The 144,179-nt window shown below is 36.2% G+C and overlaps 3 protein-coding genes across 3 annotated transcripts; 1 reads left to right on the top strand and 2 right to left on the bottom strand.

Moving 5' to 3' along the window:
- Positions 1–32,919: 32,919 nt before the first annotated feature.
- LOC128985043 (protein NYNRIN-like) lies at positions 32,920–35,077 on the bottom strand. The gene is made up of 3 exons (XM_054404418.1): positions 35,074–35,077; positions 34,527–34,793; positions 32,920–33,635 (listed from the first exon to the last, which is right to left on the bottom strand). The coding sequence occupies exons 1-3, from the start codon at positions 35,075–35,077 to the stop codon at positions 32,920–32,922; spliced, it is 987 nt and encodes a 328-aa protein (XP_054260393.1).
- Positions 35,078–47,579: 12,502 nt separating this feature from the next.
- On the top strand, positions 47,580–50,055 carry LOC128987644 (uncharacterized). The gene has a single exon (XM_054408600.1). It carries the CDS (start codon positions 47,720–47,722, stop codon positions 48,908–48,910), a length of 1,191 nt encoding a protein of 396 aa, XP_054264575.1. The 5' UTR covers positions 47,580–47,719; the 3' UTR covers positions 48,911–50,055.
- Positions 50,056–66,160: 16,105 nt separating this feature from the next.
- Positions 66,161–139,723, bottom strand: LOC128985042 (uncharacterized). The gene is made up of 40 exons (XM_054404417.1): positions 139,318–139,723; positions 108,786–108,937; positions 108,172–108,341; positions 107,991–108,069; positions 107,493–107,933; positions 106,969–107,129; positions 106,650–106,742; positions 106,384–106,476; positions 106,249–106,341; positions 105,983–106,075; positions 105,713–105,805; positions 105,578–105,670; positions 105,443–105,535; positions 105,308–105,400; positions 104,903–104,995; positions 104,768–104,860; positions 104,633–104,725; positions 104,498–104,590; positions 104,363–104,455; positions 104,228–104,320; positions 104,093–104,185; positions 103,958–104,050; positions 103,823–103,915; positions 103,688–103,780; positions 103,553–103,645; positions 103,148–103,240; positions 103,013–103,105; positions 102,878–102,970; positions 102,743–102,835; positions 102,473–102,565; positions 102,338–102,430; positions 102,203–102,295; positions 102,068–102,160; positions 101,933–102,025; positions 101,798–101,890; positions 101,663–101,755; positions 101,528–101,620; positions 101,416–101,485; positions 101,217–101,350; positions 66,161–70,456 (listed from the first exon to the last, which is right to left on the bottom strand). Exons 1-40 carry the CDS (start codon positions 139,721–139,723, stop codon positions 67,216–67,218), a joined length of 7,737 nt encoding a protein of 2,578 aa, XP_054260392.1. The 3' UTR covers positions 66,161–67,215.
- Between the last annotated feature and the right edge of the window lie 4,456 nt (positions 139,724–144,179).

Below are 144,179 nucleotides of genomic sequence, written 5' to 3'. Positions count from 1 at the left end.
ATAAATACAATTGTCATAGGTTCGATTCTGGTCGTACCTTGTCCGTCTCTTCACGTAAGGTTACGTCAACCTATCATATATTAGATAACATAGCACTTAACAACATAAGCAACAGCACACACATTACAAGAGTATTTCTGAACTTCCCAACGTAATTCTGGAAAACACGATGTTGAAGGCTGCTGCGACAATTGAAGTTCTCGGTCACACAATTGACACTAACATGGTTTGTGTTGAAAAGTTCAAAACAAGTCACATCAATCGTTCAAAAGGCCATGACTTTGCTCAAAGTGTTTAATAGATTTAGAAAGATACTCACATAAGATGTAAAACTACAAATAGTGAAGTCTTAGGTAATGCCTGTCATTAATTATGCTTTGCCTGCCTTTGGTTTCAGCCTGTCAATTAAACATACCAAATTACTCAATCGTTTGCAAATCAACTCCTTAAGATTTGTGTATGATGTGAGAAAATGTGACCACATGTCTTCCTTTAAAAATCAAAAGGGATGTTGCCTGTGAAGACAAAATGTTTGTTAGAGACTATGGCAATTGTTCACAGGGTTTCCAACACTAGCAGACCCACTTATGATACAAATACAGTATAACTTAAATACAGTTGAAAGATAATTTCAAAACCAGGAGAGATATCAGAGAGAGGAGTACAAGACAGGATGTCCTTCTGAACTTTCCTCGTGTCTAGTTAGAACATTGAAAAAAGGCATTTCTCCTTTTGCCCTCAGTAATACAATAAACTGCCAGAAAAAGTGAAAAAAGGTTCGTTATAAAGCTTTTTGACTGTATTCCAAAAAATGTAATTTTCCTACAGTCACCTGACTAAGTGGGCTTCCTTGCACTGATTATTATACAAAAAGCTGCTAGTTTACTTACTTTTGCCACACGTTTTTTTCCGCACTCTTTCTTTTGCCGCACGCCAGTATTCCAAACAAACACAAAACAGCGTGACTTTATTATGCACGTAATCCGTGTACGCTTTGAAATAGGTTGGCAACACGTAAAGATACTAGGACTACGATCAGCTTTCCCATTGTTTCCCATTTCATTCAAAGCTTGGATTTAACCTCACCTAAAACGTGTTGTTTACTGTTTGAATGAATAATTACTTCTATGCTTTATGGTAACTGCAGGAAAATATAATATATACTAGTTACACAAATAGCTATTGTAAATATAAGTTAAGGTATAGTTAGATAATAAGTTAATTAAGTTTTAAAATTGTATTATTTATTTGTTTTGAATTGAGTAGTTTTGAAAAACAGTATTGTTACTGAAAACCGCTTAAAATAAAAGACATTAACTGAAGATAAAAAATATTGCGGATTTCTCACTAGCAGCCTATGTGTACGTCAATTATGCAAAAAGGTCAATACTTATTACTTATAATCTGTTTTATTGGCTTGGTAATAAATATTTTAATAAATATTATAAATATTATTGATATAAATATCCAAAGTTATATTGATGAAAATAATGTTCAGGGAATCATAAAATGTAATTGTCTAGTTCTCATAAATTACATTATGTCATTGTTATAACTATCTTGAATCTTGTGAAAGCGTAGTTTTTACAGTGTATACCTAAATCACAAAATTACTCCTAGAATCGTTTACTGTAGTCCCATTTTAATTTCCAGAAATATATTATTACTTTTTTATTTCATCAAAACATATTATACAACGACGCTTGTATCAAAAGTGTTTGGTGCGAGACAGAACTATTTTCAACACGGTAGAGCCTAGACAATGAACTTAGACCTGTAATAATGTCTTTCTGAACTCGGTTGAACCTTTAGATTGAACACAAAGAAAACAATTGGGACATGGCAACCGTGCTATATCAAAGGTGGAAAATATTTTTTCCATCTTTTGTTTATGTGAGACTGAATAGTATCATTGTGAAATGTTACCTTATCAGCTGGTAATTTAACCAACAACTTAACCAGCCTTTATTTTGTAAAATTTCTGTTGACAAAACATAATTAAAAATAAAACCGTTATCATGTTAAGAATTATAGCTGAGCAGTTTCAATGGAAGATTAACCACTTAATAATCGATAATACACTATTTTAATATAACGAGTAAACCCCATTTCACATTTAATATAAAGTGTGCAGTAAATGGGTAAACTCTATTATAGAAACCATAGTACATATAGACCATGTTAAATAATCAAAGACTATCATTGGTTAGTCATTGATATTATTTGACTCAGCCATCATTCATCATTCCAAGTGTATGATGGATGAAACGTCATAGTGACTGATCTCTCCAGACAATCATATGTCATTCGTCATTCAGGCAAACACATTATACAGTATTCTGACGCTAAAATAACGTTTTCTCGGAATTGTATGTATCCAAATAGGTTTTTTTTTATAATAAACGTATTAAAATAAGGGTCATTTCATTTGGTATTCTTGAACTACATAGTCTATTGATTCAAATGTTTTTTTTTTATTTTTAGTAACCCAGTACCAAAGCATAAGGACACAGTTATTGGAATTTTATTTTGAGTAAGGTTTAAACATGTATAAGATTGAAAATGCAAATACATAAAAAGTAGGTATTGTATTTTTAATATTTACAGTTCATATATCCTGTGGTTGATTTATTAGGTACTGCAGCTCAATTAAAAACGTAGATTTAAACATTTCTTGACATAAAACAGATCATTTATTTAATATATACTCCTAAAACAATACACATACTTTCAGCTTGTGAAAACAAGTCTTCGCAATGATTCCCAAAAATTGGAACACTAAAGTATTTTTAACAACGATGCATATCAGCTGACCGGCAATGAATTAAAGGAAGATGGTCTCTCAACATATGACCTTGTTTTGTTCCTAAACAGTGGACCTCATTATTTGTAATTTGAGTTGCAGAAGATTCTATAGTAATTTAGTATAACGAAAAAAGGTTAAAGTCCTGGTACCCAACAAAATCAAATGGAGTAGAGTAAACATTCACATGTTTATATTCCAACTCACGTACAAACTAGGCTTTGAGGGCTGCCGACCCATAGATTATTGTGACTGACGAATGACTTATAAATAAAATGTATTTAAAAGATGTAAATAATATTATTTAGTGAAAAGTTGAAAGTACTATGAGATATGACCAAAAAAATCATGTACTCTAGTTTAAGCTATGATGTTTAGTTTTGTTAAGAATATAACTTAATTTATATTACATTATTTGGAAAATATACTGGTCTAAATGAATAATTTTAAGAATTAACTCATTCTCTGTGACAGTGAAGAATACCTTGAAATATGCACGAAAAACGTTGATAAAAAAATTTTTACTTTAAATTTATGAAAAGTTAAATAGTTTAACTTATTTGCCTCTTTAGTTAATATTAAGAAACAGGATACCATTCAACAGCAGACCTAGACTAGAAGTTGTACTATCGAAAATTAGTATTATGGAGAGTGTACCTAGCGTAAACTAAATTTTAAAAGTCCTTTAAGCTTTTCTAGTATAACTAAATATAGCATCTATTATGATAACTTCCATTTTTTAGACTACATCGAATGAGCATAAAAAAATTTTAACCAGTGCTCCATTGCTTTCCAATCTGGAACAGTGTTATGTTGACAAAGGATAGAATGTGGCCCAAAAAATCTCTGGGTGTTTGCGCAAGAATAACTATTTAAAAAAGTGTCCACATCAAAATCTCAGCGTTAATAGCCTCAGGCATTATGTTTACTAAAATGGTATAGTTGAATTGATGTTATAAGCACAGCTGTTCATTCATTTTTGCTTTTCTTATAGTGTGACAACGAAAGAAAATCGGGGTGCCATCACTGCCTCACCCAGTCTCTCCACCATGCTTAGCCTGCCCATCCGAGTCTTTTACTTTTGGAAAATGTCAAGAAAAATAATTGTTCCCTTTAAATATGTATACATCCCTCGTACTCACCTTCTTACTTCAATTTCTTTACAAAATTGTTGGTTTACCCTGGGTTGAAAGAACCACGAGAAATATGAATTGCTCATCAGAGTGAAGGCATTAGAAGCTTGACGTTAAATATTTACAGTTATTCATCAGCATACATAATTACCATATAGAATATTATTTAAATGTGTGAATTAATTCTCATATGGTATGGTATAAATCGATTTTGGTTTCCACTGACAACCTGCAGCTTATTGGATAGTTTTCTAGAGACCAAATACACCAGTTGATATTTTCATTACTAACTACAATTTTGGTATGCCGAGATACACAAATTCGAACATCATAAAAAATTTAGTATCAACTTGTAAACCTTATATTTTAAACGATTAAGCTGTAAAATATTTACCAAAAATGAGTTTAAATTTTTACGGCATAAACTTATGGTTACATAGTTTGCGATTACGACAAAACTTGATTATACGCAAGTGTTTGAGATGTATAGTTCAAAATTACACATTTCCTGATAACTCAGATCCTTTACTGTAAGAAGAAATGCATTTTAAAGCGAAACAATGAGCAAACAACGGGATCAATAATATTGAAAGAAAATAACTTGTAACATTAACATTTTAATTACAGTTTGAATCTAGCTGTTAGTTAAACCAGCACTGAAAACACTTTTGAACTAATATGTTAGCATCGGCTGCTATACTTTCAAGAAATTAATACCTAGCCTAATTACTAAAAGACTGCAACCTCTAAACTAAAAGAATAGCTTCAACATTACCTTCCATTCAAAATGATCTTTCTTTCAACACAAACATCAAAAATCCTTCAAGTGGTTGTATCAGACATTCAGAATTGTGAAAGGAAAACCCCTTTCACGTTTATTTACACAGATAAGATAACAAAATTAGTAGTTCACTTTTGCTTTATCAATTATTTACAAAATGTAATTTTTTTTTATTTTGCTGCATGTCTTCGGGAAAACAAAGGAGATATTGTTTTGATGCGCAACATAAAATATGAGTGAGCCGAATTTCCCTTGACGATTCTCGTTGCTTTCTATCAATCGAACAAAACAATCGGTGTATTAAGACTTTGTACAGGTGTTGTACAGGCTAATACAGATTAATACAGGTTTCCAAAACTTATCTATCATGTGGTTTTCACAATTGATCGTCAGTTCAATGTGACGCAGATAAAGAACTAGAACTGGGATATGCCTCTTTAGTAATCCAGAAATAATTCAATTATAATGCATTTTGTGAAAACAATTGACTTTTCTCCAAGCTAAACTAAGGTGATGTTTTATATCACTTGATAATGTTGGTAACACTTACGGTGTTATTATTTCTTCAAAGGTTTGATCGATTATAATTCTGATGTATGTACCAAGACACTTGATACATAAGTGAGTAAAGAAACTTTAAATTCATAATTTTGTTTTATGAATGACATTTTCAGGTGAGCCACATTTTTCATCAGTTTTAATCTAAAGGTTCAATATCATATTGATTCACTCACAATAAGGTGTTCTTATTTTGTTAAGAGCTGGTTATGGAAATATAAACCAGATATTACATGTATTTTCTCCTTTCTCCATTTGAAGGACTGAACTTATGTTTTTTTTCCTGAATACCTGTATTATTCAAACATGAAGGTGTTCGGTATTAGATAGTTTGGTTGTTTGGAGTTCAATCACGCATTAACTACTGGACGAATTGTCTGAAATTTGGCATGATGATAGCTCACATTCCCGATTAACATATAGGCATATTCTTATCCCAAAAATCCTTTCGGGCTCCGCCCCAGTGGCTCTGTAGTTCCCCATGTTAACCTTATGAGTATTCTTATTTAAAGAGAAACAAAGAATTTTGTCAGCTTTTAAAGCTGTCAACTAATAAAGTTGGTTCTATGATATGAAAAGCATTAAAAAGTCGTAAGATTTACCATCAGGGTGCAGCGCAGCACTATTATTCTTTTGCATTTATGAAAACAGCTTACTGTATTTGAACTAAGCAGCAACAAAAAACTGTGATACGCAATGAGAACTGTCAAAGTAGGATTGTTTACAGTTATTTTTATGTTTTTAATATCCTAAAAATTAGTGATATTTTGCGAATTTTTTATAATTTATTTTTCTCTATTGTTTAGGTGAATATCTAGAACAATATAGCTATGGTAGATGTGTAATACTATAGTATACTGTAAATTTAAAGAAGCAAATTGTATCAAACTCTGTTCTTTCCTATTGCAAACGCAAAGCTTGAGTAAAACTGCAATGAGCATTATAATTATATGCTAACCCCGTACGAAGAACGGGTACTCTGCTAGTGAAAAATAAAAAACAATTAAATTATACAGCTGAACAAAATGTAAACAATTATATTTTCCATGAGGATAACATGGGAACTTTGCAAACCAATGGGGCAGAGCCCAACAGACTTTTACAAATATGTAAGGTCAGTTTACAAATCCACGTGACACCCTCTTTCCAATGAGACCTCAATGGATAAAATCGGTTAAGAAATGGTAGAGGAGTTCAACCGACAAACTTTGTGTTCGCGTATTAATTATACTGTATAGAAGATGGTACGTGGTCTTGTAATGTCAAATTACCCTTGTTTTGCTGTACTTCATATTTCAAACGGTGACACTTGAAATTTAGTTAATCTAAATGCAAATTTTAATTGTGTTCTAAATCAACGTTTGGTATTAATGTTGCTTTTCGAACAGAACTGACGGATGTCATTGTATCTAACTCAATTAATAGACTGAATTAATAGAGGGTGTGGAAAATTCTGTTTCACTTTAACTTGTTTTAAACAAATATAATTTTTAGAACACCACTAGCTTAAATACAGCTTTTAAAGAAAACCTTAACTTAACATTGTTCTGCAGATGCTATGTATTATTATACACGTCATTGTCACAATAAACAACTCAACAAATGTAAGAGTTATGCTAAATATTATAACAGTGTTTGTATAACAGTTATTGGTTTACTTAAGACATAGGCATTGTGTTTGAATAAAATACCGTATTATTCTCAATTTTTAAAATAGGAAATTTGACATGTTGAAAAACTGACACCATGCATAAATGTTTCTCAAAACCTTATATTTATTATATACCAGCAGAGTAATCGTCCTTCCTACGGGGTTGGCTTAGGTAAAAATGATTTTTGCTAGTTATGGGAGAGGACACGGTTTAAGAAAGCTTGGTAATTTAATGCTATTTTATCATAAATCCTACTTGTGAAGTTGAAAAAGCTGACAAAATTACTAAAATCCTTTAAAATACGAGTAAGATTCAAACTTAAAGGTTAATATGGGAAACTTCATGGCCACTGGGATGGAGCCAGAATGGATTTTTGAGATAAGAATTTAAGTCTATGTGTTAATCGGGAATGTGAACTATTATCATACCAAATTTCAACCCTGTCAGTTAAGTTTTTTTTTGTGTTTACTTGTCACAAACATCCATCCATCCAGGCATCCAAACTTTCTCATATTAGTAGGATAATAACTACTAAAAAATAAACAGCTCTCAAATACAATGACTCAACATATAAACTTGAGCATTTCGCCAAAGCAACAAACTCACAAACTAAGTTATCGCGTTGTTACAGTTGAATGTTCTCTTTGTATCTGTGATTGCAAATGTGTTGCTTCTAAAAGTGTTTTGTTCAAATCTACGGAAGCTTTAAATATGTCCAATTAATCTTATCAAGTTATTGTTGGAGTATTGAATTCTCGGCAAACTAATAGTTTATTTGTATTGCAATAATGATGCAATTAATTACTCTTTTATGAATTTCCCTACGGAGAAAGATGAGATTATTCACACATTGATGAGAATATTGTATTTACACTTGCCCTACCTGTTGAGAACACAGTAAAATGCACGTTAATTCAGTTTTAATTTGTCAGAAAATACAATGAAAGAATATTACAATACATGACTGACTTTTAGAAAATACTTGGCAGATTTACAGGAAAGGAAATTACATAGGAAATTTTGACAATTACTTTGGTTTTCTACATAAGTTAATAACTCTCATATTGAGTTTTCTATTTTGAATATTACAACAAATAAAACTATAGACTTACAGCCCACCAGGGTTTCCGGAATTGAACGGTATTGAATGAATAAATTGTTTCGTGCAATTGACAGGTGTTTGGCTGTATTGAGAGTATATGGGCGAAAAACCACGAGAGAAGCAGAAATTCTGGACATTGGTCAAACCATAAAGATAAGATAAATTCAAAACATAAAGCTTTTTCCTTTGATCGCTTATGATACTTGAGCCTCAGGTTAATAATTGTTATAGTACAGGTAAAACTCTCCCAAGAAAACAAAAAAAAATAGTCCGGTCATTATACTTGCAGGAAACGTAGTACTTACCATTAGGTTTTGAAATCTGAAGAGTCAATATTGATTTTGGGGGTGGAAGTACCATTTTATAGGGGTTAAAGTTTATGGGGGTAGTAATTTGGAAAACATTTTTATTTATAGGATCCAAACAAGTGGGGTGTCATTTTCTATGTTTCTTAGGATGCAGAATCTAAAACAAGCATAACAAAATCAATACAACCGACAGTTTATGAGAAAAAATTTATTCATGAAAAAATAAATATGACAAATTAATTAAGGTAAAATAATTCAGTTAATATCAATTATTATTTCACTCACTGATCAGGTATACAAATGTTAGGGCACTTCTAGACGGGGTAGGGAGTTGAAATTTGTCACACTTATTGGTCTTGGGCCCAAAGCCCCGGGGCGATTCCAAAAGGTCGCATTTTCAAATTTCAACCCCCTCTAAATTTCAAATTCCCCCCCCCCCCCCCCAATGTTATTCTTATGGAGATTAACATTTAAAGTTACCGACTTTGGTATGTCCATCTAGAAACGTGCTAGAGACCTGAAATTTAACAGCATTGTAAAATGTGATTTTAAATCAAAATAAAACATTCAAAAAATCACATTATTAAATTTCAACCCCCAAAAATTCAAAATGGTGGACACCTAAAAACCACAAAACATTTTTTTCAAACGGTTAACGCTTGAAAACGGCAAGAGCTAGAAAAGTTTTGAAAGAATTTTCATGGGCAGGAATAAAATTTTCTACAAAATATTTTTGAGTGATTTTCAAAAATCCCACTCCTTCAACTTCCAAAAAAAGACCGACTTTTAAAATTTGGTAAATTTCTTTAAAAATTTTAACGGGTTTCATTATATTTTCATACATAAGTAATTGTATGGCAAACAAGTGCGAGTGAGCTTAAATAGGGTGAAGCCTGCATATGTGTTATAGTCCAGGAGCAAACTGCACATATCCAGCTTCCGTGGGATTTTTTGTGAAGGGAATGTGTGACTATGTGGAATCTCTTTATTATATGTCACATAATGGTGTAGTACCGGGAGTTTACCCTCAAATTGCGGGGTTTGGTTTTTATGACGTCGTAAATCCAAGATGGCCGCCATGTGTGACATCTATTCATTAAATTAATAATAACTCTTTTCAGAGTAAAATAATCTAATTTTAATTTACACCATTGAATTCAGCTCAAAAAATCAAACAATTTGGTGTTTTGAATCATTGCTCTATGACCATTGGTTACCGAGATATTGAAGGCGGAAAACACAGAACATTGTCCCCATGTTATCCTTATAGGGAAAAAATAAAATTGTATATCTAGCTTATTACTCAGCATATCTTAATAATAATTGGTATGTGGCTTCATTTAGTAGAGATCTACTTGATTATGGCCTAAAATCCCCCATTTTTACATTTCCGTGGCAGCAAACCTGCATACTAACTTCCAATGTTATTCTTATGGACAATTTTTTGCAAGCTTTTCATGAACATACTTTGAGAAATGATGATGTGTGGCTCCATTTTAATTATTTATTGAAGCATTTGTAATTAGTTGAGTATACAGGTCTGCTGCTACGAGTAAACAAATTACAGGTATTAGAAAATAAAATAAATTAGACTATAGCTGTGAGGCATATGTAATTTTGTAGGATTTTCAATTAAGCAATTTTATGATTGTTGGCGATTGATAGGTGATGACATGTAGAACCGTGTACTACCGAGTATTTTGTCTGAAAGTGTGGCCAAGCTGGTGTTTTTGGCCACCATCTTGGATCCGCCATATTGGATGTTAATAACTTTTTTATACAATGCTAGTGTTGTGACACATCATTATGAACTAAATTTTCACGCTGATTTCAATGCTGAAATATGTTTTTAAATATATTTTTTTTCGTTTGGAAGATATATTCAAATAAAAACTCTCCCCCATACATTTCTTACGGACGTTTCGTACTTTGAACATTTTTAAGATTATTTTTCTTATATCTCCAGTTCCTATTAACGCTTGCAGTTCGTTCTAGTCTAAAGATATTCAGTGATGAGCTTTCATTTGAGCTATTGATCTTTAAATTCGGTTGAGTTAGAGCGTTAGAGTCGAGCTACGAACCCTAACACAATATTAAACTTAACTTATTACAAATCTGTTTATTTTATTTATTTATTTGTTAACGGTTGCACCATTTTTACATGAATAATACAATAATCTTACATACGGAAGAAGCAGAAAAAAATCACAGGCCAGTACAAAAGTAGTGAAAAAAAAACTGGAAAACAAGACTTCAATACAAGACATAAAAAGATAAATAACAACAATAAATAACAAACTATAATTAACAAACTATGAATAACAAACTATAAGTAACAACTATAAATAACAAACTATCTGAACAAGTTGACAAAACGAGATATTCGAAAAACAAAACCAGTATAGGAACAATAACAATGATGCAATGCAGTAGCCGAGTGAAACTTCAGTAAAGAGGCAGAACAAACGAAAAACAGATAAAGCATTCAGAAAAACAACAATATGATAAACTCTGTACAAGAACAAGATATAACAATGCAATAACAACAGGATAGACTATATTAACAAAAATAAATAACAATGCAATAAATAGAAAGTTTGGAAATATGCAAAGATTGATGCAGGAGTTCAGCAAAAAAAAAAAGTTCTGTTGTTATTAAAATATGTATATCTCGGGTTATTAGTACGTCACTAAGTTCTTCCTGGTCTCAAATTACTTGGTTAATGTTTGATTTTACATTTTATTAATCACTAAATGAAATCTGACTAAGTTATTTTAAAATGAGTCATGAACCATCATTCAACATTAATTTTTTTTATGTCCAAAACTTTCTTTGGTTAAAGACATACAGGGCTAGTCATCAGTGTTACAATTTTTAGACGTGGAACCTTTTAGTCTTATATGCCTCATCACACATCATTTACTTTGTACTTACACCAAACAAATGTTGTAACCCTGATGACCAGCCCTGTATGTCTTTAATTGCTTTAACCAAAGAAAAATTTCTAAATAAAAATAATTATTAATGTTAAATAAAGGCCCATGACTCATTTTCAATTAGTCAGATTTCATTTAGTGATTAATAACATTTTAAACCAGACATTTACTGAGTAATTTAAGACTAGAATGAACCTTTGCCGTATTAACAAACTGAGATATAAATCTTTTAATAAAACTGATTTGGAAAAAGTTAAATTTAATATTGTGTTGTGGTTCATAGCTCAACTCTAACTCGTCCGATTTTAATGATCGATAGCTTAAATAAAAGCCCTTACATCACTGAATACTTTAAGACTATAACGAATTGCAAGCGATAATAAGAACTGGATATATGAGAAAAATAATCAAAGTACGAAACGTCCGTAAAAGATGTATGGGGGGGGGGAGTTTTCATTTCAATATATCTTCGAAACGAAAGACGATATTTACAAACGGTTTTTGGAATTGAAATTAGCGTAAACATTTATAGTTTATAATGATGAGTTACAACACCAGCATTACATTTAAAAAATTATATTAATATCAAATATGGTGGATCCAAGACGGCGGGCCAAAAACACCAGCTTGGCCACACTTTCAGACAAAACACCCGGTAGTACACGATTCTATATGGCACTACCTATCTATCACCACCAATCATACAATCACACGAAATTACATATGACCCAGAACTATAGTCTATTTTATTTTATACCAATAATTTGTGATATTTTTTATAGGTACAATACCCCCGTAGCAGCTGACCTGTATACTCAACGAATTGCAAATGATTCAATAAATAATTAAAATGGAGCCACACATCATCATTTCTCAAAGTATGTTCATGAACAAGCATGCAAAAAATTGTCCATAAGAATAACATTGGAAGTTAGTATGCAGGTTTGCTGCCACGGAAATGTAAAAATGGGGGATTTTAGGCCATAATCAAGTAGATCTCTACTAAATGAAGCCACATACCAATTATTATTAAGATATGCTGAGTAAGAAGCTAGATATACAATTTTATTTTTTCCCCATAAGGATAACATGGGGACAATGTTCTGTGTTTTCCGCCTTCAATATCTCGGTAACCAATGGTCATAGAGCAATGATTCAAAACACCAAATTGTTTGATTTTTTGAGCTGAATTCAATGGTGTAAATTAAAATTAGATTATTTTACTCTGAAAAGAGTTATTATTAATTTAATGAATAGATGTCACACATGGCGGCCATCTTGGATTTACGACGTCATAAAAACCAAACCCCGCAATTTGAGGGTAAACTCCCGGTACTACACCATTATGTGACATATAATAAAGAGATTCCACATAGTCACACATTCCCTTCACAAAAAATCCCACGGAAGCTGGATATGTGCAGTTTGCTCCTGGACTATAACACATATGCAGGCTTCACCCTATTTAAGCTCACTCGCACTTGTTTGCCATTCTGTGATATAACTAAGGATTTTTCATCTCGAGAAATTACAGGATATGGTCCGTTGTAAGGAGGCTGTAGAGCACGTTTCACAGAGTCGTCTCTTAGGAATACATCGGTGCATTTTTTAAGATCCTGAAATATAAAAGTTTTGGGTTTGACGTGGCGTGAAGCTTGGACAGGTTTGATTGAAGACATGTGTTGACGGAGTCGTACAACATAATCAGTAGGATCTTCATGCCTGGGTCCGTCAACAGGGAGATCAAACAATTCTCCTGGAAGTCTCAACTGTTGTCCGAAAACAATTTCTGCTGTTGATGCTTGAATATCCTCGCGGTACGCACTTCTTATACCGAGGAGGACAATCGGAAGAGCTTCCAGCCAGGATGAATTGTGATGACACATCAATGAAGCTTTGAGATGACGATGGAATCTCTCCACCAATCCATTTGCACAGGGATGGTAACTGCAAGTCCTGATTCTTTCAGAGCCGAAAGTTCTTCCAAGGGACTTGAAGAGGGATGATTCGAATTGACAGCCTTGATCAGTAGTTATCCTTGAAGGAGCACCATAACGAGAAAACCAGCACGAGACTAGACCTTCAGCGACTTCTTCTGCAGTAATCCCCTTTAAAGGACGAACCTCAGGCCACCTAGTGTAACGGTCTATGACTGTAAGACAGTATTTGTATGGTCCTGCTGGTGGTAAAGGCCCAATTATGTCAATATGGATGTGCTCAAAACGTGATGATGGCAAAGAAAATGTTCCTAGAGGAGTATGAACGTGTCTTGTTACCTTGCAACGTTGGCATCGCTCACAAGTACGGGCCCAGTTACGACAATCTTTTTGAATACTTGGCCAGACAAATCGATCTGCTACAAGTTTTGCAGTAGCTTTAATGGTTGGTGGCTGAGGTCATGTAGCAAATGAAATACCCTCTTCCGTAGTTCAACTGGAATATAAGGTCTTTGGATCCCTGTGGAAGTGTCACAAAATATGAATGAGTTTGTTCCAGGGATTTGGATCTTCTGTATTTTGAGAGATGAATTGTTGTTGTTTATGAGTTCGTCATCTGAGCTTTGTGCTTTGGCAATTGACTCAGGATCCAATGAACATGAAATAGCCTCTACACGTGATAAAGCATCGGCAACAATGTTTTCTGAACCTCCGATGTGTTTTATGTCTGTAGAAAACTCGGAAATGAATGGAAATGGAATGGGATGGCTGACGAAGTTGAACGGGTGAAAGTTTCTCACGACGTTGATGAAAAGCAAAGATGAGTGGCTTATGATCCGTAAAAATGGTAAATGCCGTGGTTTCCAAAAAATGACGAAAATGCTGTACTGCTTCATACACAGCAAGAAGTTCACGGTAGTACGCCGGCCAAGAGCTTTGCTTTGGTTAAAGTTTCTTAGAGAAGAATCCAAGTGGCTGCCAGGAGTTTTCAACAAATTGTTGAAGGCAAGCTCCTACACTAACGTCAGAGGCGTCTGTAAACAGTCCAAGAGGGGCGTCATGTTTCGGATGAAATAGGAGTGTCACTGACGACAAACTAGACTTACAAGCTTGAAACGCTTCCTCAGTCTCTGGGGTCCAAGGCACAGGAAGTGACCCCTTGCTATTTGCACCACCAAGCAGAGAGTGTAAAGGTGCTTGGAGTTCTGCGGCTTTAGGCAAGAATCTACGATAGAAATTGATCATACCTAGGAACCGTCGAAGACCACGCATTGTCTTAGGTAGTTGGTACTCCTGAAGAGCAGATATTCGGTCTTGTGGAGGGTAGACACCTGATGCTGAAACTCTGTACCCTAAAAACGTCACTTCAGGCACTGCAAAAACACACTTGGACGAGTTTACAATAACGCCATAGGAATGGAGTCTTTTGAACAAAGTCCTAAGATGTTGCTCATGTTCTTCGGCTGATCGGGAAAACACTAAAATATCATCAATGTAGCTGAACGTAAAATCTAGGCTTTGGATCACTTCATCTACGACACGCTGGAATGTTTGGCCAGCATTACGTAACCCAAAAGTCATGAATGGAAACTAACGCCACATCCCCCCCCCCCACGCCAATGTAATAGATGCATCAGTTTAAATCACGTTTACCCATTTCTAGATTAACTGGAGATCTGAAATTAGGCACGACTGTAGGTCTTGTGCACATTTCGAAAAGTGACATTTTACAATAATAACCCCACCCCCCCCCCCCAAATATCAACTTTTCCGATGTTATTCCCACAGGTGCATCGGTCTAAATCACATTACCCACTTTAAGATTAGCTTAGCTGGATATGTGAAATTTAGTAAGATTGCTAGTCTTGGCCCCATTAGTGGCGGCGATAGCGGGCCCACAGGGCCCGCGGTGCAGGGGGACCCGCGAGCAAAGGGGCCCGTGAGCCTTGACCGGGATTTTCGGTAAATTTTACAGGCACACAGGCCCGCGATAGTGTGACAGGCTCAACCACACGGGTACCCTATCATAACAATATTTATATGAGAACTAAAATACTGTACGTTTTTTTATGATGAAAATTTGTTCAAACCTAATTATAGTTCAACCTTAACCAACTTAACCATCTACCAACTTAAGTAAAAGAATCGTCATCAGTCATGCTGGTTTCATTAACTGTCCTCGTGGATTGTGTGAAGGCGCAATCAAAATTGGTTGCATAATAATAATTGCATAAATAATTCCATTCTTTCATTGATGCTAAAGAAGGATTTTCATGTCATGTCATGTCTTACTATTAGGAGGCTGCCCTTTAGATTTGTTTACTTCGCACTTTAGATGTGTTTACATCGAGTCAGGTAAAAAATGTTACTCACCTAAGGGCCTCAGGCCAAATCAGATCGGTTCAAAATTGGGTTGCTTTGGAAACGGTTGATTTTTATAAAAGGCCTATAATGTCGATTTTCGACCCGAGCAGAGCCTGGACTACAAGCTTGAGAGATCAAGCATAAAGTCAGAAAATCGCTCAAGCCGATTTTCTCAGTATTCAATACAATAATGCACAATTAAAAGTAAAAGCTTTTATATTTGTGAGGATCACGCTCACGAAATTGAAAGATTAGGCCTACGCTTTTGCCACGATCGTGGATATCGAAGAGAACATTTCCCCGCGGGTGACGATGATGATGTCTCCGCGGCCGCAGATGTTCAATATTTTGCCACGATTGCGGAAGACTATAATGACGTTTCTTTTTTAGCGAGAGATATATCTAGGATTTAGCCGCGATTACGGAAAAATGATTTACCCGTCACCACAGACGGTTCGCGGGGAGATATTAGGCCGTGATATTAGATTGGGCCGTGAACGCGGGAGACGATGATATCTAATGATGTCATAGGTTTGGTTGCATTTGCAATCACCGTAAACTATGATAATGTTTCTTCCATGACTTATGACTATGGGAAGTATTTACGATTTTGCCGCGATCATGGAAGACGTTAATGACGCCTCAAGAGTTGCCTTGTCAAGTTTATTGCAAAATTGCAAGTTTAGGCGGTAATACATGGGAAAATGTTTTTAAAGATCATTGGGAAGGGGGGTTCCCGGCGAACAAACTTGCGGGGGGGCCGTGGGTTCTTATCGCCACCACTGGGCCCCAAACAACGTAGACCATTTCCTAAAGTAACATTTTCCAAAAATAACCCAAAAATAATCGGGTGGGGGGCCACCCGATTTAACAATTTCTCCCCCACCATGTTATTCTTCTGGGAAATATTATTGAAAGTTTCTGACTTTGGAATTGGGCATCAGAACCATTTAACAACAGGCTAGAAAAATTGCCTTGAACAATAGTAAAAAAATAGTCCCGAACAATCCAGCAATATCAAAAACGTTACATTTTAAAATTTAAACACCCTAAAAATATTAATTTTTGAGAAAACATTTTTTCCCTTAAACGGCGATATCTAAAAGTGGTAAGAGTTAGCAAAGATTTTAGTGAATTTTCACAGTCATAAAATAAATGTTAAACAAAACCCTCTTGGCGTCTCCAAAAATTACCCTCTTCACCCCACAAAACACTACATAGTTCTTACTTTTTTTTCAAATTGGTTTTATTTGGGACATGTAATAAATTACTTTTATTTTTTCGGGCATATAAGTTATACCGTATGTATTTATAATACTCTAACTGTGAAGGAATACTCACAAAAGCGATATTTTACAAATTTCACCCCCTCAAAATATTTGAAATGGTGGATTTACAAAATATTTAATGGGCACTACTTGTGCAATGGTCTACTGTCAATAATTCACAAACTTGCTGGGTACTTGACATCTTATACTGATACCCTAAATATTTAAGAAATTTGCTTTATCAAATATTGACCCCTCCTCAACAAATAATTGAACCCACCCCCCAATATTTAATTAACATTATCCTTAAATGTCAACTCCCCCTCACAGATATAATATATAGAAATCCACCATTATTGCTTGTGTTAACTGCTTCAAATCTGACAGAAACTTGAGAAATGCTGTGAGTGTTATCTAAACCACTTCTAGATGTGCTACGGACTAGACATTTCCCAGGCTTCTTGGTGACAGTCTATCACCCCTTCCTAAATTTTTAGTTGACTAACAGCTAGGGGGCCTGGAGGTGGAGCCCCCAGCAAGCCAAAAGCGAGTAGTTAATATCAACTGAATTGTTTTACCTTAATTTATTAGCGAATTTCCCATATAGGGAATAAGCTATTACCGTAGTACTCATGGTAAGACCTGGACGTGGGACCGATTTTTTTTTCGTTTTGAGGTCCCTAGAGGCCAAAAACACCATCCGTTCAAATTCATATATATATATATATATTTATATGAAAAATGGAAAAATAGGGCTACTATATATAAATAAAGATTAAACATTAATAAACTTAGTACCCAAGTAAAATTATTTATTAAAATATTTACTGACTATAGTTTCGGCTCTAAGGCCATTTTCAAAGTAAACAAAAATCAAAATAAAATATGTAAATAAATAAATAACATATGATATTATAAAACTTTTCTAACTTGTAACATAATTTTGTCTTCATTGATTAATTTATATACTATATGATGTGTTGTACTTATTTTCATTAATATTTTCTCAATTTTGCTATTGTTTCATATATTGGATTATTCAATTTTGGAATCATTGTATTTAAAATATTTGATTTGTTATTTTTGTAGTTCATATAAATATTAATTTCTTCTTTTACATTCAATTTTTCTCTGTCTTTTTCAATTTCTAATATTGTTAAGTTTTCTTCGATCTTAGTAAACTTATGTTTGGATTTTAGTAAATGATCTGCAAAATTTGATTTCATTGATGTTTTGTTCTTCGATTTATATGCCTGTATATGTTCGTTGAATCTAACTTTAAAATTTCGATAGGTTTGTCCAATGTAGTAGTTGTCACAGTCAGAACATTTAATTTTGTATATACCAGATGCATTGTATATGTTTGCTGTATTGTTTGTTATAGGATTGTTGGTTTTACCGTGTATGATTTTAAAAATGTTATTTTTTGTTCTGTAGCTAAATTTTACTGGGGTATGTTTGAATGTTTTACTGATTGCTTTGTTAAAATTGTTGTTGTATGGGACGCACATGATTTTTTTTTCCTCTTTGTGTTTCGAATTGTTTTCTAAGTTTGATTTTAATTCATTTCTTTTCTTAATTTTCTTCTTGATCATATTATCAATCATTTTGCTTCTATATCCATTTTTTTCAGCTAGATATTTTATAGTGTCGACTTCTTTCTTGTAATTTTCTTGATTTAAAGGAACGTTGACTAATCTGTGTATTAATGAATGAAAAGTTGCAATTTTGTGTGTCCATGGATGATTCGAATTTTTTGGAATTATTATGTCTGTAGTTGTGGGTTTTCTGAAAATGTTAAAACAATGTTTGTTGTTTTGGATGGAAATTGTTAGATCTAGGAAATTGATTTCTTTTTGTTGGGTTTCTTTGGTGAATTTAATTTTCTTATTAATATTGTTGAGATACGTTAATAATTGTTCAGATTCATTGTCATTTCCTTTAAATAAGCATAAAATGTCATCTACATATCTATACCAATAAACAATGTTGTTTATGAATGGATTTGTGTCATTAATAATTTTGGATTTTTCCATTTCTGTCATAAAGATTTCTGATAAAAGTCCTGAAAGGGGAGATCCCATTGGTAGACCATCTTCTTGAAGATAGAAAGACGAACCATAACTAAAGTAATTTTGCTTAACAGTTACCTCTGTAAGTTTGATAATATCATTTATTTCATTTATTTTCAATTTGTTGTGGTTTATTAGGTTTCTTTTCAATATAGATAATGTTTCTTTGGTTGGAATATTCGTATACATATTGTTTACATCGAAAGATAAGAGTAAAACATCGCTAGGAATATCTATATCATTAATTTTGTTGATAAGATCTTGGGTGTTTTTCAAAGAAGAATCAGATTCTAAATTTACATTATTTTTGTTTTTGTTGTTTAAGTATTTTGATAGTTTGTATGAAGGTGAATTTATGAAGTTTACTACAGGTCGAATTGGTATGTCTTTATTGTGGGTTTTGGGCTGTCCTCTTAAATTTGGTGCTTTTGAATTTGTTGCTTTTAATAGGATTTTATCTTTCTTATTGATACTTTTGCATTTCGTTATAGTATCATTTATTGCTTTTGAAAATTCATCTGTTGGGTCTTTCGTTAAAATTTTGTATTCATTGTTTTCTATGAAAGTTTTAACTTTGTTGTTGTATTCATTTTTAGATATTATAACAACTGAATTGCTTTTATCAGCTTTAGTTATGATTGAATTATTTTATGTCAATTAGTGTTATGTTTTCTCTTGTTTCTGATTTTATTGTTTTGTTCATAGTGTTGTTACCTAATTTATCAAATTCGTGAATGAAATTAAATCTCATTGGATCTTGAACATCATCGTTTTGTTTTTTAATTGCTATTTCCATATCTATTAGATCTCTTTCAATTGTTTTAATTTTGTAATCTAAATTTAGATTTGTTTTTAAAGACTTACCTAACAGTTCATTTTCTTCATTGGTAAATTCAATGTTTGTTAAATTTTGTACTGGTTGACTGAATTGTTTCTCTATGCCATTGTTCTTTAAAATTTTATGCTTTTGTGTTTCAATTAGGTTTTCAATTTTCTTTTTGTGCGTTTCCCTCTTTTTTGTTATTATTGGCGCAATCCATTCTTGTATATATTCAAACATTTCTTCAATCGTATCTTCATGAAATATGGTTTTTGCTTCTTCATGTAGTGTATTTAATTTTGTTTTAATTAAGTGTAGTTTTTGGTATAAACTTTTGATTTCTTCTTTGATCCAAATTTGTTTTGCTGTTCTCAATGTTCTTTGAGCTGCTAGAGTTTTTGAATTTGTTTTTAACTGTACATAATTTGGAATTAAATTGTTTGAGATGCAGGTTTTGTTAAATTTGATGTCTTCATTAATCTTCTCTGTTTTGAGGGTCAAATACTTGATTTGATGTATAATATTCTTGTCGTTAGACATATATAAATATGAAAAATGGAAAAATAGGGCTACTATATATAAATAAAGATTAAACATTAATAAACTTAGTACCCAAGTAAAATTATTTATTAAAATATTTACTGACTATAGTTTCGGCTCTAAGTCCATTTTCAAAGTAAACAAAAATCAAAATAAAATATGTAAATAAATAAATAACATATGATATTATAAAACTTTTCTAACTTGTAACATAATTTTGTCTTCATTGATTAATTTATATACTATATGATGTGTTGTACTTATTTTCATTAATATTTTCTCAATTTTGCTATTGTTTCATATATTGGATTATTCAATTTTGGAATCATTGTATTTAAAATATTTGATTTGTTATTTTTGTAGTTCATATAAATATTAATTTCTTCTTTTACATTCAATTTTTCTCTGTCTTTTTCAATTTCTAATATTGTTAAGTTTTCTTCGATCTTAGTAAACTTATGTTTGGATTTTAGTAAATGATCTGCAAAATTTGATTTCATTGATGTTTTGTTCTTCGATTTATATGCCTGTATATGTTCGTTGAATCTAACTTTAAAATTTCGATAGGTTTGTCCAATGTAGTAGTTGTCACAGTCAGAACATTTAATTTTGTATATACCAGATGCATTGTATATGTTTGCTGTATTGTTTGTTATAGGATTGTTGGTTTTACTGTGTATGATTTTAAAAATGTTATTTTTTGTTCTGTAGCTCAATTTTACTGGGGTATGTTTGAATGTTTTCCTGATTGCTTTGTTAAAATTGTTGTTGTATGGGACGCACATGAATTTTTTTCCTCTTTGTGTTTCGAATTGTTTTCTAAGTTTGATTTTAATTCATTTCTTTTCTTAATTTTCTTCTTGATCATATTATCAATCATTTTGCTTCTAAATCCATTTTTTCAGCTAGATATTTTATAGTGTCGACTTCTTTCTTGTAATTTTCTTGATTTAAAGGAACGTTGACTAATCTGTGTATTAATGAATGAAAAGTTGCATTCCTTTGTACAAGGTTGTACAAGTGTGTACAAGGATGTACAAGTTTGTACAAGGGAGTATATGTTTGTAAAAGGTTGTACAAGTGTGTACAAGGTTGTACAAATGTGTACAAGGCTGTACAATTGTGTACAAGGTTGTACAAGTGTGTACAAGGTTGTACAAGTGTGTACAAGGTTGTACAATTGTGTACAAGGGTGTTTTACTTGTACACACTTGTACAGCCTTGTACACAATTGTACACCCTTGTACAACCTTGTACAAACTTGTACACACTTGTACACCCTTGTACACACTTGTACAGCCTTGTACACAATTGTACAACCTTGTACACACTTGTACAACCTTGTACACAATTGTACAACCTTGTACACACTTGTACAACCTTGTACACACTTGTACAACCTTGTACACACTTGTACAACCTTGTACACAATTGTACAGCCTTGTACACATTTGTACAACCTTGTACACACTTGTACAACCTTGTACAACCTTGTACAAACTTGTACTCCCTTGTACAAACTTGTACATCCTTGTACACACTTGTACAACCTTGTACACTTTTGTACACCCTTGTACACACTTGTACAACCTTGTACAAACTTGTACACACTTGTACATTCTTACAATTGTGTACAAGGTTGTACAAGGGTGTACAAGGTTGTACAAGTGTGTACAAGGGTGTACAAGGGTGTACAAAAGTGTACAAGGGTGCACAAGTTTGTACAAGGGTGTACAGGTTTGTACAAGGTTGTACACGTGTGTACAATGGTGTACAAATGTGTACAAGGATGTAAAAGTTTGTACAAGTGTGTACAAGTTTGTACAAGGTTGTACAAGTGTGTACAAGTGTATACAAGCTTGTACAAGTGTGTACAAGGGTGTACAAGTGTGTACAAGGTTGTACAAGTTTTTACAAGGTTGTACAAGTGTGTACAAGGTTGTACAAGGTTGTACAAGTTTTTACAAGGTTGTACAAGTGTGTACAAGGTTGTACAAGTGTGTACAAGGTTGTACAAGTGTGTACAAGGTTGTACAAGTGTGTACAATGTTGTACAAGTGTGTACAAGGTTGTACAAGTGTGTACAAGGGTGTACAATCGTGTACAAGGATGTACAAATTTGTACAAGTGTGTACAAGTTTGTACAAGGTTGTACAAGTGTGTACAAGGATGTACAAGTTTGTACAAGGGAGTACAAGTTTGTACAAGGTTGTACAAGTGTGTACAAGGTTGTACAAATGTGTACAAGGCTGTACAATTGTGTACAAGGTTGTACAAGTCTGTACAAGGTTGTACAAGTGTGTACAAGGTTGTACAATTGTGTACAATGTTGTACAAGTGTGTACAAGGTTGTACAATTGTGTACAAGCTTGTACAAGTGTGTACAAGGGTGTACAAGTGTGTACAAGGGTGTACAAGTGTGTACAAGGGTGTACAATCGTGTACAAGGATGTACAAGTTTGTACAAGGGAGTACAAGTGTGTACAAGGTTGTACAATTATTGTGTACAAGGTTGTACAAATGTGTACAAGGTTGTACAATTGTGTACAAGGTTGTACAAGTGTGTAAAAGGTTGTACAAGTGTGTACAAGGGTGTATATTCTCCATGAGGATAACATGGGAACTTTGCAAGCCAATGGGGCAGAGCCCAACAGACTTTTACAAATATGTAAGGTCAGTTTACAAATCCACGTGACACCCTCTTTCCAATGAGACCTCAATGGATATAATCGGTTTTAAGAAATGGTAGAGGAGTTCAGCCGACAAACTTTGTGTTCGCGTATTAATTATACTGTATAGAAGATGGTACGTGGTCTTGTAATGTCAAATTACCCTTGTTTTGCTGTACTTCATATTTCAAACGGTGACACTTGAAATTTAGTTCATCTAAATGCAAATTTTAATTGTGTTCTAAATCAACGTTTGGTATTAATGTTGCTTTTCGAACAGAACTGACGGATGTCATTGTATCTAACTCAATTAATAGACTGAATTAATAGAGGGTGTGGAAAATTCTGTTTCACTTTAACTTGTTTTAAACAAATATAATTTTTAGAACACCACTAGCTTAAATACAGCTTTTAAAGAAAACCTTAACTTAACATTGTTCTGCAGATGCTATGTATTATTATACACGTCATTGTCACAATAAACAACTCAACAAATGTAAGAGTTATGCTAAATATTATAACAGTGTTTGTATAACAGTTATTGGTTTACTTAAGACATAGGCATTGTGTTTGAATAAAATACCGTATTATTCTCAATTTTTAAAATAGGAAATATGACATGTTGAAAAACTGACACCATGCACAAATGTTTCTCAAAACCTTATATTTATTATATACCAGCAGAGTAATCGTCCTTCCTACGGGGTTGGCTTAGGTAAAAATGATTTTTGCTAGTTATGGGAGAGGACACGGTTTAAGAAAGCTTGGTAATTTAATGCTATTTTATCATAAATCCTACTTGTGAAGTTGAAAAAGCTGACAAAATTACTAAAATCCTTTAAAATACGAGTAAGATTCAAACTTAAAGGTTAATATGGGAAACTTCATGGCCACTGGGATGGAGCCAGAATGGATTTTTGAGATAAGAATTTAAGTCTATGTGTTAATCGGGAATGTGAACTATTATCATACCAAATTTCAACCCTGTCAGTTAAGTTTTTTTTGTGTTTACTTGTCACAAACATCCATCCATCCAGGCATCCAAACTTTCTCATATTAGTAGGATAATAACTACTAAAAAATAAACAGCTCTCAAATACAATGACTCAACATATAAACTTGAGCATTTCGCCAAAGCAACAAACTCACAAACTAAGTTATCGCGTTGTTACAGTTGAATGTTCTCTTTGTATCTGTGATTGCAAATGTGTTGCTTCTAAAAGTGTTTTGTTCAAATCTACGGAAGCTTTAAATATGTCCAATTAATCTTATCAAGTTATTGTTGGAGTATTGAATTCTCGGCAAACTAATAGTTTATTTGTATTGCAATAATGATGCAATTAATTACTCTTTTATGAATTTCCCTACGGAGAAAGATGAGATTATTCACACATTGATGAGAATATTGTATTTACACTTGCCCTACCTGTTGAGAACACAGTAAAATGCACGTTAATTCAGTTTTAATTTGTCAGAAAATACAATGAAAGAATATTACAATACATGACTGACTTTTAGAAAATACTTGGCAGATTTACAGGAAAGGAAATTACATAGGAAATTTTGACAATTACTTTGGTTTTCTACATAAGTTAATAACTCTCATATTGAGTTTTCTATTTTGAATATTACAACAAATAAAACTATAGACTTACAGCACACCAGGGTTTCCGGTATTGAATGGAATGAATAAATTGTTTCGTGCAATTGACAGGTGTTTGGCTGTATTGAGAGTATATGGGCGAAAAACCACGAGAGAAGCAGAAATTCTGGACATGGGTCAAACCATAAAGATAAGATAAATTCAAAACATAAAGCTTTTTCCTTTGATCGCTTATGATACTTGAGCCTCAGGTTAATAATTGTTATAGTACAGGTAAAACTCTCCCAAGAAAACAAAAAAAAAAATAGTCCGGTCATTATACTTGCAGGAAACGTAGTACTTACCATTAGGTTTTGAAATCTGAAGAGTCAATATTGATTTTGGGGGTGGAAGTACCATTTTATAGGGGTTAAAGTTTATGGGGGTAGTAATTTGGAAAACATTTTTATTTATAGGATCCAAACAAGTGGGGTGTCATTTTCTATGTTTCTTAGGATGCAGAATCTAAAACAAGCATAACAAAATCAATACAACCGACAGTTTATGAGAAAAAATTTATTCATGAAAAAATAAATATGACAAATTAATTAAGGTAAAATAATTCAGTTAATATCAATTATTATTTCACTCACTGATCAGGTATACAAATGTTAGGGCACTTCTAGACGGGGTAGGGAGTTGAAATTTGTCACACTTATTGGTCTTGGGCCCAAAGCCCCGGGGCGATTCCAAAAGGTCGCATTTTCAAATTTCAACCCCCTCTAAATTTCAAATTCCCCCCCCCCCAATGTTATTCTTATGGAGATTAACATTTAAAGTTACCGACTTTGGTATGTCCATCTAGAAACGTACTAGAGACCTGAAATTTAACAGCATTGTAAGATGTGATTTTAAATCAAAATAAAACATTCAAAAATCACATTATTAAATTTCAACCCCCAAAAATTCAAAATGGTGGACACCTAAAAACCACAAAACACTTTTTTCAAACGGTTAACGCTTGAAAACGGCAAGAGCTAGAAAAGTTTTGAAAGAATTTTCATGGGCAGGAATAAAATTTTCTACAAAATATTTTTGAGTGATTTTCAAAGATCCCACTCCTTCAACTTCCAAAAAAAGACCGACTGTTAAAATTTGGTAAATTTCTTTAAAAATTTTAACGGGTTTCATTATATTTTCATATATAAGTAATTTTTTTTTTTGTAAATATTATTAATGCTTTGTATTCTCCTATAATTTTAATGAATAACACCCTATAGTGATGTTTAATCTGTATGAATTAAATTCACCACTATATGAACGAATATTTCATAATGATTTATTTACAAACGAATCAAGAAGTATACTAAATCATGACGTAGTCAAAACTAACTATTTTTCAACAAAACTAGCAACAGCTGTTCATAATATTAAACAAAGTATAGACCAAAGGCACAGCTAACGCCACATCAGCCCCCCGCAGAGACTGGAGGTCCAGGAAGCTTGACAGCTAACGCCACATCAGCCCCCCGCAGAGACTGGAGGTCCAGGAAGCTTGACAGCTAACGCCACATCAGCCCCCCGCAGAGACTGGAGGTCCAGGAAGCTTGACAGCTAACGCCACATCAGCCCCCCGCAGAGACTGGAGGTCCAGGAAGCTTGAGCTTTACATTTCGACCAGACCGAGTTGTATAGTTTCTGAACAATGATGCCGGGTTTGGAGGCTTGAGGGATGTGTTTGAAGGTTGTATATTTTGATTCTCTTTGATGGTTGGATGATTACACTTTTCGGTTAATAGTTGGGGGGCAAACTGTATTCCGTGGGATTTTTTGTGAAGGGAATGTGTGACTATGTGGAATCTCTTTATTATATGTCACATAATGGTGTAGTACCGGGTGTTTACCCTCAAATTGCGGGGTTTGGTTTTTATGACGTCGTAAATCCAAGATGGCCGCCATGTGTGACATCTATTCATTAAATTAATAATAACTCTTTTCAGAGTAAAATAATCGAATTTTAATTTACACCATTGAATTTAGCTCAAAAAATCAAACAATTTGGTGTTTTGAATCATTGCTCTATGACCATTGGTTACCGAGATATTGAAGGCGGAAAACACAGAACATTGTCCCCATGTTATCCTTATGGGGAAAAAATAAAATTGTATATCTAGCTTATTACTCAGCATATCTTAATAATAATTGGTATGTGGCTTCATTTAGTAGAGATCTACTTGATTATGGCCTAAAATCCCCCATTTTTACATTTCCGTGGCAGCAAACCTGCATACTAACTGCCAATGTTATTCTTATGCACAATTTTTTGAAAGCTTTTCATGAACATACTTTGAGAAATGATGATGTGTGGCTCCATTTTAATTATTTATTGAAGCATTTGTAATTCGTTGAGTATACAGGTCTACTGCTACGAGTAAACAAATTACAGGTATTAGAAAATAAAATAAATTAGACTATAGCTGTGAGGCATATGTAATTTTGTAGGATTTTCAATTAAGCAATTGTATGATTGTTGGCGATTGATAGGTGATGACATGTAGAACCGTGTACTACCGAGTATTTTGTCTGAAAGTGTGGCCAAGCTGGTGTTTTTGGCCGCCATCTTGGATCCGCCATATTGGATGTTAATAACTTTTTTATACAATGCTAGTGTTGTGACACATCATTATGAACTAAATTTTCACGCTGATTTCAATGCTGAAATATGTTTTTAAATATATTTTTTTCGTTTGGAAGATATATTCAAATAAAAACTCTCCCCCATACATTTCTTACGGACGTTTCGTACTTTGAACATTTTTAAGATTATTTTTCTTATATCTCCAGTTCCTATTAACGCTTGCAGTTCGTTCTAGTCTAAAGATATTCAGTGATGAGCTTTCATTTGAGCTATTGATCTTTAAATTCGGTTGAGTTAGAGCGTTAGAGTCGAGCTACGAACCCTAACACAATATTAAACTTAACTTATTACAAATCTGTTTATTTTATTTATTTATTTGTTAACGGTTGCACCATTTTTACATGAATAATACAATAATCTTACATACGGAAGAAGCAGAAAAAAATCACAGGCCAGTACAAAAGTAGTGAAAAAAAAACTGGAAAACAAGACTTCAATACAAGACATAAAAAGATAAATAACAACAATAAATAACAAACTATAATTAACAAACTATGAATAACAAACTATAAGTAACAACTATAAATAACAAACTATCTGAACAAGTTGACAAAACGAGATATTCGAAAAACAAAACCAGTATAGGAACAATAACAATGATGCAATGCAGTAGCCGAGTGAAACTTCAGTAAAGAGGCAGAACAAACGAAAAACGGATAAAGCATTCAGAAAAACAACAATATGATAAACTCTGTACAAGAACAAGATATAACAATGCAATAACAACAGGATAGACTATATTAACAAAAATAAATAACAATGCAATAAATAGAAAGTTTGGAAATATGCAAAGATTGATGCAGGAGTTCAGAAAAAAAAAAAATTCTGTTGTTATTAAAATATGTATATCTTGGGTTATTAGTACGTCACTAAGTTCTTCCTGGTCTCAAATTACTTGGTTAATGTTTGATTTTACATTTTATTAATCACTAAATGAAATCTGACTAAGTTATTTTAAAATGAGTCATGAACCATCATTCAACATTAATTTTTTTATGTCCAAAACTTTCTTTGGTTAAAGACATACAGGGCTAGTCATTGACAGTAGTAGTTAATATGTTAATAACATATGGTAATTGTTCAACATATGTTTTGTGTTATTGTTTGATATTTTGATTGAGTTTTTGTTAAAATAGAAATACACAACCTTTCATGATCTCAGTATAATTATTTAATAATTAATTTAATGACATGGTGCCGAAACCCACACGGAATAGAAATAAAAAGTATGCCTTTAAGGAAGATGATGATATCCATTCAAACCATACAGAAGACAAGGATAATAATGTAAAACCACCAAAATGTCTTGTGGTTTCAAGTACTCAGATGGCTCCTTCTTGGAAGAAATGGAAGCAACAGTGGAACTGGTACTACACAGCTTCTGGCCTTGATAGGAGATCAAATGCAGTACAGGTAGCATCATTTATGTCTAGTTTAGGCCCAGATGTTATAGATATATATAACAGTTTTGGTTTCATTGATGATGAAGATATTGAATTGGATGAAGTTGTTCAACGATTTGATAAGTTTTTTGTTGGTAAATCTAATGAAGTATTTGAGCGATTTTTGTTCAACAAAATCACCCAAGAAACCCATCAAAGTTTTGAAGATTTTTTTACAAAATTTGTTAACCAAGCTAATTCTTGTAATTTTGAGCAGCTAAAAAACAGTTTGATAAGAGATAGAATAGTAATAGGCATATCAGATTCTAGCTTAAGGAAAAAGTTACTTTCTACTGATAACCTTACCCTAGATGATGCGATTAGTAAGTGTAGGGCACATGAACAAGCTAAGAAACAACTAGCAGAAATATCCTCTGACAGCCCTAAAAATGTTAATGTCGTAAAGAGGGATAATTCTTTTTCTAGGCCTACGTTACAAAATTCAGTCTTTGACTGTAAACGTTGTGGTTTACAACACTCTAGAGGCCAATGTCCAGCTTTTAATCGAACTTGCAATCAATGCTTGACTAAAGGTCATTTTGCTAAGATGTGTAAAACTCGAAAGAATCTCCCTAGTAAGAGTAAAAATACTGATGTTTTAGAGGTTGTAGAGAATGAAGATTCTGATTATCCGTTGCATGTTGATTGCATCTCTAACCCAGTCAAGAATCAAGATTGGACAGAACCCTTAAAATTGCCAAATAACAAAACTGTGCAGTTTAAATTAGATACTGGGGCTCAGTGCAATGTTATTTCCCAAGATTTGGCTCTAGCTTGTAATCTTAACATTGTACCTTCTGCTACTAAATGCCTTGTTTCTTTTAACAACCAAAAAACGCCAGTTTTGGGTGAAGCCATTTGTCCAGTTGTAACCAAAAAGTCTCATAAAGACACTGTCTTGTTTGTAATAGTTCCAAATGGGCATCAATCAATATTAGGAAGAGTATCATGTGAAACACTAGGGTTCGTCAAACGGATTGCTGGTATAGTTGATCAGTCTATAAGTGGCTTATATGATGGAATAGGATGTTTAAAGTCATTTGAGTATGACATTGATCTTGTGGAAAATCCTAGTTTCAAAATACACCCACCCAGGCGAATACCTCATCCAATACGTGACGCAGTGAAATCAGAACTTGACCAAATGGTAAAAGACAAGATTATTATTCCAGTAAGTGAGCCTACTCCTTGTGTGTCTCCTATGGTCATAGTGCAACAAAGAGACAAAATACGTCTTTGCATTGACCCAACTGATCTAAACAAAAATGTAAAGCGTAGACATTACCCATTGGCTACATTAGAGGACATCGCAGCTAGATTGAATGGTTCTACTTTATTTACCATCCTAGACTGTAAAAAAGGGTTCTGGCAGATAAAAGTTACGAAGAGAACATCCAAACTACTAACCTTTTCAACACCTTGGGGGCGCTACTCTTGTTTACGCATGCCCTTTGGTTTGGTATCGGCCCCTGAAGTGTTCCAGTATATTATGTCAGACTTGCTCAAAGGAATTAAGAATGTAGAATGTTCAATGGATGATATACTCATTCACAGTAACAATGAAAGAGACTTGCAAAAGTTTACGAATGAAGTAATGACAAAGCTGAGTGAATCAGGACTTACACTTAACAAAGAAAGTGTATATTTGCCAAACCGTTGGTGAAATTTCTTGGTCACATAGTTTCAGACCAAGGGTTACAAGCTGATCCTGACAAAGTAGCAGCCATTTCAAGAATGAAGGAACCCACATGTTTGTCTGAGCTTCAGAGATTTTTGGGTTGTATAACATACTTGTCAAAGTTTATACCAGATGTTTCGGTTGATACTCAACCTCTAAGAGTTCTCACTGAGAAAGATGTGGCCTGGTTCTGGGATACACCACAACGAGAAGCATTCAACAAGTTAAAACAAAAACTCAATCAAAATATCAAACAATAACACAAAACATATGTTGAACAATTACCATATGTTATTAACATATTAACTACTACTGTCATCCCTCCTTCACAAGTCAAAATGATTTGGTTTTCTTCTAATCCTTTCCCCTCGTCTTACAACAGGAGCTGAGTCATTGTTTTGTAATTCTGACCTGGACGATTGACCTTTATTAACATCATGGGAGATTCTCATTTTCCAAGATCCAACGGGCTAGCGGAGAGGTATGTTCAAGAAGGAAAAAACTTAATTGTCAAGTGTCAAGAAGAACAGTCCGATATTTATCTTGCACTTCTTCATCACCGTAACACACCAAGAGGTAACCTAGGTTCCCCAGTTCAGCGGCTGATGAGTAGGAGGACAAAGACTCTACTTCCATCTACAACCAACCACCTTATTCCGATGGTCATAAAAAATGTTTCAAAACAGCTAGAAAAAATTAAAAGACGAGAGAAGCTATACGGTGATTTGAGGAAGACAGAGCCTGATCAGTTTCAACTCGATGAACCAGTGCTTTTCAGATTCAAACCAAAGTGTTGGCTGAGAGCAAAGATTGTTCAAGTTGGTCCTGAACCTCGATCGTACAAAATCCAGACTGGTGATGGACGAGAATACCGAAGAAACTCATGGTTCCTAAGAAGAGACAAGTCATTCAGAATCTCCCATGATGTTAATAAAGGTCAATCGTCCAGGTCAGAATTACAAAACAATGACTCAGCTCCTGTTGTAAGACGAGGGGAAAGGATTAGAAGAAAACCAAATCATTTTGACTTGTGAAGGAGGGATGACAGTAGTAGTTAATATGTTAATAACATATGGTAATTGTTCAACATATGTTTTGTGTTATTGTTTGATATTTTGATTGAGTTTTTGTTAAAATAGAAATACACAACCTTTCATGATCTCAGTATAATTATTTAATAATTAATTTAATGACAGTCATCAGTATTACAATTTTTAGACGTGGAACCTTTTAGTCTTATATGCCTCATCACACATCATTTACTTTGTACTTACACCAAACAAATGTTGTAACCCTGATGAAGCCCTGTATGTCTTTAATTGCTTTAACCAAAGAAAAATTTCTAAATAAAAATAATTATTAATGTTAAATAAGGGCCCATGACTCATTTTCAATTAGTCAGATTTCATTTAGTGATTAATAACATTTTAAACCAGACATTTACTGAGTAATTTAAGACTAGAATGAACCTTTGCCGTATTAACAAACCGAGATATAAATCTTTTAATAAAACTGATTTGGAAAAAGTTAAATTTAATATTGTGTTGTGGTTCATTGCTCAACTCTAACTCGTCCGATTTTAATGATCGATAGCTTAAATAAAAGCCCTTACATCACGATATTTACAAACGGTTTTCGGAATTGAAATTAGCGTAAACATTTATAGTTTATAATGATGAGTCACAACACCAGCATTACATTTAAAAAATTATATTAATATCAAATATGGTGGATCCAAGACGGCGGGCCAAAAACACCAGCTTGGCCACACTTTCAGACAAAACACCCGGTAGTACACGATTCTATATGGCACTACCTATCTATCACTACCAATCATACAATCACACGAAATTACATATGACCCAGAACTATAGTCTATTTTATTTTATTTTATACCAATAATTTGTGATATTTTTTATAGCTACAATACCCCCGTAGCAGCTGACCTGTATACTCAACGAATTGCAAATGATTCAATAAATAATTAAAATGGAGCCACACATAATCATTTCTCAAAGTATGTTCATGAACAAGCATGCAAAAAATTGTCCATAAGAATAACATTGGAAGTTAGTATGCAGGTTTGCTGCCACGGAAATGTAAAAATGGGGGATTTTAGGCCATAATCAAGTAGATCTCTACTAAATGAAGCCACATACCAATTATTATTAAGATATGCTGAGTAATAAGCTAGATATACAATTTTATTTTTTCCCCATAAGGATAACATGGGGACAATGTTCTGTGTTTTCCGCCTTCAATATCTCGGTAACCAATGGTCATAGAGCAATGATTCAAAACACCAAATTGTTTGATTTTTTGAGCTGAATTCAATGGTGTAAATTAAAATTAGATTATTTTACTCTGAAAAGAGTTATTATTAATTTAATGAATAGATGTCACACATGGCGGCCATCTTGGATTTACGACGTCATAAAAACCAAACCCCGCAATTTGAGGGTAAACTCCCGGTACTACACCATTATGTGACATATAATAAAGAGATTCCACATAGTCACACATTCCCTTCACAAAAAATCCCACGGAAGCTGGATATGTGCAGTTTGCTCCTGGACTATAACACATATGCAGGCTTCACCCTATTTAAGCTCACTCGCACTTGTTTGCCATTCTGTGATATAACTAAGGATTTTTCATCTCGAGAAATTACAGGATATGGTCCGTTGTAAGGAGGCTGTAGAGCACGTTTCACAGAGTCGTCTCTTAGGAATACATCGGTGCATTTTTTAAGATCCTGAAATATAAAAGTTTTGGGTTTGACGTGGCGTGAAGCTTGGACAGGTTTGATTGAAGACATGTGTTGACGGAGTCGTACAACATAATCAGTAGGATCTTCATGCCTGGGTCCGTCAACAGGGAGATCAAACAATTCTCCTGGAAGTCTCAACTGTTGTCCGAAAACAATTTCTGCTGTTGATGCTTGAATATCCTCGCGGTACGCACTTCTTATACCGAGGAGGACAATCGGAAGAGCTTCCAGCCAGGATGAATTGTGATGACACATCAGTGAAGCTTTGAGATGACGATGGAATCTCTCCACCAATCCATTTGCACAGGGATGGTAACTGCAAGTCCTGATTCTTTCAGAGCCGAAAGTTCTTCCAAGGGACTTGAAGAGGGATGATTCGAATTGGCAGCCTTGATCAGTAGTTATCCTTGAAGGAGCACCATAACGAGAAAACCAGCACGAGACTAGACCTTCAGCGACTTCTTCTGCAGTAATCCCCTTTAAAGGATGAACCTCAGGCCACCTAGTGTAACGGTCTATGACTGTAAGACAGTATTTGTATGGTCCTGCTGGTGGTAAAGGCCCAATTATGTCAATATGGATGTGCTCAAAACGTGATGATGGCAAAGAAAATGTTCCTAGAGGAGTATGAACGTGTCTTGTTACCTTGCAACGTTGGCATCGCTCACAAGTACGGGCCCAGTTACGACAATCTTTTTGAATACTTGGCCAGACAAATCGATCTGCTACAAGTTTTGCAGTAGCTTTAATGGTTGGTGGCTGAGGTCATGTAGCAAATGAAATACCCTCTTCCGTAGTTCAACTGGAATATAAGGTCTTTGGATCCCTGTGGAAGTGTCACAAAATATGAATGAGTTTGTTCCAGGGATTTGGATCTTCTGTATTTTGAGAGATGAATTGTTGTTGTTTATGAGTTCGTCATCTGAGCTTTGTGCTTTGGCAATTGACTCAGGATCCAATGAACATGAAATAGCCTCTACACGTGATAAAGCATCGGCAACAATGTTTTCTGAACCTCCGATGTGTTTTATGTCTGTAGAAAACTCGGAAATGAATGGAAATGGAATGGGATGGCTGACGAAGTTGAACGGGTGGAAGTTTCTCACGACGTTGATGAAAAGCAAAGATGAGTGGCTTATGATCCGTAAAAATGGTAAATGCCGTGGTTTCCAAAAAATGACGAAAATGCTGTACTGCTTCATACACAGCAAGAAGTTCACGGTAGTACGCCGGCCAAGAGCTTTGCTTTGGTTAAAGTTTCTTAGAGAAGAATCCAAGTGGCTGCCAGGAGTTTTCAACAAATTGTTGAAGGCAAGCTCCTACACTAACGTCAGAGGCGTCTGTAAACAGTCCAAGAGGGGCGTCATGTTTCGGATGAAATAGGAGTGTCACTGACGACAAACTAGACTTACAAGCTTGAAACGCTTCCTCAGTCTCTGGGGTCCAAGGCACAGGAAGTGACCCCTTGCTATTTGCACCACCAAGCAGAGAGTGTAAAGGTGCTTGGAGTTCTGCGGCTTTAGGCAAGAATCTACGATAGAAATTGATCATACCTAGGAACCGTCGAAGACCACGCATTGTCTTAGGCAGTTGGTACTCCTGAAGAGCAGATATTCGGTCTTGTGGAGGGTAGACACCTGATGCTGAAACTCTGTACCCTAAAAACGTCACTTCAGGCACTGCAAAAACACACTTGGACGAGTTTACAATAACGCCATAGGAATGGAGTCTTTTGAACAAAGTCCTAAGATGTTGCTCATGTTCTTCGGCTGATCGGGAAAACACTAAAATATCATCAATGTAGCTGAACGTAAAATCTAGGCTTTGGATCACTTCATCTACGACACGCTGGAATGTTTGGCCAGCATTACGTAACCCAAAAGTCATGAATGGAAACTAACGCCACATCCCCCCCCCCCACGCCAATGTAATAGATGCATCAGTTTAAATCACGTTTACCCATTTCTAGATTAACTGGAGATCTGAAATTAGGCACGACTGTAGGTCTTGTGCACATTTCGAAAAGTGACATTTTACAATAATAACCCCACCCCCCCCCCCCCCCAAATATCAACTTTTCCGATGTTATTCCCACAGGTGCATCGGTCTAAATCACATTACCCACTTTAAGATTAGCTTAGCTGGATATGTGAAATTTAGTAAGATTGCTAGTCTTGGCCCCATTAGTGGCGGCGATAGCGGGCCCACAGGGCCCGCGGTGCAGGGGGACCCGCGAGCAAAGGGGCCCGTGAGCCTTGACCGGGATTTTCGGTAAATTTTACAGGCACACAGGCCCGCGATAGTGTGACAGGCTCAACCACACGGGTACCCTATCATAACAATATTTATATGAGAACTAAAATACTGTACGTTTTTTTATGATGAAAATTTGTTCAAACCTAATTATAGTTCAACCTTAACCAACTTAACCATCTACCAACTTAAGTAAAAGAATCGTCATCAGTCATGCTGGTTTCATTAACTGTCCTCGTGGATTGTGTGAAGGCGCAATCAAAATTGGTTGCATAATAATAATTGCATAAATAATTCCATTCATGTCTTACTATTAGGAGGCTGCCCTTTAGATTTGTTTACTTCGCACTTTAGATGTGTTTACATCGAGTCAGGTAAAAAATGTTACTCACCTAAGGGCCTCAGGCCAAATCAGATCGGTTCAAAATTGGGTTGCTTTGGAAACGGTTGATTTTTATAAAAGGCCTATAATGTCGATTTTCGACCCGAGCAGAGCCTGGACTACAAGCTTGAGAGATCAAGCATAAAGTCAGAAAATCGCTCAAGCCGATTTTCTCAGTATTCAATACAATAATGCACAATTAAAAGTAAAAGCTTTTATATTTGTGAGGATCACGCTCACGAAATTGAAAGATTAGGCCTACGCTTTTGCCGCGATCGTGGATATCGAAGAGAACATTTCCCCGCGGGTGACGATGATGATGTCTCCGCGGCCGCAGATGTTCAATATTTTGCCACGATTGCGGAAGACTATAATGACGTTTCTTTTTTAGCGAGAGATATATCTAGGATTTAGCCGCGATTACGGAAAAATGATTTACCCGTCACCACAGACGGTTCGCGGGGAGATATTAGGCCGTGATATTAGATTGGGCCGTGAACGCGGGAGACGATGATATCTAATGATGTCATAGGTTTGGTTGCATTTGCAATCACCGTAAACTATGATAATGTTTCTTCCATGACTTATGACTATGGGAAGTATTTACGATTTTGCCGCGATCATGGAAGACGTTAATGACGCCTCAAGAGTTGCCTTGTCAAGTTTATTGCAAAATTGCAAGTTTAGGCGGTAATACATGGGAAAATGTTTTTAAAGATCATTGGGAAGGGGGGTTCCCGGCGAACAAACTTGCGGGGGGGCCGCGGGTTCTTATCGCCGCCACTGGGCCCCAAACAACGTAGACCATTTCCTAAAGTAACATTTTTCAAAAATAACCCAAAAATAATCGGGTGGGGGGCCACCCGATTTAACAATTTCTCCCCCACCATGTTATTCTTCTGGGAAATAGCATTGAAAGTTTCTGACTTTGGAATTGGGCATCAGAACCATTTAACAACAGGCTAGAAAAATTGCCTTGAACAATAATAAAAAAAATAGTCCCGAACAATCCAGCAATATCAAAAACGTTACATTTTCAAATTTAAACACCCTAAAAATATTAATTTTTGAGAAAACATTTTTTCCCTTAAACGGCGATATCTAAAAGTGGTAAGAGTTAGCAAAGATTTTAGTGAATTTTCACAGTCATAAAATAAATGTTAAACAAAACCCTCTTGGCGTCTCCAAAAATTACCCTCTTCACCCCACAAAACACTACATAGTTCTTACTTTTTTTTCAAATTGGTTTTATTTGGGACATGTAATAAATTACTTTTATTTTTTCGGGCATATAAGTTATACCGTATGTATTTATAATACTCTAACTGTGAAGGAATACTCACAAAAGCGATATTTTACAAATTTCACCCCCTCAAAATATTTGAAATGGTGGATTTACAAAATATTTAATGGGCACTACTTGTGCAATGGTCTACTGTCAATAATTCACAAACTTGCTGGGTACTTGACATCTTATACTGATACCCTAAATATTTAAGAAATTTGCTTTATCAAATATTGACCCCTCCTCAACAAATAATTGAACCCACCCCCCAATATTTAATTAACATTATCCTTAAATGTCAACTCCCCCTCACAGATATAATATATAGAAATCCACCATTATTGCTTGTGTTAACTGCTTCAAATCTGACAGAAACTTGAGAAATGCTGTGAGTGTTATCTAAACCACTTCTAGATGTGCTACGGACTAGACATTTCCCAGGCTTCTTGGTGACAGTCTATCACCCCTTCCTAAATTTTTAGTTGACTAACAGCTAGGGGGCCTGGAGGTGGAGCCCCCAGCAAGCCAAAAGCGAGTAGTTAATATCAACTGAATTGTTTTACCTTAATTTATTAGCGAATTTCCCATATAGGGAATAAGCTATTACCGTAGTACTCATGGTAAGACCTGGACGTGGGACCGATTTTTTTTTCGTTTTGAGGTCCCTAGAGGCCAAAAACACCATCCGTTCAAATTCATATATATATATATATTTATATGAAAAATGGGAAAATAGGGCTACTATATATAAATAAAGATTAAACATTAATAAACTTAGTACCCAAGTAAAATTATTTATTAAAATATTTACTGACTATAGTTTCGGCTCTAAGGCCATTTTCAAAGTAAACAAAAATCAAAATAAAATATGTAAATAAATAAATAACATATGATATTATAAAATTTTTTCTAACTTGTAACATAATTTTGTCTTCATTGATTAATTTATATACTATATGATGTGTTGTACTTATTTTCATTAATATTTTCTCAATTTTGCTATTGTTTCATATATTGGATTATTCAATTTTGGAATCATTGTATTTAAAATATTTGATTTGTTATTTTTGTAGTTCATATAAATATTAATTTCTTCTTTTACATTCAATTTTTCTCTGTCTTTTTCAATTTCTAATATTTTTAAGTTTTCTTCGATCTTAGTAAACTTATGTTTGGATTTTAGTAAATGATCTGCAAAATTTGATTTCATTGATGTTTTGTTCTTCGATTTATATGCCTGTATATGTTCGTTGAATCTAACTTTAAAATTTCGATAGGTTTGTCCAATGTAGTAGTTGTCACAGTCAGAACATTTAATTTTGTATATACCAGATGCATTGTATATGTTTGCTGTATTGTTTGTTATAGGATTGTTGGTTTTACTGTGTATGATTTTAAAAATGTTATTTTTTGTTCTGTAGCTCAATTTTACTGGGGTATGTTTGAATGTTTTCCTGATTGCTTTGTTAAAATTGTTGTTGTATGGGATGCACATGAATTTTTTTTCCTCTTTGTGTTTCGAATTGTTTTCTAAGTTTGATTTTAATTCATTTCTTTTCTTAATTTTCTTCTTGATCATATTATCAATCATTTTGCTTCTATATCCATTTTTTTCAGCTAGATATTTTATAGTGTCGACTTCTTTCTTGTAATTTTCTTGATTTAAAGGAACGTTGACTAATCTGTGTATTAATGAATGAAAAGTTGCAATTTTGTGTGTCCATGGATGATTTGAATTTTTTGGAATTATTATGTCTGTAGTTGTGGGTTTTCTGAAAATGTTAAAAGAATGTTTGTTGTTTTGGATGGAAATTGTTAGATCTAGGAAATTGATTTCTTTTTGTTGGGTTTCTTTGGTGAATTTAATTTTCTTATTAATATTGTTGAGATACGTTAATAATTGTTCAGATTCATTGTCATTTCCTTTAAATAAGCATAAATTGTCATCTACATATCTATACCAATAAACAATGTTGTTTATGAATGGATTTGTGTCATTATTAATTTTGGATTTTTCCATTTCTGTCATAAAGATTTCTGATAAAAGTCCTGAAAGGGGAGATCCCATTGGTAGACCATCTTCTTGAAGATAGAAAGACGAACCATAACTAAAGTAATTTTGCTTAACAGTTACCTCTATACAAAATTAAATGTTCTGACTGTGACAACTACTACATTGGACAAACCTATTGAAATTTTAAAGTTAGATTCAACGAACATATACAGGCATATAAATCGAAGAACAAAACATCAATGAAATCAAATTTTGCAGATCATTTACTAAAATCCAAACATAAGTTTACTAAGATCGAAGAAAACTTAACAATATTAGAAATTGAAAAAGACAGAGAAAAATTGAATGTAAAAGAAGAAATTAATATTTATATGAACTACAAAAATAACAAATCAAATATTTTAAATACAATGATTCCAAAATTGAATAATCCAATATATGAAACAATAGCAAAATTGAGAAAATATTAATGAAAATAAGTACAACACATCATATAGTATATAAATTAATCAATGAAGACAAAATTATGTTACAAGTTAGAAAAGTTTTATAATATCATATGTTATTTATTTATTTACATATTTTATTTTGATTTTTGTTTACTTTGAAAATGGCCTTAGAGCCGAAACTATAGTCAGTAAATATTTTAATAAATAATTTTACTTGGGTACTAAGTTTATTAATGTTTAATCTTTATATATATATATATATATATATATATATATATATATATGTGTCCGTTAGCACGATAACTCGAGCAAAAATGATCCGATTTTGATGAAATTTGGTATAAACGTGTAAACCTACGTTTATTCGGACGAGTTCGCGATCCAGCATGATCGGACCATGGGAACGGGGGTTTACGGGGGGTTTTATGGGGTAAAAATAGGTTTTTCCCATTTTTTACCCAAAAAACATAAAATTTAGCAATTTCTTTCCAAACCATTTTGTAGAGCTTAAAAAAACAAATAATTTTGTATATTGAAGCGTCATTATGCGCCTAATGGTTACGGAGAAAATTCCAAAAAATTGTAAATTTAAAATTCCCATGTTATTCTTATGGAGGATAAGTAAACTGTTGTAGTTTGCTTGTTTATGAACATATTTTGATCAAATTTGGAAAATGATTTTATTTCTTACTAACTAATAACATTTTACAAAAAAAAACAGTTTTACCCACCCTGATGCAGCAAACCTAAGTACTTGTTAAACTAATTATATTTAAATCGGGAATAAATGTTATATTTGTAAGTAGACATTGCAGTGTAAATAAAATCAGTCAAATGGAAATTCGCTTAGTCTGCAGGTTTGCTGCGGCGGGGGTATTTGTAATATTTAGTTTTTCATTAATAAATTTGTCTTTAACTGTCTTATTAAGTTGTTGTGATTTTATTATGTCTTTTTTTTCTGCATCCTAAAAAACAGGGTTATCCTGCATTCTCTTTTTGTAGAATTATTGGTAACGGAGAAAATTAAAAAAAAAACTGTAAATTTAAAATTCCCATGTTATTCTTATGGAGTATAATGTTAAATGTTGTAGTTTATTTGTTTATGGATATATTTTGATCAAACTTGGCAAATCTATATATATAATACGTGAAGCCGTATTTTGTTAACGCAACTCCTCCCTTATTTGTGGACCAATTTCAACGTTTAAGGTGTCAAAAGATTCGTTTCAATATGTAGTTTTGCAATAAGGTTTTAGAACTTTAAAATGTCTACTCTTAAGGGCACGAGACCCTCTCAAAGGTCGGGTTTTCCCCATAAGAAATACACAGAACAAATTTAAAAATAAAAAAACAGCTGTTTATAAAAAGAAACTTATTAGCTTATTGGGAGTAAATATTGATGTTTTAATATAGGTTAAGACCAAGTTAAACAGTTAATCAGTTTTGTTGGAAGAACGGAAAATGCCTGAAGTTCGAAGAAGAAATATTGGAAACGGGAGGAGGAGACAATAAGGTCCTGGTCTAACAGATACACATCCATATACACATTCACTTGGTGAGATGAATAATATTTGCCAGTTCTGCTATGCAACTTACTTTGGAAGTATAAAATATACGAAGCACATAGTGTTGTCACGACGGTAAAATAAACTTGCCTAATGTCAGATCAAACGAATGCACGCGAGATATGTTTACTTCTGACACTGACAGATCTAAAAAAAAATTAGTACAAACAATAATAATACCTTGACTATGATAAGTTCAATTAGTTAGATTATATCAAATCTTGGCGGACCTTATGTTTTTATTGTAAACTTTTGTATTACTCGCTCTACTTTATTGAGGAAAAACACAAATGGACTGTTTACTTCTAGGTTATGTTGCCAGTTCCTCGGAAAAACTTATTAAAAGTTTTTTTGACTGAATTTTAGTGGCAATATTGTTGAAAATGCCTGCCTTTTCTATTTATTTGTAATAGTCATACAGATGATATGAATGTTGTTTTTACTATCAGCTGTCTGTTTCGTTGTCCAATATTGTTCCTTGTCATGAAAACATTAATGAGAAATACATTTGATTATTTTATAGTTTAAATTCGTTTTTCGCCGTAGTTTTATTTAGATTATCCCTAAACACCTCCACTTGGGAGAATAATTCAAGAGGTTATGGTCGCCAGCATCGTTTTATGTACATAACAGTGTTGGGAAATCTAGTCTACTACGTACACGGTAAGAACAATTTATACTGACGTATTTTTCTGTCTCAAGAGTATTGTTTTTTGGTACCTATATCTTTCGATCGAGTTCGTCCAGCTCTACAAATGGAATACGTGAAAGGTATAAAACCATTGAAAGGAGCAGAAGATTGGCCGACGTGGAAAGATCGAGTGTTGGACGTTCTAGAGTTGTTCGACGCGGTTGATATCGTCGAGGGGAAAAGAGAAAAGCCTACCCTCTCTGAGCCTCCGACTAAAGCCGAAAAGGAAGAACTTCAGAAATTCAACAAATCCACGACTCAGGCAAAAATAGTTATTTCTCAGTGCGTTAGTGATGATCTACATCAACGTATTTCCGGAAGATTATCAGCTAAGGAAGCGTGGGACATTTTGATCGAGCAGTTCGATAACAAGGCAGAAGATCAGTTGTTTCGTCAGTGTTTGGATTTCTTCAGTATGGAATGGGATGATACCGATGATGCCCCGACCGTGCTTTCAAGATTGAAGAATCAAAACCGCGAATTTGCAGCTGGCCTCAAAACGCGTAACATCCAAACAGTCGAAGATTTTCTTGAGCTCCTGTTTGTGTCAAAAGTGTTACACATTTTGCCGAAGCGTTTTGAATCGTTCAAGTCTAGCTAAGGCGATACGGTAGAGGAGCGTAGTACGGGAGAGGCCTCAGTTAGGAAGGCCGCGACCCCGGCGCGCCGTAGCACCTTACAATTTGGCGCCCGAACAGGGACATTGAAGTGCGCTTGTCATTGAAATTAGATTAAATTTTTTAGCATGGACTTTCTGGAAGACAACATTTTGTTTGGAAGATTCTTCCGACCATTTTCCCTTTGCTTAAGGATATTTGGTATTTTACCACGCTCCGATAAGAGTGGTACGAGCGGAACTGAGAACCAAGAAACTACAGACATTTCTGGAAAATCCGAAAATGATTCAAGTAAGGGCTTAAACACCAACACCAGTCATCTACTAGATCTGACCACTGAAGCAGGGGGCGGAGGTACATTGGAACCACAGAACACTGCGTCAAAGGATCTGTCACTACAGGTACCTACGAATACAGGACATATAATTTCCCCGACAGAAGATGACCCGACTGTGGGATGGATTTATCGGCTAAATAAATCATTATTACAATCAGAAATGGCGAAAAAGGGATTGAATACTAGGGGAACGACTGATGAATTACGAAGACGATTCGTTAGTTTCTAGAGGAACAACGCTACCAAGTCAGACGACTACGTACAACAAGACCAAAGAGGCCGTAATGAGACGAATGATAAACAGATCGTTCACACGGATGCGGAAGGAGCTGATGGAGTTGACTATCGGTTGGAGTACCGAGGCAATAGTTTGGAAGAAATAGAGACACTGAATTTAACAGAAACCCTGGGACTGCCATCAGGGGCAGGATTATATACTATCAGGAAAGCATTGCATAACCTAGTACGTGGAAAACAGGGAATAAATGCAACGATAACAGCCGAAAACACAGATCTTCACCACTCGAGAGACACGTCAGACTTTCGGCTGGGTAGGGTACACTCGTCACTAAAAGATACAAATACTAGACCAAAATGTATGGCTGTACTCCACGAAAATACAGCACAATCAGAAAGAGTTGGTAATAGGACAGAAATCATGGATGCCTCTGGAACAGGCGTCGGAAGTGACGATGTGTCAGGTACGGCGAGAGTTTGCAATACTGTTAGAAAGTGGAATATACATTTTGACGGTGGAAAAGATCCCGTGTCTTTTATAGAGAAATTGGAAGAGAAAATGGAAGCATACGGGGTAAGAGGATGCGATGTCATCAGAGCTATGCCTGAGATTTTTCATGGGAATGCTCTCTTGTGGCACAGAAATAACAAGGAGTATTGGAACACTTATGAGGAATTTAGGAAAGATTTTGAATTGCAGTTTTGGCCCCCAGGATACAAGAGGAAGCTTGACGACGAGTTAAGGAGACGAACTCAAGGCGACCGTGAGACGTTTCGGGACTTTGTCATCGCCCTTATGACCTTGATGAGAAGAAGAGGAGGCTTCCATCCGATCGAAAAACTTGATCTGCTGTACAACAACATGAGACCAGATTACAAGTTGACCATCAGGAGGGAGGATTTTTCAACATTAGGTGAACTTACCCAACACGCTGAACATTATGAGACCTATTTGAGAGAAAAACGAGATTATCGACCACCTCCAAACCCGGCTCAAGCATTAATCAGCGAAACTGCATATAACCCTAGAAGAGGACCAGCAGTTTACCAAGAAACAGCCTCAATAAACGTGGATGGTCAACATGAATATGGAAGGAAAAGTGAGAATCTCAGGTATGTGGATCCATTGAGGGGTAAAGAGTTTCGCCCGTTGATGTATAGGAGAGATCATCAAGAGGGCAGAGAGAGAACTTGGATTCCCCAAACAGTTGGGAATAACGAAAGAACTGATAGGGAGTTCAGCAATACACAGATATGCTGGAACTGCTCTGAAAGAGGACATATATTCAGGGATTGCCAAAAGAAAAAACAACTTATGTGCTACTATTGTAAAAAGGAAAACCAGTGGACGTCAACCTGCGAGTGTAGGTCGGGAAACGGATCGGGTGCTCCACAAATAGGAGGTCGAACGAGCACCCCCAAAACCGAAGTCGCACGACCTCCACCGAGTGGAATACATGGTTGAATACCATCAAAGCGACCAGGGGTCTGTACGTAAAGAATGTTCACTGTAACGATGATAGACCATATATACAAATTAATGTAAAAGAAAAACCGGTGAACGCATTGATAGACACAGGGGCTATGGTATCTGTAATTGGCAAGGAATTGGCTGAACATTTGGAGAAGATAGGGGTGCATGGTTGTCCCACTGCGATCAAAATGCTCTTAGCAGATGGATCTGAGTCAAAAATTTTGAGCGTATACGAGTTTAAAGGGACGGTGAATGACAGGGAGGTCAAATTCCACGCTGCTTATGTCGCAACGTTATCACAGGATCTCATAATCGGGATGGATGTCATTAAAGAAAACAGATGGTTGCTGACAGATCATGAAGTGTGGGGATCAAAGAGTGCGAAGCAGGGAGACACAGACGTACAGAGTCCGGAGACATGTGCATTGTCCGCCTTGACGGACGAAGAACAGGCTAGGCTGGATGAGTTTTTAGGAAAAGAGTTGCCCCGTTTTGGAGACAAATTGGGACGAACCAATCGTATATCCCACTCTATTAAACTGAAGGCAGGTACGACGCCAATAAAGCAAAGGTACTATCCGCGAAACCCAATGATGCAAGACATATTAAATAATGAGATTGAGAATATGCTAAGGGATGGGGTTATAGAACCTTCAAAAAGCGGATGGAGCTCACCCATCGTCATGATAAAGAAGCCTTCGGGAAAGTTTCGCGTAGCGGTGGACTTGAGGAAGTTGAATACTCATTCTGAACGAGATGCATACCCACTTCCACAGATAAACGCTATACTGGACAAGCTACGGGGGGCAAGATACATTTCAACACTTGACCTAAAACAAGGATACTGGCAGGTGCCACTAACAGAGGATAGCAGGCCTCTCACAGCGTTTACGGTGCCGGGAAAAGGATTATACCAGTTTACGGTGATGCCGTTCGGACTGCATTCGGCTGGGGCAACCTTCCAGAGATTATTAGATGAGGTCGTAGGACCTGAGTTGGATCCTAAAGTGTTCGCCTATCTGGACGACTTAATCCTAGTTTCTACAACGTTTGATGAACATTTAGAACTGTTAGGTGATGTGTTTGAGCGCCTTCGAGGAGCTGGCCTTCAGATTAACTTAGAGAAGTGTCAGTTTTGCAAAAAGGAACTGAAGTATTTGGGACACGTGATCAACGAGTATGGTATTCAGACGGACCCAGAGAAGGTGCGTGCCATCGTAGATTTCTCCAAACCAACGACCATTAAAACCCTGAGGAGCTTTTTAGGCATGGCGGGCTGGTATCGTAGATTCATCGGGGATTTCGCAAGAACCTCAGCCGCTTTGACTAAATTACTTAAGAAGGATCAACGGTGGGAGTGGAAAGTACCTCAAGAAGAGGCATTCAGAAGCCTCAAAGAGAAGCTCACTACAGCGCCAATCCTGGCCTGTCCAGATTTTTCAAAAACTTTCACTGTCCAGGTGGATGCATCAGGAGAAGGCCTGGGAGCATCACTGACTCAAACTGTAAATGGGAGGGAAGTAGTCATATCGTTTGCAAGTCGTCTTCTAAGCATCAATGAAAAGAAATTTACAGTTACTGAGCTGGAATGTCTGGCCCTAGTATGGGCTGTAAAAAGATTCAGGCCGTATCTAGAAGGGTATAATTTTGTGGCGGTTACGGATCATCAGGCCTTGAAATGGTTAATGAACCTCCAGCAGCCGTCAGGCCGACTAGCCCGGTGGATTTTAGAGCTGCAACAGTACAGTTTTGAGATAAAATACCGCCGAGGCACACAAAACAAGGTAGCGGACGCGCTGTCCCGAAACCCGGTAGTGGGCTGTTCGACAATGACGACCAACAATGATAGGAATAGTTTGACGACACCAGATGAAGAAGCCGGTGCAAAAGGGAAATGGTACGTCACTATGTGTCAAAACTTACTTATAGTCCAAACAGATACCCGCACTTTACCATGAGAGGAGACAAACTGTACAAGAGGATAGTGGGAAGAAGAGAATTACACCTAACGGACCCCTGTATGGAGTGGAAACTCTGCGTTCCACAAGACCTAAAAATGAAGGTGCTTCAGGAGAACCACGATAATGCAACTTCAGGTCACTTAGGCTATAAGAAGACGGTAAAAAGGATTACCGCCAGGTATTATTGGCCCGGACTGTACCGGGATATCAAGAAATATGTTTCGAGTTGCGGAATATGTCAACGATACAAGGTTGAGCAAAAACAACCATACGGAAAAATGCATTTTCGCAAACCTTTTGGACCATGGAGAGTCGTTACGTCTGACCTGATGGGACCTTTTCCCAGGTCAAAGAAGGGTAACAAGTACCTGTTGGTATTCCAAGATTATTATAGTAAATGGACTGAATTAATCCCCCTAAGGAGCGCGACCGCTCAACATGTGTCGGCTCAATTCCGTGATGTCATACTATTGCGCTATGGTAGCCCAGATACACTGATTGTTGATAACGGCTCACAATACGTGGCTAGTATGTTTGCAAAGCTAGCAAAGGATTGGGATGTCCAGCTGCAATACACAGCCATCTATAGTCCACAAGGGAACCCCACGGAGAGACAAAACAGGGTGATCAAGACAATGATTGCACAATATGTTGGTGAGAACCACAACACTTGGGACATGCACCTCAAGGAATTTATGTTGGCTGTTAATACAGCCGTACACGAATCGACACAGTTCAGCCCCGCAATGTTGAATTACGGCCGAGAGTTACGTTTGCCGAATGCATTGCATAAGGAGCCTTTTGAATTGGGTGATAGTGGCGAAGCAGGTACAGTAGAAACTCAACACAACGAACGTATGACGAGGTTCAGACTTCTATATCATAAATGTCAAGACAACCTAAGAAAAGCCTTCAATCGCCAAGCAAAGTATTATAACCTACGTCGAAGAGAGAACCCTTTCACTGTAGGGCAAAGAGTTTTGGTAAGGAGCCATCCGCTATCCTCTGCCGTTGACATGTTCTCCAGCAAATTAGCACCCAAATTCGATGGACCTTACGAAATTATCCAAAAGAGAGGGTATAATCTGTTTCGCGTGAGAAATTTAGACAAGCCAAAAGACCGGATGATAACAGTACACGTGAAAGATCTTAAATCATTTCATTAGACTACATCTGAAATATAGCTGCAACAGTAGACCCTGAGTTAGTCAAAGTAGTTAGATAATTTAAGAATATGCTTGGTGGCGGGAATATATTGCATGTGCTTGAGCTTGTGCCAGTAGATTGTTTGTTTTGTCCAGGGTTCCGTGTTTGCTGGGCGGAAACGGTGACCTTAGAACATGCATGCCTTGAGACCACTAATTCAAACTTCCACAAAGGACTCCTCTTGTTTCTACGGAACCAACTTATTGAATGATAATTGCGTAAATTCATATCTGAGACTGATAGAAAGGAGAAGCCACTACTATGATTCGTATCCCATGGTATACGCTTTTGACTCTTTCTTCTTTCCTGCCTGGAAACAGGGGAACTATGAAAAAGTAAGGAAGTGGACCAAGGGAACGAATATCTTCTCTAGAGATCTGTTGATATTTCCTATACATGCACCCGACATCGGAGAGTCCGGCCACTGGTCGGTGATCATAGTTTGGACCAAAACACATCATATTACGACGTACGATTCTCTAGGCCTAGACTATCCGTGGCATGCTACAGCTGTGATGGCATTTTTACAGGAGGAGGCCAAGGCAAAGAAGGTAGAACTTGATCCGGTGGAGTGGCTAACCTGTGGGACACCTGCGGATACCCCTCGACAAACAAACAAGTGGGACTGTGGTATATTCGTCTGTGCTTTCGCTGAAATTATCGCACGCAAGGAAAAGCTCACATCAGTACAGATATGTCCTAAGGAGTTGCGCAAACAGATGTGTGCGGCAATCAGGAGAGGGAAAATTGAAAATGAAGATTTCCGGCTATTGGAACCACCCATCACTGATCGAATCCGATTCACCCCAATGACGACACCATTGGTGAAGATACGCACATTCATCCACAATGGGTCCAAGCTCGAGGTGGTGATTCCCAGTGACCCAGTATTGGAGGACATCAATAAGGAGCTGAACCGCATGTCAAGATCCAAGCGTATGATCCCTGAATTCAGGAAACCCTGTAAAACATCCAGGGAAGATCTTCCCAACACCCTCCCTTACACCGAGAGACCACCTACGGATCCACCAAAGGAGGATCACCCCAAAGATTCCGATGATTGTTTGTTGCTGACGACTTCCGACGTCGAGATGGATGATGAAACCAACGAGGAGGTTGAAAGTGCGAGGGAACCTCCTACAACAGCCATGAATGCACCGGCCGTAGAAGGAAAGCAGAAGATAGTTATCAATCCACATACCTCGCTCCAGAAGGGGAACAGATACCGACCCAAAAGAGTGAAAGTGTGGATGCCTGATGGATCCTTCCAACGGATGAATGTGAACCGAGCCAAGGCATATCTTTCACGGGGTCAGCGATATTAACATGTTTTTTGCTTGTATACTGGGGTTTATTTTGTTTGAAGTAAAAGTTTTTTTTTCTTTTCTTGATTTTCTTTTTTGTTCCCACAAAGTCAGGAGGGGATGTAACGGTTGTAAATTTTGACCAGCTCTAAGTTGATATTTACAACCGTTAGCAAGCAAAAGGTGTTAGCGGCGCGGACAACAGGCTGGTTTGGGGACAAGGGTCAACCCCGATAACAGCCTGTAGCTTACGTCGCCGGCCGCTGGAGGCCGCTGAACACGGAAGTAGTCCGTGATATCACCGCTGGAGCTCGCTACTCCTGCGGCTGACAAAACCAGAGCCGCAGGCCGTCTGAAGACAGTGAAAGTCAGTAATTGAGACGTTCAAAGTCAGATAGCGAAGAAGCTCAACTGAAGTCCCAGTTAGTATCTCTGGTGTTGGCCGTCTTTACTCTCAAGTCGAGTAGTGCTGTAAGTGTAATCATAGATAAAACGTTGCTTAGTCTATGGTGTAATTTAGACTATTTGTGAAGTAAAGCCCTTGCAGTTATATTTCAGATATTTTGGTTTATTAATTATTTTACTTTAGAAAGACCGGTGTGTTAGCCTGGCCAGTAGGGAATATTATTTTAGTTTATTTTATTACCTTAGAAAGACCGGCGAGTTAGCCTGGCAAGTAGGATTTTATTTTATTTTATTAAATTGTTGTAGGGTAGAAAGACCGGCGTGTTAGCCTGGCCAGTAGGGAATTAGTTTAGTTTATTTTATTATTTTTACTTTAGAAAGACCGGCGAGTTAGCCTGGCAAGTAGGATTTTATTTTATTTGATTTAAACTGTTGTAGGTTAGAAGACCGGCGAGTCAGCCTGGCCAGTAGGGAATTAGTTTAGTTAATTAATCATTTTACTTTAGAAAGACCGGCGAGTTAGCCTGGTAAGTAGGATTTTATTTTATTTTATTTAAACAGTTGTAGGTTAGAAAGACCGGCGAGTCAGCCTGGCCAGTAGGGAATTAGTTTAGTTAATTAATCATTTTACTTTAGAAAGACCGGCGAGTTAGCCTGGCAAGTAGGATTTTATTTTATTTTTTTAAATTGTTGTAGGTTAGAAAGACCGGCGTGTTAGCCTGGCCAGTAGGGAATTATTTTAGTTTATTTAATTAATTTGACTTTAGAAAGACCGGCGAGTTAGCCTGGCAAGTAGGGAATTATTTGATTTATTTGAGTTGTTGTATGTTAAAAAGACCGGCGAGTTAGCCTGGCCAGTAGGGAATTAGTTTAGTTTATTTAATCATTTTTACTTTAGAAAGACCGGCGAGTTAGCCTGGCAGTTAGGGTGACATTTTAGCATACTGCATCGGTTAATTTGATTAAGACCGGCGAATTAGCCTGGCACGAGACACGCGGGAACACCCAGCGTTGGCAATTGTTTTAAAAGTGATCATTAAAGCGATGATGAGTGTGATGACACCGTTGACCCCCTGTGGTGAGGTGTCACTCTGAGCTTTAATAGACAATAAAGACGTTAGATTCAAAATTGGGTAGCGTAAGGACCTTGGAGGTTCCCAGCTCGACTCGAGCGATTCCGAGCATTTTATTTGTAAGGCGATACGGTAGAGGAGCGTAGTACGGGAGAGGCCTCAGTTAGGAAGGCCGCGACCCCGGCGCGCCGTAGCACCTTACAACTTGAGCCTAAGTAGGGGATAAAGCCTTGCCATAATGTAACCTTCCATTATTTGTCCTTTTTAAGGCTATAGAACAATAATTATATATACCTTTCTTAGATTATATTAAATTATTCAAGTCAAATTACATTTAAAAACCTCACTACATTTACACCACAACTAAAGTTTTGAAGGTTGCTATCCCCATACTTCTCAAAGTAAACCCACATCAAAACCCTAAACTGTGAGGACTGTGTGCTGCTTAGTCTAATGTGATCGTTGGCTGCTCCGTATTTTTGAAGTTGAAACATGTGTAATACAGTAAATAAAAATCAAATAAAAGTCTTTATTCCTAATTTCTAGGAGGCCAAGACATATAAAATAACTGAAATAAAAAAGAGTTACGTATCATTGATTGCAAATAAGTCCTAAAACAATCAATCATAATTAATTAGTGTTGATTCATGATTCAGCAGTGTGCTTCAGGTACGTCCGATCATAATAATCAATAGCTCAAATAAAAGCTGGGATTTCAAAAACAAAAAGGTTATAAGGAATACAAAGTGGGTACTCTAACTTCACATCATACTCATCGATGACATAAATATTGACAGGCTCACCCAAAACTCCAAAAACACCATGCTGGAAGAAGAGTTAACCATACAAAACATCTGGAGATTTTCTCTAGAGAAAATAATCCACCAGAATAACCCACCAGAATAAGCCACCAGAATAACCCATGACACAGCCACTTCCATAGACTGTATATGCTCAAACATACCATATGCTTATATTTACTGGACAAGTTGTGCATACTGGTCTATCTGACCACACTGTGCAGCTGTGCCTGTTGAAAACATACCAAGAAAACACTTCTCAAAGATTTGAAATGAAAAGAAGCTTAAACAACACAAACCTAAACAAACTGAAGGCTCACCTCCATCTACAAAATTGGGAACATGTTTACTCTTAACCCAATCTTGAAACCTCCTACAACAAATTTCATAATATTCTCCAAACAGCACTAGATTATACATTCCCATTAAAAAAAACTAAAATTAGTACAAAAAAAACATATGAAGTACTACGATCCCGAAGCAAAATACCTTAAAGAGAACTTTTTACAGTTAACAAACAGAAATGAAGACAAAGTGGAAATTATTAATAGAAAAAAGATATACGACATGAAACTAAGAAACCTAAAAATGTCCTCAACAGCTAGCTTCATAGAACAAGCTGACAACAAACCAAAAGCGCTATGGCAAGTTATAAACAAGGAAAGGAAAGGAAAATGTGAAGAGAAAACCCTTACAGAATTAGAAATAAATGGCAAACTCACAAACGACACAAAAGAAATGGCCGAACACTTCAACACATTCTTCTCAAATATAGCAGAAAATACCCTTGACCAAAACATAGCAATCGTTATAGACCCTGAAACAGTGCTGAATGGAGAGGAACCAGTCCGTCCAATACACCTCACCTTAACTTCAACATCCTATAAAGAAGTTGAAACCGTAATAAACTCCCTAAAATCCAAAACATCAAGTGGAATACAGATGAGTTTTCCTCTAAGATGATAAAGCACTGCTCCCAAGAACTCATCTCTCCTCTGGTTTATCTTATAAATAAATCATTTAAAGAAGGCAAATTCCCATCAACCATAAAAGTCAGTAAAATATATCCCAAACATAATAAGGACCAACTGAAAATGCTCAAAACTACAGACCCATCTCTCTCATCTCCAGTTTCTCTAAAATCATAGAAAAAATAGCTCTGGCTAGATTAATGGCACATCTTAATCATAACAAACTCTTAACTGACGACCAACATGGCTTTCGGAAGAATAAATCCACCTCCTCAGCTATAATAGCCCTAATTGAGTTCGTCCTAGACCAGATAGAAAATGAACAATACATTTCCGCAATCTTCCTTTGACTACAGTAAGGCTTTTGACTGCCTGGGCCACGACCTGATATGCAAGAAACTCGAAAGACTCGGTATAAGAAACTCAGCGCTAGAATGGTTCAAACACCTAACTAAACCTAACAGGACGTTCACAAGTCGTGGAACTGAAAAACTCATCAAATGAAGTCACAGCAAGTTTCAAATCTTCAAAAAGCAAGCTGACAAGAGGAGTTCCACAAGGCTCGGTATTAGGCTCGATTCTATTCATCCTATTGACTAATGACTTACCCAAACAAATTGAGAGTGAAAATGCTGTTGCAATCATGTATGCAGATGACACAACCATTTTGATCAAGGACAACACAGCCCAAAGCCTGTACCTTAATTCAAAATCGATCCTAAATAAAGCCATCCTCTACTCAAAGAACAATGACTTAGCAATAAACCCCACAAAAACTACAACTCTGAGTTTCAGTAAGAAAAAAGACATAGTCCCTCAATTAGAGGATGTAACAATAGAAAACCATACGAAATTTCTCGGTGTTATCCTTGATAACAAACTAACATGGAAAGAGCACCATCAACCACCTAAGCAAAAAAATCAGTGCCGGAATATATGTCGTCATAAGAGTAAACTACATAGGCCAAAACAGCTTACTTTGCACTGGTAGAGTTGCATATTAGATATGGCTTGACAGTGTGGGGAGGAACTTCAACAAAAAATATGAATCGAATCCTTGTTCTTCAGAAGAAAGCCATAAGAGCCCTCGCCAACCTTGTCCCACCACATACTTGCAGACTAGCATTCGCAAACCTAGGAATCCTCACAGTGGTGTCTCTCAACATACTTGAAACCATAAAGTATGTGGATGAAATAAACCCCCCAAGAAACCAAGCCCTGCACCACTACAACACTCGTCATCGCTCCAAATTTGCCCTACCAGTTCACCGAACAACTGTTTGGGAAAAAAAACCTTCCTACACCGGCTGCAAACTGAGGAACCATCTACCTGACTACCTGAGAGACCTGACTGCCAACAAGCTACACCAGGAGCTGAAGAAGTGGCTAATCGCAAGACCCTTCTACACAATAAAGGAATTTTACGAAAATTATGGAAATTAACACATACAATTCACTATTGTATTGACATTATTGTAATTCTTAACGAATGAACAATAAAGAATATTGTATTGTATTGTATCCCCTCCCCTCTTAGTCTCAGCTCTATTAGGGGAACCGAGCCTCAGGTACAGGGCGGGTCGCAGCTGGCGGATAGCGGACGTTCCATCAGATATGGTGGAAAGCTGCGAATAAGGGGTAACCCGAATAAGCAGTCCCGGACCGAGGCGGCAGCACCGGAGGGCGTGGGAGGGTGATCTGTGGCAGGGTCACACTCAGCAAGTCCACATGAGCCCGATGATAGTGCTGTGTCATGGCGAGGAAGTGCCGCCATCAAATAAGCACTGCCCCTACAAATGAGAAAAACTTTCATACAAAAACTATGGAAGAAGTAGAAGATTTCTGGGATCTTTTGGTTCAGACAATAAACCAAATTAACAAGAAACACGTTAAGATATTAATTGGAGATTTCAACGCACAGTTGGGAAAAGAAAAGAAATACAGGGATGTAATTGGAAAATATGCTCCACAGAAACAAACCAATAGGAATGGACAGAGACTAGTTGAAATCTGCAGAACGCATGGACTTATCAATAAATCCACATATTTTAAAAGAAAACCAAATAAACTAAAAACATGGAAACATCCTGATTGGACCAAAGGAGAATGGCAGCTGGACCATGTATGCATGGACAAATCTTTTCATAAAGAAATTCAAAATGTTAAGGTGTTAAGAGGAGTTGATACAGGCTCAGATCATTATCTAGAGAAAATTAAAATTAAATTCATCCCATTAAGAATACCCCCGCCGCAGCAAACCTGCAGACTAAGCGAATTTCCATTTCCCTGAATGGATTTACACTAAAATGTTTCCTTAAAAATATCACATTTATTCCCTATTTAAATAGAATCAGTTTTACACATACTTAGGTTTGCTGCAACAGGGAGGGTAAAAGTGTTTTGTATGTAAAATGTTAATAGTTAGTAAGAAATAAAAACATTTACCAAATTTGGGCAAAATATGTTTATAAACAAGGAAACTACAACAGTTTACTTATTCTCCATAAGAATAACATGGGAATTTTAAATTTACAATTTTTTGGAATTTTCTCCGTAACCATTAGGCGCATTATAACGCTTCAATATACTAAATAATTTGTTTTTTTAAGCTCTACAAAATAGTTTAGAAATAAATTGCAAAATTTTATGTTTTTTGGGTCAAAAATGGGAAAAACCCATTTTTACCCCATAAAAGCCCCCATAAACCCCCGTTCCCATGGTCCGATCATGCTGGTTCACGAACTCGTTCGAATAAACGTAGGTTTACACATTTGTACCAAATTTCATCAAAATCGGATCATTTTTGCTCGAGTTATCGCGCTAACGGACACATATATATATATATGAATTTGAACGGATGGTGTTTTTGACCTCTAGGGACCTCAAAACGAAAAAAAAATCGGTCCCGGGTCCTGGTCTTAACGTGAGTACTACGGTAATAGCTTATTCCCTATAAGGGAAATTCGCTAAAAGAAGACAAAATGTAAATGAGAATAAAAGAAAATATGAACCACGTAAATTAATAAAAAATGAACAACACAATAAGATGGCACAAGAAATAAAGTTAACTGATAATTTAGAAGAATTAAAACCAATCTTAAAACAACATGCTGAAGAAGTAGCCCCACTGAATTGACGTAATAAACATGCTTGGTGGACCACAGAATGTGACGAGGCTCTTGAAGAAAGACATAAAGCCTGGGTAAGATTTCAAAATCAAAAGTCAGAAGAAAATGCCACGAATCTCAAAATCATCAGGAAGAAATGCTCCAAAATTATCCGGAATGCAAAGCGACAATATCAGAAGAATCTTTTGAAATCAATGGAAGAAAACAACTTCAAAACAAATTCTAGAGATTATTTCAAATCATTCAATAAACAGTTAAGTTGTTACACCCCTCCTACATTGCTATTGAAAAACAAAGATGGAAAAATTGCCCATAATAACAAGGAGAATGCAGAAATTATGGCAGAAGCGTTTAATAAACTATTAAACTGCGACGAACCTAAAAATCTTTTAACAATAAATACAACACTCCCACAAAAACAAATTCAGAAAATGTAAACCCACCTACAATACAAGAAGTAGAATTAGCACTAAAAGATATGAAAAATTATAAAGCATCTGGTGAAGATCAAATTTATGCAGAAATGTGGAAGTATAGGGGAATATCAACAAAAACATCGCTACATATGATATTACAAAAAATATGGATAACCGAGAAATTCCCAGCGAAAACTGAATTTGATGTAAAAACTCAACTCAACAATGCCTTGTCAACCGCAAAGTCGTGGTACTCAGCCAACAATCTAACCTTAAATGAAGATAAAACCGAATTCCTGTACTTTTCCTTGAAAAATCAACTGTGCAATAACCTCACTAAACCTGTCAAACTCCTTGGTATCTATCTAGATAGTAAATTGACTTGGGAAGAACATGTTTCTCAACTTTCTAAAAAGCTGTCTCGTATTGTCCACCTGTTAAGAAAGCTTAAGCATAGTGTCAGCTTAGAAGTTCTTCTGATGACATATTTTTGTCTCTTCCACTCACAAATTAGCTATGGAATTCGATTGTGGGGAAACTCTGCTGCCTCCAACAAAATATTTACTTGGCAAAAAGCTATCAGGACTATTATGGGTATTACTAAACCTGAATCTTGTAAACCTAGTTTTATTCAGCTCAATATTTTAACTTTGCCATCACTGTATATTTTTTCCAACCTTATGTATGTAAAAGAAAATTTAGTTAACTTTCCCATGCAGCACAGCAATCATCATCACAACACTAGAACTAAGCACAATATTGTTACACCTTATATTAGATTAAGTAAAACCTTCAAAAGTTACCATTATCAACAGTATCTATTGTTCAATAACTTACCATTAGAAATTAGAACTCTGTCTGTAAACAATTTTAAATCGTATGTAATGACATTCTTAAAACCAGCAAATGCCTTTTACACTGTAGAAGATTTTTTAAACTTTTAGGTTAAGCCACCAATGTCATGTGGATAAAGTAGTATCTAAGTTGAAACACTCAAAAAATGCTACATACAACCCTATGTGTTGTACTGTTTGACGTTGCCTATAACTGTAATAAGTTTAATGGCATTAATAAATTCTTATTGAGTCTTATTGCCTTTTTATTTTTTAGAACTAGCAATAATATTGGTGGGGAACTAACAAGAAATAACGAAACTAACGATTGGATTGGTATATAGATATAAGAATTTTTAGTCAGAAAACGGTGCCAGCTTTAAATCCCATAATTGTGAAGTTAGCGCAGGCATACCCACTTGTTATGCCTCGTAACTTTTTTATTTTTGCGGAACCAACTAAAAATTTGAGAACCATCCAAAAAGAACGAGGAACTTATGATGGGTATAAAGATATTAGCATTTTTTTGTCATAAAACGGTGCCTGCTGGAAATTCTATAATTGTGAAGTTAGCGTACCCATTTTGTATGCCTTATAACGATTTGTTTTCATAGATATAACAATAACATTGGAGAACTATCTAGAACTAACGATTGGTTTACAGATGTAAACATTTTTTGTCAGAAAACGGTGCCCGCTGAAAACTCTATAATTGTGAAGTTAGCGTACCCCCTTTGTATGCCTTATACATTTTTTGTTTTTAGAGATCTAACAACAATATTGGGGAACTATCGAAAACTAACAAAGAACTAACAAAGAACTAACGATTGGTATATAGATATAAGCTTTTTTTTTCAGATAACGGTTCTTGCTGGATATTCTATAATTGTGAAGTGTACCCACTTTGTATGCCTTATAACCTTTTAGTTTTTAGGGATCTAACGAAAATATTGAGGAACTATCAAGAACTAACAAAGAACTAACGATTGGTACGGTATATAGATATAAGCATTTTTAGTCAGAAAACTGTGCCCGCTGGAAATTCTATAATTGTGAAGTTAGCGTACCCACTTATTATCGGCTATAGCTTGTTTATATTTTTAGAACTAACAAAACAATTTGGGGACTATCGAGAACTAACAAAGAACTAACGATTGGTATATAGATATAAAGATTTTTATTCAGAAAACGGTGCCCGCTGGAAATTATATAATTGTGAAGTTAGCGTACCCAATTTGTATACCTTGTAACTTTTTAATTTTTTGAGAACTAACGAAAATATTAGAGAACTATCGAGGACTAATGAAGAACTAACGATTGATATATAGATGTAAGCCAAAGTCAAAGTCAAAGTCATCTTTATTGTCACAAAACGTTTTTTTTTTTATGCTCTGGCACAGCCAGACAAAACAGGTGACATTGTCAAACTATACTAAAATAAACTAGCTTATATTGGTAAAAATAAATACATAGTAGGTAACAAAACAAACAATTCACATTGATTTATCTTCAAGAAATTGACCAATACTATAATAATTCTTTTCCAATAAAAATTCAAAAATTTTTTCTTTAAAAGATACTAATCCTATTATAGATTTGTAGTACCCAGGCAAATTGTTAAAAAATCTTTTACCCATATAAGAAGGTGTCCTTTCCACAAGATTTAATCTGTGTATAGGATATTGAAAATCTGTATGAAATCTAGTGTTATAATTGTGCCGATTATTTTCACTGTGGAGTTTTTCAAAATTTGATTTCACATACAATAAACATTTAAGAATATACAAATTAGGGACGGTTAGAATCTTTAGTTCTTTAAAAAGTTGCTTGCAAGAATGTTTTACGGGTTTAAAAGTCATAATTCTAAGTATTCTTTTTTGAAGTTTAAAAAGTTGATACGAATCAGATGTGACGCCCCAAAGCTCTATTCCATACTGTAAAATTGACGAAAATAAAGCGTGATAAATCATTAGTCTAGTGTTTAAATCAACAACATTTCTTAAGACCAACATTTGAAAACATACTGAATTTATCTTTTTAGAGGTGTTATGAATGTGATTCTTCCAATTCAATAAACTATCTACATCAATTCCTAAAAATTTAGCTGTGTTGCTAAAATTTATTTTTTCATTATCAAAATAAACAAAGCCTTCAAGATCGTCCCTACACTGTGCAGTTTGAAATTTTACTATTTGTGTTTTAATGAGGTTCATTTTTAAACCGTTTACTTTAAACCATTTTGACAGATCTTGAAGAGCTTGATTCAAGGCTAAACTTAGTTCATGACTGTCTTTTGATTTAATGATGGCTGTCGTATCGTCAGCATATAACAACAAACTAGGTTTAACATTCTTAGGTAGATCATTTATGTACATCAAAAACAATAACGGTCCTAATATAGAGCCCTGAGGCACCCCCATAACAATCTTTTCCCATTCAGAAGCATACTTAATGTTTTCTTTAATAATAACTGTTCTTTGAAAGCGATCGTTTAAATATGATTTCAACCACAAAATAACTGATTCTGAGAATCTATAGGAGGATAATTTATCAAGAAGAATTTGATGGTGTACACTATCAAAGGCTTTGGATAGATCACAGAACACGCCAATAGTGCTCTGTGACCCATCCAAGCTCTGTGTTATTGAATTTACAAAATGAGCCACAGTGAAAGTGGTACTTCGATTTTTCCTAAAACCAAACTGTTCATCAGCTAATAAGTTATTAGATTCCAGAAAATAGGACATTTGATTGAATGCAATTTTTTCAAATATCTTTGAAAAAGAAGGCAGGACAGAAACAGGTCGGTAGTTATCTGAATTACTCTTAGAACCTTTTTTAAATAATGGCTTCACCTCTGCATACTTCAAATGATTAGGGAAAGTGCTATTGGTTAAAGTCTGATTGATGATTATGGACAATGTAAGCCTTTCTCATCAGAAAACGGCGCCCGCTAGAAACCGGAAGTGTGAAGTTAGCGTACCCACTTATTATCGGCTATAACTTTTTTGTTTTTTGAGAACAAAAAAAATTGGGAACTATCGAGAACTAACGATGAACTAACGATTCATATGAACAAAAGTGGATACGCTAATATGGGTACCTCAACTTCACGGACCTGTCCGTTTGGTCCCCAAAATCACACGACTTAATTAGTTTTTTCAATTCTGTTAAGAAATGGTCAAAAGTCTCCCCATGCTGTTGGTTTCTACAGTTAAATTTAAACCGTTCAACTACCACATTACTTTTAGGTTTCACATAAACTTCAAAGGCTTCAAGCACTTTTTCATAATCTTCTCGGTGCAGTGTCACTTGAAAATACTTCCAAAGAACAGTTTCTTAAAGATAACAGTGAGATGTTTGAAGGAGAAGGGAATTTTGGAATAAAATGTCACTTTGACATTGATCAAAATGTATATGTAACGGTTAAACCACCAAGACGTATCCCTCTTGCCCTTAAACCTAAGGTTAAACATGCATTAGATGATCATGAAAGTCATGGAATAATAATTAAAGTGGATAGTCCTAAAAGCTTTGTGAGTAATTTAGTAGTGGTTGAAAAAGCAGACGGCAGTGTTCGTTTATGCATAGATCCTCATGATCTTAATAAGGTAACTAAACGCACACCTCATTTGATCCCTTCTATTGAAGACATATCATATCAGTTAAGTAATAAGTCTGTTTATAGTGTACTAGATCTTAAGAATGGATTTTATCATGTTGAACTTGATGATGCTTCTGCGGAGCATTGTGCTTTTAGTACTCCTTTTGGGACATATCAATTTTTGAGGCTACCATTTCATTTGGGTTAAATGTTGCTCCGGAAGTTTTCCAAAAAATAAATGAAAAGATATTTGTCATTAGATTAATTATTAAATAATTGTACTGAACTCAAGAAAGGTTGTTTATTTCTAATTTAACAAAAACTCAATCCAAATATAAAAACAATAACACAAAACATATGTAGAACAATTACCATATGTTATAAACATACTAGCTACTACTGTCATCCCTCCTTCACAAGTCAAATTTATTTGGTGTTCTTCTAATCCTTTCCCCTCGTCTTACAACAGGAGCTGAGTCATTGTTATGTTCTTCTGACCTGGACGATTGACCTTTATTCACATCATGGGAGATTCTGAATGACTTGTCTCTTCTTAGGAACCATGAGTTTCTTCGGTATTCTCGTCCATCACCAGTCTGGATTTTGTACGATCGTGGTTCAGGACCAACTTGAACAATCTTTGCTCTCAGCCAACACTTTGGTTTGAATCTGAAAAGCACTGGTTCATCGAGTTTAAACTGATCAGGCTCTGTCTTCCTCATATCACCGTACAGCTTCTCTCGCCTTTTAATTTTTTCTAGCTGTTTTGGAACATTCTTTATGACAATCGGAATAAGGTGGTTGGTCGTAGATGGAAGAAGAGTCTTTGTCCTCCTACTCATCAGCCGCTGAACTGGGGAACCTAGGTTACCTCTTGGTGTGTTACGGTGATGAAGAAGTGCAAGATAAATATCGGACTGTTCTTCTTGACACTTGACAATTAAGTTTTTTCCTTCTTGGACATACCTCTCCGCCAGCCCATTGGATCTTGGAAAATGAGGAGATGAAATTCTATGATTAAATTTCCATTCGGATACAAATTTAGTGAATTCTATAGAAGCAAAACATGGTCCTCCATCAGTTCTTAGTTCATCTGGAATACCATGAGTTGCAAAGTACTTTTTTAGGCGTGTAATAACAGTAATGCTACTTTTGTTCCTTAGACTTTCACACTCAAAATATCCTGAGTAACTATCAGCAACTACTAAGAAGTCTTTACCTCCACATTCAAAAACGTCAGCACCGATGAACTGCCATGGCCTCACTGGTACTGTTTCTTGAAGGATCACATCTTGAGGTTTATCTCGTTGATATTTGCTGCATACATTGCACCTTGCTACATATTGTTCAATATCTCTTTCCATATTAATCCAATATACATAGTCACGTGCTGTATTAATTGAACTTTGAACACATTTGTGAGGACGGTGAATATTCTGTAACACTTCAAGTTTCATTTCATCAGGTATAATCAAACGGCTTCCTTTAAACAAAAGACCATCATAGCAACTTAGTTCTTCTCTGAAAGTGAAATATTTTACCAATTCCTTGTCAACAGTGCTTCTTTCTTCGGGCCATCCATTCAAGATTATTTCCTTCAATTTAGAAAGCTCTGTGCATTTTCCAACACTAGTTCTGATTCGAGAAACTGTATCAGAAGACATAGGAATTATCAACTGAATATCAAAGCTGTGAGGTTCATCATCTTGATTGTCATTGTAGCAATCTCTACTCAAGGTGTCAGCCAGATGAAGCTCACAACCCCGCTTGTACACAACTCTTGGTCGATATGGTAAGATTTCCAAACACATTCTTTGGATTCTGGGAGGAGCATCAGACAACGGTTTCTTAAAGATAGCCTCTAAAGGCTTATGATCTGACTCAATTATCAACTCCTTGCATCCCCATACATACTCATGAAACCTTTTGCAAGCAGTCAGTATTGCGAATGTCTCTTTTTCAAGTTGACTGTAGTTCTGTTGTGATTGAGTCAATGCTTTGGAATTATAAGCTACGGGCTGCCCAGATTGTAACATAACAGCACCTACTGCATAACTGCTTGAATCCACAGAGAGAGTCACAGGAGAGTTGGGGTCATAGTAACGAAGCACGGGAGTTCTTTGCAGTTTTTGCTTTAACTTGTTAAATGCTTCTCGTTGTGGTGTATCCCAGAACCAGGCCACATTTTTCTCAGTGAGAACTCTAAGAGGTTGAGTATCAACCAAAACATCTGGTATAAACTTTGACAAGTATGTTATACAACCTAAAAATCTCTGAAGCTCAGACAAACATGTGGGTTCCTTCATTCTTGAAATGGCTGATACTTTGTCAGGATCATCTTGTAACCCTTGGTCTGAAACTATGTGACCAAGAAATTTCACCAACGGTTTGGCAAATATACACTTTTCTTTGTTAAGTGTAAGTCCTGATTCACTCAGCTTTGTCATTACTTCATTCGTGATCTTTTGCAAGTCTCTTTCATTGTTACTGTGAATGAGTATATCATCCATTGAACACTCTACATTCTTAATTCCTTTGAGCAAGTCTGACATAATATACTGGAACACTTCAGGGGCCGATACCAAACCAAAGGGCATGCGTAAACAAGAGTAGCGCCCCCAGGGTGTTGAAAAAGTTAGTAGTTTGGATGTTCTCTTCGTAACTTTTATCTGCCAGAATCCTTTTTTACAGTCAAGGATGGTGAATAAAGTAGAACCATTCAATCTAGCTGAGATGTCCTCTAATGTAGCCAATGGGTAATGTCTACGCTTTACATTTTTGTTAAGATCAGTTGGGTCAATGCATAGACGTATTTTGTCTCTTTGTTGGACTATGACCATAGGAGACACACAAGGAGTAGGCTCACTTACCGGAGTAATAATCTTGTCTTTTACCATTTGGTCTAGTTCTGCTTTCACTGCGTCACGTATTGGATGGGGTATTCGCCTGGGTGGGTGTATTTTGAAACTAGGATTTTCCACAAGATCAATATCATACTCAAAAGACTTTAAACACCCTATTCCATCATATAATCCACTTATAGACTGATCAATTATACCAGCAATCCGTTTTACGAACCCTAGGGTTTCACATGATACTTTTCCTTAATATTGATTGATGCCCATTTGGAACTATTACAAACAAGACAGTGTCTTTATGAGACTTTTTGGTTACAACTGGACAAATGGCTTCACCCAAAACTGGCGTTTTTTGGTTGTTAAAAGAAACCAGGCATTTAGTTGCAGAAGGTACAATGTTCAGATTACAAGCTAGTGCCAAATCATGGGAAATAACATTGCACTGAGCCCCAGTATCTAATTTAAACTGCACAGTTTTGTTATTTGGCAATTCTAATAATTCTGTCCAATCTTGATTCTTGACTGGGTTAGAGATGCAATCAACATGCAACGGATAATCAGAATCTTCATTCTCTACAACCTCTAAAACATCAGTATTTTTACTCTTACTAGGGAGATTCTTTCGAGTTTTACACATCTTAGCAAAATGACCTTTAGTCAAGCATTGATTGCAAGTTCGATTAAAAGCTGGACATTGGCCTCTAGAGTGTTGTAAACCACAACGTTTACAGTCAAAGACTGAATTTTGTAACGTAGGCCTAGAAAAGGAATCGTCCCTTTTAACTACATTAACATTTGTAGGGCTATCAGAGGATATTTCTGCTAGTTGTTTCTTAGCTTGTTCATGTGCCCTACACTTACTAATTGCATCATCTAAGGTAAGCTTATCAGTAGAAAGTAGCTTTTCCCTTAAGCTAGGATCTGATATGCCAATAACTATTCTATCTCTTATCAAACTATTTTTTAGTTGCTCAAAATTACAAGAATTAGCTTGGTTAACCAATTTTGTAAAAAAATCTTCAAAACTTTGATGGGTTTCTTGTGTAATTTTGTTGAACAAAAATCTCTCAAATACTTCATTAGATTTACCAACAAAAAACTTATCAAATCGTTGAACAACTTCATCTAATCCAATATCTTCATCATCCATGAAACCAAAACTGTTATAAATATCTATAACATCTGGGCCTAAACTAGACATAAATGATGCTACCTGTACTGCATTGGATTTCCTATCAAGGCCAGAAGCTGTGTAGTACCAGTTCCACTGTTGCTTCCATTTCTTCCAAGAAGGAGCCATCTGAGTACTTGAAACCACAAGACATTTTGGTGGTTTTACATTATTATCTTTGTCTTCTGTATGGTTTGTATGGATACCATCATCTTCCTTAAAGTCATACCTCTTATTTCTATTCCGTGTGGGTTTCGGCACCATGTCATTAGATTAATTATTAAATAATTGTACTGAACTCAAGAAAGGTTGTTTATTTCTAATTTAACAAAAACTCAATCCAAATATAAAAACAATAACACAAAACATATGTAGAACAATTACCATATGTTATAAACATACTAGCTACTACTGTCAATATTCAGTGGAATCGAAGGGTTATGTATATATTTTGATGATCTGCTAGTTAGTGGGGTAGATGAAAAAAACTATGATGAAGTAATGAAAAAAGTCATTGAAAGAGCAAAAAGGTTTAATGTTAAGTTTAATAAAGATAAACTTCAATACAAAGTGGATAGTGTTAAGTATTTTGGACACATTTTTTCAAGTAAAGGTTATAGCCCCGGGTTGAGGCTGTGAAGTCTTTAAAAAGTCCTAGCAATAAGAAGGAATTGCAAAGTGTTTTGGGGTTATTTAACTATTTGCGCCCTTTTGTTCCTAACATAACTGATTTGACAAGTAGCTTAAGGGAGTTGCTTAAAAAAGATGTTAGTTTTTGTTGGTTGCCACATCATGAGAAAGCTTTAGATAAATTAAAAAACATTATTACTAAAGCTCCAGCACTAGCTAGTTTTGATAGTAGTGAACCAATCACTTTACAGTGTGATAGTTCTAAGGATGGTATGGGATTTACGTTAATGAAAAATGGGAGGCCAGTTATGTATGGTTCTCGCAGTCTGACGGAAACTCAAAAAGGTTACAGTCAGATAGAAAAAGAGATGCTCAATATTGTCGAAGCTGTTAAGAAATATCACCATTTTATTTATGGTAGGGCTGAAGTTAATGTGCAGACTGATCTTAAACCAATTGTTGCAATAATGAATAAAACTATAGCTAGCATTAACAATAGCCGGTTACAGAGAATGAAAGTTAAACTTCTCAAATACAACTAAAATGTTAAGTATGTACCTGGGAAACAAATGTACATAGCAGATTTACTGTCTAGGTCATATATTGATGAGTCATTTGATGATCATGAGCTCGATGAAGTAGTTCACAGTCTTGGTAAGCATACTCAAGTGTCAGAGCAAAGAAAAGCTGAAATAGTTAGGTGTACAGAAAATGATGAAACATTACGTAATGTTGTTGATTTTGTTCAAAATGGTTGGCCTTCTGATATGAGTAAAGTTCCAATCCATACTAGGTCTTACTATAAGTTTCAAGACAGACTGACAGTTGATGATGGACTAGTGTTTTTGGATCACAGAATAGTTATACTTGTTAGTTTAAGATCCAAAATGTTTACCTTGTTACACGAACCTCACATGGGAATTGTGAAAACTAAGTACCAAGGCTAGGCAAACAGTGTTTTGGCCAAATATTAATGCTGATATTGAAGACACTGTTAGTAGATGTTCTCTTTGTGAAAAACACAGAAGTCGGAACACCAAGGAACCATTATTATCACACCCTGTTCCTGACTTGCCTTTTGAAAAAGTAGGTATTGATATTCTCGAGAGCCAGGGAAAGCCATTTATAGTTCTAATTGATTATTATTCTAAATGGTTAGAATTATTGCTTCCTCTTAAAAGTATTCAGGCAAACTTTAATTATAATTAAACATGATTGGTAAGAATATTGCTAATATGAAAATACATTGCAAAAATTGTTAACTAAAAACAGACAAAAGTTATTAAATAGAACTTTATTTAAATTTAAAAAGGAAGATCATAAAAAACATACATTATGAACATTTTTATTAATAAAACATATAAAAATACAACAACAGATGTAAAAACACTTAACGCCTTTGGCACAAATATAACACCTTCATAGGAATGCATGACTACATTAGTAGGTAACATACAGTGAAATGCAAACAGCACCATTAGCTCACAATTAGTATACAAACCGAGCTTAAAATACCAAGTGTACAACAAATCATGATCATCATTTTACTACATGAATTATTAAAGAAGGTCAATAGTCTTAAAAACGGTTTTCTATGTAAAAAACATAGTACATGAATAGCGGAATATGAAAAAAATTAAAATCATAAAAAATCAAGAGTAAAATATTCTGATGTTTTGTTGACAGTTCTTGATTACTGAAATTTACCAGCAAAAATCAAAAATACTAAGTAACCATTTGTAAGTAAAACATAACAAACAAACAAAATAAGAAAAACCTAGTTCTTAATAATAGAACCATCAAATAAATATAGCCCTGAAAAGAATTTCAGACCATCAAACTTAAAATCTGGATTGATATGATAATAAACCACAGAAAACAGTAAACTCTTAAGAACAACTATCATAATAATCCTTAAATAATTCTCAAAGAAACTACGTTCACTAAATAAAATTGTGATACTTTGCAAAAGTTGAGTCAATAATAAAACGGTTAACATATAAACACACTAACACTTAAGCACAAATACATGTAAGGCACACAATATTCAAACGGCAACAATTCATTATTATCCTACAAAACTTATGCCTATAAAAACTGAAAGGCGGATAGCCTTTGAGGTAAAAGTAATAGATTGATAAATCAAAAGTAATTCTTCACATAACAGATTTGACTTAGATGTGTCGTAAAATTGGCCCCTATGGTACCTATCAAAAGTTCAGAACATTTCCATCTATACTTAGTTCCTTATAAGTAATAAGTCTTATTTGGCATACACAACTAGCAATATGTCTAACTATACTTGAAAAACTAGTTTTGAATTGAAACAAAAGTAAAGTTGTTAAACATTCAACACTCAGTCGATATAAGTGGCAGTACACTATCAGTCTTAACATTTTAAGAAACATTGTGATTACAAAAACATTGAAACATCTATTTAGACGTCGCTGGACGGTCCTGACTCCTCGTCATTTCGACTGTAAGACTTAACTTTGGTAAGAAGCATTGCAAAACTCTGGATATTACTATAGTAATCTTCTCTAATTCCTAGCAACGGATCATCAACAGATTGCATCTCTTCGTAATCTGTCGAACTCTTCCTCAGCTCTTGAGCCTCTTGGGTGTGGTAGAAGGAGACGTTCTTAAATTCCTGATCGTGGTAGTACTCCAAAGAAGTAACGATCTGCATAAAGGTCATTCGCTGAGATGGTTTTCTTTTCCAACAACACAACATGATGTTTCTCAAAGTCTCTGGACATCTTCTCGGTGTGTCCAGCTTACGACCTGCAATCACTTCATTCAGTACTTGATCATTGCTGGACCCTTGATAAGGTTGCTCAGCCAGTGTCACTATCTCCCACAGAACTACGCCGTAGCTCCATACATCTGATTGGCTGGTGAATATCCCATCTTGCAGACTCTCAGGAGGCATCCAACGTATCGGAAGCAGACCCATATTGATCTTTCTGTAGTAGTCGGTTTCATAAATATCTCGCGTCATTCCAAAATCTCCCACTTTGACTACACAATCTTGGTTTACCATACAGTTTCTGGCTGCTAAATCTCGGTGGACAAACTTCTTAGCCTCCATGTAAGCCATTCCATCGGCTATTTGAAGCGCCATGTTAATCATTACAGCGTTAGTGGGAGGATTGGTATCTCGTGTTGATCTCAGATACGTTTTCAGATCACCCAAACTCATCAGTTCCATTATAACTAGGGGTGGATGACCGATTGAGACGACTCCCAATAAATGGACAATGTGATAAGCTTTGGATACTGACTTCATTACAGAAGCTTCGCTTAGAAAAAGGAATGTTTCATACGATGAAGCGTCATCATTTACAGTCTTTACTGCGCAAGGTAAATTACTGGGTTTGAGTATACCTTTGTAAACCTTACCAAATGCTCCGACTCCTAACTCGTCCACAATTTCTATATTGTCTCTTGATACTTCCCACTCATCTTGAATGTATTGGTAATCCGGGTTAACAGAAGCTACCAGTATGTCATCAAGCATTGTTTTTTTCCTCATATATGACATTAGAGCGATGGATACCAGAATCATTATGATACAGAAAACAAAAAATCCAATGACCATTTTTATAGCTGAAAAAAGTCTGCTTGAAATCTCTACACGTATATATTTTGAATAGGGTCCTTTGCCAGCTAAAGAAATTGCTCGAACCCTAACTTTGTAAGTGCCTTCAGCTAAACCTACGATGGAATATCGTCTCCTGTAATTCTCATACTCAGAAAGGGTGATACATGATACAATTGGATTCATGTTATCCAGTACTGTATGTCTATGTTCAACTTCAAAAGCTACAATCAGCCCGTTTGGATGAGGAGGGGTTATCCAAGATACAAATACAGTTCCATTTACAACTTCATGAGTCAAATGACCGGTAATCCTGTCTGCTTCTTCATCCTTTTTGGTTCTTACAGTAACTATATCAGTCTTGCTACATCGTAGACTATCTGGCTCGTTGGGATATTGTGAATACCTGCAAGCTTTTATCTTAATGAGATAATCTTGAAAATGTAAAAGATTGGTTATTGTAAAGTTAGAGGAAGTTGCCTTGACATCAGCTGTATACACATTGTAGATACCATCATTAAGAGATAAATTGTTATCGGCAGAAAGGTTTCTTTCTTGTCTCTTCAGAGAGGTCATATTCGTTTCACTAGAAACATATACAAAAGGATCCTCATATATGTAAGAATAAAAACAAGATTCAAAAGATTCTTGAAATGCTAATGGGTCTTTATCAAAATATGTCTTTGGTAATTTGCAGTAATCATGGTTTGAGCAATGTTTTTCAAGGCCTTCTTTTTGTGTGTAAATCAGTTTTTTAGTTTTTGTAGAACAACAGCTATTGTTTTGCTTGTTTTCAGCTTCAAGTAAACGTGGTATGTATGATTCTACCTCATTCCTGTGATCCAATGGGTTATCACAATAATTACGGAGTCGAATGGGTGTTTCATCGTAGTTCATGGGCGATAATGTTATTACATATTTCTCAAACTTACCATTAATATATTTTGGAGGCTCCCATTGCAAAAAGATTTCAGAGCTTTTTTTGGAGAATGCTTCTAGTCGAGCGATTTCTGAAGGTGTTGATGGAAGAGTTGTTTCATAACAAATAGAACTTTTGGCCCCGAAACGATCAATTGTATATGTTGTGACATAGAATGCATATTGAGTGTACGGCTCAAGGTCGTTCAGTTCAACAATGAATCCGTTTTCTTCAAAACTCTTGTCATACGGATCCACAGCAATATCTTTAGTTTTCCAACCGTAATCAGAACATTGGTCTAGATCATCGAACATTGTCATATTTTTGAATGGCGCTTTGGTGTAGTACACTACATAGCGCAAAATAGTTGTATCATAATTGATTTGAAGGTAGGGAACCCGTATCTGTATTGAACTATGGGACCGATCAACAACCTTGAGATTAATTTCAGTAGCATTACATGGAAATTTATCACCATTTGAATCTTTCCCTACCTCTAAATTAGTGACGTTTTCGTCATGATGTATAACTGAAAGCAGCTTATGTATATGCTGCAAACATAGTTTGGGGTTATAGTGGAAAAATACTTTTCCTTTGGAAATGTTAAAAGTACGTTTAGTGTCCCAATCCCAAAGTTCTTGGAGGTTGTGATTTTCGAGTACCAAAAGTGAATAGTTGTCACCAAAACCGGCATCACTGGATCTACCATGAATCACAGTCAAGTTTTTCAAGAATTTGAGATTAATGATTGGGAAAGATCTTACAACTTTTAAGTAGTTTTCTATCTCTTCGATGGATCCCAGGTTCTCTTCTAACTCTTCAAACACTCTCTTGGGTTTGCCAGTTCTGATGCTGATCTCCAGAGATCCCTGGATGTGAGTGCAGCCTCGTAGCATCTCGGCGTCTCCGATGTTCTCGATGGACAATCCGTGGCACCACTTGTGACACTTGCCCCCGTTGCACGGCACACAGGTAGTGCCAGCAGCATCAAACTCATAGCCAGGTGGACAGTTGTCTGTGCAGGTGCCGTTGAACACAAAATACTTGGTGACTTGGGAAGAAGACTTTCTCAGTGTGTCAGTCCCTGGTGGTCCTTTGGGCAAGTCTATAGAAGTGCATTCCATTGCCTTGATGCATCTCCGGTTTAGGTACTGATACCTGAAAAACACAGATTATGATAACATATTTTAATGGTAATACATGATGAAATACACAAAAATTCATTTTTGACTAATCTACATAATTAATACGCCAACACAAAATTTGTCTTTTGAACTCCTCCATTTCTTAACCGATTTTGACCATTGAGGTCAAGAAACTGGAAAGAGCGTGTCGCATAGATTTGCAAACTGACCTTACATTTTGGAAAAAGTCCCTTGAACTCTGCCCCAGTGGCTTTTAAAGTTCCCATATTATCCTTATGAAGAACATATGTTTCTTTTTATCAGCTGGATAATGTAATTGCTGTTAATATTAAATTTCAATTAAAATTAAAGTAAACACATACTACAAATAATAAATTTTTCATCACTTCGTAACAAAAGTAACTATTTTTTATAACAGCTGACATCAATGAAAGTAGTTGTTTCCCAAGCTCTGTTGTAGGGCGAGGGAAAATCGATCAGCTGATTTTCCCTCGCTCTAAATTTACTTTCCCTCACTCTCGATTACTTCTTCATTTACTCACTACACGCACTAGTGTTTTGTTACGGTTTAATTTAATAATTTGAATCAGCTGTAGGTATGAATAGTTAAAAGGTTGTTTTATTCTTTTATTTTGATATTACAAAAAAAATATTGAGAAATATATGTAGGTTTCCTTTAGAATATTTTATTTTTATTTTATGTTTTAAAACTTAAACAAAAATATATGTAGGTATCCATTTAGAAGATTTATTTAATTTTTATGTTCAAACAAATTGATTGAGAAATAAAATAGTTGTAATATTTATTACTGGGTCTGTTATTCTGTGTTTGAGTATTTTTTTGTAGTGATGAAAAGTATTGTTCATAACTCATAACTAAGTTATTCTCCATTATTCCCGACCTCGGCATCACCTTGTACGTGAAAATAGCTCTCACATAATCGGCTTTGCCTCGCACGTGAAATTGTGGTTTCCTGTGTGAGGCGCCACAAAATGCCACTTTCGGTTTTAGTAATGAATACTATTACTGACATGGTTGAAATGAAATATTTACTATATGAGTTTGCGTACATATCAAAGAAAAATGTGAGAAAGCCTGGACAATTAGATATATTATCATAAAATAAGAAAAATGAATTAACATAGTACTGTATTTCTTGAGCAACCATTGAAAGAACAGATGTTTGTAAACTATGGAAACAAAGAAAAGTCTTAAGCTACCAGTACACTATCGCCGAACATTCGCCCGAATGTTTCGCCAAATGTTCGGGTCAGATTGCGACTACGAATGTTTACGAATGTGCAGCCCGAACCATCCCGAACTAACCAAGTACACTATCAGTTAACTTCGACCGAACTGTGCTGAACCCAATATTGCGTATTCGCGGCAAAACATTCGCACCAAACTTTTTGCAGCATGGACGCTAACGTCAAAGACTATTCTAGAAAATTATATAGGAAATTCTATAGTTTTCGTTTGGTGTTAGACACCACTTGAATGTATCCCATATTTCTTACTTCTCTGTGGCTTGGTAATTTAAAATTAATGGTTACTTTTTTAATGTTAGTTTTCTTATCTTAAGCGATACTTTATATATGTATATATATATAATTAAATTATTCCACGGCCACAGAACAGGCTCACAATGGTATGATTCTAAAAATACCAGTGTTTCTTTATTAGAACACTCCATACTTTGTAAAATTTATCCATATAAGATCTAGTAGTAAATAATTAATTAACAAAAACCAAAAGTAACTCTAACTACACAACCGCTGCAGTAAATACTGTAGAAAGAGAGCGTACATGACTACGAACACAGATAATATAACCCCTACTACAGATATCTTACTGAGGCCGCTAGGCCGCTGCGGCTGAGGGACGTGCGGGGAGGGAGGAAATAGTTACATTTTTACTCGCAAGGTGTCGTGAGCGTCCTCGGTGCGGTGCAGCGATGTGCCGGTGCCGTTGCCGTCGCCGGTCGCTGTAGCTTACGTTGTCAGATGTGTTCACGTGTTCTACTACCACGTCGGTGCTGGAGAATATCGGTACAAACATCTAGCTTGCCCTTGCTGATAACAAGACGATAACTGAATAGAGATATTGTGTTCACTAATCTCTCTACATGACACTTTATTATGTCCTAAGTGTCGAATATTGATATGCAACTTGTTCAATCTTTATTCGAAATATAACATAGTTGTTGTACGCGAACCTTTTGAGTTCATTATTTATTTTAAGTTTTCATGTTTTTATTTTCATATAACCTACATAAAGTAATAATTTTTAAAGCTACTATCAGTTACCCGGCGTGGAGGAATATATGTAGGTGGAGAAATATACAGGTTTTTAGAAGTAAATAACCACCACGTGAGCATGCAAAATACAGATATCCGTGTATAAAAAAGCAAGACGTTTTTTATAAAAGCAAGACGCAAATATACGTACAGTATATTCTCCTTTAAACTTACCACCGATGAGTGTTGCTTCAATCAAGTTTGGTGTTATTTTTATTTTTGTAATTGATTGTCTTAATTTTGTTCCATTGCACTACTTGCGTGGATTTAGGTTTCGTTTTATTATTATTATTATTATTATTTTGTATTATTATTGAAGGTTCTTTCTTGTAATGACAGTAATGTGGTGTGCAAATGAAAAATTGGAAGGTATTTGAATACCTGAGATAGCAGACTTGATCGTTATTCACTTAATAATTTATGTGATTGATTACATTATCTTTGAGTAGACTGACCGTCATTCATTTTAAGAAAATGCCGGTTATACTTTACAATTGCTCGAATTCGAGCAATAGGTTTACTATCTGTTTATAATAATTTAATGGTTTTTACTTTTTATGTTTACATATTTAATAGTGGAGAATTTAAACGTTGTTGAGTGCACAGGTGTGCTGCGATCGGGGTTTTATATATTTGGACTTATCCAAGATAAAAATAGTTTTCTGTGCTCCTTTCTGTGGGAACAGTGTGACACTATTTTAAATGATGACCATTACAGAATATTGTGATTTATCAAACCTACAAAACAGTTGGTGAAAGTAAACATCTGCTTTTAATGATATTTATTTGTAAACATATTAGTTCCAAAAGTCTGACCTTGGACACTTAAAAACCCTCTGGGGTGGAGCCCTTTTGACGTATCTGCACCAATCTTCACACATACCATCCTTAGATAATGCTTAATAATGCCAGAAAGTATCATTACAAGCTTACAAGCGATTTCAGAGTCCATTGGGTACATACATGCATACATACTTTGGCAAGAAATTGTAAAATTGTTTTTAAAGGTTATAGAAGTAGAGTTTTAAAGATGAATAAAGTATGGACTGCTGCTTAGAAAATGTTGCAAGAAACCCGTTTATTTTTGTTCAACACATAACATTTCTTTAATCTAGCAACAGAAGCTCTAAACGAAATTGTGTAATACAATGGTGATACTGGACACGTATAGTTAAGCAATCATTTTTTTATCAAACAATTAAAGTATACACACCATATAGATTTTAAGTAAACTTTGAAATATAAATTTATGCCGTAAGTCTCAGTTCCTTAACAATACAAACTCTCACAAACTATTCAAGCAAAAATGTTGAACTTTTTTTTAACAAAGTTGTATTAAACCCAATTACAATGGAAAAACACTATCACTGATGTTATACAGTAGGCTAATGCTAAAACAATAGCATTAGCTTAAATTACTAAACGTGATAACATGTACGTTATTCACAAAGAAGTATTAAGATTTTTTACTCAAATATTTCTTTAATAGAATAACTTTATAATTTAAACAAATAGCTTTTTGTAGTGCTTTCCGCAAAACTATGAAGATTATGCAATGTAATAAAGGCAGAACTGTCAAAATTAAAATAGAAACTACAAACAAAGAATGAAAAAATTGCACTTTACAGAAGGCCTACATTAAATAGGATTTCATATTGTGAAATTGCATACACGTTTAAAGATTGCAATTGTAATTTTTTTCGAAAAATCAGGCCAAAGGTTACGATAAAGATTCCTTGAACTGTAACTGGTAAACTATAAATAACAAACATAAACATATACAGTGAATAGGCACAGATAGTTGAAATGATTTATCAGTACAAAATAATAACCTTATATACACCATTACAATCCTTGTTACAAGTGTCAAGAACATAAATATGTACGTAGGGACAAATATTTGTTATTGTTTAATTTCCTTCTCAACTCAACGAAGGAACTACAATCAAAAGAAATAAATAAAAACATATTTAATCAACTTAAACAATTTTCACCAATAGTTAAGAGGCGTCCTGAGAAACCTTTTCCTTTGTCAAAGTAGCACTGGCTATTTAAATTCTCTTAGACACTAAACGTGATGGAGGATACGCATTTTGTCAATCGATGCGGTCTTGAGAGATGCCGTGGTCCACTTGCATTGCTTATATAAAAGTACTCTAAATAATGTGAAGAGTAAATAGGACTCGTGTTCTTCACAACCAATGTTTGTTAGCGTTGTTTCACTTAATAATCTTCTCGTAATTTTTAACAATCTAGCAACAATTCTCGTTTTGTGGGCTATCTTGTTAAAATACTGTTTGTAAACGTAAAGAGATTTCGACACAGTAGCCATTAATGTAGAGGAAGGAGCTTTTAATCCTGAAAAAGAATCCAGTTTGATGTTGGGGAATGTTTTGTGAAGAATCAGGAGTTCAGAGGCACTATTAAGAGTTGAATTGACGTTGCAGTGGCGAAGGAGGCACTTTTTACAACGGAATTTGTTGAAACACATCATTGCTAAATAACCAGCATAATACTGTTGTGAACACGTTTCTAATGTTACCGGTTCTGTGTCAATGTTTTCGTCTAGGGAATATATATCCTCTTCTTCATCTTGTTCGTCATCACTGGTGAAAACGTTGCTATCATCTTGAGTAGGTGTATCTTGGACTGGAATTGATGCATCTGTTGCTGCTGTGTTTGTAGCTTCAATTTCTAAAACTTGGTCGTGGTCAGGTTCATATGATGTGGTCTTCGGTGGCTCTATCAGGTACTGAAGACAGAAAAGTCTTAGAGAACTCCGGAACACACAGACTGTTGGATTTTTACTCCAACCACCCCGCTGTCTGATGCTCGAAAACAAATTTTCTATTGGGTCTTGGTTCAATCGGGATGTAAGAAGATAACTGCAGTTTTCATGATTCAAAAGAGATAACAGGGCATTAATAGTTAAGAGAACACCATTAAAACAGGGGGGCTTCGGTTTCTTGCAACCAATTTTTCGAAGGTGCATAAATATGTCAAGGGCCTTTTGTAGTAGTTCAATCCCATGGGGGTTGTTGTTACTTAAAGCATCACTGTCCGGATTTTTTGATTTCTTAACTCGGCTGTTCAGAACATCAAACAGCGAATTCATAAATTCTAAGAATTCAGCAGTGTTTAGCGCTGTGATGGTACGTAGTTGGCCCGTTCCGACAACTGTCCTCAGTGCTGAAGCTGTGGTATGGCTCATCAACTGGGTTGCAAGGGCGACATTCATCTTTTGGAAGTTATTAGGATTGATGTGAGCAGGAGTTAATTTTGGGGCAGCTCTAGTTGAGTTGCTAGTGGAATCTATTTGAAATAGTGACCTGATGTCGCCAAAAGAAATTACTTTACCATTCAGATCAAAATCATGGCTCAGTAGGTTGTTTCTCACTGATTTTATTAAATGAGGCACATCAAAAAAAGCATGGATTTTTTTGGCTTCAACCTCAAACCAAGGTTGGCTTAACGAGACACCAAGAGCATTGTATGCTGTTCGGTTTGTGCTATTTTGGTCACATACCAATGCTTTGACTTCCAGACCAGTTTTTGTCAAGGTTTTGATACAATCTAGTATTAATGTTTTAGTCTGATTGCCAGTTAATCCATTTCTTGTTATGAAGTAACCAACAGGCATCTTCCACTGGTAATAAAGCCCACGAACCATAAACACACATGCCTGCTTACCTATTTTTGGCTGTCGTCCAAGAGGTCCAGCGTCTTCATATCCTTCAATCATGTCAAAATTTGTGTTATACTCCAGGGCCTGTTTAATGGACATTTCGTCGAACATTACAACGCATGCCTTTTCCATAATGTTCATGCTGGTAACTTTTAACTTTATTTGTTTCAAAAGTCGTGTATTGAAACCTGGCGTAAAGCACTCTTTTGATGCAATCCACGATTTTATTGTTGAAATTCCAGGCAGTATTATGGATTGCGATAAAAATCTGTAGCAAGACGGAGACCTCAGATAAAGGGATGTGGCAACGCGTTTTTCTTCTTTTTTCCACGGCTGTCTTTTCTTGTGAAATTGCATATTAATAAGGATGGATCCCTCCACACTTTTAACAGGTACACTATGCAATGCAGATGATGTCTTCAATACTTTTTTTGTTTTTAACAGTGATTGCTTCAATCTTGATATAGCTGCTCTCTTCACGGCAAGTTTTTTTTTCAAAGCTGAAATTTTTTTAGAAGGGGACGGTAATTTTGAAAATAAATTTCGGTTGATAGATTTCTTGGAGGTCTGTGGCTGGCGTTTTGGGGAAGAAGAGTTGTCAACTTGCGGTGATGCATTTGATATCCAAAACCTAGACGATGGTGTAGTTACTGTAGGGGGACTGGAGGTTACTGAAAGATTCAAATGGCGGTGGTGAAATTAATAAATTGCACGAAGTTGATGGTTGGTATTTTCTAGGAGTAGTGGCTTGACGTAATACCACAGGAGATGGAGAAGGTGGTTCTAATTGAAGTCTTTTTGAAGGAGTTGGTCCAGCTTCGGTAGACGTAGCAGCAGGATGTGGACGTTTCAAAGGGGTTGTCGGGCTCGAGCTCCCGGGAGGGTTCGTCTCTATTGAGTAACGAGATCCAGAGCTTGTACTGGCGATAACTAGCGGGGAAACACATGCTGGTCCTGAAGTGAAGTCAGTAGATGGATTGTAACATTTGGGAACAGCATTGAAAACTAGCCTGCCATTAGGAAGTATGTCTTCTCCATTAAAGTGATGTTCGCATAGTCTTTTAATTTTATTAAGTTTCATTGGAGACTGTCCAATGAGATCAGTATTTCCTAGAAAAATACAGTAGGCCTAGTTTAGTTACGTATTGGTAATTTTTTAAATATTCGAGTGTGTGTAAGAAAAAATACCCCGCCGCAGCAAACTTGCAGATTAAGCGAATTTCCATTTACTCGGCTTGATTTCAATTCAAATATTCCCTAAATATTTTCAAATCTATTTTCTATTGAAATAACATTAATTTTAGTGAGTACTGTTTAGGTTTGCTGCTAAGGGAAAGATATTGAGGTGAGTTTATTTTATTGAAATTACAGCTTAGTATGAAATAAACAAAATTCCCAAATTGCAAAAGAAAATCATTATATTTTATTTTTATTTTTATATAAGTCTAAGAAAGTACAAAGTGAAATGATGAATGCTATCTGACTGTTATTATACTGTTTACGAATCATGTTAACGGTCCGTATAAACTTGTACGGGGCGAGTATTAGGATGAGCATACTGTGTTGTCTGTCTGTCGTCGATGAGTCACTAGGACGGCGCCGGCACGGCGTCAAAACACTTCCACCCCTCTCCCGGCAACCACCTACCCCTCCGCACCCATCCTTCACACCAGTCACCACACACACACATACATTCAAAAAAATTGTAAATTTAAAATTCACATGTTATTCTTATGGAGAATAAGTAAACTGTTGTAGTTTGCTTGTTTATGAACATATTTTGATCAAATTTGGAAAACGGTTTTATTTCTTACTAACTATTAACATTTTACAAAAAAAACAGTTTTACCATCCCTGATGCAGCAAACCTAAGTACTTGTTAAACTAATTATATTTAAATCGGGAATAAAATTTATATTTTTAAGTAGACATTTCAGTGTAAATCAAATCGGTCAAATGGAAATTCGCTTAGTCTGCAGGTTTGCTGCGGCGGGGGTATTGTTAACTTTATTTCTTTCAGTATTATTTACAATACAAATTATTTCCATAGAAACCAAAAATCTCAGCTGCCTAAAGACATTGCTTTAGCACAACTGTATTCAATTATTTACCACATACCTACGTCTAGGCCTTAGTATTTTGAACTTGAGGTTAAGCATTTTAATTTCCTAATGGTGTCAATTGAAGTATCACAATACTACATTTCACACCATAAGGCAACTAATTAAGTAAAAAAGCGCCAAAACCTACTAGAAACGTATTCTGCGCATGCGCAGGCCCAAGAGACAAGAGACATGTCTGCCCAAACACCGACCGTTTGGTTCGCTCGAGACACGGGTCTGTCACACGAGTCACAGGCAATGTGTCTGCGACACTGGTGTGTAAGCTCCATAAGTTAACATATGTTGGTTTTCAAGGGGCATGTCGCAGGCACGAAAAATATCTGCGACGTCATGTCGGAGATACCGGTGTGTAACCCTCCTTAAAATAAAGTTTCCTGCACAAGTTCACGTTACGCTCTTTCCAATGACACCAAAAACATGTCAATCGGTTTAGTAGTTTTGGAGGTGTGATTGTCAGAAAAAACCTGCTTGCGTATTAAATAAGTACTAAGTACTAGTGTGCCTGTTGCTCGAATTCGAGCAATTGCTAAGAAGTATTACATGTGTTATTTTTAAACGAATAATAGTCATAATTTCTGTTGACTTTAAAAAGATTGGACTCAAAGATTATTTGTAGCAAACTGTTAAGAAATTAGCAAACTTATTGACTGTTCACAATTCACAAAACCTGCTTACGCATTACATAATAATAGATAGATATAGATATATAAATAGATTAGCATAATTCCGTTGGAAAATAGAATTAAAATACCCCCGCTGCAGCAAACCTGCAGACTAAGCGAATTTCCATTTGACTGATTGGATTTACACTGAAATGTCTACTTAAAAATATAACATTTATTCTTGATTTAAATAGAATTAGTTTAACAAGTACTTAGGTTTGCTGCATCAGGGAGGGTAAAACTGTTTTTTTTTTGTAAAATGTGAATAGTTAGTAAGAAATAAAAACATTTTCCAAATTTGATCAAAATATGTTCACAAACAAGCAAACTACAACAGTTTACTTATTCTCCATAAGAATAACATGGGAATTTTAAATTTACAATTTTTTTGAATTTTCTCCGTAACCATTAGGCGCATAGTAACGCTTCAATATACTAAATTATTTGTTTTTTTAAGCTCTACAAAATGGTTTGGAAAGAAATTGCTAAATCTTATGTTTTTTGGGTCAAAAATGGGAAAAACCTATTTTTACCCCATAAAACCCCCCGTAAACCCCCGTTCCCATGGTCCGATCATGCTGGATTGCGAACTCGTTCGAATAAACGTACTTTTACACGTTTGTACCAAATTTCATCAAAATCGGATCATTTTTGCTCGAGTTATCGTGCTGACGGACACATATATATATATATATATAAATATATAAATATATAAATATATATATATATATATATGAATTTGAACGGATGGTGTTTTTGGCCTCTAGGGACCTCAAATCGAAAAAAAAAATCGGTCCCGCGTCCAGGTCTTACCATGAGTACTACGGTAATAGCTTATTCCCTATATGGGAAATTTGCTAAAAACGTTTGCAAAACCAAAACTAACAGCTCTTTCCTCACTTCAGTTGTTCACTTTTAATAACTGCAAATGGTTTTCCAGCAATAAATACACTTAACTCACCTGAATTTTTAATCCATAGTTGTGATAACATACTATCTCGAGGAAAACGAAACATTTTAAGACCTTTTAACTTTGCCGAACTGTTAAAACAGTTTCTGTACGAGCACGTTGTTCTTGACATAATGAACAGAAGAATGAAAATACTAAAATAAAAAATACTTACTAAATATTTACATAATAACTTACTAAATATTTACAAAAACACACAAATTAATTGAATATATATCACAGTCAAATAACGTTATCACAAAATAACTTTTACGGTACTGATATATTTAAACCCGGCAACAAGGCTTAAAATTCAACAACACGCGTGCTTGGTGTAGGTGTAGTGTCATGTAGGTCAGTTTAATGCGACCACACTTCTTGATTTTTCGGCGAGAACGGAGACAGAAGCAGAGGCGCTATCACAGCGTGAGCGTAGTGAGGTATCACCCTCACCTCTCCTCTCCTCAACTACCCTGTCTCTCCTCTGCCCCCGTACCCCGCGTGGTGTGCAGTGCTAGCAGCGCTCCTGGATGTTGGCGGGCCAACTACGCTGTCCTAGTGCAGCACTGCTCCGCCATCAGTAAGATATCTGTAGTAGGGGTTATATTATCTGTGCTACGAATGACAGCGAGTGTGTACTGGCTATGTTCGTGCCCGTATGCGCTTGGCATTCGTCCTAGTTCGCCTCCTTTGATTCGTGACGGGAGACCGCCAAAAAAGCGAGCGCACCCGAACACGAATGTTGGCGATGCGAACTACCCCGAATGTACACGAGCACACCGAGTACACTATCGCGTTCATCTTGGTTCGCCTACATTCGGCGATAGTGGACTGCAGGCAATAGAACACCACCAAGTAGAAGAAATTGAGATGCTTTTTTAATAATTTGAATATTCTTACAAACAATGAACGAGAGGATGTTAGCCGAAGTGCTATCATTTTTAGTAGGAAACATGGTAGAGCATAGCAGCAGAGGAAAACCCTTTAAGGCTAAATAAAACTGGTACGGAAAGGACACTGAATTCATGTCACCATTAAGTCAAGTGATTTGAACCTTTACTTAGACTTTCATTGGAGGATTCAACTATTATTCACAGTTAAGTGAAACAAAAAACTATCTGAAGAATATAAAGCCTTTTAACTCGCAGGTAAATATAATTGACTTTATTAGGCCAACCAACCAAAAAAATGCCAATTGAAGAAAATAATATTGTGGCAGACAGGTTATGCAGGAAATCAGGTAGTTCTTAAGAATTGTGAACAAATTTTATCGCTATAAAAAAAAACTGAAAATTGTAAACATACTGGCGACAATGGTGGTACCACGCAGTCTATTACCAATGACGAAGATAAACTTGGTCAACCGTATGCAATTATGAGTAAGTCGAGAAACGTCTGTTGAAGACACTTAAAAAACAAGACCAGCTTTTGAAAAATGATAAAATATTTACTAGAAATGTTTATTAATTGTATCCAACTGTTATGGACATCATTAGTATTTTAGTGCAGTTTTACGAAAAATTACATAAACCCCCAAAAAATTTAGCACAAGCGGGGAATTTGGTACAGATGTTGGGTGTACCTTCTTTTTGAACATACTTAAAGTCCCCTAAAATTGAAGCAGTGCTACAACCGCCATATTGGAAAATGGCGGCATATTTCTGTGTTTTTGGCTATAGTGACTTTATTATTAGAGATGCAGGGAAAAACAAAATATACAAAATGTAGTCCATCTTAAAATACACATTTTTGTATTTATAATTTTCCTCTATACCCAACCGTTTTTGAGTTATTTGTGATTATTTATATTTAGTTTTTTTTTATTTATCAAAAATAGGCGAACCCTATTGAAATCGACGGTTACTTTCAAGGTTTACGACGATTTATCCCATTAAGTTAAATAGTTTGATACTATAAAATCTTAAAATTTAACTTTATTTAAGACTAAAACAACTCCGCTATAGCTAACCTGCAGACTCAGCATTACCATTTCACTGATTGGATGTTTTATTAAAGGCATATAAATAAAAATAGGTTTAACAGGTACGGTACCTAGATTTGCTGCTACAGGGAGGGTGATATAGTGTGTTTTTTAATAAAATATCAATAATCTATATATATAAAATCCAATGTATGTTTGTATGTTTGTATATTTGTATGTTTGTATATTTGTATGTTTGTATATTTGTATGTTTGTATATTTGTATGTTTGTATATTTGTATGTTTGTATATTTGTATGTTTGTATATTTGTATGTTTGTCCTTTATGGACTCCGAAACCGCTCGACAGATTGTAATGAAACCTTCAGGCATTATTAAGCATTATTCAAGGATGGTTTGTGTGAAGTTTGGTGCAGATCCGTCAAAAGGGCTCCGCCCCAGTGGCTCTGGAGTTTCCCATGTTAACCTTATGAGTACTCATATTTAAATGGAATTAAAGAATCTTAACAGCTGGTTCAACTAAACTATCTGATTCTGTGATGTTCAATAGCATTAAAAAGTTAATAGGTTTACCAACAGGGTGCAGCACTATATTTTTTTAATTTATGATAACAGCTAACTTGCAACCAAAAGGTGAGTGAGCGTAGCGAACGAACTTCAACCTGGAGGCGAGTTAGCGTAGCGAACGAGCTAACCTGAAGGCAAGTGAGCGCAGCAAACGAGCTCCAACCTAAAGGTGAGTGAGCGTAGCGAACGAACTTCAACAGCTAATTAGCAACCAAATGGTGAGTGAGCGTAGCGAACGAACTTTAACCAGGACATGATTGAGCCATGCAAACCAACTCATCTTGAAAATGAACGAGCATTTTACATAAATCCACACTAGGACAGGACGACGTCTGTCGGGCCAGCTAGTTTTGTATAAAATAAACTAATTTTCCAAGTTTGATCATAATAAATCTAAAAACAAGCAAACTACAACAGTTTACTTTTTCATAAAAATAGCATGGGAGCTTTTAATTTACAACTTACTAATTTAAATTTACAAATTTTGGTTGTGTTTACTAAAAATATGGCGATTCTTTGTCATGATTTGAATACTAACTGAAGGGGTTTTCAATAGGAGATGGAGCAAGTTATTTAAGTAATATTAACTCCTACCAAGTACCAAAAATAATGTATACAGTGAGGTAATCAATCATATTTTGTAAAGTACGCAATAGTCATATTAATATTTTATCCTCATTTTTTGCCCATTTAATAAATTACATTTTAATATTTTTAAGGCATTACCACACTAACTAACACAAGTAGACTTGACATCCCATTGTAAATTTGGAAGGTTGTTTACGTGTCTAGTTTATGTTGGTGACACTGAACGCTAGTGACGAAGAAATTTTGTTTCTATTATTTTAGGGGTAATTTTGTGATTTCTACTTTAATTTTTGGCCATAGAATTAGGGTAAGAGTTATTGTTTACGATTATATTGTTTGTTTTTTTTTACAAGGTTTTCAGTGACTGAAATAACTAAACAATTTGTAAACAAAACACGACCTCTACAGTCCACCGGACGGAACTAACAACCACATACTTTGGCTGATCCATAAGGATAAAAACTCTATGGGAGAATGTTTCATCTATGATATCACTCTGTTTAACTGAGTGGGATGAATAATTGTCGTAAACCTTGAAAGTAACCGTCGATTTTGATGGGTTTCACCGATTTTTTATAAATAAAGAAACTAATTATACTTACTTGTAAATAACACAACAACTGTTGGGTTTAGAGAAAAATTATAAACAAAAAAAATGTGTATTTTTAGATGGACTACATTTTGCATATTTAGCTTTTTCCTGTATTTCTAATAATAAAGTCAATATAGCCAAAAATACAGAAATATGCCGCCATTTTCCAATATGGCGGCCGTAGCACAGCTTCAATTTTAGGGGACTTTTAGTATGTTCAAAAGGAAGGTACACTCAACACCTGTACCAAATTCCTCGCTTCTGCTAATTTTTTTTTGTCAAAACATATATTTATTGTACTATTTCTTTTAGATAAAAATCTTCGAGTTGACTATTTTAGATTCATCTTAAATTATTACAGTTATTCGTTTTTAAATAACACCTGTACTACTTTGTAATTGCTCGAATTCGAGCAACATGTACACTAGTATGCAGTAAAACCCATTCCAACTGCATTTTTTAGCTGGGTTTACCTAAACCATCATAAAAAATTTGAATCAATTAAAAAATGAACTATAGGCAATGACAGGTATTGTTCGCCATGGCAGGAGTAGTTGGTCTGGCATGTAATGCCGCAAACAACATGCATTTTATACCGATATATAGATAAATTTGAGAAAACAACAACTGTCAAGTGTCAACTATTTTATGAAATGTATTTTGTGCACACAGTTATAAATTGTAAAATGAGAGAGATTCAAGTACAATAAAACTACAGCTCTAGATCTCTTTGAATTGAAAAAGCTTTTAAACTGATCTGCAATTGGTTTAAATCTTTCAATTTACACCTTATTAAAATCAGGTGAGATTATTTGTTTGTATAACTGTATTATGTTTTGTTTATTTCAGCTTAACCAAACCAATCAATTAGTTTTATTAATACTACTTATGAAGTCAAACGGGGTGAAGCCCGTGGGTAACATCTAGTTTTGATTAAACAAGGTTTTACTGTAATGAAGTGTAATTAGCATTAATAGTCAAAGATGGGGAGCGAGCTGGCGTAGTGGTTAGAGTGCGGGACTTCAGTCCCTGAGGTCCCGGGTTCGATCCCCGCCAAGTCACCAATGGATTTTATCCAAGTGATAATGCCGCAACCCCTAGGTCTAGCCTGAAGTAATGTGAAAAACAATCCCAGGTTCGTGCCTAGCGTCTTAGGACAAAAAAAAAATAGTCAAAGATAAAACATACTCTCTTATAGAAGATTCATCCTTATGAACAGCTGAAGACAATTTTACATTGTTAGTTGCGGTACACTGTAGAGGTCGGGTTTTTCCTTCACAATTTGTTTCAGTTTCTTGTTATTTCAGTAATTGGAAAACCTCATTTAAGATCTCAGCTTATCAACTTCAACTTCAAACCATAGCTTGTAGACTATTAATTAAAATGTTTGCACACTGTAATAAATGACCGGGGACTTATTATCTGCCTCATTTAGGGGTAATAAATCCAAACAAACCTGAAAAACTGAGGTTAGTGTTTGATGCAGCTGCTAAAGCGAATGGTGTGTCATTTAATGATGGTTTGCTTAGTGGTCCTGACCTTTTGAACCCCCTGCAAGCCGTACTTCTCAAATCCAGATTAAGAAAAATTGCGATCGCAGGTGACATAGAAGAAATGTTTCATCAAGTACGTATCAGAAAAGAAGATGTCGATTCACAAAGGTTTCTATGGAGAGAAGATCCGAACAACAACCCAGATACCTATATCATGGAAGCAATGATATTTGGATCAACGTGTTCTCCGAGTACTGCCTTGTATGTAGTAAACAGCAACGCCAAGAGGTTTCTACATATTCCAAAGAGGAACACTTTGTAAATCTTAAAATTCCCACAGTTTATGGACAATACATCTATGACTGCATACTAATTTCTAAAAATGAGGCAGTAAGTTCTAAATCTTCCATATGCCACAAGTACAATACAAGGCATAAAAATGAAACTATCCCAAATCATCACAGATTAAAATTTTACGAGAAAAACCAACATATTCGGTAAAGAAATTCTTTATGCATTTACCAAAAAATATAAAGTCTGAAAAGAATATTGAAAAATTTAAGAAGAAAATCAAAGAGTTCATAGTAAACAAACCAATATATTCATTAGATGAGTTTTTCCACCTTTGTTCACAAAAGAACTAAAAAGTATATTTCAGGACAAATTGTGTTTAAATAGATAAGGTTCAAAGACTGATGTATTTTTAATATAATTTTTTGACACTATTTATATGTACCTATGTGCATGAAATAAATAAAGAATTTTTGATTTGATTTGATTTGATTACCCAGAAGCAAGTAAAGCGATCCTCTCAAGTGAATACATGGACGATCTACTAGACTCTACTGATACAGAAGAAGAAGCTAGACTTAGAATACAACAGATAACAGAAATTCACAAGTCCGGAGGTTTTAAAATCTGTAACTGGTTGTCAAATTCAAAAAAAATTTTACTTGTAATACCAGAAGATTTGAAGACAAACTCTACAAAACAGCTGCAACCTGAAAGTCGTCTACGTACAGAACGTATCCTCGGAATGTGGTGGGATGCTGAAACTGACCACTTTTCATTTCACCGGAACGCTGAAAAGGTGCAGTTAGTTGAAACAAGGTATCCAACCAAACGTGAAGTTTTAAGAGGAGATATGTCCATTTTCGATCCATTGGGATTAGTTGTACCTACTACAACTATAAATAAACTTGTATAAACTTGTACGGGGCGAGTATTAGGATGAGCATACTGTGTTGTCTGTCTGTCGTCGATGAGTCACTAGGACGGCGCCGGCACGGCGTCAAAACACTTCCACCCCTCTCCCGGCAACCACCTACCCCTCCGCACCCATCCTTCACACCAGTCACCACACACACACATACATTCAAAAAAATTGTAAATTTAAAATTCACATGTTATTCTTATGGAGAATAAGTAAACTGTTGTAGTTTGCTTGTTTATGAACATATTTTGATCAAATTTGGAAAACGGTTTTATTTCTTACTAACTATTAACATTTTACAAAAAAAACAGTTTTACCATCCCTGATGCAGCAAACCTAAGTACTTGTTAAACTAATTATATTTAAATCGGGAATAAAATTTATATTTTTAAGTAGACATTTCAGTGTAAATCAAATCGGTCAAATGGAAATTCGCTTAGTCTGCAGGTTTGCTGCGGCGGGGGTATTGTTAACTTTATTTCTTTCAGTATTATTTACAATACAAATTATTTCCATAGAAACCAAAAATCTCAGCTGCCTAAAGACATTGCTTTAGCACAACTGTATTCAATTATTTACCACATACCTACGTCTAGGCCTTAGTATTTTGAACTTGAGGTTAAGCATTTTAATTTCCTAATGGTGTCAATTGAAGTATCACAATACTACATTTCACACCATAAGGCAACTAATTAAGTAAAAAAGCGCCAAAACCTACTAGAAACGTATTCTGCGCATGCGCAGGCCCAAGAGACAAGAGACATGTCTGCCCAAACACCGACCGTTTGGTTCGCTCGAGACACGGGTCTGTCACACGAGTCACAGGCAATGTGTCTGCGACACTGGTGTGTAAGCTCCATAAGTTAACATATGTTGGTTTTCAAGGGGCATGTCGCAGGCACGAAAAATATCTGCGACGTCATGTCGGAGATACCGGTGTGTAACCCTCCTTAAAATAAAGTTTCCTGCACAAGTTCACGTTACGCTCTTTCCAATGACACCAAAAACATGTCAATCGGTTTAGTAGTTTTGGAGGTGTGATTGTCAGAAAAAACCTGCTTGCGTATTAAATAAGTACTAAGTACTAGTGTGCCTGTTGCTCGAATTCGAGCAATTGCTAAGAAGTATTACATGTGTTATTTTTAAACGAATAATAGTCATAATTTCTGTTGACTTTAAAAAGATTGGACTCAAAGATTATTTGTAGCAAACTGTTAAGAAATTAGCAAACTTATTGACTGTTCACAATTCACAAAACCTGCTTACGCATTACATAATAATAGATAGATATAGATATATAAATAGATTAGCATAATTCCGTTGGAAAATAGAATTAAAATACCCCCGCTGCAGCAAACCTGCAGACTAAGCGAATTTCCATTTGACTGATTGGATTTACACTGAAATGTCTACTTAAAAATATAACATTTATTCTTGATTTAAATAGAATTAGTTTAACAAGTACTTAGGTTTGCTGCATCAGGGAGGGTAAAACTGTTTTTTTTTTGTAAAATGTGAATAGTTAGTAAGAAATAAAAACATTTTCCAAATTTGATCAAAATATGTTCACAAACAAGCAAACTACAACAGTTTACTTATTCTCCATAAGAATAACATGGGAATTTTAAATTTACAATTTTTTTGAATTTTCTCCGTAACCATTAGGCGCATAGTAACGCTTCAATATACTAAATTATTTGTTTTTTTAAGCTCTACAAAATGGTTTGGAAAGAAATTGCTAAATCTTATGTTTTTTGGGTCAAAAATGGGAAAAACCTATTTTTACCCCATAAAACCCCCCGTAAACCCCCGTTCCCATGGTCCGATCATGCTGGATTGCGAACTCGTTCGAATAAACGTACTTTTACACGTTTGTACCAAATTTCATCAAAATCGGATCATTTTTGCTCGAGTTATCGTGCTGACGGACACATATATATATATATATATAAATATATAAATATATAAATATATATATATATATATATGAATTTGAACGGATGGTGTTTTTGGCCTCTAGGGACCTCAAATCGAAAAAAAAAATCGGTCCCGCGTCCAGGTCTTACCATGAGTACTACGGTAATAGCTTATTCCCTATATGGGAAATTTGCTAAAAACGTTTGCAAAACCAAAACTAACAGCTCTTTCCTCACTTCAGTTGTTCACTTTTAATAACTGCAAATGGTTTTCCAGCAATAAATACACTTAACTCACCTGAATTTTTAATCCATAGTTGTGATAACATACTATCTCGAGGAAAACGAAACATTTTAAGACCTTTTAACTTTGCCGAACTGTTAAAACAGTTTCTGTACGAGCACGTTGTTCTTGACATAATGAACAGAAGAATGAAAATACTAAAATAAAAAATACTTACTAAATATTTACATAATAACTTACTAAATATTTACAAAAACACACAAATTAATTGAATATATATCACAGTCAAATAACGTTATCACAAAATAACTTTTACGGTACTGATATATTTAAACCCGGCAACAAGGCTTAAAATTCAACAACACGCGTGCTTGGTGTAGGTGTAGTGTCATGTAGGTCAGTTTAATGCGACCACACTTCTTGATTTTTCGGCGAGAACGGAGACAGAAGCAGAGGCGCTATCACAGCGTGAGCGTAGTGAGGTATCACCCTCACCTCTCCTCTCCTCAACTACCCTGTCTCTCCTCTGCCCCCGTACCCCGCGTGGTGTGCAGTGCTAGCAGCGCTCCTGGATGTTGGCGGGCCAACTACGCTGTCCTAGTGCAGCACTGCTCCGCCATCAGTAAGATATCTGTAGTAGGGGTTATATTATCTGTGCTACGAATGACAGCGAGTGTGTACTGGCTATGTTCGTGCCCGTATGCGCTTGGCATTCGTCCTAGTTCGCCTCCTTTGATTCGTGACGGGAGACCGCCAAAAAAGCGAGCGCACCCGAACACGAATGTTGGCGATGCGAACTACCCCGAATGTACACGAGCACACCGAGTACACTATCGCGTTCATCTTGGTTCGCCTACATTCGGCGATAGTGGACTGCAGGCAATAGAACACCACCAAGTAGAAGAAATTGAGATGCTTTTTTAATAATTTGAATATTCTTACAAACAATGAACGAGAGGATGTTAGCCGAAGTGCTATCATTTTTAGTAGGAAACATGGTAGAGCATAGCAGCAGAGGAAAACCCTTTAAGGCTAAATAAAACTGGTACGGAAAGGACACTGAATTCATGTCACCATTAAGTCAAGTGATTTGAACCTTTACTTAGACTTTCATTGGAGGATTCAACTATTATTCACAGTTAAGTGAAACAAAAAACTATCTGAAGAATATAAAGCCTTTTAACTCTGCATTTTCTCAGGTAAATATAATTGACTTTATTAGGCCAACCAACCAAAAAAATGCCAATTGAAGAAAATAATATTGTGGCAGACAGGTTATGCAGGAAATCAGGTAGTTCTTAAGAATTGTGAACAAATTTTATCGCTATAAAAAAAAACTGAAAATTGTAAACATACTGGCGACAATGGTGGTACCACGCAGTCTATTACCAATGACGAAGATAAACTTGGTCAACCGTATGCAATTATGAGTAAGTCGAGAAACGTCTGTTGAAGACACTTAAAAAACAAGACCAGCTTTTGAAAAATGATAAAATATTTACTAGAAATGTTTATTAATTGTATCCAACTGTTATGGACATCATTAGTATTTTAGTGCAGTTTTACGAAAAATTACATAAACCCCCAAAAAATTTAGCACAAGCGGGGAATTTGGTACAGATGTTGGGTGTACCTTCTTTTTGAACATACTTAAAGTCCCCTAAAATTGAAGCAGTGCTACAACCGCCATATTGGAAAATGGCGGCATATTTCTGTGTTTTTGGCTATAGTGACTTTATTATTAGAGATGCAGGGAAAAACAAAATATACAAAATGTAGTCCATCTTAAAATACACATTTTTGTATTTATAATTTTCCTCTATACCCAACCGTTTTTGAGTTATTTGTGATTATTTATATTTAGTTTTTTTTTATTTATCAAAAATAGGCGAACCCTATTGAAATCGACGGTTACTTTCAAGGTTTACGACGATTTATCCCATTAAGTTAAATAGTTTGATACTATAAAATCTTAAAATTTAACTTTATTTAAGACTAAAACAACTCCGCTATAGCTAACCTGCAGACTCAGCATTACCATTTCACTGATTGGATGTTTTATTAAAGGCATATAAATAAAAATAGGTTTAACAGGTACGGTACCTAGATTTGCTGCTACAGGGAGGGTGATATAGTGTGTTTTTTAATAAAATATCAATAATCTATATATATAAAATCCAATGTATGTTTGTATGTTTGTATATTTGTATGTTTGTATATTTGTATGTTTGTATATTTGTATGTTTGTATATTTGTATGTTTGTATATTTGTATGTTTGTATATTTGTATGTTTGTCCTTTATGGACTCCGAAACCGCTCGACAGATTGTAATGAAACCTTCAGGCATTATTAAGCATTATTCAAGGATGGTTTGTGTGAAGTTTGGTGCAGATCCGTCAAAAGGGCTCCGCCCCAGTGGCTCTGGAGTTTCCCATGTTAACCTTATGAGTACTCATATTTAAATGGAATTAAAGAATCTTAACAGCTGGTTCAACTAAACTATCTGATTCTGTGATGTTCAATAGCATTAAAAAGTTAATAGGTTTACCAACAGGGTGCAGCACTATATTTTTTTAATTTATGATAACAGCTAACTTGCAACCAAAAGGTGAGTGAGCGTAGCGAACGAACTTCAACCTGGAGGCGAGTTAGCGTAGCGAACGAGCTAACCTGAAGGCAAGTGAGCGCAGCAAACGAGCTCCAACCTAAAGGTGAGTGAGCGTAGCGAACGAACTTCAACAGCTAATTAGCAACCAAATGGTGAGTGAGCGTAGCGAACGAACTTTAACCAGGACATGATTGAGCCATGCAAACCAACTCATCTTGAAAATGAACGAGCATTTTACATAAATCCACACTAGGACAGGACGACGTCTGTCGGGCCAGCTAGTTTTGTATAAAATAAACTAATTTTCCAAGTTTGATCATAATAAATCTAAAAACAAGCAAACTACAACAGTTTACTTTTTCATAAAAATAGCATGGGAGCTTTTAATTTACAACTTACTAATTTAAATTTACAAATTTTGGTTGTGTTTACTAAAAATATGGCGATTCTTTGTCACGATTTGAATACTAACTGAAGGGGTTTTCAATAGGAGATGGAGCAAGTTATTTAAGTAATATTAACTCCTACCAAGTACCAAAAATAATGTATACAGTGAGGTAATCAATCATATTTTGTAAAGTACGCAATAGTCATATTAATATTTTATCCTCATTTTTTGCCCATTTAATAAATTACATTTTAATATTTTTAAGGCATTACCACACTAACTAACACAAGTAGACTTGACATCCCATTGTAAATTTGGAAGGTTGTTTACGTGTCTAGTTTATGTTGGTGACACTGAACGCTAGTGACGAAGAAATTTTGTTTCTATTATTTTAGGGGTAATTTTGTGATTTCTACTTTAATTTTTGGCCATAGAATTAGGGTAAGAGTTATTGTTTACGATTATATTGTTTGTTTTTTTTTACAAGGTTTTCAGTGACTGAAATAACTAAACAATTTGTAAACAAAACACGACCTCTACAGTCCACCGGACGGAACTAACAACCACATACTTTGGCTGATCCATAAGGATAAAAACTCTATGGGAGAATGTTTCATCTATGATATCACTCTGTTTAACTGAGTGGGATGAATAATTGTCGTAAACCTTGAAAGTAACCGTCGATTTTGATGGGTTTCACCGATTTTTTATAAATAAAGAAACTAATTATACTTACTTGTAAATAACACAACAACTGTTGGGTTTAGAGAAAAATTATAAACAAAAAAAATGTGTATTTTTAGATGGACTACATTTTGCATATTTAGCTTTTTCCTGTATTTCTAATAATAAAGTCAATATAGCCAAAAATACAGAAATATGCCGCCATTTTCCAATATGGCGGCCGTAGCACAGCTTCAATTTTAGGGGACTTTTAGTATGTTCAAAAGGAAGGTACACTCAACACCTGTACCAAATTCCTCGCTTCTGCTAATTTTTTTTTGTCAAAACATATATTTATTGTACTATTTCTTTTAGATAAAAATCTTCGAGTTGACTATTTTAGATTCATCTTAAATTATTACAGTTATTCGTTTTTAAATAACACCTGTACTACTTTGTAATTGCTCGAATTCGAGCAACATGTACACTAGTATGCAGTAAAACCCATTCCAACTGCATTTTTTAGCTGGGTTTACCTAAACCATCATAAAAAATTTGAATCAATTAAAAAATGAACTATAGGCAATGACAGGTATTGTTCGCCATGGCAGGAGTAGTTGGTCTGGCATGTAATGCCGCAAACAACATGCATTTTATACCGATATATAGATAAATTTGAGAAAACAACAACTGTCAAGTGTCAACTATTTTATGAAATGTATTTTGTGCACACAGTTATAAATTGTAAAATGAGAGAGATTCAAGTACAATAAAACTACAGCTCTAGATCTCTTTGAATTGAAAAAGCTTTTAAACTGATCTGCAATTGGTTTAAATCTTTCAATTTACACCTTATTAAAATCAGGTGAGATTATTTGTTTGTATAACTGTATTATGTTTTGTTTATTTCAGCTTAACCAAACCAATCAATTAGTTTTATTAATACTACTTATGAAGTCAAACGGGGTGAAGCCCGTGGGTAACATCTAGTTTTGATTAAACAAGGTTTTACTGTAATGAAGTGTAATTAGCATTAATAGTCAAAGATGGGGAGCGAGCTGGCGTAGTGGTTAGAGTGCGGGACTTCAGTCCCTGAGGTCCCGGGTTCGATCCCCGCCAAGTCACCAATGGATTTTATCCAAGTGATAATGCCGCAACCCCTAGGTCTAGCCTGAAGTAATGTGAAAAACAATCCCAGGTTCGTGCCTAGCGTCTTAGGACAAAAAAAAAATAGTCAAAGATAAAACATACTCTCTTATAGAAGATTCATCCTTATGAACAGCTGAAGACAATTTTACATTGTTAGTTGCGGTACACTGTAGAGGTCGGGTTTTTCCTTCACAATTTGTTTCAGTTTCTTGTTATTTCAGTAATTGGAAAACCTCATTTAAGATCTCAGCTTATCAACTTCAACTTCAAACCATAGCTTGTAGACTATTAATTAAAATGTTTGCACACTGTAATAAATGACCGGGGACTTATTATCTGCCTCATTTAGGGGTAATAAATCCAAACAAACCTGAAAAACTGAGGTTAGTGTTTGATGCAGCTGCTAAAGCGAATGGTGTGTCATTTAATGATGGTTTGCTTAGTGGTCCTGACCTTTTGAACCCCCTGCAAGCCGTACTTCTCAAATCCAGATTAAGAAAAATTGCGATCGCAGGTGACATAGAAGAAATGTTTCATCAAGTACGTATCAGAAAAGAAGATGTCGATTCACAAAGGTTTCTATGGAGAGAAGATCCGAACAACAACCCAGATACCTATATCATGGAAGCAATGATATTTGGATCAACGTGTTCTCCGAGTACTGCCTTGTATGTAGTAAACAGCAACGCCAAGAGGTTTCTACATATTCCAAAGAGGAACACTTTGTAAATCTTAAAATTCCCACAGTTTATGGACAATACATCTATGACTGCATACTAATTTCTAAAAATGAGGCAGTAAGTTCTAAATCTTCCATATGCCACAAGTACAATACAAGGCATAAAAATGAAACTATCCCAAATCATCACAGATTAAAATTTTACGAGAAAAACCAACATATTCGGTAAAGAAATTCTTTATGCATTTACCAAAAAATATAAAGTCTGAAAAGAATATTGAAAAATTTAAGAAGAAAATCAAAGAGTTCATAGTAAACAAACCAATATATTCATTAGATGAGTTTTTCCACCTTTGTTCACAAAAGAACTAAAAAGTATATTTCAGGACAAATTGTGTTTAAATAGATAAGGTTCAAAGACTGATGTATTTTTAATATAATTTTTTGACACTATTTATATGTACCTATGTGCATGAAATAAATAAAGAATTTTTGATTTGATTTGATTTGATTACCCAGAAGCAAGTAAAGCGATCCTCTCAAGTGAATACATGGACGATCTACTAGACTCTACTGATACAGAAGAAGAAGCTAGACTTAGAATACAACAGATAACAGAAATTCACAAGTCCGGAGGTTTTAAAATCTGTAACTGGTTGTCAAATTCAAAAAAAATTTTACTTGTAATACCAGAAGATTTGAAGACAAACTCTACAAAACAGCTGCAACCTGAAAGTCGTCTACGTACAGAACGTATCCTCGGAATGTGGTGGGATGCTGAAACTGACCACTTTTCATTTCACCGGAACGCTGAAAAGGTGCAGTTAGTTGAAACAAGGTATCCAACCAAACGTGAAGTTTTAAGAGGAGATATGTCCATTTTCGATCCATTGGGATTAGTTGTACCTACTACTATAAAAGGGAGAATGCTTGTTCAGACCATTTTGCGAACAAACATAACGTGGGACGAATTTCTTTTGATAGAACTTAGTAAAAAATGGAAAGACTGGCTACAAGAAGTAAAATGTCTGCAGAGCTTCACCATACATCGATGCTATTTTGACGTCAAAACAATTGAAGAAGTTGAACTCCATACGTTTGTCGATGCTAGCATAGACAAAAAGAATAAAATATAGACTGTCAGCCGTGCTGCGGTTACCATGGTTACCATAGGTTCCGGCGCACACCGCTGCAGTTTACGTAGCGCGTACGCCGTAAATACATGGCGCTCCAAGCGGTGTGCGCCAGAAGCTATGGTAACCGCAGCACAGCTGACGGTCTATATTTAATTCTTTTTGTCTATGATGCTAGTGAAGAGGCCTATGCAGCAGTTTCATATCTACGCCATGGATGTGCCGGAGGTACTTACAAGACCATGCTTGTTATGGCACGTGCCAAAGTAGCGCCACTCAAACAAAAAACCATTCCCCGACTAGAACTGCAAGCAGCCGTACTTGGATGCAGAATAGCTTGTAGCATCATAAAAGACATTGACTTAACTATTTCTCGTCAGATATTTTGGTCAGATTCTGTAACAGTTTTGCATTGGCTGAAATCCGACCCTAGACAATTCAAACAGTATGTTTCCAATAGAATTGGAGAAATTCAAGATTTGTCTAAACCTGAAGAATGGAGATGGGTTCCATCAAAACAGAATCCGGCAGATGTTGCAACTAGAAATAACAAAAAGTTGACATCAGCCATGCATTCTGAATGGATCCACGGACCCTCATTTCTAATGCGAGAATCGAGTGACTGGCCAATACAACCGTCCACACTAAAAGTCAAGAAAAATGAAGAAACAAAGAAGAAATTTGTCGGAGTTGTGAACAGTGATGAAAACCCTCCTCTTCTGACTGTTGAAAACTTTTCTTCTTGGGAAAAAGTGACACGTGTGTTAGCATGGGTACACAGATTTATTAGCACGCTAAGGTCCCATACTACCGCCACCACCAAAAAGAAACTGAAAACGGTCAATGTAGATTTTGGAAATATACCAGAACTTCAACCAGAGGAAATTCAAAAAGCTGAACAGAACTTGATATCAATGTCTCAAAAGGCAAGCTTCAATGAAGAAAAGAATTTACTGCTGAAGAACAAACCTCTACCAATGTCCAGTAGAATATTCTCTTTAAATCCCTTCATTGATCAGTCTCTAATAAGAATGTCGAGTAGAATAAATAGTTCACCAGAAATAAGCGAAGAACAAAAGCATCCTATCATTTTAGACGGCAAAAGTAATACGGCTAAACTAATCGTAAAAATGTTTCACAAGAAATGTTTCCATCAGGGCATCGAGACTGTTATCAATATGACTATAGACAACAGTTCTGGATCTTAAACGTACGATCAGTCGCCAATAAAGTTCAATGGAGCTGCATGAGGTGTAGCATAGACAATGCCAAACCTTATCCTCCTCAGATGGCTGCACTACCACAGTTAAGGACCTCAAAAGTGCAACATCCATTCTTCTACACCGGAGTGGATTATTTCGAAGTTACTGTTGGCCGCAGACATGAAAAAAGATATGGTGTCTTATTTACCTGTTTATCGACTCTAGCAATTCATATCGAAACGGCTCATTCTCTTAACACAGATAGTTGTATAATGGCGATTCAACGATTCATCAGCCGAAGACCAGTTCCCTCAAAATTATATTCCGACAATGGCACAAACTTTGTAGCTGCAGATAGGGAACTTTGAAACGCTGTAAAGTCACTCAAACATGAAAAGATCCAAAAAGACATGGTGAACTACGGGATAAAGTGGAATTTCATTTGCCCGCGAGCACCACATATGGGAGGCTGCTGGGAAAGACTTGTTAGGTCTGTAAAGACCGCATTAAGGAGTGTTATGCGCTGCCAGTACCCAAAAGACGAAGAGCTTCAGACATTCATGGTTCGCGTTGAATTTATAATAAATTCTCGCCCACGCACACATGTTTCTCTGGATCCCAATGACCCCGAACCAATCACACCAAACCATTTTCTAAGAGAAGCTTACAAAATCAACCTAAACGAAGACCAACTGTGTAAACGACAATTAGCTCGTGTTAGATCACTCCTAGACAGCTTCTGGAAGAGGTGGGTGCATGAGTACCTTCCATGCCTTTCAAGACGGTGCAAATGGCACAAAAAATTGGACCCACCAAAGATTGACGATCTTGCAATAATAATTGAGGAAAACTGCCCAAGAAATACATGGCCCCTTGGCCGAATCTCGGCTGTACCCAGGTCACGATGGCCAAGTACGAATAGTAGTCATCACAACATCAAAAGGAACTTATCGCCGGCCTCTGACTAAAGTTGCGGTCCTTTCCGTTGGAGGGGAAAAGATGTAATATGTTTCATATTAACACATTGACTTGTGTTCTTTAATATGTTATATAATTTATGCCTGCCTTCTTTCTTTATTTTAATTAAACCAACATATGTTTTATTATTATAATGATAGTAAATAATGTCCAATTGAAATACACATCTTTTTTGTCAAAGTCTTGTCTGTCTTTAATATTTTTTACATTTTAGCTTCGTCATCACGTAGTTTTCTGATGTAACCTTTTTCTTATAGTCAGTGATCTTGGCCTTATATTTGTTATGAAGGTTTTTGTCTCTTGCCATCTTCCTTTCAATACCCTTAAGTCTTTTCAACGCATGTTCATAGCTCGGTGGATATTTAAAGTCTTCCGACTTCCATAGTAGGCCGGATTCATACCGTCATCACGTAGTTTTCTGATGTAACCTTTTTCTTCATAGTCAGTGATCTTGGCCTTGTATTTGTTATGAATGTTTTCGTCTCTTGCCATCTTCCTTTCAATACCCTTAAGTCTTTTCAACGCATGTTCATAGCTCGGAGGATATTTAAAGTCTTCCGACTTCCATAGTAGGCCGGATTCATACCTATCCTCTACTTTTTTTGTCGTATCTTCTAAAATCTTATGGGCTTTTTTGTCTTCAGCTGATTTTACATTGTCATCTTCTAGTAGGGACACGCCATAATTCTCGATTTCAAAAGAATCTTTGATAATATCATGAAGTTTTTCACTTTCAAAAGACGTTAAAGTGAATTGACTATCTACTCGCCCAATGTGTTCATGACATTTACCGTGCAATGTCCAGCCTTAACGGCTCCAAGACAAGACTGGAGAGTTGAGAGGACCTTCAATTATTTTCCTTGCTAGAATAAGGTCACAGTTGTCTTGACCTATAAGTATTGTAGGTTTCAAATTTGCTGATGGTAAAGGTTGACCAATAATACGGTCAATTATTGACCGTAAGTGAGACGACTTCTTTTTCAGTTTTACAGTATCCACCATTTGTTTTGGTAAGTCCAATGGTGACTGGGTTCGTATATTGTTTAATGTAAATACTTCGTCCTCATATAACCCGTTAATTTTAACTTTCACAGTCATGGATGTTGGGTCGAAATGTTGGGTTGCATTGGACCAGCATGTCGTGAGGGGTTCAATACTACCGTTGAAGCCTAATTTATCGGCTTCAGCTGAATCCAACAAAGATACTGTTGACCCGTCATCTAAGAGTGCGTAAGTGTCAATCTGACAACTTGGGCCATATAATGTCACTGGACATACTCTTAGTAGAGCACGGTTATTAACAACATGACTGCTAATAATTTCTTTATTTTGCGGTTCGCTGTCCTGTTTGGGAAACCCCTCAATTTTGTCAGTATGGAGAAGACGATGGTGAAACAACCTGCACCCATTTATCCCACAAACCTTCTTTACTATACATTTTTGGAGCCTGTGACGTCGAAAGCAGAAGAAACATAGTTTCTTTTCGACAATCATTTTCCATCTCTGCGATACATCTGCCTTCCTGAAAACTCCACATCGTTCACTTTCGTGGCTGTCGAGACAAAACATACAGTTAAACTGTTTGTCTTCAGTAGAACTGGTATAAACCAGCTTTATGTCAGTTTTATTCTGCCAGAGTTTCTCTTCTGTAGGACGAAAGTAAATACTCAGGATTGAGCATTGTTTTTCCAACCAAGTGGAAAACTCCTTCAAGTTGGGACTGCTTAGAGAATTATTACTTACATGCTCAGCCCACCTGTATTTTAAACTATAGGGAAGTTTGTTGAGACATTCATTTAGTAAGTAAGGATTTAATACATAATTTTCTAGGTGTAATGACTCTGCTGTAGCAGTAAAATTCAAAATATTTGTCGAAAACTCAACAAGACTTGTAGTGTCGTCTTCCTTGACAGAAGGTAGCCTACGAGTCTTTTTTAACATTGACTCCAAAATGAGTTCTGGTCTACCAAAACGCATCTTTAAGGGCTTGATAATTGACTTAAGATTTTGACTTGAGACAAAAAGAGGCTTAACCATTCTAAATGCTTCTCCCTCTAGACAATTCCTTACTCTTATGAGGTTGTCATCCTCACTAAAAAGATAGGCAGTTTTTTCATACGCCGAAAAAAATATCGGCCATTCATCAGGCTTGCCACTGAAGCTTGGAAGTTTTTGACGAAATGAAACAGGCTGTATAGCTTTTTGGAAGGTATCCGCAAGCTTTTGCACGGCTGAGGTCATGATGGCTGATGAGGACTTAAGAACTGTCGGTTCTTTTTCATTCAGCCACCTTTCAACCTTGCTTTGCGGTTCTTCCTCATCATCAAGATTTACACTAAGTCCTACCTTGGTTTCAGATCGATTACTAGGGCGGCTCGACTGTAGACTGCCACACACTGAAGCAGACTCAAGCTCAGCTCTCGCCGCCAGCAGTTGTTTCTGTCGCTCTAGTTCTCTAGCTTCCATTTGTCGTTGTCGCTCCATTTCTCTTTCTTAATGGGCTCTTTCCAATTTCTGTATTTCTTCCAGCTTCTTCAACTCCACTTCCATTAATCGTCGTCTACTAGGAGAAGTACTAGATTTGGCAGAAACTGATGGTTGGTCTTTATTTGGCTTTGGATTAACAGTTTTGTCGTTGTTATTCCCAATTGCTGGAGTATATCTGTCTGGAGGGTGTCTTTCCCTCTCTGATCTTCTTATTGACATGATAAAGTCGGGTTTCGGCACCAAATGTAAAAAATATTAAAGACAGACAAGACTTTGACAAAAAAAATGTGTATTTCAATTGGACATTATTTACTATCATAATAATAATAATAAAACATATGTTAGTTCAATTAAAATAAAGAAAGAAGGCAGGCATAAATTATATAACATATTAAAGAACACAAGTCAATGTGTTAATAGGAAACATATTACACACACTTTGTAACTTACAAGAAAAAGAATACGTTTTTCACTTTATATCAGTATGTCCCATTTTAAACACGATAAGGAAGTTTTATTTTGGCTGTTAGATTTTGACACAGGATCAATAGAGGTTTTGAATGGTAGAGATTGGCGGTAAGTAATTATTTAAAAGATGCTTTGTCAAAAAGAAGGGAGTTTATTCAAGGATTATTTTTTAATCGTTTTCCAAATATAACTAGTTAAATAAAATTAATAGTATTTATTAAGAACTTCTTAATAAAGTCTCAATTGTCTAAATTTTTATTTTTGATCAAATATCTCTATATTGTAGGGAAAAATCAAAATGTATTGTTTTGTTTTCTTAATCGGTTTTGCCAGTACAGTTTACTTTGTTTAGTTTAATTATTGCTGTTTGATATTTATTTTAAGTGCTGACCAGGTCCACCAGCCACAAGAGACGGTCTTAATGATCATTGTTGTATGTAGTGCTAAGAATGTCAATTCCACACACTTATTTTGTAAATAAAAGAATTTCTTAATTTTGTCGACACTACGATCAGTGTCACAAACATGAATTAGACACGAAAAACGAGCTTAAAAATGTATAATGGGGTGAAAAGTCTACTTGTGTTGGTTAGTCTATGGTATTAGCGTTACACAGGTCTTATCAAATTCAACTAAATGCATGGGAGTAACTAGGATAATCCCTTCATAGCTAAGTATCAGATGATTCCTACTGAATACTGTTCGGCAATAGCCAATACTCTGCAGGGATTTTTATTTGTACTTACGTTCCATGAGGACAGTTCTCTACACATTCCCCATCATGAGTGAGAACTCTCCTACAGGAGTGACAGCCTCTAGGTCCAGGAGCAGAACATCCACCCACACACAGGTGATAACAGTGGGGTAACTCTGGCTGGATCTAACACAATATTAGTGGTTAGTTTAGTGACACTCAGTCTACTGAGAACTCTCCATAGGAGTGACAGCCTCTAGGTCCAGGAGCAGAACATCCACCCACACACAGGTGATAACAGTGGGGTGACTCTGGCTAGATCTAACACAATATTAGTGGTTAGTTTAGTGACACTCAGTCTACTGGGAACTCTCCATAGGAGTGACAGCCTCTAGGTCCAGGAGCAGAACATCTACCCACACACAGGTGATAACAGTGGGGTGACTCTGGCTGGATCTAACACAATATTAGTGGTTAGTTTAGTGCCACTCAGTCTACTGGGAACTCTCCATAGGAGTGACAGCCTCTAGGTCCAGGAGCAGAACATCTACCCACACACAGGTGATAACAGTGGGGTGACTCTGGCTAGATCTAACACAATATCAGTGGTTAGTTTAGTGACACTCAGTCTACTGGGAACTCTCCATAGGAGTGACAGCCTCTAGGTCCAGGAGCAGAACATCTACCCACACACAGGTGATAACAGTGGGGTGACTCTGGCTGGATCTAACACAATATTAGTGGTTAGTTTAGTGACACTCAGTCTACTGGGATCTCTCCATAGGAGTGACAGCCTCTAGGTCCAGGAGCAGAACATCTACCCACTCACAGGTGATAACAGTGGGGTGACTCTGGCTAGATCTAACACAATATTAGTGGTTAGTTTAGTGACACTCAGTCTACTGAGAACTCTCCATAGGAGTGACAGCCTCTAGGTCCAGGAGCAGAACATCCACCCACACACAGGTGATAACAGTGGGGTGACTCTGGCTAGATCTAACACAATATTAGTGGCTAGTTTAGTGACACTCAGTCTACTGAGAACTCTCCATAGGAGTGACAGCCTCTAGGTCCAGGAGCAGAACATCTACCCACACACAGGTGATAACAGTGGGGTGACTCTGGCTAGATCTAACACAATATTAGTGGTTAGTTTAGTGACACTCAGTCTACTGAGAACTCTCCATAGGAGTGACAGCCTCTAGGTCCAGGAGCAGAACATCTACCCACTCACAGGTGATAACAGTGGGGTGACTCTGGCTAGATCTAACACAATATTAGTGGTTAGTTTAGTGACACTCAGTCTACTGAGAACTCTCCATAGGAGTGACAGCCTCTAGGTCCAGGAGCAGAACATCCACCCACACACAGGGAATGACAGTGGGTCGACTCTGGCTAGATCTAACACAATATTAGTGGTTAGTTTAGTGACACTCAGTCTACTGAGAACTCTCCATAGGAGTGACAGCCTCTAGGTCCAGGAGAAGAACATCTACCCACACACATGGAATGACAGTGGGGTGACTCTGGCTAGATCTAACACAATATTAGTGGTTAGTTTAGTGACACTCAGTCTACTGAGAACTCTCCATAGGAGTGACAGCCTCTAGGTCCAGGAGCAGAACATCTACCCACACACAGGGAATGACAGTGGGGTGACTCTGGCTAGATCTAACACAATATTAGTGGTTAGTTTAGTGACACTCAGTCTACTGAGAACTCTCCATAGGAGTGACAGCCTCTAGGTCCAGGAGCAGAACATCTACCCACACACATGGAATGACAGTGGGGTGACTCTGGCTAGATCTAACACAATATTAGTGGTTAGTTAAGTGACACTCAGTCTACTGAGAACTCTCCATAGGAGTGACAGCCTCTAGGTCCAGGAGCAGACCATCTACCCACACACAGGGAATGACAGTGGGGTGACTCTGGCTAGACCTAACACAATATCAGTGGTTAGTTTAGTGACACTCAGTCTACTGAGAACTCTCCATAGGAGTGACAGCCTCTAGGTCCAGGAGCAGAACATCTACCCACACACAGGTGATAACAGTGGGGTGACTCTGGCTAGATCTAACACAATATCAGTGGTTAGTTTAGTGACACTCAGTCTACTGAGAACTCTCCATAGGAGTGACAGCCTCTAGGTCCAGGAGCAGAACATCTACCCACACACAGGTGATAACAGTGGGGTGACTCTGGCTAGATCTTACACAATATCAGTGGTTAGTTTAGTGACATTCAGTCTACTGAGAACTCTCCATAGGAGTGACAGCCTCTAGGTCCAGGAGCAGAACATCTACCCACACTCATGGAATGACAGTGGGGTGACTCTGGCTAGATCTAACACAATATTAGTGGTTAGTTTAGTGACCCTCAGTCTACTGGGAACTCTCCATAGGAGTGACAGCCTCTAGGTCCAGGAGCAGAACATCTACCCACACACAGGTGATAACAGTGGGGTGACTCTGGCTGGATCTAACACAATATTAGTGGTTAGTTTAGTGCCACTCAGTCTACTGGGAACTCTCCATAGGAGTGACAGCCTCTAGGTCCAGGAGCAGAACATCTACCCACACACAGGTGATAACAGTGGGGTGACTCTGGCTGGATCTAACACAATATTAGTGGTTAGTTTAGTGACACTCAGTCTACTGGGATCTCTCCATAGGAGTGACAGCCTCTAGGTCCAGGAGCAGAACATCTACCCACTCACAGGTGATAACAGTGGGGTGACTCTGGCTAGATCTAACACAATATTAGTGGTTAGTTTAGTGACACTCAGTCTACTGAGAACTCTCCATAGGAGTGACAGCCTCTAGGTCCAGGAGCAGAACATCCACCCACACACAGGTGATAACAGTGGGGTGACTCTGGCTAGATCTAACACAATATTAGTGGCTAGTTTAGTGACACTCAGTCTACTGAGAACTCTCCATAGGAGTGACAGCCTCTAGGTCCAGGAGCAGAACATCTACCCACACACAGGTGATAACAGTGGGGTGACTCTGGCTAGATCTAACACAATATTAGTGGTTAGTTTAGTGACACTCAGTCTACTGAGAACTCTCCATAGGAGTGACAGCCTCTAGGTCCAGGAGCAGAACATCTACCCACTCACAGGTGATAACAGTGGGGTGACTCTGGCTAGATCTAACACAATATTAGTGGTTAGTTTAGTGACACTCAGTCTACTGAGAACTCTCCATAGGAGTGACAGCCTCTAGGTCCAGGAGCAGAACATCCACCCACACACAGGGAATGACAGTGGGTCGACTCTGGCTAGATCTAACACAATATTAGTGGTTAGTTTAGTGACACTCAGTCTACTGAGAACTCTCCATAGGAGTGACAGCCTCTAGGTCCAGGAGCAGAACATCTACCCACACACATGGAATGACAGTGGGGTGACTCTGGCTAGATCTAACACAATATTAGTGGTTAGTTTAGTGACACTCAGTCTACTGAGAACTCTCCATAGGAGTGACAGCCTCTAGGTCCAGGAGCAGAACATCTACCCACACACAGGGAATGACAGTGGGGTGACTCTGGCTAGATCTAACACAATATTAGTGGTTAGTTTAGTGACACTCAGTCTACTGAGAACTCTCCATAGGAGTGACAGCCTCTAGGTCCAGGAGCAGAACATCTACCCACACACATGGAATGACAGTGGGGTGACTCTGGCTAGATCTAACACAATATTAGTGGTTAGTTAAGTGACACTCAGTCTACTGAGAACTCTCCATAGGAGTGACAGCCTCTAGGTCCAGGAGCAGAACATCTACCCACACACAGGGAATGACAGTGGGGTGACTCTGGCTAGACCTAACACAATATCAGTGGTTAGTTTAGTGACACTCAGTCTACTGAGAACTCTCCATAGGAGTGACAGCCTCTAGGTCCAGGAGCAGAACATCTACCCACACACAGGTGATAACAGTGGGGTGACTCTGGCTAGATCTTACACAATATCAGTGGTTAGTTTAGTGACATTCAGTCTACTGAGAACTCTCCATAGGAGTGACAGCCTCTAGGTCCAGGAGCAGAACATCTACCCACACTCATGGAATGACAGTGGGGTGACTCTGGCTAGATCTAACACAATATTAGTGGTTAGTTTAGTGACACTCAGTCTACTGAGAACTCTCCATAGGAGTGACAGCCTCTAGGTCCAGGAGCAGAACATCTACCCACACACAGGGAATGACAGTGGGGTGACTCTGGCTAGATCTAACACAATATCAGTGGTTAGTTTAGTGACACTCAGTCTACTGAGAACTCTCCATTGGAGTGACAGCCTCTAGGTCCAGGAGCAGAACATCTACCCACACACAGGTGATAACAGTGGGGTGACTCTGGCTAGATCTAACACAATATCAGTGGTTAGTTTAGTGACACTCAGTCTACTGAGAACTCTCCATAGGAGTGACAGCCTCTAGGTCCAGGAGCAGAACATCTACCCACACACAGGTGATAACAGTGGGGTGACTCTGGCTAGATCTAACACAATATCAGTGGTTAGTTTAGTGACATTCAGTCTACTGAGAACTCTCCATAGGAGTGACAGCCTCTAGGTCCAGGAGCAGAACATCTACCCACACACAGGGAATGACAGTGGGGTGACTCTGGCTAGATCTAACACAATATTAGTGGTTAGTTTAGTGACACTCAGTCTACTGAGAAGTCTCCATAGGAGTGACAGCCTCTAGGTCCAGGAGCAGAACATCTACCCACACACAGGTGATAACAGTGGGGTGACTCTGGCTAGATCGAACACAATATCAGTGGTTAGTTTAGTGACACTCAGTCTACTGAGAACTCTCCATAGGAGTGACAGCCTCTAGGTCCAGGAGCAGAACATCTACCCACACACAGGTGATAACAGTGGGGTGACTCTGGCTAGATCTAACACAATATTAGTGGTTAGTTTAGTGACACTCAGTCTACTGAGAACTCTCCATAGGAGTGACAGCCTCTAGGTCCAGGAGCAGAACATCCACCCACAGGGAATGACAGTGGGGTGACTCTGGTTAGATCTAACACAATATTAGTGGTTAGTTTAGTGACACTCAGTCTACTGAGAACTCTCCATAGGAGTGACAGCCTCTAGGTCCAGGAGTAGAACATCTACCCACACACAGGTGATAACAGTGGGGTGACTCTGGCTAGATCTAACACAATATTAGTGGTTAGTTTAGTGACACTCAGTCTACTGAGAACTCTCCATAGGAGTGACAGCCTCTAGGTCCAGGAGCAGAACATCTACCCACACACAGGTGATAACAGTGGGGTGACTCTGGCTAGATCTAACACAATATTAGTGGTTAGTTTAGTGACACTCAGTCTACTGAGAACTCTCCATAGGAGTGACAGCCTCTAGGTCCAGGAGCAGAACATCCACCCACAGGGAATGACAGTGGGGTGACTCTGGTTAGATCTAACACAATATTAGTGGTTAGTTTAGTGACACTCAGTCTACTGAGAACTCTCCATAGGAGTGACAGCCTCTAGGTCCAGGAGCAGAACATCTACCCACACACAGGTGATAACAGTGGGGTGACTCTGGCTAGATCTAACACAATATTAGTGGTTAGTTTAGTGACACTCAGTCTACTGAGAACTCTCCATAGGAGTGACAGCCTCTAGGTCCAGGAGCAGAACATCCACCCACAGGGAATGACAGTGGGGTGACTCTGGTTAGATCTAACACAATATTAGTGGTTAGTTTAGTGACACTCAGTCTACTGAGAACTCTCCATAGGAGTGACAGCCTCTAGGTCCAGGAGCAGAACATCTACCCACACACAGGTGATAACAGTGGGGTGACTCTGGCTAGATCTAACACAATATTAGTGGTTAGTTTAGTGACACTCAGTCTACTGGGAACTCTCCTACAGGAGTGACAGCCTCTAGGTCCAGGAGCAGAACATCCACCCACAGGGAATGACTTCGGCTGGATCTGACACAATATCAGTGGTTAGTTTAGTGACACTCAGTCTATTGAGAACTCTCCTATAGGAGTGACAGCCTCTAGGTCCAGGAGCAGAACATCCACCCACAGGGAATGACAGTGGGGTGACTCAAGGCCCCACTAGAAAAAAACAGGCCATGCTGCAGCGCCGGTAGCGCAACACTACGTCACAGTTGTGGATAGTTGTACTAAACTCTTACCATTGAAATCTTACAAACAGCCAGCATGTTTATTTACCTAAAACATATGGGAATGGTGATGGCAATGAATTTATCAATGAAATCTATCCACTAGTGTGACGTCATGGATCCTGCAGCATGGCCTGTTTTTTCTAGTGGGGCCTTGGGTGACTTCGGCTGGATCTGACACAATATCAGTGGTTAGTTTAGTGACACTCTGTCTGACTCCGGCTGGATCTGACACAATATCAGTGGTTAGTTTAGTGACACTCAGTCTGACTCCGGCTGGATCTGACACAATATCAGTGGTTAGTTTAGTGACACTCAGTCTGACTCCGGCTGGATCTGACACAATATCAGTGGTTAGTTTAGTGACATTCAGTCTATTGAGAACTCTCCTATAGGAGTGACAGCCTCTAGGTCCAGGAGCAGAACATCCACCCACAGGGCATGACAGTGGGGTGACTCCGGCTGGATCTGACACAACATTAGTGGTGAGGTTAGTGACACTCAGTGTACTGGGAACTCTTCTACAGGAGTGACAGCCTCTAGATCCATGAGCAGAACATCCACCCACACACAGGTGATAACAGTGGGGTGACTCTGGCTGGATCTAACACAATATCAGTGGTTAGTTTAGTGACACTCAGTCTATTGAGAACTCTCCTACAGGAGTGACAGCCTCTAGGTCCAGGAGCAGAACATCCACCCACTCACAGGTGATAACAGTGGGGTGACTCTGGCTGGATCTAACACAATATCAGTGGTTAGTTTAGTGACACTCAGTCTACTGGGAACTCTCCTACAGGAGTGACAGCCTCTAGGTCCAGGAGCAGAACATCCACCCACACACAGGTGATAACAGTGGGGTGACTCTGACTGGATCCAACACAATATTAGTGGTTTGTTTAGTGACACTCAGTCTATTGAGAGCTCTCCTATAGGAGTGACAGCCTCTAGGTCCAGGAGCAGAACATCCACCCACACACAGGTGATAACAGTGGGGTGACTCTGGCTGGATCTAACACAATATTAGTGGTTAGTTTAGTGACACTCAGTCTACTGAGAACTCTCCTATAGGAGTGACAGCCTCTAGGTCCAGGAGCAGAACATCCACCCACAGGGAATGACAGTGGGGTGACTCTGGCTATATCTAACACAACATCAGTGGATAGTTCAGTAACATTAGATTTTAACACCATAAAACTCTAAATGGTACTCCCCAATAAAATAGAAACAGTAATCAGTTTGTGGATGGAGCGATCTGGTTTAGTGCTAGAACGCTGGACTAGGTCCCTGAGGTAACGGATTAAAATCCCGCCAATCACTAATGAATGTTATCTAAGTGATAAAGCAACTACCTCTAGGCTTAGCCTGAAGTAAAGTAAAATCTGATTCTGAGCAATAATAGGCTAGTGTCCTAGATTGAGATGTTGGGACTTAAGTTTGTTGGATGTCGACAAACCTGGCACTCAATTCGGCTCCAGCACAGCCCGTGGGGACATTCAGCCTGGCAGCCTGGACAATCACTGGGGTCTTTATTCTTGGCCACATAGTTCTTGATAGGGTCCCACTTCGCTATCAGCTCCCAGTTGATGGTGTTCACGTAACAAAGACCTGAAAAATAAATATTGTGTCAAACACAGATTAAAAACTTGCTGTCCATACGTAGGTGTTTGGCAACAAGATGGAAAAACCCAGGCAGATTTTGTGGACAACAAAATAGGTATGTAGCAAATATTTCACTTAATCCCTCTAGCTTTTTTTGTGAAAATCCAATTGAAAATCAAACCCTTATTTTACAGGCAGAAAACCCAAGCAATCAGGTGTTAGCAACAGTTGCTAAGAGGGTGGCTTAAAGAGAATATAATATGAGTTTTGAAATGAATTTGTACTGATAGCTTACTAAGGTACCGGTAAGAGTTTTCCAACACCAGAATTGTACCTATGATTTTGTTTACAGTATTAATATATGTGACAACTGAAAAATCTTACTTCAGTAGTAAGAAAATGTAATAAAACATTAATTTAATACAACTGAATTAAGGCTTTCAAAAACCATCAAAAACCCAACACAAAAATAACATTTAACAAATTTAAAACTGAAAATTGCATAAACACCAAGCAGTTCTTTCATCTTCAACCATGAGGTTGAGTTATCATTGGTTATTGTGGTAATTTTAGTTTGAACAGGAAAGTAAATTTATTCTTTAGAGATTGCTGCATTTTCAAAGATTATGAGGTTGAAGTATAAGCAGGCACTATTATACAGTTGGTGTCTGTATTTGTGAATTATACTTGCTAACAATCTCAGCTGCCTGGATATACATGACTTAGAATAGATCTCTGAAGGTCACAGGAAGGATTTGTGTGAGGGAGGGCAGGTGATAGAGAAGTAAGGGGTAGAAGCATCTTGGGCTGACATGGCTGGCTTGAGACCCACAAAATAAAATACATGATGAGGCAATGAGAACATCCCAATTTATTTAAACATTTAAACTGTACTATGAGTCCTATATGAATAGCACATCAAAACAAAGCTTATCTTATGCAATCAATTTTAACTTGATTGAATCATTTTAAAATTTACTGATTTATTTATTACTGTCTTTCAAGTGACGTCCAAAAAAATACTCGACATTCCTTGAGTTGGCCTGGGTATGAAAATTTACTATATAACACTATATGGTCAATGGTATGACTATAAATATAGAGATCATACTACCTTTAAAAACACTACCTAGGGACCGAGCTTTGCTAGGGAAAAATCATTAGTTAACTCTGAAAGCAGTCTTAGTATTGCAGATACATTAATCCATCCCCAAACTCCACAATACTTGCCTTTACTACTTCCTTCACCACTCCTACGTCGTGGACCTGTTTCCCTCCCTTCCCATAGCATTTTAGGATTGCAAATACATTCATGTAATTGCCACAGGCAGTTCTCACACTCTGCACTGCTAGCCTTACTACTTCCTTCACCATTTCCTACGTCGTGGGCTGTTTCCTTCCCTATTCATAGCATTTTAGGATTTAAGATACACTAATCTAACTGCCACAGACGATTCCCACACTATGAGATGCTAAACTTAACTGCTTCCTACGCCACTTCCTACGTCGCGGACCTGTTTCCCTCCCTTCCCATAGCATTTTAGGATTGTAGATACCTTAATCTAATTGTCCTTAACAGATCCCACACTCCAGACAGCTCGCCTTGACTACTTCCTTCACCACTTCCTACGTCGCGGATCTGTTTTCCTCCCTTCCCATAGCATTTTAGGATTGCAGATACCGTAATCTAATCGTCATAAACGGTTCCCACACTCCGGACTGCTCACCTTTACTACTTCCTTAACCACTTCCTACGTCGCAAACCTGTTTCCCTCCCTTTCCATAACATTTTAGGATTGCAGATTCCTTAATCTAACCGTCATAAACAGTTCCTACCCTCTGGACTACTTGCCTTTACTACCTCCTTCACCACTTCCTACGTCGCGGGCCTGTTTTCCTCCCTTCCCATAGCATTTTAAGATTGCAGATACCTTAATCTAATCGTCATAAACAGTTCCCACTCTCCGGATAGCTCGCATTGACTACTTCCTTCACCACTTCCTACGTCGCAGACCTGTTTTCCTCCCTTACCATATCATTTTAGGATTGCAGATACCTTACTCTAATCGTCATAAACAGTTCCCACACTCCGGACTGCTCGCCTTTACTACTTCCTCACCACTTTCTACGTCACGAACCCGTTTCCCTCCCTTCCCATAGCATTTTAGGATTGCAGATACCTTAATCTAATTGTCATAAACAGTTCCCACAATCCGGACAGCTCCTTTACTACTTCCTTCACCACTTCGTCCACTTCCTACGTCGCGGACCTGTTTCCTTCCCTTCCCATAGCATTTTAGGATTGCAGGTACCTTAATCTAATGGTCAGCATAAACAGATCCCACACTCCGCACTGCTAGCTTTTACTACAATGTATCGAGTAATCTTCAGTATAATCATAATCATTGCTCAGTAGTAACAAGTGATGTTTTTCCTTTTGAACTGTATTTTGTAATTTGCTAGTATACTGTGGTTAGATGGCTTATTATGAACACATGTTACAACTTACAAGTACATCTCTTTTATTACAATGTAAAAAGTCGAGAAAGCCTGGACAATCTGATATGTTTAACAAATAAGAAAAATGAATTGACATAGTACTGTATTTCTTGAGCAATCATTGATAGAACCTAGAACCGATTTGTTATCCATGGACACATAGGAAAGTAATAGAACGCCACCAATCGAGTTGTTTTTAATTACTATCGTTATCATCCTATATAATGAAGAACGCCTACAAGATGAAGAATCCCACAAACAATGAACAAGGATGTTAGCCGTAGTGCCACTATTTTGTAGGAAACATGGACTTAACTTCTATGATGATTGGCAAAGGAAAACCCTCTAAGGCTGAATTAAACAAACTGGTACGGCAAGGACATAATATGTTTTCATAAAAGTAAAGTGATTTTAAAAGAATATGACTACATCCAAGAAAACTTTTCATTGAAGGATTCGCATTATTCACATTATTATTCACATTTAAGGGAAACAAAAAACCATCTGAACTACATTAGGCCTTTCAATTCTGCATTTTTTCAGGTAAATATAATTTACGTAAACAGTACCTCCAGTAACTTGCCAAATTAATGTCAATTGAAGCAAATAAACTTGTGACAGAGAGGTTATGCAGAACATCAGGTAGTTCTTAAGTAATGCAAACAAAATGCTATCGCTATAAAAAAAATGACTGAAATTTGTAAACGTACTGGCGATACAATGGGGGGTACCATGCAGACATTGATGAAGACTAACAACCTAATGCGGCAATAAGTGAAAAAAACATTTGCTTAATACACTAAAAAACCCAGATCTGTTTTTGACAAATGATAATATATTTACAAGAAATGTTGATTATATGGAACTGTTAGGTAGCCTACGTAATCAATGAGTTGAGTAATTTAAACTCATCGGAAACTATGACTTTAATTCGTTTTTAAATAAGTTATTTGTTTTTAAATAACTACCTTACTTCTTTTCAATTGCTCGATTTCGAGCAACATACGAACACTAGTCTAATATAAAGTTTCCACAGCTAAAGCGCGGATGACCCCGTAGCACAATGTTTTCTAAAATGGCAAAAAGTTTAATTGAAGCTATAAACATAGCGTTTCATTTATTGTTAATATTTCATTTATTGTTAAGGCCCCGGCCACACGAGAGGAATTTAAGCCGCGCGGCTTATCTTCGCGCGAAGTTAAGCCGCGCGAAGTACCTGGCCACACGGGGCGGATGAACCGCTTCCTGTTGGGTTTTCCCAGTATCAGTACTCTATTATGTAATATTACATGTCATTCATTCATCATTAACATTAATTTCTCTTTTATTTTGTATATTTTCTCTCATAATGTCTGTTAATGCCCCTGATAATGTATTATCAGTTATTTAATATGTTCCTCCTTGTTAATGTGTTATTTTATCCAATTTTGTTCAATGTTATATAATATCCCATCACCCCACAGAAACATCATCCTATTTTATGTTACAATATAATATTTATGCAAATTATCTCCATTCCTATTAAGTACTCATCAAAAACCAACAATAATCATTTATTTAGAATAATATACAATTGTAAGAAAATTGCAATATAATAATAACATATCAAATATAGTATTATTTTTCAAAATTATCCAAAGAAAATCAAAATTACTGTGGCAAGTGTCATTCATGTAAATTAACCAGCTGTACATCACTTCAACAATGGACATGGACTTCCTGAGCTTCTACCATTGCCTCTCCCCAGATCCTGCCAACTCTTCACAGTGTGAACATCATTCTACTGGAAATTGTGTTTAATTTAAACTAAAATTCATAATCCCAAAGTAAAACCTAAAATTTAAATTTCTCACCATCCAAAAGTATTGGACAAGTGCATTGAAGAGTACAAATTTATAAGAAGACAGACACTCCAAATTTGGTAACCATCATCCATCTTATTTAACTAAGGACAAATTTAATCTTCATTGGACATTTAATCAGCATAGCCTACTAGGCCAAATTAACTCAACTCATCAAGATATATACATATTTCAAATTGAACTTTTATTCAAAATTTAATCTTCAAATTCTATTTTATTTCATTAAATTCAGTGAAACCATTTGGAATCTTTCTTTGGACATTAACATTATTATATTAATAGCATCATGAACCTAGCTTAACTTATTTCAGAACAATAACTAAATTAAATTATCTGCATTTTAAAGAAGCCTAGTATATCATTCGAACCGGCACGACCACCCCTCCCTGAGATTAAGAGGTCATCTATTTGAATATTAATTAGTACTTAAGAAGAAACCAACCCAATATAGGCCTAAGCCTAGAGAATCTTTTCATCCACTTTGGAACCCCACCATTTTGAAAATTTATCATTGTTAACTTACCCTGTAGCTAATTCAACCAATAACTTATCTTTTGTATTTCATTAATAAATTATATATTGTAACTTACCAAATCTATTTATTCTTAGAATAATTCATAATTATAAGATTAAGACAAAGACTTACCTTATTAGACAGAAATAAAACACAAATTAGGAATTATTTTTATTAAGAAAGAAATGACTTTGAGTTCAATGTGGGCTAACTTAATAGCCATAGGAATTTTGTAGGCCTAAGTTAATGAAAAGTCTATAGAAAGCTTTATGGTGCGTAGCAAATTTGGCGACCCAACGTGTCGGCTTTCGAATGATATATTACGGTAGTCATAAAATATTGCAATTTTCGATTTAGGCTAAGTTAACCTTAAGTTGTACTAGATCGTAAGAACCCATAGCCTATTGTACTGTACGTCCCGTAATTAACATTCCCTAACCCCAATAACAATACAAAACCGTTATACAAAACACTAATTAATCACGCACAATTCGCACAATAATTAATCATGGCCGAGAAAGGTTATAATTTAAGACCCAACCGTAAAAATTCTAACCTAAACCCAAATTACGACTACGACTACAACAACACTGACAGCGAGAGCGAGATTGAAGAAGAAAGTCGCCATCTTGATGACATCACACGCATAGACACAGAACAAAAAACACATCTACAGCAGACATCAGAACACACAGAGGAAGGAAGCAACGAGTCCATGGACCAATCAGACACTAGTATTCCCATTCCTACAAGTCTGTTTGCAAATGTTGCCACTGAACTGTCCAGTAAACAAAGTCTGAATGTTTCCAAAATGCCAGGTGATAGCCAAGGTCACATTAGCGGATCAATAACCCAGACACCCGCACCCGAACACAGCCGATCGTTACCGAATATAGCCGACGCCGACGAACGTAACCTAGACCTAACAACACGGCAACGGAACAACCCTAGTGCAACTGTCGGTGCAACAGCAACTGTCACATCAACACTAATTGCACCATCAGATATTAATACTTTAATTGCCCTCATGACTAAACTAGACACTAAATTGAGCAACAAAATTGACGAATCTCATGCTAAAATTGACAGCAAAATTAACGAATCCCATGCCGAAATTAACAGCGAAATCAACAGCAAACTCAATGAATTAAAAGTTGAACTCACTCAAAGCTTCAATGATAAAATTGATGCTAATAGCCTAGAAATTCAAGCTTGCAGAACCGCGCTAGAAACTCAAATATCAGAAAATCGTGAAAGTCAAAATAAATTCCAGATCGAAATAAACTCAATTAAGATCAATCAGACAACACAAGCTGAGGAAATGATTAAACTCAACGAGAAACTCACACAAAAAATTGATGAATCACAAGATCAAATGAGACAATTCGTCATTGATAATCTTACACAACAACAATCAATATCTGATAATAAAAATCAACAGAGACAAAATGACATCCTATCTGCTGTCAAAACACAATTGGTAATGCATGAACAGAATTTTGACCAAAAAATTGAAGAACTTTCTCAACGAACCAGGCAAGAATCCGAACAGAATTCTAAAGCTAATTTGGCTATTATACAAAACGAAATTCTCCCAAAACTCACCATCCAAAACAAAACTTTAGAATCTCAGCAAGCTGAAATACAAAATTTAAATCACAATCTAATGAAATGTGAACAAGAAGTGGAAACCCTCAAACAGAGCAAAACATTTGAAAACTTCCAAGGCCCAATCAAAATTATATGCAATGGAAATGAAGAGAAAGACCGACAAATACCAAAATTCAACGGCCGAAGTGGCAACCCAAAAGAATATCTTAATAAATTGAAAAGATATTACGACAGAGGACTTGAGCGAAACAGCAATTATGACCCGATTGAATATCTCAAAGACCTGCTAGAAACTTCATTCGAAGGTCCCGCCTCAAGATGGCTACAACTTGTAAAGACTGACTTAAGTTCCTGGGAACAATTTTCCAACGAATTCGAAGCTAAATACTGGTCAAGAGAAGTACAACGCAGCTTAAGAGCCAAAATCGAATCAGAAAAATACCGGTCAAATGGCACCCTCAGCCGCAGCGAATACCTTACAGAACGTGTAATTTCACTCCAATCTATGAGCCCTTGCCTAACCGAAGAAGAAATCGTGACACTGATGGCAGAGAGATTTGACTCCATCGTACAAGACTGCATCAATGTACAGAACATCACCACCGTACGTGCATTAGAAAGACTTCTACAACGTGAAGACCTCAAAGACGGACCAAAGAAGACACGCACCAACAACCAGAATCACAACAGCTCATCCAACAACCGACCGACAACTCCAAATCAACAACCACACATTTATCATCAAAACGGCCGCTACGAGAATCAGAGAGCGTACCAACCCAAGATACCTTCATATCACAACAATTCATACAACAACAATCACCAACACAGAAATTATCCAAATCATCAAAATTACCGTCCTAACTACAATCATCCTACTTACGACCGAAACCATGAAAACAAACCATATCAACGAGACAGATATCCTCCACGTAACGGTGACAACAACCAACGGACCTACAGAAACCACCCAACCCAAGAACAAGCTCAGCTTTGCGCAGTAATAAGACAAAATAACTACGTGCCAAGTGCTCCTCCGAATAACCAATCATCACACAGTTACGAGCCACAGACTCATCCTGCACCAAATATACAGGAAAACGGTTCGGCGCTGTAAGCGACAACCGAGAGGGTCAATTATCATTAGTTAACTCTAAAATTACAGCGCCTATTTATGAAAGTCTCGGTAATGAAATAAATCCTCTTCAATCACAAAGTATAATGTGTGATAAGAACTTCTTATTAGAAAACGATTCAGAAAATAATCAATCTCCAAATTTCACTCAAATAAGTTGCCCAGAAATTAGCATCAAACTTAATAATATTAGAGTAAACGCATTAGTCGACACTGGTTCATCAATAACTTGTATATCAGAATCCTGGTTCAATGAAAACAAATCCAAAATTTCACCATTTGAAGAATTTCCAGTTAATAACACAGTAATCAAAACTGCTACAAATGAGCGATCTAAAAGAGTATCTCGAATTATTTACGTTCCCACCACAATTGCAGAACACACCTTGCCATTGGAATATCTTATTGTACCAAATCTAATAAAACCTATAATACTAGGAGTAGATGTTTTGTCTAATCTTAAAATGGATCTGAATTTCAACACAAATGAAATAGATATGCAGATAAATAATCACAATGTTACTTTGAAGTTTTGTATGTGCAACCAAGAGGGACAAATATGTCACTTAATAATTAATGATAGCCATAGGCCAAATAATGAATATTTTAATGATGAAACGTTTGATGTATATCACGCTGATCCAATATATAATAAATTTAATAGCACAATAAATAACTTCAAAAATAGAAAAACAGATCCAATCGAAGATGAAACATTAACCCAAGAAGAAATAGAGAATTCCCTAGCAACAAATACGTACATAACCGCAGAAGAACGTGAAACATTAAGCAGTTTATTAAATAAATATCAACATATCTTTTCTGATCAGCCAGGAGTATGCAACAAGTATACACATGAGTTACGTGTAGAAAACCCTAAAATTTTTAAAACTACTTCGTACCCTGTCCCGCAGCAATATCAAGACCAAGTTCAAAAGGAAATTGATCGGATGGAAGCATTAAATGTGATAGAGAGAAGCAAAAGTACCTTTATTAATCCAATAATACCTGTCGTCAAAAAGACTGGCGAGATTAGATTGTGCCTCGATGCATGCAGGGCAAATGAAATAATAACTCCCGATTTCGAATGCAATCGAAGTGTAAACGAAATCTTGGGCAAGTGTAAAAGCGCTAAATTTATAAGTAGCATTGACTTAACAGCTTCATACTGGCAGATTCCCTTAACCGAAGAATCCCGGCAGTACACAGCATTTCAATTTAGAGGTCGAGTTTATCAGTACACCGTGACACCTTTTGGTATTTCTACGTCACAAGCTGCATTAGTCCGTGCATTGGATAAAGTGTTTGACTCAGAAGTTGAAGATTTCACCGCTATCTACATCGATGACATCTGTATTATTTCACCAGATTTCTCAACCCATATGAAACACCTTGAATATATTTTCCAAAAACTTGAAGAAGCGAACATGACAGTTAAATTCAGCAAATCTAAATTCTGCCAGAACTCAGTACCATTTTTAGGATATACTCTAACCAATGAAGGGCTACAAATGGATCAGAGTAAAGTGGATCCTATATTAAACTTTCCAACCCCTAAGAATCGATCACAACTAAAAGCTTTCCTCGGTAGCATCAACTACTATAATAAATTCATTGACAAATTTTCTGCTACAACACAACCTTTAATGAGATTAACATCTAAGAAAAATAAATTCATTTGGACAGAAGATGATGATAAAACATTTTCAAAAATCAAACAACTTTTCCTACAAACCAACACTTTAATCCATCCAGACCCCACTAGAGAATTCTACCTCCAAACAGATGCATCTGACTACGCAATCGGTGGTCACCTATATCAGTTAAGAGAAAATGGCGATAAGGCTGCAATTATGTTCATGTCGCGAACATTACAACCGGCAGAACAAAGATACACCACCACTGAGAAAGAATTGCTTGCTATAATCTACTGTCTCCAAAAAGCTAGATACATCGTCCTTGGAACAAATCTAACAATAATCACCGATAACCATGCCTTAACTTTCCTTAAGAGTTGTCGCTTACTAAATAATCGACTAGCTCGCTGGATATTAATTCTCCAAGAATATAACTTCAAAATCATACATTGCAAAGGCACTGACAACATAACTGCTGATACTCTTAGTCGAATTTCCATCGATAAACCAGCAATCTCATACAACCACCCCATTGAATTAACCATTCATTATATAGACAAAATACCAGATCAAAATCTAAAAGACGCTTTACGAGACCTTCCCCTACTCCAAAGAAGAGATCCTAAACTCCAACACATTATTAACACTTTAGAACTTCAACCAGAATCTGAAATTGGAATAAAACTATCAGCCAATTTTCGATTACATCAAGATACCCTCTACCAACGACTGAAGAATAAATGGCTCATCGCATTACCAAGTTGTATGATTGAAAAACTTGTGTGGGGATGTCACCTATTCTACTTACATTGTGGAGCCAAGAAATGTTTTCAACTACTTCAAGAAACCTTTATTTTCCGAAACATGAACAGAATAATTAGGAAACTTATTTCTACATGCGATACATGTCAAAGGTGTAAGATTAGCAACCGTCCGCTGATGGCCACAGCAAAAGGTGTGCGTTGTACTGGCAAAAATGATCAAGTTGCCGTAGACATTATTGGACCTCTACCAACCAGTGTATCAAATGTAAAATATATCCTAATTGTCATAGATATTTTCACAAAATTTATAAAGCTGTACCCCATTCAACGAGCGACAACAAAGATAATTTTAAATAAACTTTTCACTTTGCATTTTCCTACATATGGATACCCAAAAAGGATACAATCAGACAATGGAACTCAATTCAAAAGTGAAGAATGGATCAGACGAATGGAAGAACATAATATTGAGCTAATTTTCAGCCCTGTCTATCACCCTTGCTACAATCTCGCTGAAAGACCAATAAGGGAAATCAAAAGGTGTTTGCGAACCTATTGTTCTCGCCAACATACAAAATGGGCAAAATTCATTCCAGATATAAATGCTTGCTTAAACGAGCTCTATCATGAATCCACAGGATATACACCTAATGAACTTCAGTTAGGAATCAAAGACCAACGGTTTTGGGATAACTATTTAGCTGAAAACACATTCAATAGTGATACTCCCATTGAACAAAAGTTACTCCTAGCAAGACGAAGACTTGAAGAAAAACGCTTGAAACGATCATCTAAATTAAATGAAAATCGAAAACCTCAAACCCTGAAGATTAATGATAAAGTATTAATCCGATCTCACCACCTCTCAAGAGCTATATACGGCGAGACAGCTAAATTATTCGAAATATACGAAGGACCTTTTATTATAAAGGAAATCTTAGGAAAATCCACATTCCATGTGACTAAAGAAGATGAAGATGTTTTATACGGCCCCTACCATATATCAGCCCTCAAGAAATATTTGGAACCAACCCGAGCAATAGAAGCTGTGATCGACGAGATAGATAATGATGACCCTACCTTCGAAGACATTGTATATCAATAAAATTCATCATGTGTTTCATCCATCAATAGACTTTTGTGCATCATCATCTTCAACCAAATTGTGCCATGGACCTTAATCGCGAGTGCGTGACCCCATAAATTGTGTTTTCCATAAACTAATACCCAGGTGATAAAGTTTATAAACAATACTCACTTACTAATAAACTGTAATCTCCTTAATAACAAAGAAACAATAAAGTTATTTGATATTGAACAACATGGAACAACAGCCATAATATCCCTTTCTTCCCATGCCAGGCCATGAACACTCTATTCTATTTTCCCCATTTTAATGTTATTGTCCTACACATTTGTTAACTTAGATTATAATTTTGTTGTATTATCACCCAATGTTCTATCATCCAGAAAATCAATCATTTAATGTTATTCATACCTATCTTTAAGTATCATTCATATTAATGATTCATGATTCCATTTCATATTTTGTCGAAATCTGTATTTCATTTCATAGCATACAGATTTCTGTGGGGATAATTTGTAATATTACATGTCATTCATTCATCATTAACATTAATTTCTCTTTTATTTTGTATATTTTCTCTCATAATGTCTGTTAATGCCCCTGATAATGTATTATCAGTTATTTAATATGTCCCTCCTTGTTAATGTGTTATTTTATCCAATTTTGTTCAATGTTATATAATATCCCATCACCCCACAGAAACATCATCCTATTTTATGTTACAATATAATATTTATGCAAATTATCTCCATTCCTATTAAGTACTCATCAAAAACCAACAATAATCATTTATTTAGAATAATATACAATTGTAAGAAAATTGCAATATAATAATAACATATCAAATATAGTATTATTTTTCAAAATTATCCAAAGAAAATCAAAATTACTGTGGCAAGTGTCATTCATGTAAATTAACCAGCTGTACATCACTTCAACAATGGACATGGACTTCCTGAGCTTCTACCATTGCCTCTCCCCAGATCCTGCCAACTCTTCACAGTGTGAACATCATTCTACTGGAAATTGTGTTTAATTTAAACTAAAATTCATAATCCCAAAGTAAAACCTAAAATTTAAATTTCTCACCATCCAAAAGTATTGGACAAGTGCATTGAAGAGTACAAATTTATAAGAAGACAGACACTCCAAATTTGGTAACCTCATCCATCTTATTTAACTAAGGACAAATTTAATCTTCATTGGACATTTAATCAGCATAGCCTACTAGGCCAAATTAACTCAACTCATCAAGATGTATACATATTTCAAATTGAACTTTTATTCAAAATTTAATCTTCAAATTCTATTTTATTTCATTAAATTCAGTGAAACCATTTGGAATCTTTCTTTGGACATTAACATTATTATATTAATAGCATCATGAACCTAGCTTAACTTATTTCAGAACAATAACTAAATTAAATTATCTGCATTTTAAAGAAGCCTAGTATATCATTCGAACCGGCACGACCACCCCTCCCTGAGATTAAGAGGTCATCTATTTGAATATTAATTAGTACTTAAGAAGAAACCAACCCAATATAGGCCTAAGCCTAGAGAATCTTTTCATCCACTTTGGAACCCCACCATTTTGAAAATTTATCATTGTTAACTTACCCTGTAGCTAATTCAACCAATAACTTATCTTTTGTATTTCATTAATAAATTATACAGGGTGAGTTTTAATTGTCCCCCCCCAAATTTTTTCTACATTTTTTTCAAATTTCAATCCCAGACCACTTCCAAACATTGTTGGGTAGTAAGTACTTCATTTTGACATTGTGGTCATTTCCGGCCGCCATCTTGGATCCGCCATATTGGATGCAAAATATTTTTTTCAAATGTAAAGGTGGGGTTGTGACCCATTATTTCGAACTAGATTTTTATCCTGATTACAATGCCGCAAACCGTTTTTAAAAATCTTGATTCATTCTAAAGTTATGAGGCCTTTTTAAAACTTTATTTTTAGCCCATTTTAACATTGTGCATTTACAAACTAAGACCATAATCTCAAAATAGTGCTAGATAATGATAAGTATACACTACCAGTTATTGTAAACCTATTTATACTTATTTATGACTGATGCATTTTTTTCGGCCGCCATCTTGGATCCGCCATTTTGAAATGGGATAAATTATTTTAAATATGAAGGGTGTGTTGTGACCCATCATTTTGAACTACTTTTTTAAGCTAAACACAATGCCGCAATCCATTTTTTGTTATCAAGTTTTATTTATGAATTATTGCAATATTTTTGTTAAAAATGTTAATATTTCAAAATTAAAATATGAAAATAAAAAATGGACCATGGAATTGAGTTCAGCTTAAAAAAGTAATCCGAAATGATGGGTCACAACACCCCTTTTATATTAAAAATAATTTATCACATTTCAAAATGACGGATCCAAGATGGCGGCCGAAAAAATACATCATTCATAACCAAGTGGAAATAGGTTGGCAATGACTGGTAGTGTATACTTATCTTTATCTAGCACTATTTTGAGATTATGGTCTTAGTTTGTACAAGCACAATGTTAAAATGGGCTAAAAATAAAGTTTTAAAAAGGCCTCATAACTTTAGAATGAATCAAGATTTTTTTAAACGGTTTGCGGCATTGTAATCAGGGTAAAAATCTAGTTCGAAATAATGGGTCACAACCCCACCTTTACATTTGAAAAAAATATTTTGCATCCAAGATGGCGGATCCAAGATGGCGGCCGGAAGTGACCACCTTGTCAAAATGAAGTACTTACTACCCAACAATGTTTGGAAGTGGTCTGGGATTGATATTTGAAAAAATGTAGAAAAAAGTTGGGGGGGGGACAATTAAAACTCACCCTGTATATTGTAACTTACCAAATCTATTTATTCTTAGAATAATTCATAATTATAAGATTAAGACAAAGACTTACCTTATTAGACAGAAATAAAACACAAATTAGGAATTATTTTTATTAAGAAAGAAATGACTTTGAGTTCAATGTGGGCTAACTTAATAGCCATAGGAATTTTGTAGGCCTAAGTTAATGAAAAGTCTATAGAAAGCTTTATGGTGCGTAGCAATTAAAACATAGTTCAGTTCAATCTTTTTAGTCATGTACAAAACACTTATGTTAGTTTGTGCATTAGAAGCGTAATGATAAGAATAAATAATTAGATTAATCCTTTAACCTTTCCTAAAACCATATGTGTTCTAAACCTTTTACGAGCACATGCGAAACCATATTTCGGAGTTTTTTTTTGGTTATTATCGTATGTCTGTAGCATCGTTTGACGAGTTACTTGAATTGCTCCGACCAAATACAACTAAAGAAGATACACTCATGAGAAGTTCAATTAGTGCTTAGGAACGTCTGACAACAACATGAAACATTGTTTAAACACCACAAAACCGGTAACAAACACACAAAACAAACTCAAAAAACACTGGAAATGTAAGGAGAATATCTCCAATAAGCGCGGCTGCCGCGCGGTCAAACCGTATCGTGTGGCCACTCTCATAAGACTACGTGTGTCATCCTGGCCACACGAGGCGAATTTAAGCCGCGCGGCTTATCTTCGCGCGAAGTTAAGCCGCGCGAAGTACCTGGCCACACGGGGCGGATGAACCGCTTCCTGTTGGGTTTTCCCAGTATCAGTACTCTATTAAAACATAGTTCAGTTCACTCTCTTTAGTCATGGGCGAAACACTTATGTTAGTTTGTGCATTAAAAGCGTGTAGTGATCTGGAACGTTAACATAAATCATTGGGTCCATCCCTTCATAACGGAAAAACAATTTTTTGTGTTCCAAACCTTTTACGAGCACATGCGAAACCACAGTTCGAAGTTCATATGTATCAAACATTGTTTGAACACCACATAACCGGTAAAATTACACAAAACAAACTCAAAAACCACTGGAAACGTCCAAAGAATATCTCCAATAAGCGCGGCTGCCGCGCTTATTGGAGATATTCTTCGGACATTTCCAGTGGTTTTTGAGTTTGTTTTATGTATTTTTTACCGGTTGTGTGGTGTTCAAACAATGTTTGATACATATGAACTCCGAACTATGATTTCGCATGTGCTCGTAAAAGGTTTGGAACACAAAAAATTGTTTTTCCGTTATGAAGGGATGGACCCAATGATTTATGTTAACGTTCCAGATCACTACACGCTTTTAATGCACAAACTAACATAAGTGTTTCGCCCATGACTAAAGAGAGTGAACTGAACTATGTTTTAATAGAGTACTGATACTGGGAAAACCCAACAGGAAGCGGTTCATCCGCCCCGTGTGGCCAGGTACTTCGCGCGGCTTAACTTCGCGCGAAGATAAGCCGCGCGGCTTAAATTCGCCTCGTGTGGCCGGGGCCTAATAGTTTACGACATGAGCAATTTGGGGACCTCCCGTTGTCTCACTCTGTACCTACACTCTCTTCATTTCTGGCTTAGACTATGTGATTTATATATACCTATTATCATACTGTACTTCATTGTCTTTTGATCACCATAGCCTACAGTGATACAGTCAAGTATGGCTAGTTGGGATGTTAATTTTAAAGTCGCCATTGTATTGTACTAAGGTTTTAAGGCACCATGTAGCTTATAAAAAATAAGATTTTGTTTCCAACACCATTGGACCACAGGCAATGGAATAAACGTAATAATATGGAATAAACATTAAAGTATTATATTGTCTGTGATTGGACTTTAACCTTTTCTGTAAATGTATTAAAAAATAATTATTAGTAGTAAAAATATATATAGGAACAAAACTATTAAACTTTACGTCATAATATGGTAAATTTGAGATATATAAAATGTTAACATTTTATATTAACTGTTGTTATTATTGGACTAAAATTAAGGTGATACACATTTATCCTAGTTAACAATGCTTAGTCAAGAGTAAACTACAATCGGGCCGGTAAACAACATAAAAACAAGTCATTGTTTCCGTTTCCTTCTGGTTTGTTACTTCCGACTTGATCTACACCAATCGTTGAGCCGGCTAATAAGTATATCTAGCTGATGAATCCTGGACAAAACAAGGTAGGCCAACCTGAACGAACAACTAACTGGCCGTTTATAAATCACGAGGAAGATTTATTCAGTCTTAAAAGTTGTATGTTTCGTACAATTATGATCATAGAATAAAGAGTGTATCACTAGTAGTTTGTTATATTCTGAGCTTTTGTTAAGCAATTTGATATAAGGTTTAGAAGCTTAGATGCCCATTCTTTACTCATAGGTATTTAAAAAGTGTTAAAAGTATTACAAATACAACCACACACAACGATTCATTTGATGGTTGTCCTTCAATTTCAGTGCCAAAAACAATTGTGCCACAAAGCAGCGTATGCTATTATAAAGCCCTCGGTCTCCGGGGTCTCCCTTATTTGAATCGGATACGTATTCACCCGACAGCTTTTCAAAAAGAATTTTCACGATTGATTACAAAACAATCTAAATAATAAGAGAGATATTTCACTCAATCAGTACCGGGCATGAAACGCACTTAAAATAAGCTTAAAGATTACAGCTCCGGTGCAAACCCATGACAAATCAATGAGAGCAATTTACTTCGACTGTAAGAATATAACCCTCTGGTAAAATAATGCACACACTGTCTAAAAGCTAAGATGATTTGCCGTGCAATTTTACTAGTAGAGAATGTGCAATACACTTTTTTCACTAAGGCAATTTTATAGGACTTTGGCAATTGTTACCAAAAATACATGATTCTTACCACTGAGCGAAGTAGGTTTTAATATAGAGTACACTAAAAACAACAATCAAATAAAATGTCTTACTCTTTGGCAAACGGTATCGTTTATAATAACGAAAGGTTAAATGAACGTCGACAGTTGCATACAAATATTTACCACAGAGAGGTCAATGCCAGCTGTGCAAATGTTTACAATACTATGTGCAGTTAGTGCAGAAGTCTCTCGTCTCCGTCTTGGTCTATTTATAGAACTCCCTTTCCCACGACATCGCTGTGCGGACCGATAAATCACCTGTTTTCACAGAGATAAAGTAATAGAAAATTGTGTTAGTTTATTCTATGCTTTTAGGTAAGTTACAAAAATTAATTTTCCTACAGTTACCTAACAATGTACATGTTCTCTCATTGATTTGAGAAAGCAAAGTGGCCAATTCGCTCATCAGTGAAACGATGTTAACATTGTCTCACTCTAATTACTTTGTCTCACTCACTCCAGATTTGCAACATGAAGGCATGAAATAGTGAGCGAGTAACATGCAGACAATGTTGTATGCGCGCGAAATACGTTGGCACAACGATATAAACGGGTCGCCGGAATGGTCGCCCCCGGAAACATCACCCCCCAGGCTAAACGTGACGTCACGAAACCAGACAACCAGCTGGTATAAAATCTATGTCCGCGACCGGAATCGTTCCCCCCCAAGGGCTTGACAAGTAATTTATCAAAATCTAGTTGATATGAACTAATTATGTTATTAATTTTAATTCAAACAAGTAGAAACGGAAAGGTCTTCCCCGGCAAGGCATCCCCTATGTACACCCCGGAATCGTCCCCCCCTGAAACGCTACCCCTAGTAGGGCTGGGCTGCTCGGCAGCCTACCTGCTGCCCGTCCTCCTCAGTCCATTGTTCTGAGGGTCGGCCGCTCGTTCATTACAGTTCTCGCAGCTAGTCTGGGCGCGCGGCCGCGCTAGGGCAGGGGGTGTATAGAGGGGAGTGTTTATTGCTCGTTTCCAAAAACATTCGGCCCACACGGCACACTGGGGTTGTTCAGCGCCTCACTGCTGTCTTCATGGCTTTGGCGTGGGGGACGGTTAGTACACAAGGGTCCGCGCGCCCAGACTAGCTGCGAGAACTGTATTATTGTCGCTTGGACAACAGCTTTTCCACAGAAGAAAATTGCAGACGCTGTGGTGGAATATCAATCAGTAGATTTAGATGTGTATAAACTTCTAAGACAACTAAATAATGCGAGCAAAGATTGACTTTAAAAAATGATTCTTTTATACCGGTACTTAATTCATAACCAACGATAATGCGTAAAGTATACATTTTTTCTGTTGCATTAAATGGTAGTTATACTTATCAACATCAGTAAACTTACCTTACACCCTATGGTAATTGTTAAGCAACACATTTGTTAAAAATATAATCATTTCTGAATGTATTAAAAATGAATCGCATTGCTTTAGGTTTGGCCCCGATTTAATTAATAATTTGAAAATTAGAAACAGATTATTAAATAAGAATAAACATAATGATATCTTTTAGGGGATTAATCCCTTAAACTTATCGAAATAATTAATTGTTAGTAATTACAAATATGTAAATGATACTATTCTAAAGGTTATGCCAAAAAGTACCTTAATTCAGAAACAGCCTAGGCTAGTTTCATATCACTGGAATAGAGTCAAAATATAATGAAAGTATAATCAAAATATCAGAATCACTTTAAATCGAGAAGAGGACTTGCAATCAGTGTTGATATACCAATAAATTAGTTTTGTTATAAGATGTATATGTTTAGAAAACCTTTTTGCTACTGAAGATTGCAAAATTATGTTTCATAATTACTAAGGGGAAAATATACGTGAGTTCAAATTTTTAATATGTAATCAAAATTTGAAATGTTGAGCTGTAAACTTGTATTACATCGCTTAAACGATAGTAACATTCGTATATACTTCAATTAATGTATCACAAAGTGCCAATTATAATTAAAAATACCCCCGACACAGCAAACCTGCAGACTAAGCGAATTTCCACTTGCCTGATTGGATTTACGCTAAAAAGTCTCTGTAAAAATATCACATTTATTCCCTATTTAAATAACATTAGTTCAATATATATCAATATCAATATCAATTGATATGGGGACGCCACCTAGGTGCGTATTTTAACCCAAATATGAGTGTAGAATGGTGTGAGATGATCTGTGTAGCTTTGTTACTGACTAAGATCAGCTGTTTCATTAGCCAGGACCATTTATTTAAAGCCCAATGATCAGGAACAGCTGGGTCCAGTTTTGAACCATCAAAGTATAACGAGTACTTAGGTTTGCTGCAACAGGGAGGGTAAAAAGGTGTTTTTTTTTTTTTTTTTGTAAAATGATAATAGTTTAGTATGAAATGAATGCATTTTCCAAATTTGATTAAAATATGTATATAAACAAGCAAACTACAACAGTTTACTTATTCTAAGTATAACATGGAAATTTTAAATTTACAGATTTTTGGAATTTTCTCTGTAACTATTAGGCGCATAATTAACGCTTCAATATACTAAATTATTTGTTTTTTAAGCTCTACAAAATGGTTTATAAAGAAATTGCTAAATTTTAAGTTTTTAGTGTCAAAAATGGGATAACCCAATTTTTACCCCATAAAACCCCCCATAAACCCCCGTTCCCTTGGTTCGATCATCAAATTCATCAAATTTATGAATTTGAACGGATGGTGTTTTTGGCATCTAGGGACCTCAAAACGAAAAAGTAAATCGGTCCCGGGTCCAGGTCTTACCATGAGTACTACGGTAATAGCTCATTCCCTATAGGGGAAATTCGCTAACACAAATTTAGGATTTTGTAACAAAGTTTGGAAGACAGGTACTTAAATTGAGAAATAAATACACACAATGAGTACTAAATCGTCTAATAGGCCTATACATTTTAATTATGGAAAGAAAATACAAAAATATAACTGAATAACAATTTAATATTCTACAAAGTGTCAAGGAATTTATACAGTACCGGTACAAACTTCATTTACAATATAATTTAAAACAATAAAATATATCAAAATCAAAATCAAGAGCACAAAAAGAAGAAAAAAGCATAAAGATAAATTTTTTGTGTTACGCACTTTAAATTTGTGTGTTTCGTTTCTTATTTTTATTTCTTTTTATAAATACACATTTTGCTACTGTAGTACCTTTACCTATTTGGTAGTGTTTGGACACCTTCTTATATGGGAAAAGGTTGAAAAATATGTTGATAATAATTCAAATTATCAAATCAAATACTTAGTCATTTTAACTACGTAAAAAAATAATGTAAGTAAATAATTAAATATATTTTTCCTACAGTCACCTGACAAAGTTGGCTTCCTTGTACTGTTTATAGTACAGAAAGCTGCTAATTGCTGCATATTTATACTTTGCCGTACGGTTTATACTTTGCCGTACGGTTTATACTTTGCCGCACATCAGGATTCCAACGAAACAACACAAAACAGCGTGGTTCTATTATGCACGTAATCCGTGTACGCTTGGAAATAGGTTGGCAACACTTTAAAAATAATAATACTATGAACAGCTGATTGACTATTATAACTACGATTTAACCTGCCATTTCGTGTTTATAGTTTCGGTATTTCTGAACTTTCTGGACTTTTCTTTTAAACGTTTTTAAAATATTCCTACGATCTTAACAAACAAGAAAATACCTTTAAAGCATTTTTTTAAGGCGCGGAAACCACTTCAAATTACAAAAACATACGGAACTATATTCTGAAAACGCGGAGCATATTTCTTGCCGAGGTAAAATAGCGGAGTGATACGGACCGCGGGTACTACTTTCTCTAGGGCATCATTTGTGTTGCCAGCTGAACCTAAAAACGTGTTGTATAGTGTTTGAAAGACTAATTATTTATATGCTTTATAATGACTGTAGGAAAAATATAATGTGTAACACGAGTGAAAAAGGCCTTTGCTGCACTCGAGATCATTCCGCACTCGCCTGCGGCTCGTGCGTAAACATTGCTCTCGTGTGCAGCAAAGTGCCACTTTCACCACTAGTTACACAAATAACTATTCTTAAATTGTTTTTGGCAACAAATAAATCATTAAAAACCTGGTAAACATTAAAGACCAAGAGCACAACAAATAAAGAAAGCAAAAAGAAAAATCATTTGTGTCCTAAATGAAAAATGGCTTTAATACAAAAAATAACGTTTTACTAAGTTGTAGAATATGCCTACGGTTATCTGTAAATATCAACCTATGCTCTTATTTAAGATTTCCTTCTGACTCCTTGCGGGATGTCTCCATTATATGACAGAAAACTGACAGTCTTTAAAACGTTGTTTTTAGGTGTGGTGTTTATGTACCAAATCTTATTGATTTATCTATTGCCGTTTTGAAAATATTAAGCCCATGCGGGACTTTATAAATACACCCTGTATATGTGACCGTGAGCGCGGTAACTCGGGCAACAACGCTGCGAGTTTGATGAGATTTGTTACAAACGTGTAAGCCTAAGTTTATTAGAACGAGTTCGTGAACCAGCATAATCGGACTATGGGAACGGGTGTGTCTGAATTGCGAACACCTCCAAAATGCTGGAGATTGAACATAAGTCGCCAAGATTGCGCACAAATATTCGGAATCGGGGAAAATGGATGAGTCACTGTTTCTTGTAATTTGTGGAAGATTTAATACAATTGTTTTAAATGTAATGTTTTAAGACTTGACTTGGCATGTACAAAAACGCAAAGAGTGGAAAAGTAAACGGATAAGCAAGAATTCATATGGGTGGGTTTCATCGATTTCCACTAGAGTGTGCAATTAATTGTGATATATTATATTTTTAAACGTGACAGAGTTTTTTTTTCATTTCAGGATTCTGAATCAACCACTTTCGCGATTTCGTGATTTTTGTGTTGAAATAAATATAATTTTCTAAGGAAGGGAATGTCAATGCCATGATTTCATTTTTTTAAGTTTAATTTTTTTAGTCTAGCAGCCGACGCTAATAATTTTTAAAGTCGTTTCAGTGCTGTTTTAACTAACAGCTGGTTTCAAACTGTCATTGACGTTTTTATGTTACAAGTAGTTTACTTAAATATTGATCGTCGGTGTTTGCCCGCATACTGTTTCAATTTTAAATGTTGTTTTTTCCTACCGTAACGGATCTTCGTATTCAGGAAATCTGTAGATTTGATTTGAACTATACATCTCTAATACTTCTACCCTTGGGTAAAATCAAGATTTGTCTGAAATCAAATCTGTGTAAGTAGGCCTATAAGTTTATGCCATGAAAGTTATGTCATGTTTGTAGAATGTGTGTAGTCTATATCGATATACCAAAATTTCGAGGGTTATAAAAATGTGAACCGGTGTAGCAGGTCTCTAGAAAACACTGGGGAAAATCCCCTACTATATTTTGAGCTGATTTTATTGTTAGTGCAACTTCAGAGTATACTTTTTACAAATTACATTATCATTTTCAAAATCTGTTTAAAACTCAATGAGGCGTTCTGTTCACAAATTAACCCCTTCCAAATTAATTAAGTACATAGGCTAGATAACACTGATAATTATGAATTATGTTAATGTACGAATTATGGTAAAAAGATGAAACTGACTTTAGTAAATAACTAACTAAACTTTTCCTTGACTATGTTAAACAAACGTATTTGGCTAAGGTATTCTTGGGAGGGATACCTGAAGTGGGGAAGTCTAAGCTATTTTACAAAAAATACTTCCCGCTATAAATACAGTTGTACTCTACGAATTAATAGTCTGCAAATTACAGACGAATTCCATAAATCAATACTCTGAGAATAGTGGATACAGTACTATACTTAGGATTATGTTCTCTTGCAAACTTTTAAGTTATACGTATTAATATTCTGCGAACTACAGGTAGATATAAATGTGTAACTTTCAAAACAATGGGCGACCGTTTATGGAATAACTGTACTACTTCAATTTCAATTTAGTTATTTAATATCAGCAGTGTGAAATCATGAAATAAAGTGAAAGTGACACTGTTGCTTGCTTCTCTGTCAACGCAAACGTAAACAGTGTGAGCTTTTTCCTGTTTATTGCCGAAGAAACTAACCAATATTTACTTTCTAAATTCTTTTTTTACGGGAAAGAGTCATTCACCAATATCAAATCAGGAATATTCTCAATGCATTTATTTTTACCATAAAATCCAGAGAATTATTTAAATGTATAAAAATTATATACAGCATTTATTGCTCAATGTTTACAATTTAAGAATTAGGAAATGTGAAAATATGTTTGTCAAGTGTGTACTGACTGTATTATGATGTTGAGTGGTTGAAGCATGCTCATATTAATACGAGTTGATTCCTTACTTAATTGTCACTATTACTATAAACATTTTATTTCATTTCCACGTGTTTCAAATACATTTTATACGTCAAAAACTATATGTAATTTATACATCATTTGATGTCAAATACATCATTTGATGTATAAAATTAAGGGGAAATGTCTAGAGAAAGCACAATATCAAAGTGTTAATTTGTATTTATCTTAATATCCACAACGTTTGCGTAATAATACCAAATCCTTCCCATTCTTGCGAGTTCAGTCGAGCGGTGGTAATATGGGACAGTCTCTACCCTTGTGAACAATAGCTGGCTCGAGTCACGAGCCCAAGCCCTACAGCAGGTATACCGGGGGTGATCATGACAGGGGGGGACCTTTCCGGGGTGTGCATTTTGAAAACGATCGGGGTTAACGTATCCGGTTAACATCAATTCTAATTAGAAAATCTGGTAATTGTATATGACAAGTGAATATAATTATCTAATTAATACGCGAACTAAAAAATAACTCGTCATATCGACGAGTGCATGCTGCAGCTGAAATTGAGTGTCCGCGGCCGGAAACATCACCCCCCGGTCTCTGACGTCAATATGACGTAGGGGGGTGATGTTTCCGGGGGCGACCTTTCCGCGTCCCCATATAAACGACTCATGGATCGCTGGCTCAGTGTTGGCCGCGCGGTCGAGCTTCCCCCACCATCTACTGGCAGAAGCCGACGCAGCCCATACATTCACCATTATAAAACACACTTTTTATTTGCTGCTCTGTTGAAATTTATAGGGATAAAATATTGCTAACGCTTGTCAAACTCTTTTTACTAGTTAAACCTTTTATGTCTGTTTTGTTTCTTGCAGAAAATAGCCCATCTGAATTCTTTAAAACTGCAAATTCACTAAACCCATTTTGTAGATGTTTTTGACAACTGATATTGCTAGTTCCAAATTGTACATGGTAAAATAATAAGTGATTACAAAAGAGAAATAGAAAGTACAATATTTGTAATTGAAATTCTATTTTATTAATCGAAAAAATAGTACATAAACATTTTGAATAATTTTGCTAAGTTTTTGCCGCAGTGGTAACGTTATGTTTGACGTAAAAGCGATATTTTTTTTCTTTCAATGTTTAATGACAATGTATCTTACAAAATAGGTCATAAAAAAGTGTGCTTATCACGTTAATGTCAAGCGTAGATTTGCGGTAAAAACTAGACAAATGTAGTAGGGTTTTAAGAGTTCAAATGTGTTATTTTCTGCAAGAAAAGAAGAAGACATAAAGTTTAGAATAGTAAAAATCGTTTGGCATGCATTAGCAATATTTTACATCTATATATTTAAACAGAGCAGCAACTTAAAAAGGTGCGATTTACAATGGTGAGCGTATGGGCTGCGTCGGCTACTGCCAGTAGATGGTGGGGGTAGCTAGACCGAAAACAGCGCCCGCAGTGCTAAGTGCTACTGAGAGCGCAATCCAGTAGTTTTTACATCGTTGCGTTGGCAGCACTGGCTGTAAATCAGCTGGTCAGCTGTTGTACTGTTGTATCATTAAATGTCATATTTAAAGTTCACTTCTGTTTAAAAATATGTTACGTTTCTTTACCAATTTATTTGTTTTATGGCAACTGTAGGAAAAATATAATTTGTGCAAACTCGAGTGCAAAGTGCAATTGCTCACTAGTTGCACAAATAACTATTACAAAACCGCTGATTTTACATTGTGACATATATATCGAAATAACATCATATTTTCTCATTAAAAGCTTGTTGTGTACAAAACTGCAGACATAGATATAAAGGCAAAATTACCGTTTTACGTGTGCACTTAATCCGATAGAGTAATTAAACGTTAACAACATACGCCATGTTGAAGAAGTACGATGAAACTTGTTTGCCAAGTGACTATGTCAAATGATCGCAATTGAACGACACGAGTAGAATAATAATCTACATAACTAAAACGATTGCGGGAGTGGAAATTCGCGAAGCAGAAAAAAAGTAAAGTCAAACTTGGCTTGAAAACTAACAGAAAAACACATCTTTATGTTCCTTTATCTGTGTTGCTCAACAAATTTTTCGGATTTGTTTTAGTTATTCTGTGCAGTGTGCCAATAGATGGCAAAATGTTATTGACGAATTCTACTATGATATAATTATGTCTAAATTTGACGACGAAATACAGTAGTGGCAATTACATTTGGAACTGTCTACCATTAAACGTAAACGTGGTATTATCAGGGAATTCAATACTACCACAGAACTCTGTACGTCTACGCACACTTGTGTAGTCTCACTTAAGTAGTTAATTTAGATTATTAGTTTACAGATGTCAATGTAGTCGGCTATTTTGTGTACGAGATACTAATTAGTCTGTTACGAAGAAACATTTAACGCCACGTTAAATTATTGCACGAGTGCAAACCTGAGCATATACCAGCACTTTAATAATCAGGGCTAATTAGGGCTTTTAGTCGGTACGTCTGCCGAACTCACAGTTTTCCCTGTGATATCATGTTGATAATGTATATCACAGTATCACTGTGATATCACAGCACTCATATTGATATTAGTGATCACTGCGATATCACAATACTCATATTGCTGTCGTGGTGATCACTATGATATCACAATAGGTACTCATACTGCTGTCGTGGTGATCACTGCGATATCACAATACTCATATTGCTGTCGTGGTGATCACTGTGATGTCACAGCACTCATAGTGATATTAGTGATCACTGCGATATCACAATACTCATAGTGATGTCGTGGTGATCACTATGATATCACAATACCCATACTGCTGTCGTGGTGATCACTGCGATATCACAACACTCATAGCACATCACTGTGATATTTCAATGATTATTGTTGTCGGGTCAGTCGCCAATGGGAATTATCTACCAGAGATAGTTTTTACGTCTTGTGATCAACAAATTATTACCGTGATATAACGATGACGACTCTGATATTACGATAGGCGACAGTGATATCACAAAGAGTACTTCAGTACAAAATTAACTTATAGGCTATTACTACATCACTCTCATCTCTGTATATCAGGATTATCGTTGTTAATTTAATAATTGCAGTATGTTTAATGGGGATTAAACATTGAACACGTGACCAGGCTCTACGGTATAGTTTCCGTCCATATGAAGGTGCGTTTTGAAAATGAAATTGTTTCATCAAGGAACTGTAATGATGTTTAGATATAATAATCCTGTTGTTGAGATTAATCAAGAAACAGTCAGCAGTTCTAATTAGAGTTACGGATTATAGAAAAGAACAATCATTGCTTCAGTTGCTTGAATTAAGATGGTTTGTGGGACACGTGATTAGTTGTTGACGTCAACATCTAGTTGCTTTGTAGTCACGATAGTACGATACAAGCGGCACATTTATAACGATCATCATACTTCCTTCCACTTGCATACTTTCATTTCCTTGGTTGTAAGAGTCAGTGTAGTCAAAAATGGCAAACTGCGCTTACCCGCAAGACGTTTCGCACCTATTGTTGCTATCTGACAGTTGTTCGCCTTTAAATAAAAACTTAGGTTATAGACAAAAAACTCATTCCTTACTTCGTCTCATACGTTACTGGTGACTGAAGTGTTTTTAAAACTAGTGTCATTGTAAACAATGCCATCTTATATTTGCTTATGACTATTGTAAAAATAGTTTAACCGTGTAAAATAAAATAAATAGGCCTAAATAAAACCTCTGGCTGGTCATTCCAGAAACATTCCCTGGACTGCACCTCGCGACTCGCGTATCATCACGTATCGCACGTTTGCTGCTGTTTCGCTGACATTTCAGACTGAACTGAAGCATGACTCACCTGAGCGGCGAGCGGCGTTTTCGCGAAAATCGGTGTACACTTATCCCGCCCGCCGCTCAGACGTATCGTGGCCACCCTCAACAAATTTACACGCAATTAAATGAGACACGACGTCAGAGCGGCGCCGCTCACCGCTCGACACTTCGTGAGGAGTGCTTTACATAAATTGTTTAGGGTACGAACACAGCAGAACCGGGTTGTACGCTGATCTACGTTTTCGAAGCTAGTGATTTAAAAAAATACTCAGGCATTCTTGTAAATATTTTTATAAAGATAAACTATTATAAATTTTTTAACACAGGTTAACATCACTTAAAATTCAAAATTATTATTGAAGTTAGAATGTACCGGTATGTAATTTTTTCCCAAAACATGAACCAGTATGGATGGTTACATTGGAGTTAATTGGTAATTCTCTTCAGGATGCACCTAAGATCTCATGTAAAGGCACTATTGAAAAGAAATAAGCATACTTTAAAGGTTATTCACGCCCAACAAAGTAAACCCACTTTAAAGAATCACTAAACCGTATACACACTCTATATTAATTGAAACATCCAAACTTACCCTTACCTAGAAGAATTATAGTTGTCAATCATTGGAGGAATTCCCCAATCCCAAAGTTCCTTAAGATAAAAAGATAAACGGGATCGATACTTCTGTGCATTTGTAGAACCCTAATGACTCAAACCACACTCTACTCTAATACTTACTAGGATTCTTCGTGATTATAACGGAGCCTCTGGATATTTCCCGCAGACTCGCCAGTCCGACCTCCTGGAGGCTGAACATCTCGTGGATGACGAGGCCGTAGTCGATGAAGAGACTGGAGCCGCCGATCCTCACCAGGTTGGGGAACAGCTTCCCCAGGTTCCTCAGACCCTTGACTCTGTAGAACAGGAGGTACTGGGTGATCTCCCTCAACTCAGGAAGACTCCAGGGCTCAAAGTCCTGCTCGGTGGCTCTTTCAATCAGCACTATCTGTACATATCCTTCCACCACGGTGCAATTGGCCAGCTTCTCCAGGTTGGACACATCGTTGCGGATGTTGATACTTTGGCAGATTCGGCCACTAGAAGGTCGCAGAAGACCCAGAAGGACGAAGAAGAGGAGATTCACATTCATCTTTGACGTTTTAAAATCCAACCTCGAAAGTCCTCACGGAAAAGTTCAAAAGACATTGCGACTAAAGAAAGTTTTTTAATCGGTTTGTTAATCGACAGTTAAAGCTTTGATGTTAACGACTTCAAGAAAATCCGCTGTGTTTATTTATAACCTAAAAAGAAAAAACATAAAAAATGTACAATGGTTAAATTAGTTCAGACAAGGAGTATAAAAGTTGTCAAAATTAACGGGTAAACCTAGTTTTTGGCAACGCTTCTGCGTATTTCTGAACAGATTTTTTTTAAGTGCGCCCTAACGTGTATGTGCAGTAAACTAAATCACAGTACAAAAGTAAACAAGGTAAATTGTGTTTACTTGTAATCGGAAAAATTTTTAGCTTTCCATCTTTAAAATACCTTGCTCAAGAACAAATACCATATTTCATTCTTGGTAAATTAAAATGATACTTAAAAATAAAAAAAATAATTAGATTACCAAAAGGCATGATTTTCAATCGTATGGATAACAGCGTTTGACGCCTTGTCACACAGAGCTCGCTACCGCGGCGGGTGCGAATTTTGAAAATTTGCTCACCATGTTATGTGCCAAGTCACACCACACTCCCGCGCGCCCGCGGTACACATCTCAATAGACTCTTACATGCATTTTCTAATTTTACGAAGATAATTTCCATTCTAACCAGGGAAGCATTTTTCTCACCATTACCACAAGACCAAAGCTACTTTGGTAAACAAGTATTTTTTGACTTCAGCAGAGATGAAATTTTGAAGAAGTCATTTTTTTTTTAATAACAACAACCAATGCAAACAAAGAGACGGGGTTTTCACAAAAGATGGTACAGGGATGTCTATCGTCACTGAAAGATAATTTGATTTTTAGTTTGTTTAAATATTACAATAATTTGTTTACATTTGAGCTTTTTAGGGAAATCACTCCCTGCAAGCCACTAGGCCATATGTAATCAACTACCGTCAAGAAATCGAAAACTCACCTCCGAAAGTTTCTTAAACTTAAAGATTAGAACATGAAAATTGTCCACGCAAATACACAGCATACATCACAGACATGTTCTCCTTTCAGAGTCACTCGCTGCCTACAGGAGTGTTCATACAAAACTTAACACCAATAGAAGTTCGCGATTCTGAAATACAATTTAGGGACAACTCCTATTCACACGAGTTTTTATCGACGCGGAAATGCAATGGTTATATGGGTTTCTAATGAACGTCCATCTTATATTTACATATCATGTTTACTTTGTCTGATTGCAACAACACCAAACGTCAATGGAAGTTCATGAGGAACTTCAAACCACGACATTAAAACACCAAACAAAGACACCTGCTACTTACAAAGATTCTTCTTCTTGAAGCCTAGAGACTTTCCTGACAAAATATCACCATCATCCCCACATCAAAGGTTCATTTCTTTCATTATTGCAGCAACACCAAACACCAACAGGAACTTCAAACAACTACACTAAAACATCAACCAAAGTCATATCCTACTTACAAAGATGCTTCCCAAAGCCAAGAGACTTTCTCTGACGAAATTTCAACTTGACACCCACATCAAATGTTCATCTCTTGCATGTGCAACACCAAACATCAACAGGAACTTCAAACAATGACACTAAAACATCAACCAAAGTCACCACCTACTTACAAAGATTCTATTCATGAAGCAGATTTCTTTGACAATATGTCACCTCCATCCCTAATGTGTAAACATCATTATAATGTCCATCTCTTGTCTCACTGCAGCAACACCAAAAATATACAGAAACTTCAAACCACGACACTAAAACGCCAACCAAAGAACCTCCTACTTACAAAGATGCTTCCCAAAGCCAAGAGAGTTTCTCTGCCGAAATGTCACCTTCATCCCCACGTCATATGACCCCCCTCTCACCATTGCAACAACACCAAACAGCAACAGGAACTTCAAACCATGACTTCTCCTTTTTGAAGCCAACAGGTTCTCTGACGAAATTTCAACTTTACACCCACATCAAATGTTCATCTCTTGCATGTGCAACACTAAACATCAACAGGAACTTCAAACCACGACACTAAAACACCAACCAAAGACACCTCCCTTCATCTTGAAGCCAAGAGACTTGCCTGACTAAATATCATCTTCTTCCCCACATAATGTGTTCATATCTTGCATGTGCAACACTAAACATCAATGCAAAGTCCACAACTATGACACTGTACAACCAGGAACACCTACTTACAGGGATTCTTCTCGATGCGGACCGCTCCACGCACGACACTAGTGAGAGAGTGCAGACCTAGCTCTTGCAGCTGGAACATCTCGTACACCACGAGGGCGTAGTCCTCGAACAACCTATGGCCACCGATCACCTCCAGGTTGGGAAACACCCTCCCGATCGTCCGCAGTCCGTTGACCCGGTAGAACATGAGGTAGTCAGTGATCTCCCGGAGCTCGGGGAGAGTGAGGTTCTCAAAGTCCGTTTCGACAGCTCTCTCCATCAGCACGATCCTGACGTAGCCTTCCACGACACGACATCCCCTCAGGAGGTCGAGGGAGACGAGGTTGTTTCTGAGGTCGATGCTGGGGCAGATTCGAGATGAGGCGGTGGTCCAGAAGACTGAGATGATGAATGAGATGAGATGCATGATATGAGATGAAGCTCGTCTAGGGAAAATGATTTGGTATTAGTGGAGGTGAGGTGATGGGTGTATAGCGACGAGGAGGGAGATGAGGTATATAACATTTCAAGTTGATAACACTTGAAGAACCAGTGGTAGTACAGTATTCCCCAGAGGACAAATAGTGGGCATTGGCTATACGAGTAAAATAATGCATGGTTATTATAAATTTATAAAGTAATATTGCCTTAAGTAACCGAGATGAATAACTGCAATTATATTACTTGTTTACCACGACCAGAATATTTATTTTTAATCACAGACATTACTTTAAAAGTGTACAGTTTGCCAGGACAACAACCCTGTTATAAAAATTAGCAATCACCTAGTACGTACCTCGGGGTGCTAAAAATATAAAAATTAGAACAATCTAAGGGCGAAAAATTGAAATTTGAAACAGAAAAGTTGTGATAAAAATTTAAAAGAGGATTTATGAAAAAATTAATACGTTGAATGATAAAAAATTATTGGGACAAGTAGACAGAATGTGTGATAATCCAGGAAAGAGGAGGAGAATGCAAAAGCTGATTTGTTTTCACACAGAACAACAAACATAAATTACAGCACTGAACACACAAATAACACAACATTTTTAATGATGAACGAACAAAAACACTGATTCGAAATCGTTGATCTAGCCTATGTGGATGACAGTTTAGGCTACCTAATCAAATAGTTTTCATCAACACAGCTGATAACTGACGGAAGTTTACAATGTATTCGAGAGCTCTCGAGGTTTACAGATAAAACACTCGAAAATTGAAAAGTCGGGCGAACTTTTATCACTACTATGTTGACCTCATCAAGCCAATTATGAGACCATAATTACCATGTTCGCATTGCCAGCGTCCAAATACGCATCTCCGAGTCATGTACATTTTCTGCTTGTAGAAACCTTGTTGTTTTAGACATTGCAATAAAAGTAGAATTTAAAATGGACATTTTGATTAGTAATCCGGACAAACAATGTTAGTTACCGCGTCACTTGTGTAAATTCGACTAATTTCTAAATTAAATTACAGACAAAGTATTCTTGGCCTCAGGCTTTGTTAATGCGTAAAGAATTCGGAAACCATTGATTCGAAGCGCCAATTTCAGTAATATATTCCCCATTCCCACTTTCGTTGAACGGTTGAACAGTAACAACGGCTCCAAAGCTCCGGTTAAAAAAATCTCCGACACACGAAACGACTTGAGGCGTTGAGAGGCCAAGGGAGATATGTGACTTTTTTAAAAATGTTGTCATGGTAACGGGTTTTGTTAAAAAAGGGTGGAATTTCAACAAATAATTCACTTATATCCCTTGGCCTCCAAACTAAACACCTAAGAGTTGGAAGCCAAGGGGTATAAGTGAATTTATTTTTATTTTTATTTTATTTTTTATGACTATGAAAAAAATACAATGACATTTTTTAAAAAGTCACTTATCTCCCTTGGCCTCTCGACGCCTCACTTGTCTTGCTTCGTAGTAGATGTTAGTAGCATAGATGAAGTAATAGTAGCAGCCATTACAACAGTGCAAGTCCGTCACTGTTAATCAAGTGGCCATAAACAAAACATAACCAAAGCAAAGCAAACATTATCAACATGTCCTCCAAACTCCATTGTTAGCCCAGAAAATGACCTCATTAGCTTGCGCCGTTTTTTAAACGCAGTTGTTTGTGATTTTTTAACTGATTGTGAGCAACAAGTTTTTGCTACCATGCGCGTTTTAATAGTTCAACGGTAGTACTATATTTTAATTTTAATCGTTTACAAACAAATCCGTCATGAAATTCCGATTGACCGGAAATATAATCGATGGAAATTTAAGGAATCACGTAGACACGAAGACCTATGAAGTGCCTTCAAAATAATGTTGTAGATCTAGAATCAGATTTTACAAACAAGTTTCCGGTCAGTGACCTTGGCCTTGGATTGTTCGATTGTTGGTCTCTCATGATGAGATTAGGTGGGATTTGAACTACTGGTACCTATTGAAGGCGACGCATTCAAGGCATTCTTTGAGTTTCAGACGCATCCCTTTTTTCTAATATGTTGACATTGCAACAAAAGTTGAATTAGGTTCCACATAAATATAAAATAATTTGGTTGGATTCAACTGTAACAATATTCCAGCGACGTTCTTTCAATAATGTTTCGTCTCCGACTTTCGAAGCTTTCAGAAAATAATATCTAATCTGTGAAAAATAGTTATTTGTGTAACTACAGTAGTTAGCATAGTGGCACTTTGCTGCACACGAGAGCAACGGAATGATCTCGAGTGCAGCAAAAAGGCCTTTTGCACTCGTGTTACACATTATATTTTTCCTACAGTCACTATAAAGCATCTATATATTTAATACACAGTTGTAACACTGTTTTCTCAGTAATTACTGGACCGATCTACAAGATTTATGTCTCAAATTAAAGGGGATAGTGTGTAGATTTGCCGAACTTCCTTAGAATTTACGTTTTTTCTAAGGGCTACGACCTACAGCCCTTTAAAGGTCGAGTCAATACAATTCTTATTGAAGAATTTAATACACAGTTTATAAATTATTCGTCAGCTGTTTTAATGTTTGTCAGACATTTGTTATTATTTTTATAACCTCACTTTCAGTATGCAATTATTAAACTTGGAGTTTCTGTTTATAAACACACGATTTTGATCAAGGAAAGTGTATTTGTTAACTTATTTTTTAAATGTTTTTGTTTTCCTGCAAAGTGATCTGAAGGAAAATGGTAATTGAGTTTAAGTTTGAGTATGGAATGTGAAATAATACCCATAGTAGGGAACGGAAACTTATTGTTTTGATCAATATAATTTATTCTCTACGCCCACCAGAATAATCATGGGGAAATCCGCTTGCAAGTTGTACATATAATTGCTAATGAGTGGGAAACATACAAACATTTTATAGTAGGTGACGAATCTTACTCAAGATCGGTGTTAGACGTTCAGTGGTACCAAACTTTACCTTCTCAAGATGGCGAGTACGCTGGGATACGTGGAACTACAATATATCAGTGAATTTTTTTTTCAAGTACACAGGGAAGTTGCTTGAGAAACTGTGACTTACCATTCGGTTCTGGCGAAGAAATATGTGACTTGATGTTTAATGGTAATGTTGACTCGGGTCATTATAGCGTTATAAAACTTTATCATTAACCCCAGGGTGTGAAAAGTACAAAAAGAAAAAGAAAAGGTAATCATTAACCGGGCGTAAAGAGACATACCGAACGAAAAAAATTGTAGAGAACCATCGAACTAAAAAGATAAAGAGCGATGTTGGTGTTAAATGTGCTCTGGGAGTCCCTACAAAAAAAACTCTTTTGAATTGGGGTCGTTAGATTGGATTTGTCAGTACTGCAAATCTATGAATTTTGATTGAGTCAGAACAGACTAACTGGGACACAAATATTTTTTTCTTATGTTGTCACAAGGGGAAGGTAGGCCTATAATGAACTCCTTATCAACATTTTGAGTTTAAGGAAAATCTTATCAACAGCGACTATAAAAAAAGTATTAAGGGTCAAAAGAGACAAAAAACTATTTGAGTAAAATATAATACAAATCTGCATTTGAAATGGCCAGTTCTAAGTCTCACTTGAATCAACATCTTTCTGGTAGTGGTAGTCTACATAGTTTTAAAATCGAAGACTCCTTTTCCATCAAATTGGACCATTAATACCCTCTAACATTGAACAAAGTATGACCAAAGTTATATATACGACGTAAACACAGCTTTTACTCACAGTATGGGTCAAAGATTCGTGTAATGTGACCAACTGCTGATGCGTGATTTACATGTAGGCTAAGTGACTATCTTTATTCCATACAACAAATGTAATGAAAAAAAAAACGACGAATATAGGACTATACTTGAACAAATTATCTAAATATCATAAATAGCTGCTTATTAGGTTATCAGCATTGCCCAGTTCATATACTATTTATTTTTCAAATGAAACTCGAATTAATATAAAACATTCATTTGGTTAAAATAATATATCGGTTCGATTAACATGAAATAGTTTATACAGGCAAACTAACAGTTCTATTTCATGTAAAAATTAAACAACCCCTAAATAAAATACAAAGCTAAACAGTATTTGTTAATTATTATTTCTTTTATTGCTGACAATATTCCCGTGGCGGAGCACGGGTGGTTAACTAGTATGAATAATTAGTCTTTCAAACACTATACAACACGTTTTTAGGTTCAGCTGGCAACACAAATAAGTGCCCTAGAGCAAGCCTAGAGAAAGGTATTAATTTTCTTGTTTATTAAGATCGTAGGAATGTTTTAAAAACGTTTAAAAGAAAAGTTCAGAAATACCGAAAAGAGAACATAAACTATAAACACGATATATATATGACAGGTTAAATCGTAGTTATAATATTCAATAAACTGCTCATAGTATTATTATCTTTAAGTGT

This window comes from Macrosteles quadrilineatus, unplaced genomic scaffold (assembly GCF_028750875.1).
Source record: "Macrosteles quadrilineatus isolate MER2022 unplaced genomic scaffold, UCM_ALF_1.0 Scaffold_2__2_contigs__length_208266976, whole genome shotgun sequence".
Lineage (NCBI taxonomy): Eukaryota > Metazoa > Arthropoda > Insecta > Hemiptera > Cicadellidae > Macrosteles > Macrosteles quadrilineatus.
The sequence above is the reverse complement of the archived record's forward strand: the minus strand, read 5'-3'. Positions and strand labels throughout refer to the sequence as shown.

Bases quoted from the DNA above. Each gene is read 5' to 3' on its own strand.
- LOC128985043 (XM_054404418.1), bottom strand. The intron at 33,636-34,526 runs GTAAGTCTAGTT...ACTGTCTTACAG, and splicing joins TGAGGAAGCGTTTCAAGCTT to TCATAGACCGTTACACTAGG.
- LOC128987644 (XM_054408600.1), top strand. From the start codon at position 47,720: ATGCATGCCTTGAGACCACTAATTCAAACTTCCACAAAGGACTCCTCT.
- LOC128985042 (XM_054404417.1), bottom strand. From the start codon at position 139,723: ATGCATCTCATCTCATTCATCATCTCAGTCTTCTGGACCACCGCCTCA. The intron at 101,621-101,662 runs GTAGACTGAGTG...ATATTGTGTTAG, and splicing joins ACTCCTATGGAGAGTTCCCA to ATCCAGCCAGAGTCACCCCA. The intron at 101,351-101,415 runs GTCACTCCTATG...ATATTGTGTTAG, and splicing joins TGCTCCTGGACCTAGAGGCT to ATCCAGCCAGAGTTACCCCA.